The following is a 144,179-nucleotide window of genomic DNA, read 5'->3' as shown; positions in this document are numbered from 1 at the left end:
GATGAATGGTTTCTTTCCAGGTCATTTTGGAGAACATTTACAATTGTATAGTTAGAATTTCCACATTTATAAATCATTATAAGACATATGAATCCTATAGTACTATATTTTTAGAATTTCTTAGGTTATAGAAATAACACATTACTAGACCAGAATATATGTCGTATGACATATGAATTTCCAATTTTAAAATTTCGAATCTTTATTTATTAAATGGTTAGTCATTATTATACAGTGATCGAAATAAAACCGAGCAAAAGATTCGTAAATTCAAATTTAAATAATAACAACAATGAAGATCAAGTATTGGGAACAAACAAAACCATTTTTAAACTTGAAATAAAAAGTTACTTTAGATCCTTATCTCTCTTAAGTATAAAATAGCCTTTTGGAAGATAAAAAATAAAATTTAACATAATATTATCAACGCTATTATATATTTTTTTTCTATCTAAGTACTTAAATAAGTGCTAAAAAAAAAAAAAAAATTAATTTACATTTTTTAAAAATTAAACACTTATTAGTTCATATTAGAAAAAAAATTAAAAATATAAAGAACCAATTCCTTAAGAACTCCTCCGAGTTGGAGAAGTGTTTGTGTGAACACAGCAGTAAATTAAGCATTTCAATTATTCATTAGATAGCAGTCTTGATTAATTTTGTATATTTTTTTACTATACCAAGGAATTTAGATTAAAAGAGGCGTCACTATCTCCTGTAAATCTTCCTTCCCTAACCGCCCTTTTGGGATAAAGAATAAATATTGACTTAATATCTTCCCAAGGATGATTCGGCTGCCGGGAGCTAGTCGGGTAGTGACCCAAATCGATTAGAGATTGAGGTTTATTGAACGGATCGATTTTTTTAAAGATAAATAAACAAGTCATAACAAATGGCTGCCGGTTTTTTACATTTTCAGATATTTCCAAATTATTTTGACCTTATTTTTTTGCCCTTTATGATGAGCTGCATAGACCTGGTGTTCCATATTTGGCCATATAAGGTCAAAATTTACCGATAAAAAATATAGCTAATTCATTATGAATCTATCATTGAAGAAGAAGATAATACTAATAAATCTTAACAAAACATGAAACAGAACAAGACACATAAAAATAAATAATGTAAATGTCACAAGTAGGAATCCAACCCAGGATGTCACCGGTTAAAAACGGGATTGCAGGCCCTTATCGAATGAATTGATAGCTTTCTGATTTAACTTTTAGTAAAAAACGAATGTATTATTACGATATCGGAACACGTCGAGCCATAATCGGCAGAACAGCCTAAGCGACGTTTTTTGTCAAATTACGATTTTTAACGAAAGCCGTTCAATGTTACCTAATACGAATGCGATAAAAATAACAGTTCTATATTATACGCCTGACGCTTTTTTGGTACTTGTGCCTTTTAGCGTATGAACTTCCTTACAAATCTTGTAGGCGAGCAAAACAGCGCAACCGAGGTCATTTGATAGCGTAAGCGACAATATGGTCGGTTACGTTCTTACGCCGAACGGTAGAGAATGTTCCAGTTTTGTCAGTTAGCGTCCATCGGATGACCAATTATGTTTAGATTTCGAACCATCTGAAGAGTCTTGGAAGCCTGATTCAGATGATGCAGATGCATAAATGAGCGATGAAAGCTTACTTATTGGCAGTGTTAGTGATCCACATTTATCTGTTGGATATGCTGGGTTAAGGAAATCAAAATTAGTCCCAAAGAGAGTGCGAAGGAGAAGAGAAAAATGTACTGGACAGCACAAAAGTATTAAACCAAATCCGTGTCTAAATAAAAAATGTAGCAACAATTGTGCCATTCAACTCAGTGAAGAAGATAGCCTTAACATACATGCATTTTATTGGGGCATGGCCAGCAACCAGCGGAATAGGGACTGGCTTCTTTTGTATATAAACAAACAGCCAATCAAAAGAAAAAGGGCTAAAAATGATAGCAGAAGAAACACATCATATAAATATTTCATAAATTGGAACAGGAAAAGAGTTCAAGTCTGTCAGCAATTTATTTTGAAAACTCTTGACATCGGGCAAATGACTATCAGGCATGCATGCAATAATATTTTAGAAAATATTTTTTCTAAAGCCGATATGAGAGGAAAGCACGATCCATCCAATAAAACGGACCAAGAAAAAAAGGACATGATAATAAAGTTTATTACACAATTGCCCGATGTTCCATCTCACTACTGTCGAAATAAATCTTCGAAAAGATATCTTCCTGCCGATTTGCGTAATGTGAAAACTGTTAATAAAATATACATTGAAAATGTTAATTCATTAGATGAATCTGGGCATAGTAACATTGTGAGTCTGAATATTTTTAGAAAAATATTTAATGCGAATTTCAACTTGGGTTTTCATTTACCTAAAAAGGTCAAGTGTTCTTTATGTGAGAAAGTGAAAAATTTGTCCGGTGACGAAAAGCTTCAGCAAACTGAAATGGATATTTACAAAAGTCACCTCAGCGAAAAGGAAAAATGCAAAGAGATTTTCATTAATGATCAGGCTAAAAGCAAAGATGATAATGATATTTTGTGCGCAAGTTTTGACCTCGAGAAGGTGCTAACCCCTCCCCATGGAAAAAGCATAAATTTTTATTATAGTCGAAAATACGCATACTATAATGAGAGTATCTACGAAAGTGGAACGAAGAATGGATATTGCTTTCTATGGGGTGAAACTGATGGCAAGCGTGTCTGTAATGAAATCTGCACAATAATGTACAAATATTTGGAAATGATTGAAAATGCGAGGAAAAAATCCAAGATTTTATTGTACTGTGATAGCTGCGCTGGTCAAAATAAGAACCGAGCAATGTTAGCTATGCTCTCTTATTTCATGAAAAATGCAATGTTTCATTGAATCTTTAGAAATACGTTACCAGGTCACACCATGATGCCGGTCGATTCCATTCGTGCGACAATTGAAACTTTCATCAGGCGCAGGGTGATTTGAACTCCATCAGAATGGCCCACCATAATTTCCAATGCTAGGACACAGCCTAAATCAAATCAAATCATTGTTGTGTCACATGCAGAATTCCGGGACTGGAAATCCTTTGCTGCTGCTTATATTCCTTCAAAATTTAAAATTAAATTTGGAGAGTTACGACAGGCCACATTTAAAAACAACTCGTCAAATATTGAAGTAATTTACGGATTTTTCAATGAGAGTAAGATTGAGCTCTTAGACCTGGACAATGCAATCAGATCCCGATCAAGTGCCGCGATACTTCAATCGCTGACACCAACACTGTACAGTGTACGTGTACAGTGCTAAATTGCCAATATCGGAGATCAAGTATAGGGATCTTAAAGGTCTTTGCGAGAAAGGTATTATTCCTGAGAGGATGAGGCATGAATTTTTGGAACTGCCACATGGATCCACAGTGGAAGATACCTTACCTGAATCCGACCAGGAAGACATGTGAATAGTTTTGAAAAATTGCCGATATAAGTGCTATTATTAAAAAAAATATATACGTTGTATCTATTATGTTTATTATTTGTTAAAATATTTTTGTTTTATTTTTATTGTTTTGGAAATAACATTTTTATTTTTATTAATTTAGAAAATAACATTTTTTTCTTAATTTTCCCTGTAAAGTACAAGCAAGATAATTAAAAATAGTGAAACACTGAAGTCATGTGAAGTGTGTGCTACAATGGATGTGACCCAGAGGCAGTCTAAAGGGTGGAAGGTGGACTTACTTCTTGAAAGTTGGTCGGCGCATTAAATGGCTAGGGAATATTATGGTTTAACGCCGTTAGATGTTTTGTAGATTAGTTTAAATCGATACAAGACTAAAAACGGGGGATTGCTCCAGGCTCACATTTTAATTAATTCCTCCGAATTCGCACACTGATATATATAGGGTTTTCCAATAAGAGGTGTTATTTTGATATTCAATCGTAAAAGATCAATGGTTTCGTTGCTTGTGTGGCACGTAGCGCCGTCTTGTTGAAAGTAAACGTCGTCCAGATCAATACCATCCAATTCCGGCCATAAAAATTATTAATCATCTCTCGATAGCGCAATCCATTCACCGTAACTGTTGCTCCAGCCTCATTTTCGAAAAAGTAAGGTCCAATGACTCCGCCGGACCATAAACCGCACCAAACAGTCACACGTTAAGGATAGAGAGGCTTTTCAACAATAACTCTTGGATTTTCCGAGCCCCAGTTGCGACAATTTTGCTTGTTGACGAAGCCACCGAAGTGGAAATGGGCCTCATCACTCAAGATGATTTGCATTTGATTCACTCAAGTGAATTTTAATAATTTCAATGCGTTGTTGAAGCGTATATCGTTGCATTTTTATTAATGGCGTAGTTTCTACTTGTCAAATGTCAAAAAATGACAGCTTCAAAAGTAACATCTACCGAAATATCGGGCTATTCAAAATAACACCTCTTATTGGAAAAGCCTATATTTAGAGCGATCCTTCCGGATGTAAGTTATATAAAATGTTCAAACCGTTTTACATAAAATATCGGTAAGGTACTGTTATTAATCTTATAATATATATAAAGATCAACAAAGTACGAGAGGGGATAAATATATATATAAATATATATAGAGAGGGGATATATATGTACCTTACCGATATTTTATGTAAAACGGTTTGAACATTTTATAAAACGTTTTTCAACTATAAAATTAGCGGTAAGAACAAGTTTTTATTTTTCTAGACAATGAATTAATAACTACCCGAGGGATTCCTCTAGAAAAATCTGAGATTTTAGTAATATGTCCATCATAAATAATTAAAATAAACCCCACGGAAAAATCAATTTTCTAGGCCTGCTAGGTCAAATTCGACCGTAGGTCCATCCATTACGCCAGGCCGCGCGCCGTATATTGTTTCTACAATGACTTCATCACGTATGTCGTTAAGATTCCCACTTTATTTTAGAGATTTGCTGGGGCAAATTCAACCGCAGGTCTGTCAACACACTGTCACAAAAGGCCCACGCGTCGCATAATTTCGTGCTGAGAAAAATGATCCTGTTAAAAAAGTAATAGCATGCCAATTTTCCTGGTAAAATATTAGTCATTCAGAGTATACCGAGTACACGTGTTCTTTTCCTAATAAATATCATGACAATATTAATACCAATATTTTTGTGAACACGTGTTTCGCCGTTCTCATAAAACATTCACTTTTAACTGATACTTTGTTAGGAACTCTGTCAATTAATTCGTTTAAATCTTGCAGTCTCGTTTGTAACAGGAAAAGGAATAATTTTACCAGATTTTTAATAAATTAACAGTAAGTTTTCTCCGTGTGGCTACATCACTTACGTCATTAATATTCCGACTTTATTTGAGGGTATCGTCTCCTCCTAAATGGTCTTTATCTGAATAGCCTGGCCGCTCTACAATATTTAAGCATTTCGGAAAGCGTAAGGCGAAGGCGTAAGGCGTCTGTTTTCAAGGCGAAGCTTGATGCCAAATCACTATTTTGATTAATCTTTATAACGAATTGGTGTACATTATGAATACCAAAAAATATGTTTTTGATAAAATGAAGGTTTTCCTATCGCTTCGCTTGATTAGATTACAAATAAAAAAATATTACTCAATAGAAATATAAATGCAAACTACTAAAAAAAAATTTTTTTCAATGGAAATGTATGAACGCATAATGGAAACAGCTTTTTAATACTGTATTATAGCCAAGATTATCTGTGACAGTTTCACTTGATTAAATTTTTTGCTTTCCTATAAAATTATTTACAAAATAAATAAAAACCAGTTTTTTTCTTGAAATCGAACGTTTCTAGACTCCGTTTGTCAAGCGATTTTAATGCCTATTACCTACGATATAAGGTATAATAAGAATATACACATTTTTGACTTGTAGCTTCCTCTTAAATAACAACATCATTTCCATCATGTGTGATTTTTTTAAACGTGACTTAAGGCGATGCACTAGTAGTGTTATTAATTTAAAATCATGTGTTTTTGGTTTGAAAATTTGGTCGCCTGTTGGTTTGGTCAAATGTTTCAGATGCTTTAATTAAATACTGCGAGTAGAATACATCCTGGCCTTTGAAATAATCTAGTATTTTTTAGATCAGTCTTTTTATAAGCCCAGAAAAAAATAATGTATAGGCCTATGAAAACTGCTTTAAAGTTCAAAATCTCCTACTTACGAACCCAATTATCTGTTATGGATTTATTGTATAATGTGGCAAATTAAGTTATTTATAAAATGATATAAAATATTTTCAAATTAACCGTATGAACCACAATCAATTACGTATTTCACTCGTATTACACTCACGACGCAGTATACTAACCAAGCAGCTGATGCTTGGCGTGGCGCAGTTCGCTGGTGTCTGAGAGAGAGGAAAGAAGAGAAGAGAGAGAACGTTCGTGAGCGGCTCCCCCACCTCAACAAGCGCATATGGTGAGAGAGGGACAGTGAACGGTGAGCGGTGGTGGGGGTACCCGCATTTTCGTGTCGATCCTGACTCGGTTTTACTCCGTCCCCGAAAATCCATTACGCGCCTAAAGAAGTTTATCTTGGCGTGGCGCCGAAGTTTCACTTCAAAAAAAATATTACTTTAAAAATATATATGTTTTTTATTAGTAGTTACTTATGGCCTATTGCATGATAAAAAAATTTAAAAAATCTACTCCAAATAGCGTAAGCGACATTTCAGAGGGAAAAGAATCTGTTAGGGTTACAGGCAAAACAGCGTTACCGCCACTATCTCGACAACTGGAGGCATTCAAATAAAAAGTATTTTCATTTCATACAGGCAGTAACCAAAGATTATTAATCTTGATTAACCTAAATCCTTTTTGGAATCAATTAAGAAAGTTAATTAAAAAAAACCTTCTCCTGTATAATTTACAAATTGTCGCTTACGCTGTTCTGCCGATTATGGCTCGACGTGTTCATAAAAATATAAATATTTCCGAACTTCGTCAACGCAAGTGCAGGTGCGAGAACATGTGTTCCGATATGTTGGGAATTTACTAAAAGTTTATCCGGTAACGGACTGCAATCCCGCTTTTAACCAGATTACCTATAATTTTAAGAGATTTTTAATAAATTGGCAATCCACACTTTTCTCCATGCACGGTTGAGTGTGGTAATACTGAAGGTATCTAAGGGAAGCAGTGAACTAGAGATATTACTCAATTTGCGTCTCAAAATAAGGGTTGAATGTGGTAATACTGTAGGTATCTAAATTTACCAATATTTTGGGATCATTCACTTAAGCAGTATTTGTGCATATTAAATGTAACCAGAATTTCTGCATCTTTAATTTAACCATTATTTTGGCATTTTTAATTTAACCTGTATTTTTGGCATCTTTAATTAAACCAGTATTTTGGCATCTTTAATATAACCAGCATTTTGATATCTTTAATTTAACCCTATTTTTGGCATCTTTAATTAAACCAGTATTTTGGCATCTTTAATACAACCAGTATTTTGATATCTTTAATTTAACCTGTTTTTTGGCATATTTAATTAAACCAGTATTTTTGGCATCTTTAATTAAACAAGTATTTTGACATATTTAATTTATTTTTTATTTTATATATATACAAATTACAAACAATACAAACAAAATGAATCTTTTTCTGTCCTACTGGGAAAGATTCCCGTTTCAGGACAGCCAAATTGTGTATTTAGAAAATAATATTCTTACAATGGAATGGCGATGCTGTAGAACGGATTTTGAGAACATTGTTGATTGCATTCGAAGTGACAGGATGGTTTCTTTATCCTTGAAAGAATCGCAAAGATGTAATTTATTACCAGGGTCAATTTGGATAACATTAGTAATTGCATTCAGAACAGATGAATGGTTTCTTTCGGGACATCACAAGTCTGAGATTTTTTCCAGGGCATTTTGGAGAACATTTACAATTGTATAGTTAGAATTTCCACATTTATATACCAGTATAAGACATATATTATGAATCCTATGGTACTTTTTTTAGAATTTCTTAGGTGATTGAAATTACACATTACTAGACCAGAATATATGCTGTATGACATATGAATTTCCAATTTTAAAATTTCGAATCTTTATTTATTAAATGACAAGTCATTATTATACAGTATTTTGATATCTTTAATTTAACCTGTTTTTTGGCATCTTTAATTTAACCAGTATTTTGGCATCTTTAATTTGACCTGTATTTTAGTATCTTTAATTTAACTTGTTTTTTGGCATCTTTAATTTAAGCAGTATTTTGATTTTTTTTATTTACTTTAGCGCCATTAAAAGTTAAATGAAATTATTTCGTTAGTTTTATTTTTTATTGCACGACAAGAAGTATTAAATCAAGCTAATTATTCGTATTTCCACTGGTTACATTAACTTGTACTAAAATATATCTCCCCCTTGTAATGTACCCCACTCCCCTCCACAGTTCACAAGTTCGTCCTCTAGTTCCACTATTCTACTATTCTACAAACTGTTCCAAACAAATGAAATTTGTGTAAAGCAGTGATACAGCGTGGAATTCTGCAATTGCTTCCGCTGGAAGGGTCGGTTGTGTGGGGAATTTCCTCGCGAATCCGAAATTACTTCGCCTAGGAATTTATACAATTTGAGACAATTGACCATAATTAGATTCCGCCTTCTGATTAGAGATAAGATACCTCTGTTTTTTAGTGAGTACCTAGTTCTATTATTGTTTATTTATAACCATTTTGCAAAATACAAGATTTCTTGTTATTTAAATAGGTATAACAAAGCCTGAAGTGATGTAAAAAGACATGTAAAATTACATTTTACTTACATAATCAAGAATATATAAAGATTCTTCAATTCTGCAATCCAGCTCTGAATATCATTTGCCATACCAACACGGAGAAAAGTGAGCGTTGCTGATTTATTAAATATCTCTTCAAATTATTCGCAATCCGGTTAAAAATGGGACTACAGACCGCTTCCTGATATTTTTTTAGTAAGTTCGTAATAATATCGGAACACGTGTTCATGCACCTGCGTTTGTCTTAATAATATATAATGACGAAATGTGAAAATGATTCTTACGAACACGTGATCGGACATCGTGACAATTAATTGGTATTTTACTAATAGTTTATCGGGAATCCTATCAATTCATTAGTTGCCTCGAAGGACTGCAATCCGTTTTAACCGGTTGACGAATAATTTTAATAGATTCTTAATAAATTCTTAATAAGGGAACCTCCACTTGTTTTGAATTTTGTTTTTAGGTTAGGTCACGTGATTCGTTACTCGTCCCTCGTTTAGGGTCCTATACAACCTTCTCCCTTTTCTTCACACCTCCTATTGTGGTCCATACCGATGGCCCCCCTCTACTCCACCTGTCTCGGCTTAAATCATTACACTGATAACATTGTGATTTATATGTAACATTTAATTCCGTTGCTTATGATCAATAAACAACAATTTTTTTCTTAAAACACTTTTCCGAGTTTAGAAATTAGACAAATGAAATTATTTTCACTTGAATTTAAATGTTTTCAGGGTTTTACTTTCAGGAGTGACATTTTGATATTCTATTAGCTTACATAAATAATAAGTCAATTTTTTAATAACTGAAATGATTAACTAACTAACTTTAATATCTGACAAAATTTATCAACGCTTTAGATAACGTGGTTCGTATGTCAATCTAATAGCTTACATGATTCAATTACATTAATTATATTACATGATAAATGTGTCATTCTTTCTTAGTGGTTGATTAATTTATCAATCGTTGATAGGTTACATAGGAAATTAATTTATTAATTAATCCTTGATAGCTGACGTAAATAATTAATGAATTAATCGATAATTTCTGACACGATGATGATTTTTCTTAGTTATTTAATAACTGACATGATTCAGTATTATTTATTTTTATTTAAAGCTGACACGATTATGTCTTTATTTGAATATCTGAGGTTACTTACTAATAAACGTGTTATAAATTAATTACGTGTGTAAAATTTTAAACACGTTTATTAGTAAAGAGGTTAATTTCGTTGTTGAGCCACAAGATGCGGCATATTCCTCAATAATTACGTTTTCTATCAGTGTCTGAGTTGGCGTCGCGTTTTTTGCGTCATGAGGTCGATTCCTCAGCTGGCTAAGTACTCCATCAAGCAACATTTTCAGCTTACTGTGGTGGTAGTAGGAGATTTTAAAATATTGTCAGGTTATTCGTAACCCGGGAATGTCAAATTGATTTATGTATAATTGATCTGGGATAACTTATGCATTGTAATCCGTTACTATATCAATAGGGTAAAACTGGTAAACCGGTAATATCTTTACAAGTTCTCTCCTTTGTAAAGCAGTCGGCCATTCTTCCAACATTGCTGTAGAAACTTGTTTTTCACTCATATCCTTTCTATCCTGTAACCCTGGCATTATTAATTACGTTATATTAAAGTTTAGACAAATGACCCATCACCTCCTCCATAGTTGCCCTACTAGCGCCAGGCTGAGATTAATGAATGCATTTCTGGTGTATAACATAACGTACTGAAGAGTACTGTACCTTGTGACTGTACTGCATAGGGCCACCCGAGTGACCCACCCACCTACCCATTCTGGGAGTCCCCCTGGGAGGAGAGAGATATTATAAATACTCACCATGAGTATAACACCATCAGGAGGAGAAGGAACTGATATTATTATTATTTATGATTCTAAACGATTAACTTGACTGAGCTCTGTGTTATGCGGAGTCCAAAGAGTTGGCTTGTAGTCAATGCCGATTGTTAAACGTATTCCCTGGGCTGTTAATTGACTCTGTTACCTGCAACATATAATAACTCTAGTACTGATTAGTTTTTACACATGACACAATTGTTAAGCTTATCTGAACACGATTTCAGAATGCGGAAGTGGTGTGAACAAAGATCATATTTAATTTAACCCCCATGCCGGAATCACACAAGGACAATACAGAAGACAATACAATAGTGTCATTTCTCTGTTTCGTGACAGTATCGATCGCGCAGGGTAAGACAATGAGACAATACAACAATTCTACTTGGCACTTAAATACCAACTTAACAGTGTGTGTAATGTTGAATAACGCTCCGTATTATATTTAACGTAAACAAGATCGGTTTGCAACCAAACATAACAGAAAGTGTCTCCCAGTTTAAATTACCTCGTGCTTGACATTTTAAATCAGTTGGATTTCAGCATCGTAGTGAATACTGTACGGTATCGTGAATTGAAAAACAAATTTATCCAGAACAAATATATCTGAAATCAATTACAATCTAACTGCGCAGACGCAAACATTTGGATCATCATTGGTCGAAAGTGTCGTCACTTAGTGTCCCATTGGTGGAAAGTGTCATCATTGTTCGTCTGTACTAAACGGATTGCGGCATTTTAGGCGCTAATTACCGAAGTGTGCAGTTTTAATCAAATTAAACGGTAAATTTCAAAAATCGACAATGGCAAGCACGAGAGGCAAGACAACCACCCTGGAAAGTGAAGACAAGATTATTCAGTTCCTAGAAAAAAAAATGGACATTATGAAAAAAGATATAATATCCCAAATAACAAACAAAAATATTGAAAACCAAAAAAACCTCGACAGCATAAAGATAGAAATGTCAGAAATCATAGAAAAAAAATTTAATTCTGAATTGAAAGACGTCAAAAACATCAAGAACCAGTTGAGCGAGCTCACTAAAACCATCGATTTTCTCTCACAAAAAATCGACGATTACGAGGCGGAGAGAAACAAATTGCACAAAAAAATTAAGGAAGTTGAAAAGGAAAATAAAAATTTAAAATACATTGTCAACCAATCTCTGCAAAACTCTCTCGACACTACGCTTGAAATCAATGGAATCGACACGAAGAAAGACGAAAATCCTAAAATTCCAATAGAACGCATCTTCAAAAAAATAGGATGTGAAGACTTACTTGACACCATAAAAAACTCCTACACCAACTCCATAAAAAAATCTATAACTGTAAAAATGGCCACAAAAGAAGAAAAAGACAAGATCATTCTCCAAAAAAAGAAAGCGGGATATTTCTCTGCCAAAGACATTAACCACTCCAACTCAGAAAAACCCATCTACATAAACGATAAGCTGACGCCACAAAATAAACAACTGCTCTGGCTAGCGAGAGCAACAAAGGCGATGGGTTACCAATACGCGTGGACGAAGAACGGGAACGTCCTTCTCCGCAAAAATAAGGATACTCCAATTATATACATCAGAGACGCGAGCGACATACCCCTTCAATAACCTGGACTCCCTCCTGTACCTTCAAAGATGACCTCCGGACTCAACTAAAAATGGCCCCTTCAGAAGAAAACAGCATCCCTGAAACTCTTGAATGTGACAATTTCGAAGATGTATACACACTTTTCTACGACACATCTTTCAACATACTAAACATGAACATCAGAAGCATTAGAAAATTTTTTGATGATTTCTGTATCCTTTTAAATTCGTTAACCTTCCAAATTGATTTTATTGCACTCACTGAAACACAAATGCGCGAATGTACCCCTTTCAACTTACCAAACTACACTACTTTTTCAGTTCCGTCTAGACACACCTCTCACGATGGCATAACCATATTTTACAATATACACACTATATCCAACATTAGCATAGACAACACTCATTTCAAATATGCAAATGCCGTCCATGCAACCTTCTCCTCCAAAGGAAAAAAATACTCAATTTTAACAGCATACCGCTCCCCTTCTTTATCCCCAATTTTGTTTACACAAGAAATCAAAACTTTTATCAACAATAACAGCTCGAATCAATTCGATTTTGCATTTTTTATGGGTGATATTAACATAAATATACAAAACGCTGTATTAAATCCGACCGCAAACGAATATCTAAATGTTCTATACTCCACAGGATACCTATCATACATAAACAACACTACCAGACCTAACCATCCAAACGATACATGTCTTGACCATATATTTCTAAAAACACATAAAAATTTCCAACATAAATCCGCTACATTAAAAATCGACATAACTGACCACTATCCCACCTTTTACGGCCATCATACACCAAATTTATCCATCTCTGTTGAACCGAAAAACAAAGCAATGATTAAAATCAACTATTCAACTTTAAATAACTTACTGAACGAAGAATCGTGGATCGCTGTCCTATCTAATGACAACCCAAATTTAGCTTTAAATACCTTCTATGAAATACTTCAAAATTGTATTAAAAAAAGTCAAGAAACAATAGCACCGCCAAAAAGTAAGCACAAACACATAAAACCGTGGATTACGCGCGGACTAATAATCTCAATACAACACAGAAACAAACTTTTTAAGATTTATAAAAATCACGAAAAATATTGCACATCCAAAAACGAAACACAGAACCACACCAAACGGAACGAATACATTTTATTTAGAAACTACCTAAACTCAATCATAAAAAAACAAAAACAACAATACTACTCTACACAACTACATAATGCTCACAACGACTCCAAAAAAACATGGCACGTCATAAACGAAATCTCTAACAGGAACCAAAAAGTTCATAAAATTCCTCAAAAAATCATTACTGACAATAACACAACCATCGAAGACGCTGAGAGCATTGCAAACAATTTCAATCAATTCTTTACAAACATCGCCTCAACCCTCATAGATGATAATCCCAGTCTTAGCATTCACTCGAATCAAATTCCTCCCGGCCTTTCAGATTCTAATGTCACTACATATGAACTATCTACCTTCAAAGAAATAACAGAACTTGAAATCTCAAAACAAATTGACAACCTTAAAGAGAAGTCTGCAAATGGCCCAGATAACATTAGCAATACCACAATTAAATCAATTAAAAAGCATATAATCATTCCAATACATCATATTTTCAACAACTGCATCAGGCATAGCATTTACCCCAATGACTTCAAACTCTCTCACATCATCCCAATACATAAATCCGGATCTCAATTCAAAACAGACAACTACAGACCTATAACTTTAACTTCTCAATTATCCAAAATCTTCGAAAAGTGTTTAAAACGACAAATTATGAACTTTCTAGAATCTAATGATATCCTCTCAGCTAATCAATACGGCTTTAGAACCAAACTGTGCACCGATGACGCTATCTTTAGCTTAACCAAAAGCATATACTCTAACCTTGACTCTAACACTAAAACGCTAACCATTTTCTTGGATTTAAAGAAAGCGTTTGACACAGTCAACCACAGAATTTTATTAAAAAAAATCTCTAAAGTCGGTATTAAAAACAAAAGTTTCATGTTATTAAAAAGCTATATATTGAATCGCCAACAACGCACAAAAATAGGAACAAGCTTAAGCACCTATGACTTGACAAAACATGGTATTCCTCAAGGAACTGTCTTAGGGCCACTACTCTTTCTAATCTACATCAATGACCTATGCAATATTGCAATACCAGGTAAAATTCTCTCTTTCGCCGATGATACTGCAATAACAGTACAAGGTAAAACGTGGGAAGAAACAACCAGTAAAGCCAACAAATGTATTGCAACAGTCAAAGATTGGCTTGATAGAAATCTCCTCAGTCTAAATTTGAATAAAACTATCTTTATTCCCTTTTACAATTCCCAAAAGTCATCCCCTAAAAATAATCTTAATCTGAAGTTCCACAACCCTAATTGTAACTTTGCGACATGCTTAAATTGCGAAGACGTGAAATTCGGACAATATATCAAGTATTTAGGAGTTACTATAGACTGCCAACTCAAATGGACTTACCATATAGAAAAGACGGTCAATAAACTGAGATACCTAAGTTACATTTTCAAACGAATGAGCAACATTGTCAATATAAGAACCATGAAACTTGTTTATGACGCGTTAGTGCTTTCATCTATTTCCTATGGAATAATTGCCTGGGGAGGAACCTACAATAATCACGTAAAACCCTTAGAAATTGCTCAGAAATCCATCATTAAAATAATGTACCAAAGGACCAAGACATATCCCACCAACCAGTTATTTCAAGAAACAGAAATCATGGAACTAAGACGGATCTATTGTATTCAATGTCTCAAATTTATATTTACGCGTCCTATCAATTTCACCAAAAACACAAATCGCTCGAGCCAGAGACATACCACATGCGTGTTCACAGTCCCTCACTGCAAAACTAGGCTGGGCCAAAGGCACATCAACTATATTGCCCCAAAATTGTTCAATTCTTTACCCAATTCCATCAACATGTGTCAAAACCTGAACTTATATAAGAAAAATGTTAAAAGTTGGATAAGAAATAATTTCAAAGCAAGTAACTTTTTTCTATAATTTAAGCCATCGGTTTCTAAATAACTAAACAACCACAGGTCTTTCTGTAAATTAAAGATTAATTTCTTTAAATCAAAGAAATATATACATGCATCTATGTCTTATGTGTGTGTGTGGGTGTGTGTGTGTGTGTGTGTGTGTGTGCGTGAGTGAGTGTGCGTGTGTCTGTGTGTGCGTGTGTCTGTGTGTGTGTGTATATGTTTGTAAAATTTAAAAAAAAGAAGAAAAAATAAAAACTTCTCTAAAAAAAAAACCAATCACATTGATCTCTATAGATACATTTAACAAGTTTAAAAAAATATATATTTTAAACACCACTGTTTTATCCTTACACTATAATACCCACGCTCAGGCTTCGCCTTTGTGGGATTTTTTTGTTACTCTTTCATTCTATATTACTATGTATGTACCTGAATTGTATATGTATCAAAAAAATTTGTTAATAAAAAAAAAAAAAAAAAAAAAAATACTGTTGTTCAAATACATTACGACGCGCGTTACGAGCGTGTCGCGAAAATTCTATCGGTATTTTGTACCAAGATATATTGTAGTATTCCATCCGTGCACCCAGATTCAACAATCAATCTTTATGATTATTCAATAAAATGATACAATAATGCTTTAAATCTTAACAATGTCTGCAAGATACGAGAAATTACAACGAAGGGCTTTGTAAAAGTCCTCGCAGGCACCTGCCAATCTTTTTTGTTAAAAGCAGTACATTTTACGCAAATTGAATGATTTTAATTTACCTTGAACATCATTAAGTAAAACCCATGCAGTGAACATAAATAAAAAACATAATGAAAAATAAATAAAAAATTACTGACCTCCCGGTAGCATAATGGGATGACAAATTGTTTAACAAAATGAGTAATGGCATAACTCCAGAGGTCTGAGGTGAAGAATTTCCCTCCCCAGCCTCCCCAATAGCAAACTTAAGTGTTAACTAACTAACTAACTAATCACGCCGTTTCCCCGCAGGGGTAGGCAGAGAGGACAGACTGCCAAACAACTCGGTCTTGGCACACACTCCTTGCCTCATTCACACTCATACATCGTCTCATACATACTCTTCTATTGTTCTGACTCTTAACTTATTGTTAACTTAAGTGTTGTTTTCTGAAATGACTATATCCAAAACGAATCTTAGGCCGTTAGTTTACGATAATTTTAGCTTACAAAGTCTGGTGAATCAACTGATATACATATATTTTAGGTAATCTTTTCTTTAGGCTTCTGTTCTGGTAACTAAATGCTTGATTTGTATTTGTTACGAAGTACTAATCGTTTTTGTTAAATAACAAATTACTTTATTTTGTTTAGTGGAATGTTTCAGATGAGAAGCGATATAATGTACTAATGAAGTGAACTTATTGGGTTTTTATGAAAATTTCACGAGAATTTTTTTTTGTTGTTGTTTGTGGAAGTTTCATTTTCATGTGAAGCCAGGCTATTCCTGGGATTTATGACAAGCTAAAATATTGTCAGAATCTATCTATAATTCGGATTCAAATTATTTTTATGTATCAGGCAGATGTAGTCGCAACCCGGTTGGGCAGCGTTGTGAGGCGGGTTAGGATAGGGGCTGTAAGGGATTTATTAATGCGTGTCTTGAAGAGGCCCAAATTATATGAAGAGGGAAAAATATTTGTCGGTAACTCGTTCCACATACGAGCCGTCTTACACAAAAACGAGTCGAAGAAGCGGCCCGTTCTTTTGAAGCCAACATCAACAACTGTGAACGGGTGTTTATGCTCGTGTACGTCGAGTTTCACGCACGTGTACCGGTGCACCGTGGATCAATGCTTGTAGCTCTTTAGAGCAGGCTCCATTAAAATACCTGTAGAACAGAGTCAGCATGCCTATATTGCGTCTGTACATTAGAGATGGTTATTGGCATTGGTCTGTTAACAATGGATTGAAGGAGCCGTGAACAAAAATATGCGTCGTGCGGTCCTGGTGTTTTGTATAGATCTGCCGCTAAATTTGCCATAGCAAATCTCTAATGTAGGAATCTTAACGACATAAATAATGAAATTGTACACAAATAATATTCGGCGCGCGGCCTGCTGAAATGGACGGACTTAAGGTCAAATTTGCACTAGCAGGCCTAGAAAATTGAGCTTTCCGTGAGGTTTATTTGAATTATTTCTGATGAAGTATTACTAAAATCTCATATGTTTCTAGAGGAATCCCCCGGGAAGTCACTAATTCGTCATTTAAAAATGTAAAATCTGGTGCTTACCGGTAATTTTATTGTTTAAAAACGTTTTATAAGATTTTCAAACCGTTTTACATAAAACATTTTAAAGGAAGGTCCGATTTTTATTAAACTTAAGTATAAATAACTAACATCCGCAGGGATCCCTCTAGAAACATTGGAGATTTTAGTAATAGGTTAATCAGAAATAATTCAAATGAGACCGTCGAGCGAACCCCGTTATTAGAGTTGTTTTAATATTCACAATCATGTCAAGTTCTAAATGCGGTGTAAATGGAGATGCTGTGTGGATTGTCTTTTAGGGAAGGGAAGATTGTATGGATATTTTCCATAGTGCCCTACAAAATTTTAAAATGCAATTAAACTTACAATGCACTTAAACCAAAACCAATCAGTTTCAGTTTCAGTGCCGGCAACCCGGGCGTTTATTTAAGGTTGGTTCTGTACAGATGTTTTTTTTTCATAACCCTTCTCACTAGACATAGTCTGTTCTGAGGCTGGTAATTAACAATTTATATATAAACCAAATGTTTAGTAAAAAAATAGTAAAATAAAAATTATAAGAAAAAATAGAAGTTAAAAAAATGAGTAATATTAAAATAGAAAAATAAGTGTAACACTATATGGGTTGAAAATTTATGTATAAAATATGGAATGAGTATTTCGTATTATAATTAATTGTAAAATTTTGTAATTTTGTTAGAATTTGTGTGCAGTATGGTTTGTAAAATGCATTAGATGTTTAGAATATTTCTAATATCTGTTCTTTTTTATTGTTGGTCTATTCTTTTCATATATTTTTTTACTTTTAATCTTAAATATCTATTTTCTTCTTAACCTGAAACCATAAGATTTTGAATGAAACCTAGCTAGTTTATTTTATACTCAACATTTTAAATGCAATTAATTCATACGTATTATATTCATAAATATACTAAAATATAATAAAAAATAAATTTTAGATTTTAGCTCCACCCAAGTGACTCTGAACTTTGTCAATTTTGGGGATGCTGTGTGGAGGGTCTTTTCAAGGAAAGGAGAGAAACGAAGTTCTGGGAAGGAAAAATGTATGAGGGGTGGTTAGGAATGTGGTAGCTAATGCGTTCAGGAGTGACGGATGTATCCATATATCCCTGCCACTGCAGTGCAAAGCAATGGGTCGAGAGAGTCCGGATAGAGAGGTCAAAAGGACTTGACCAGACACTCCCGATCCGGCACGCCACAAAGTGGATGGGCAAACGCATCCGCAGCCGAGATCTGGACAAACCTCACCCCATGAACAGAGGCACCCCTGCTTAGTTACCAAACGTAGCAAACCGCTTACGGTGAACTATTTTAGGGGTGTTGGTCATCAAATAAATGTTTCCCGGAGAGGCGGTACCCTTACCCGCCTCCCAAATTGAATTGAATGAAACAAGGAACGTGTGCCAAGAAAGTTTTTTTGCTGTATATCCTTTATTCCTACCGTGTGATGTTAGTTAGTTATCCAGATTGGAGATGAGTTTAAGGCGAAGCTTAATGCTGAATCACTTTGATTAATCTTTATAACGAATTGATGTACATTATGAAAACAAAAAAAAATGCTTTAGATACTTAAATTGAAGATTTTCCTATCGTTTCGCTTGAGTAGAATACAAATAAAATAATAAATTACTCAGTAAAACATATAAATATAAACCACTAAAACAAATATTTTTAAATATAGATGTTTGAATGCGTAAAGGAAACAATTTTAAAAAAATACTGTATTATAGCTAAGATTATCTGTGACAGTTTCACTTGATTACCTTTTTTGCTTTCTTATAAAATTATTTACAAAATAAATAAAAACAAGTTTTGTGCTTGAAGTCGAACGTTTCTAGACTTCGTTTGTCAAGCAATTTTAATGCCTATTGCCTACAATATAAGGTGTACCAAGAAAATACACATTTTTGGCTTGTAGCTTCCCCTTAATACGCTAAATATGAAGTCAAGTTCATTTGTCGGAATAGTGATTGTTATTGGCTATCTTTTGCCTATGTTCAAGTGCATGGAGACAGTAAAAAAAATAATATTATAAACTATCATTTTTATATTTATTATCGAAGACAATATAACGGATTCTAAGACGAAAATTTGAAAAAGAAAAATCGGAAAAAGATACGGAGATCTAGTACTAACACAGGATGCTTGCCTTGCCGGGGATTCGTTCTACCAACTGAGCTAATGGGACCCGATCTTCTTCGTTCATATTTAACTGTATCATAATAAGAACTATCAAAATTATCTTCATTTTCTCACCGCACATTTTTATTGGCTGCTATCTTAGTGTATGATCGCAAGATTCAACTCGAACTAAATGCAATCTAGACAGTGTATTATTTATTTGTGCGACATCTATTGACTTTTTCTGCAAGTCTAGGAAGAATATTTAAGTATTTTTGGAATATCTATACTAATATAAATACTAACGGCCGTTCTTCCCAATCCTACTGATCAACTGCTGAGCCGAAATTTTTGCTCAACACTGCTCAAACGCACAACTATGCTCTTTCCAACGGAAAGTGAAAACTGAGTGATCAACCAATTAAAGGAAGCCAAACTACTGGATTAAGCTTGCCTCAGTAAATGACTACTTATAAAAAGTGTCAACAGAGTGAAACATATTTGCGAGGCTAAGGCACGGTGGCATTAAAGTCAAGCTAATACTTTATTTTTAACATATTTCATACGCTTAAATATTAAATATCAGTTTACGTATTACAGTACTTAAATATATGCATTAATAATAAACACAATAATGAATTCGTCAATGTTAATTTAGCATTGAAAGTTTTATCTTTGATGTCATTTTATTGTCTATGATAGTAGGCATGGCCACTTAAGGTAATCAACAGTAAAGATGTTTGGAAACAGGCGAATCGAACGTTACTGAATAAATCACTTGGCTGATTGGACCCTGAGATTGATCATTCGAAATGTTGGGAACAACGGCCGTAAGAATCGCGAATACTGTCTTCAATAATTAAATATTACAAATTGAGGTTTTACTCATAAAATTTTTCCAATAATAAAATATTTTTTTAGTAATCAAAACCTAATTCGCGAGTATTTTAATTAAATATTAAAAACTCTAATCGCCGTAATTTTGCGAATTTTATTTTTTGCGCATGGTTTTAAAAAAGGTTTAATATTTTTTTTACCATTTCAATATTCTAGTAAAAACGATTATACGCTCAACCTTGCGTGGTGCGAACGTTTTCACTCTAGACCAGTGTCAGCCAAACTTTTTTACTACACGCTTCTCTTGGGAATAGAATTTGTTCCGCGGCACATCAAATAAAAATGCCATTAAAAAGTAAATACATGTACTTTGTTAGTATGAATAAATTAAGGAAAAATGTAGGTAACGATTTTCTTTAAATATTTTATCAACACATACATAGGTGGCAGTGGCGGATCGTGACTTTTGGATGTACTAAAAATGGCATTATTGATGTTGTTGTAGTTGAAAACGATTTTCATTTTTAGCATCGCATTAGAAACTCCTAGCAAAATATCTTACCTACTTGCGATTGCACGGATTTTTGTCGAATAATCCGTGCAATCAATAATAAGAGATAAACGGAGACTTTTGAGATGTGGTCCTTTAGAAGACTGTTAGGAATTTCCTGGAGAGACCATATTACAAATGAGGAGGTTCTCCAAAGAATCGAAGGAGGAAGGCACCTGCTCAGGACCTTGTCCGAAAGGCGTGCAAGATGGATCGGCCATGTTATACGACAAGAAGGCCTCTTGCATGTCATAATGGAGGGTATGACCGAGGGGACCAACTCTAGGGGACGCCCACGCCGAGAGTACCTGGAGGACCTGCTGGTGGACGTGCGCTGCTCTTCATATGCACAAGTCAAAAGAGCCGCACAAGACAGGGAAGAATGGAAGAGGAGATTAGATGAAATTGCTGCAAACCAATCCCAGGATTGAAACCAGAGAGAGAAAGAGCATTCTAAGTTAAGGTTCTCAGTCAGTCAACAGTTATTCAGTCAATAATTAGCAGTTAAAACGAGTTCGAGTGGCGAGCGAGCCTCCAGCCACCCCCTGCTAGAAATGGAAAGTACTTTGAAAATGATGCAGAAAGGAGTTCTAGTTTCCTCTGCACTTCTTGTAAAATATTAAATTTGTTTCAGGAAGCGTCTACACCTGAAAAGCAATCATACTGCTAGTTTTAAACTTTTGTGGTACACAATTCACAATTCTAACTTGTCAGCAAAATACAATAATTTTCGCTTAATTGTTATGATATTTTTGTTCGCTCCTTGCAGGCTTAAATTTGAAATATATCACTTCTTAAAAAGATCATTAAGAAATACAATTTCCAACTACCAATCTTCCTCGTGAAGAAAATCGTATCCCATACTTTCAGCATCGATGGAAGAAATTATTTCTGCCAACAAAGATATAAATCATGACAGTAATTTTCCTTTTGAGAGCCAACAGTATGTAGCAGAAAACACTTACAATCAGAATCCGTATTTTCACACAGTGGTGCTAAAAGTTTTCAACAAAGGAAATTTGATTTTATGTAATTTACAACTTTAGTAAAGTTACCCATCGTCTTCGGGAGTTGACCAGGCTCTGACTTCTCTGACAAAAACTTCTCGTTGAATTTATTTAAAATTAGAGAAATTTTAAATCAATACGAATTATTTAAAATAAACAGTTTTGAGGTTCCTTCCTTGGCAGTACACTTGAGACTTCTAGTGGCATGCTAGAAATAGACATAAATCAATCATTTTAATAACATTGTGCACGTTATCTTGTTGTTGCTATGAATCCTGTCCAGTTGCATACCATTCATTTTATGAACATTCGTTCAGTTTAGTTGTGGGTATGGTGGATATGTTAGTGATTATTGCTATTGTTAGTGTAGGGAGGAGAATTTGTTTTTTATATATTTTTAAATATTTCATGTCTGTATGTAGTATTACTTAATGTTTGCTTCACTCAAATATAAATTGTTAACTTCGGTACAGGCTTAGTCCTAGTGAGGTTGATTTTTATGAGAAAAAACACAATTTATGTAGAGTGCTAAATATTAATTTATAAACTAAATAACCACCACGCCGTTTCCCCGCAGGGGTAGCAGAAAGGACGGACCGGCAAACAACTTGGTCTTGATACACACTCCTTGCCTCATTCACATTCATACATACTCTTCTATTATTCTGACTCTTGACATGGCCCGACTCAAGTATCTGATTCATTTGATCGTGCCATGTCTTCCTCGGGCGTCCCCGACTTCTGCTAACATTCACATTTGCATCGTATATTCTCCTTACACTACTTTCTTCGCTCATTTGCTCTACATGCCCAAACCATCTAAGCGTCCCTTTCTTGATCCTACTCATTACGCTCACATCAGCATTGCACTCTTTGCGGATATCCACATTTCTCACACGATCATACATGGTTTTAGTACACATACGTCTCAGGGATCTCACTTTATAATCACTCTAATTATATTCTACATATTATACTTCATTCTACATATTATTCTATATATTATACATTATAGAATCTCACTTTACAATTTATCTAATATATATTATTTCTTAATTTCCAACTTTATGTCCGGGTTAAATCTTCCCCGTAGGAAAAACTAAGCCCTTCCACACACTTTTCCACAAATTATCATCTAGTCAATCAACATTATGAAAGTGCATTATATAAACAAAATAAATACAAAACAATACAAGAACAACACGTCAACTCACCAGAGATCAAATGGGAAAATAATTCACCGACTCCAGATATTTTCATATCAGATGGTTCGGCTCGGTAGAACTTCTAACAGGGCCTATAAATCCTACTGATCCCTCACCATAAATATTTAAAAAATCTTTCGTAATCCTACATGTATTTAAAATGACTGATTTTTGCATTTTAATATATAAAATTAATACGCCTAAATTTTGAATGAGAGAGCTAGGTATAATGCCAGTAGCCGAAATAACAAATGGTAATATTTTTATAGTCTGAGAATGCCAAATTCTTTTTATCTCATTTCAATTTATAATTTTATTTGTGTTGTTTATAAGTTTATTATTTACAGATATAAAGAAATCTGTTCCTTCCTAGATAAATAAATTTAAAAAAACAAGCGCTCCGCGGAACACAGTTTGGCCGACACTGCTCTAGATTTTATCACTTTGTGGTGGTGGAATAATAAAGAAGAGAGACTCGTAGGCGTGCTATGTTATCAGGATTTAAAGTATAAAAAAAGGATTTTATGAGCTTTTAAATTTTGTTTATATTGTTGGAAAGTTTTTCAACCCTTCGCGCCGTTTTGTAATCCCTGGGCCACAGGTAGGAGCTGTAATCAACAAGCCTTTTCTCGAATTAGCATTTTAATATTATATAAGGTAAAAAATGGTTTGTAATACTATTATTGGGCAGCAAAAGGACAAAAGGATTAATTTGTAACTTGTTTGAGTGCTGAGTTTTGGTATTATGATTTGATAATGGTTTAAAAAAAAAAAAAAAACTTGAATAGAACTAAACGAAGACATTTTACTTGGGCAAAAAACACTGCAGAAGAGTTCCAACTCAACTAGAACTACTGACTTAAACTTATATACTTTTCGATATCATTAATTTAAGTGACAAAAATGTTATGTGAATTATTTAAAAATTTTAATGTTTGCATTATAAAAGTTTTACATTTAAAAAACATATATTTCTAGTCACATAATTTAATAGCGTATTTTATCGCTTTTCGAAAACAGTTTTCAATTTTTGGATTCGTTCAGAAATATTCCATTAAATTGGATTTTATTGCAAAAATAAAATAAATATTGGAAATACAACGGCCTTTTGACAGAAAAGGCCTAAGGCCTGAGAAGGCAAGACTCATAAGTCACTCCTTTATCTTCTAAAAAGACCTCCACATAACATTCCCAAAGATGACAGACTGAATGGTTCGCAGTAGAGTTTTCCAACATTCATTCTTAATGATCAAGTCTAAATTTACCTTTAAGGCGATGCACTACATCGTGTAATATTTTAAATTGAGCCGCTATCAATAACAACCCTTACGTAGATGGCGATAAGGTTTAAATTCCCGCTTAACACTATCCGCCTGTTTTGATTTATGCAAGAAAAAAACATGGCCAAAAAGTGCCTTTTATTTCATTTTGTGGATGTTCAGGCATAAATATTTGATTATTATATAAATAACTTAATTTTCCATACTATACAATAAAATCATAAACGAAAATGGGTTCATAAGTAGGAGATTTTTAACTTCAAAGCAGTTTTCACAGGACTTATACAATATTTTTTTCTGGGCTTATAAAAAGACTTATATAAAAAAACTCTATTATTTCAAATGCCAAGATGTATTCTACTCGCAGTATTTAATTTAAACATCTGAAACATTTCTAGGCGACCGAATTTTCAAACCAAAAACACATGATTTTGCATTACTACGTATGGCATCGCCTTAAAGCGTAATGGTGCTGCCAGACGCAAAGCTCACATCAAAAGTTAATGTAAAGCGCATCATCTTTTCTACCGACACACGACGCTATCAAATATTTCTTCCTATGGTAGGAGAGGGGGTCAGTTGAATTCGAGAGCGGCCGAGGAACATAATTTCATCTGTCAAAGTGACAACTTTACTTACTGACAGCTTGAGCACGTTTTCGAAATGGATGATACTTGTCGCCTATTGCTGGATCTGTTGGACAGCTCATCCTCAGATGATGATGCCGCCAACTATATAATTATAAATGCTATTTATAAACTTTTTAGATTTTAAACAATCTGCGCGTAAATAGCGCATTTTCACATAACCTCTCCGTCGAATTAGGAAATTCGTAGTTCGCACGCCGATCAACGAAAGCGACATATAATAAATTATTGTAAAATAAGCTCAAGTCGATTTCCAAAAATGTCGAAGGCAAAGGCGGCAAGGACCAACACCAGGGCAGGGAACGAGAAGAGAGCACGAGAGCTGACGAGAGCAAACCAGATTACCCAGGAAAACAATTGAAAACAATCAACAAACGAACAAACTAGAAGCTTCTCTATGTAGGTATCAGGCCGTCCAACTTTATCAAAAAACCGAATGATATTACCATATAAACATACTGAGTTAAAAATATGATTAATTTTGAAAGGGCGAAAATTTGTTTACTTCAAATTCAAATATTGATTATATTTATATTTTAAATATGTTTGCCAAATAAAGTTTTTTTTTATGTTTCTAAATTTACTAGCACACATGACGATATGAGCTAACATAATAAATAAGAAATGCATTATTAGGCTGCTTATGTCATGGCTGTCAAAGGGAACACGGAACTTAGTCGGTAGCTCCGCAATTAAAATGACCCCCTCTCCTTTTTACGGCGGAGAGGGGGACGCATAACTTTTCAAATATCGCGTAGGGAGCGGTTACGTAAAATAAATTCGGTTAGCGAAGTTCAGAACCACACTTATAGCGCGTTATCTTTTTACGTGTGTCGGGTCTGTATGGGATTGTATGGCGAGCGCTATTGTGCTTTACATTATCTGTTGATGTGAGCTTTGCGTGTGGCAGCACCATAACTATAGAAGACGACCATTTAAAATTTTGGGGGCACTCGCTTGTAACTGCTTATTATTGACTGACTGACTGTTGACTGTCTGAGAACCTTGAAGCTGCCGTTTATATAGACGCGAATGCATTCGAGAATAATCCGTGCAAGTAGGTAGATGGGCAGTACCTACGATATTTTGCTAGTAGGTTGTAATGCGATGCGGGTTACACGGATGAATGTTGCCTAACATTCTAATAGCTTACCGCTACAAATTTTAAAGTTTTTCTATTTTCTAGCTGTCAGCATTTTGGATATCGCTTTGTAGTCAATATCTTCGATGGGTTGTAACCCATCTGTAATAGCAATTAAATCTCGGATGCCGTTTGGATAGTCATATCTTTGCTTTTTATTTTTCAGCGCTCATGGAAACGAAATCAAAACGAGAGCGGTTACAGGTGATAGAGTCTGATGAGAAGTGACGAGTTTTTATTTCTAATTATGAGTCGCATTTTGACAGAATTCTTTCAACAAATAAATAGCATCCTTCTTACTGATAACATTAGTACTAACTAATTCAGTGGCGGTTCGTGACTTTTGGGTGTACTAGAGTGCAAATCTTACAAAAAAACTTTTTTAAATTCGTGTTTTTTTAATGAAGAATTTCAGGAAATCCTAAATGAAATTTCCTGAAAATCTTCATGCAAAAAATCGAATTAAAAAAAATTAAAATCGTTTTCAGCTACAAAAACATCTATAATGCCATTTTTTTGTAATATTAGAACTCAAGTACTCCCAAAAGTCATGAACTGCCACTGCTTGTAATATAATCCCTTTAAATGAATTTATTTTCCCCTCGTCGCAAAAAAAGAAGAGAGTGTGAACAATTCGGTTATAAATTTCCACGAAAAGTGTTTGTATAAAAATACACGTTAAAGAAGCGACCTTATTAGACTTTATTATGCGTGAAGCAAATTTTGCTGTAGCTTAGTTTTTCACATAAAACTCCGGGCTGGTGGGATTTGAGATGAAAATTTAGTGTCACAAAGTTACGAGAAGAGACAAGAGATGGAATAAATACAATTTATCATCTGTGGTTTTTAAATTTTATCTTTCGATTTGAACGAAAACTTGTTACATAGGTCCACCGCTTTCAGTCCAATCTGTTGGTTTAAAAAATAAAGATCTTCATTCCCACATGAATAATGAACTGTTGGCTGTCGAATTAAGGAAACTAAAACCGATCATAAAATATTTTTATTAAAAGCAATAATTAGTCGCCTGAAATATCAATACAAATTGAAAATATCTTCCGAGTAAAAATAAATGCCGCCAACGGAAATTGAACCCGTAACTTCTGATGTCCGGTCAGGTGCTCTTGAACTACTGAGCTATGTCGGCTTATTTCCAACCCGCCAAATAATTCAATATGTACTAGCACCTCAATCATTAATTACTGCTAATTATATTTTTTCCACCTGTAAACAACCAACTTTATTTTTGTAGGAAAGGCTTTGTTAGTGCTAAATTGCCGACTAGATGGCATCGAGACATATTATATCTACATTTGTTGGAGGAATATTTTGACTTGTCAAATATTATTATTATTTTTTAATGGTAAACTAATGTTTATAAGACAAGGTTTTATGCATGGCATAAAGGATAAGAATTATTATAAGCAATAATTAGTATCCTGATCAATACAAATTGAAAATATCTCTGGCGGCATTTATTTTTACTCTGGAGAAATTTTCAATTAGTATTGATATTTCAGGCGACTAATTATTGCCTATAATTACTTATTATCCTTTATGCTATGCATAAAACCTTGTCTTATAAATATTATTTTATCATTAAAAATATATATATTTTCATTGAAAAACTTTGCAAAGGTGCATCGGATTTCTTAAAAGATGGTTAGTAGAATCATTTTACCTTTGTAATGGGACAGAAAACGCGTTCTTAGAACTGTGTCATTTCATTTATAGGAAATATTATGATAATTTAAGGCCCCGTAGTAAGCGTTCAAAGATGTTTTGAAAGGGAGATATGTTAATTATACGAATGTTAGAAGGAGCGCGCTAATATTGAAAAACGATAATAATTAAGCGTAAATGGTGAAAATATTTAATAAAACACGACTCGACTGAAATAGAAAAAAAATCTCTCGACAAATGCTTTAGTTGCATTTAAAGATAAATTTCATACCTATAACATATTAAATAACAGAACAAAACCTGTATTAAATATTTTTAGGAGCTTACTTTGCGATTTTTTCCATCGAGGAAACTTCATATAATTACCATTTAGGCATAAAAAATGTACAGATATTATTCTCAAAAATAACATATATTTTTTTTAAAACTCAAACTTAACGATAAACTTGTTATAAATCGGTAGAAATTGGGACTGCGGGGACTTGAGGCCTACAATTCTGTTGTACAATTCAGAAACTTGTTATTAATCTTTAGTAATTCGTTTCAAGTTTTTAAATAACTCGTTTTTTTGTGAACCGATCAGAATTTTTTAGAATTATTCTTTTAAATTCGTGAACAATTTTCACATGAAACTAATAATTCGGAGGTATTGAAAAGGTACTGAACGCGAACAAAGTGGTTTTGCTTGTCTCAAATATTTTCACTTTATCTATATCAGGGGCTTTGTTGTCAAAACCATAAACTTAGTCATGCGTCATGGGAGTCATCTTTCTTAAAATAATGATCGTGTCCCATTTTTCATATATTTTCAGTCTTTATGGTAAACTAACCTTATGTGGTGTGGAATTAAAAATAAATATATTTCATTTGGTGACCGGATAAATCATCAAAATGATAATTCATCACATCTTTAAAAAATTATATAAAGTTATGGAAAGTGATGAAACAAAAACATTATTAACTGGGTTAAGTAGGTTAGGTTAGGTTAAGTTTCTTTTTTTTTCATCGTTTCTAATGACTTTATTTCACTTTTTAAAGGTGTGTTGAATTGTCACTGTCTTGAGTTATCATGGAACCAAAAACCCTACTAAAATCGGATGTTTTTGAGCATCATATTTTATTATTCAGCATCACCAGCAGCCGACAGCGACTATATACTACATATATGTCTGTTTGTGTTATTTTGGGATCGGGAGGGAAATTCAGCTGCGGCTTATTATAGGGAATTCCTCCGCATTCGATTGTGGGAATATGGGAAATCGCAAAAAACAATATCCAGGAAGAAACGGCCGTCTGTCAATTAACAAGTGTATTTTATTTTATTTTCTAGATTCTTATATTCCATGAAGTGGCGAATCATTTAAATTTACTGAATTTAAAGTTGATGTTCTTTATACAAAAGTGTGATTTTTTTTTTGATTTTATGGATTCTTTCGTAATCCTCTAACTCAAGGCTGCCCAACCCCAGGCCCGCGGGCCATAATGTGGCCCGCAAACGAATTATAAGTGGCCCGCGTGAACCATTTTCAAAAAACTCGCCAATCCGCCAATTTGAAAAAATGTCGCGGTCCCGCGGTAAAACAAACAATGCCACTTGCGCGCGGTCACCAATGTTGCCAACGAAGGCGATTTATTGCTATTTGGGCTACTCAGAACGAGAATCAGCGACGAAAAAATCTAACCTGTTGAACTTACTTTTTAAACAAAAATACACCGGTTTTGATATAGTATTTTTTGCGTCCGAAATGGAATCTTGTAGCCACCCCTCCCCCCATGGAATTCGAAAAATTGTTGTGGGGAATCACATATGATGTTTTTGGGTGCGCGGAATTTTTCCGTAACAACCTCCCCCCCCCCATGGATTTCAAATATTTGGTGGGGAGCACTCATTTTTAATTTTTTTTTGTAAGGAATTATGTTTTATAGAAATTCTCTAACAACCCCCCCCCCCATGGAAATAGGAACCGTTAGGTATTCAGTGGCCCGTCAGTGTTTAAAAATCGTCAATTTGGCCCAACTGTTAAAAAGGTTGGGCAGCCTTGCTCTAACTAGCTAGGGCTTATAACAATACCCTTCATGTTTCTAGCTGACTAGTACTGCGGCTTATTTGGCCTTATTACTATTACCATCTGATGGTTGTATTTACTTGACTGATTTTATATTAAATTAATAAGTTTTATGAGGAAAAATTCTTAACTGGATAAAAAACCTCATACAAATGACAAGAAAAAGAAAAACAATAAGTTCTGAACTTTTTACGCTGTTTTACCTTGAATTACTGAGTGTAAATATTTCATTTTTTCATAATTTGGCTGCGTCCTTTTCGCTTCGGAGGTCTGTACATCTACCTGCGGTGAGAAAAATGCATTTGGGGGAAAAAACGTGTGGGATAAAAACATTTTGTTATATTAAAAAGGATACTTTGCGCTAGTAATTATCGTCCTCTTCTTCTAATTCTTCACTGGCGCTGTCGTCATTCTCATGGAACTTCATGATTAGGTGTTTGGGCATCCTATGTTTGTAGTTGAAAATATGTGATGATGTTTAGTAAGGACGTACGAAGGTGCGATACCGTGTTGCCAGCTGCAATCCTGTAAGAGCTGGTATTACAGTACAATTTAACATGTTTAATTATCACTATTCTCAATAGCATAAAAAAAAATTCCTACTCATTCGGCCACACATATTGATGCTTTTAAGGTTTAGTACAATATTCCTTCCTAATTCTTACTCAGGAACTTGACTACAGCAAACTTAAGCTAATACTCACTTGGCCTTTGTAAGGTAGTTAGGAACATGATATCGCCCAGAAGGCCACTTACTTTACAGGGCATTATAAACTATTCCCTACGGACACCCTCCTCGACTGACTAAGGTAACCAGTATAAACTGGAAAGTCGATCAATATTTAATTATTGAAGTTATTTCCCAGGGGACTAGGGAGTACAAAAAACAGTTTCGCAGTAAAAGAAACGCGAAAGGAATAAAACATTTTGTGTCGGTACGGACATAATTATTAAGGCGATATAAGACTATAATAACAGGGCTTTGCTCGACGCTCACATTTTAATTATTTCTGATGAACGTATTACTAAAATCTCTAATGTTTCTAGATTGATTTTCTAGGCCTGCTAGGGCAAAGTCGGACGTAGTTCCGTCCGTTACGCCGGGCCGCGCGCCGATTATTGTTTTTACACGACGTCATCACTTATGTCGTTAAGGCGATGCACTACATCGTGTAATATTTTAAATTCAGCCGCTATCAATAACAACCCTTACGTAGATGGTGATAAGGTTTAAATTCCCGCTTAACACCATCCGCCTGTTTTGATTTATGCAAGAAAAATACATGGCCAAAAAGTGCCTTTTATTTTATATTGTGGATGTTCAGGCATCAATCATTTTATAAGTAACTTAATTTGCCACATTATACAATAAAATAACAGCTGAAAATGGGTTCGTAAGTAGGAGATTTTTATCTTTAAAGCAGTTTTCATAGGCCTTTACACTATTTTTTCTGGGCTTATAAAAAGACTTATCTAAAAAATACTCGATTATTTCAAAGGTCAAGATGTATTCTACTAGCAGTAGGTATTTAATTAAGGCATCTGAAAATTTTTTATGGCATCTCCTTATTATTATTTTAAAGGTTTTAGATGGCAAATTTAACCGCAATAATAATTGACGGCCTCTGTGTTCAAGGTGTTAGGCTCTCAACTAGCAAGCTGGTGGTTGTGGGTTAAAATCCCGACGTGCGCAAGTAAATTTTATTAGATTAATTCTTTTCAAATAATATGTATTATATTTTCGGCACGTTCCATAGTGAAAAACACTCTCTGTATCACCTTGGTAGAAGACCAAAATTCAGAATTGAAACATTTATAGTAATTTGTTTTTGGGGTTTTATGCCGTGTTGCGCTACGTTCTTTAGCCAACGTTTCGGACAGCAGTGCAGTGATGATGGACACTGCAATGCCGTCCGAAACGTTGGCTAAAAAAGGAGGTAGCGCAACATGGCATAATACCCCAAAAACAAATCACTATAATACTTTTGGCCGTGAAAATCTCAAATCATACCAGAATTGAAACGTTGCTTGAAATAGCTCTGACCGTGTTTGGTGACCAGATCTGAAGAACCAGGTACTTTCCACCTTCCTCTTTTCCATCTCCTTTTATCCCACTTGGGTATGCCATAATCCTACTGGCTCCAGATGATAAAGAGCAGTTGGGACTCTTGTGTGGTTTCACATAAAAATATATTTGTAATTCAGTATTCTATATTCACTCTCTATGTCATGTATCTTATAAAGCTATTATCATAGATCATTTATTGCCCGTCATTAAATTATTGAGAATCATCTTAATCTCAGTATTTTTGCTACTTTCCTAGAATTGAGCGCAATCTTTTTAATTGGATATATATTACTGATGTGTTAATTTATTAATGTCTATGAAAAGAGTTAGACAAAAGGGACAGTAGCACGTTCAATGTAATTATTTTATTTCCATTTTACTCTAACACGTTTATTTCTCACTCAGTCATCTTTCAAACTTCCTCCCACGCTTGTAAATGACCGCATTAATCATTAAAGGAACCCCCCATTAGAGTTGAAAGAACTAAGTTTCAGCACGTAACGCCTTAATGTTCAATTTAATATTCCCATCAAATAAAAATTATGCGAATAATTATGCTCATCTTTCATTTCTTTGCAAATTTTTCAGACGTTCATATTAATTTATACGTTTTTTAACCCTTTCTGCTTCTCAACTAAATGATTCCACTGTACCACTAACTTACTGCACGTATTATATTCCTAATTGGGTTCACTTTAACCTGTCAACTGTGAATGGGACACCAGTGTCCTCCATACAAAAAATTATGAAATTTTTTGAAGCGATTTTAAACCCTGCATACAAAGAAACTGCATGAAGAATAAGTTCAGAATCACTTGTGCTAAATATGGCTTTAGAACATAGTTTTTTATTTGATGAATGCAGCTTCTCTGATGGTTTTGGAATAAATTGACAATTTTATTCATGGTCACAGACATCACTATAGCCAACTAGTTAAAAGTTTTTCAACGAAACAAAGCTCTTTTGTAGCAAACGACAATGTTTATTAGCTTCACTTTATTTGCACTCGATAATGCTTTAAATAAGAATCCTTATTAATTTAGTTTCATTTCACAGCGGTTAATTTATTTATTTATTTATTAACGACCTTTTTCGGGGATTTTACATGAAAATATTAAGAAAAATACATTATTTATTGTAGATAACTGAATTGCTTCATTAACAATATTTTATATTTGTTTAAACATAAATTGAAGATGTCCACTGACTTGCATATTTTTTTTCCCTCCATTAGTATTCTGGGCAAAGAGGAATACATATGGTAGTTAGTCCCAGAATTTCTATACTGAAATAAATCCTGACTTCTAGTATTACGTTGTCGAATCCCGAAGCTTATCAATTCTAGCAATACCGGACTATCAACTAAATCATTTAGAATTTTATATAGAAATACCAAGTCAGTGAAAATACTTTGGTGTGACAATTTGAGCATACTCATATAATTTAACAGAGTGTTGAAGTTCAACATAATTGCTGGAATACCCATTTTAAAATTTGTTTTGCTAACTATTTATATTATTATTTGGGTTCCAGACACGAGAATTGTACTCCAGTTGACTTCTTACATAGGCAAAATATAACAATTTATTACACTTTATAATGTTAAAATTTCAAGTAAGCCTAGTTATAAATCCCAATATTTTTAAGCCTTTATTAGAGATTTCTGTTATGTGGTTAACAAATGAAAGATTTGATTAAGAAGTGATGCCAAGTCTTTGATTTGTGTTAAAGTCTCAAAAACATTGTTATTAATGTTGTAATAAAAAATCACTGGATTTTTTATTGGATAAAATCTAACTATTTGACATTTTAAGATATTTAAGTCTATTTTCATTGCATCAAATTAATAATTTGTTGATATTGTCTTGAAGAATGTTGCAATGAATGAATAATGGACTAAGTTCTACAAGAACTAGCACTAAGCACTACATTTTCCACCTATTCCCACTTACATTATACATCTGGTGTATTGGGTCTATAACAAGCGCAAGGCAGCATCTAGTAGGGAACTAAGTTTCAGATGTTTCTCTTGTAATCACGTGCAAGTATAATATCATACTACGAAAGATAAACTTTTAAGTAAGTTGTCGGTAGGTATTGACGGCTCAATCTATTATGTTAGAAGGGGTGAGTAAGTAATAGATTAACGTTCGATAGGTTTACTGAAGCTTGTGGAAAGATGCGAGAGGTTGTTGGAATGATAGGTAGTATAATAAATTTATTTGTAAAAAGAACGTTTCTCTCTACTGTGCTAGTACCTACTGAGTATTGAGCATTGAGCAGCTTAGTGGTCTGGAGCAGCTGGCCCGCAATCAGGATGGTACGGGTTCAATTCCTGTCGGCGGCATTAATTTTTACTCCGGAGATATTTTCAATTTGTATCGGTATTTCAGGCGAATAATTGTAGCTTATAATAATTTGTGTTATGCATAAAAAAGCTTTTCTTATAAACATTAGTTTATCAATAAAATTATAATATTTGACAAGTCAAAATACAGGATTTTCCAATAAGAGGTGTTATTTTGAATAGTCCGCTATTTCGGTAGATGTTACTTTTGAAGCTGTCATTTTTTGACATTTGACAAGTAAAAACTACGCCATTAATGAAAATGGAACGATACACGCTTCAACAGATTTTGGATTTTGGCAGATTCTCTATTTTTCATCTCAATTATTTGTACCTATATTTTTTTAGGATATTTTTTTAATATAACCTATATTTATCATATAAGATATAAGATCTGTAAAATTAAAAAAAAATAATAATAATTGTAAATCAATAAAGATGTACATTATTATCTGTAAAAGCCCTACGGGCGTTTAAATAAATAAATAAATAAACAACGCATTGAAATTATTAAAATTCACTTGAGTGAATCAAATGCAAATCATCTTGAGTGATGAGGCCCATTTCCACCTCGGTGGCTTCGTCAACAAGCAAAATTGTCGCATCTGGGGCTATGAAAACCCAAGATTTATTGTATTTATTTATTGAAAAGCCTCTCTACTCTCAACGTGTGACTGTTTGGTGCGGTTAATGGTCCGGCGGAGTCATTGGACCTTACTTTTTCGAAAATGAGGCTGCAGCAACAGTTACGGTGAATGGATTGCGCTATCGAGAGATGATTAATGATTTTTTATGGCCGAAATTAAATTGTATTGATCTGGACAACGTTTACTTCCAACAAGACGGCGCTACGTGCCACACAAGCAACGAAACCATTGATCTTTTACGATTGACTATCAAAATAACAACTCTTATTGGAAAACCATGTATTTTGCCAATAAATGTAGATATAGTTTATACCTTTCCTAAAAAATAAACTAGGTTGTTTACAGTTGAAAAAATGTAATAAGCCATTATTGTTTAATGAAATACTAGTACATATTGAATTATTTGGCGTGTTGGGAATAAGCCGACGTAGCTTAGTTGTCTAGAGCACCTGATCGGCAATCAGTACTCACGTAGTACTATTTCCGTTCTCTTTTACCATTAATGTTGTTATCAAGAAACTAGATAGCATTTCCAAGAGCTGTCGGAACACTGATCCTTCGCAGGATTCGTAGAAACACTGTTAATTAGTAAGTACATACTAAACAAGACTTGTATACCACACTGAGTAACTCGTAACGGCCACTCTAATGCCTGGAATTAAACCCGCACCCCTCTGATTGCCGGTCAGGTGCTCTAGGCCACTAAACTACGCACAGATCATTAAATATGTACCAGTTTTCCATTCAACAATTATTGCTTATTACATTTTTTTTTCACTGTAAACTACCTACTTTATTTTTGTAAGAAAGACTTTGTTAGTGCGGAATTTCCCACTAGATGGCGTCTAGATACATGATTTCTACATTTGTTAGTGATATATTTTGACGTGTTAATTATTATTATTTTTAATGATAAACATATTTTAATCAATAATTTGTTATCCTTTGTGCTATGCATACAAAATCTTGTCTTATAAACGTTAGTTTACCATTAAACATAATAATATATCAGCGACCCATAGATGATTGCGTTATAATAATATATTTTATTGTTACTTCACTTAACGCCGAGCTATTAATGAAAAACTTAACTTGTTCGTATTAATATTGGATAGACTGTTATTCTTACAAGCAGATAAAGACTTCAGAGATATTATTATCAAAGGACATCAAAAAATGTCATTAGGTAATTCTGGTTTTCCTTCCGGATATATCCATTTTTATTTTCTCCCGTTGCGATACAGTATCTGAAAATATTTCTTATGATCAAATGTGATGTCAAATTCAAATCTGCTTCCACATGTCTTACAATAAAAAGGCCCTAAATTTACCAACAAAATAGAGAGAATCTTTTCTCCATTGCGACGAGTGTGCATTTGTCATAAATACCCAATACTTTTAACTCTTAAACCCTACCTGGGGTACTGGAGTACTCCCCTGGTGTTTAAAATATCAACAATTTTAACAATATTGCACTGTTGCAAAAATTGCTCTAGCTAATCTACTCTCGATAATTGGCGCGTAAGCACGTCAGGAAGCCGTCACCGCCCGGCAAGTGCATTCGCGTCTACAGGTGTTCCGGGGTACCCCAGTACCCCATGGTAGGAATACTGTTAGTTCTTCCTTCCAGTTATACTTGAATTACTGAAGGTGTTTTTCGACATCTCTCTGGGAAGTTTACACATTATTTATGATTTACTTTACTTTGTGATAATGGTTATGGAGTACAGTGTTGATAGGGAGGGCCTGCGCTCAATAAAGAGACTTTCATGGACTAATAACGTGTTATGAATGTAATGACAGTGTATGCAGTGTAATGAGGTGTCTGTATTGTTTTCAAATATGGCATCTCAGACTCGAAGTCTTGGGGGGGGAGGGTTAAATTGCAGCTGCTTTGTTGGTATCTGATGACGAAGAGCTCAACCTAGGAGAAGATTCAGAAAATGAGCCCGACGGTGTTATCGAGGATTTCCGGGACCATTCTGAAGTCGCACCTCGTGAAGACAGTGATCAAGATAGTGTGGAAGGAGATGAAGAGTATTTAGTGCCTGACAATGACTGGGCTGGTATAAATGAAGACGGTAGGCGCTTGGTAGATTCTCCATTAGTTATGTATGGAAAAGGTCATAATAATTGACAAAAGTGGACTGGTGTTAAGCCTTCTCGTTCAAAAATGCCTCGCCGCAATATTTTGTTGCACCCACCTGGTAACTTCTTAACAGAAACCTGACATGTGACAATTGGTTCACGTCTATACCCACAGCCAAGAAGTTACTGGAAAAAGGTATAACATTAGTTGGAACTGTAAAGAAGAATAAACGAGAAATTCCTCCTGTTTTCTTGGACACTAAAAATCGAGAGAGATGCACATCAATATTTGCCTACGAGGGACCTCTCACACTTTTGTCGTATTGTCCTCTGAAGTCAGCTAAGAAGAAAGTTGTAATCATGCTGTCCACCATGCATGACAGTCCTGAGAAGGATAATGAAGTGTACCTTCCAGAAATAATACATTTCTATAATAAAACCAAATGCGGGGTGGATGTGTTCGACCAACTTTGTTAGAAATACTCGACGTCCAGGAAGATCAAAAGGTGGCCCATGTGTCTCTTCTACGGGTTGCTAAATGCCGTTATTGTCAACTCTTGGGTCTTATTCAAGCTGTTAACTAACATTGATGAAGAGACAATAACCAAGCGGCGTGAATTTCTTAAGAGTTTGTCAATGGCACTCATAAAGCCTCATATGAGAGCAAAATTACAATAGCAAAGTTTACCCCGGGATATCAGAAAAACTATACGTGCAGTCTTGAATATTCATAGTGAAGATCATAGGCCGGTCCCTGATAATCTCAAACCTGGTCGCTGATGTTTTTGTCCGTGCACAAAAGACAGAAAATCTCGATCTGTCTGTAACACTTGTCGCCGCCATATTTGTGTTGACCATCAATACAAAATCTGTCCTTCATGTAACGACAAAAATGTCTATTAGTTTTTATTAATAAATTTTATTGTCTTTTCTTATTACTTTGCACATAATAAAAATAATATTTTAAAAAATATCAAAGACTTTTATTTTATTCATTTTTTTTTGCGCGGGGTACTGCAGTACCCCGTGGTAGGAATAATTACATTCCCAGAATGGTAGGGTTTAACCAGGAAAGCAAATAAATAAATTAATACAGATGTACCTTTACAGATTTAGTGCCACTCTTTTTCTTTGGGGGGGAATCAATCGAATATTTTTTTGCCTTCTAGTGAGTTTTTTTTTAATGATTGATACGTAGAGTCGAATCGGATATGCACTTAATTACCAAACAATAATTATTGTGTGAAAATATATTCACAAGAGCGGAATCCAGAACGCACCCATGGCTAATCAATTCATGTGGAATATTTCATACGAACTATATTTTGTCTCTTAGGGTGAGAGGTGCGAAGCTCTCTAACACCAAAGTCAAAATATTCGTACTTTGTCGCCGTGCACCTTAAATTGTGCACGTGACATTTGGGCTTTTCTAACAAAATAAATTCAGTAAAGAACCGACTGCACAGTGCAGGGAATAAATATCACATGAACACCAACGGTACTGAATTTCTATCAGCCTATAATAACATTGTTATTAAATCTGTATGTCTATCTTGATAGCTTTGTAATGTAGGTATATAAATTTTCAATGTATCCAAATTTATAGAAATGTGCATCCTATAGTTTACTCTGTTTGTTGCTTTAAGTTAATATTTCTATATTTGGTACATATTTTATTTTTATATCTATTTTACTCTCTGATTATATCAAATGTATATTTAATTGTAACATATGTAGAAGCCTTAATTGGGCGTGTAAAAATAAATAAATAAACATCCTTCAGGTGCCAATTTTGAATAATGCCATATTATTTGTGCTCGTCTCATAACATTAAGAAAAAAATTTGGGTTTTTACAACTTTTCTTATATTTTTATAGATATTTGAATCATTTGTGAATATAGAACAAATTGTGAAGGCTCTTATGTGAAAGAAGATTCAAATTAAATTTTTTTCCTGTCTGACCTTATTGAACTTAAACTAACCCTCATTGAGAATGATCGCGATCCGCCACTGCTTGAATGGATGTCTTGGAAGCGGTTGTTTGAGACCTTTTGAGACCAAAGAATGCGAAACTGGTACCACACAATATCGTCACCAAACAGCTGTCATAATTAATAGCATACCGTGTCTCATTTTAATTATGATAAAATTTCTATAAAGTAAAAATTAATTATCTAAACATTTTATGAACCAGTAATTCTTGTTGACATTCACATGCAATATTCTCATTAATTATTAGTTTGTCTAGACGTTGCTCTAAGCATAATTAATTTGGGACTGTTTTGAAACATGGAAGCTTTTCCAAACTAACACACAATAGCTTTAGCCGAATAAAATTTCTAGACTTCTAGAAATAAATACGGTTAGAAAGTTGTCGACTGTGTTTATTTGTGAAAAAAAAACAAATAAACTTATTAAAACAAAAATAAGTCTAAATAAGCCAAGGAGGGGTGGAAGAGTGATGGGGGTAGATTGAAATGAAGTTTGGATTTAGAATAGTCCCTGAGGCTTATCAAACTCACCCCACTCCATTTAATTTTGTTTATTGTTCCAAACACTGACCTCTGTTGATACCCCGTAAAAGTAAGGGGATTGAAAGACTTAAAAAGGAATTAATCCTCCCATTAGTCACCAGTTAAATGTCGATTTAACGAACTGTTCAACTCAATGTGCCACCGATTTAATATGCATTCAACGAATTCAAATCCCCGGCGATGCCCTGGCATTACACAGAGTTTTTAGAAATTTTTGAATAATGCCAGGCAGTAATTTTTCTCTTGAGAATTTTGACATCAAGTGTGCAAAATTTTAGCAAGAGGTACTGCTGGCGTGGAAAAAAAAGATGGGGTGGTTTATCAAAATCTTATATGAACAGTGACATTCCTCCTACTTAAAGATCGAGTGTAAAAAATTACAATCTCGCAATAAAAATGTGGATTTGTTTAGCAGTCTAGCCTTTTAGGCAAATTTGTTTTGGGAACAACTCATATCGACTCACAGAAATCGTTGTATCTTCCTTACTGTCATGGTGAGAAATATTTTCTAAACGGTGTTAGATAGAGAAAAAATAACGCTTTATATTCAAATCTAGAAGTTAACCGCACATGAATCAAAATTTTCACCTTTATGACGCCAAAGGTACCGACCGCAATTTAAATATAACTTTTGAGACTTAATTAAATTAATTATATTTTATATGAAACGACAAAAAATAAAGGTGAAGAATATTTTTTTCGCTATTGGATATATTAGTTACAAAAAATGTAAATTGATCCTAGTAAATTTTCACTGTTTGCGATCATAATAAAATATAAGAGAGCATTTCATCACCTTGTAATGTTTTCGCCTTTTCACCATTTTCTTTTATTTTTATTTGTTTAAAACAATATAAAAGTTTCTTCTCTCTTGGCTATGACCGATATTTAATTTTTTCTCTAAGGCTTTGCATATGTGTTCGCAGGGATGGAAAATTCCTCCCCTACAACACATAAGCCTCCATGAAAATTGGACCCTTTTCTTTGATATCTACAGAAAGCTACTTAAAGCTCTCTTGTACTATATACCTTTATAGACATATGTACTTAACTAATTAATACGTTATTTACGAACTTGAACGCAAATATTTCCGTATTTATATTGTAATTAAATTCCATCAAACGTTGTGTAATTTTTTTGATTTATGATATAGGATTTTAATTACATTCATTTTTGTTTGTTTGGTTTTGACGTTTTTATTTAAGAGAATCGCCATCTCTATTGGATTTGGTTAATGGTCTTGTTATAGGAGCGACCACTGCCTCCTATTGATGAACTGTATTTGTTTTAAATTTTACCTCCAGGGTTCAACATTAATTTTTGTTCATCCTATCCCGTGATTTTCCAATTGTTTCAAGTGGTTGATTGCCACATTAGAGAGTACTCGACCCTCAAATATCTCAGGCAACTGATGGGGTTTTGTATGAGCACCCAATCAATAAAATTCAAATGTTTCGTATAATTATTCGATATAAATCTGGCTAAAACGTGATTTTTCAATTGTCGATTGTGAATGATAAGTATTTGTAAGCACGCAGCTTCCAGCTGTTTCAGGTAATTAATAAAATCCTTTGTGACTAACTAATCAATGATATTTAAATGTTTCATGTAATTTTTTGATATAAATCTGGCTAACCCGTGATTTTTCAATTGTCGTTTGTGATTGATAAGTATTTGAGAACACGCATCTTCCAGCTCGTTCGGGTAATTAATAAAATCCTTTGTGACTAACTAATTATGGCCAAGGTCGTTTTCAAACTATGCGGTTGACCCAATTCTCCAGTGATCCTTTGTTTTGTAAACAAATAATATAAACATCTCCTGACACACTAACCTAAATGTGAGATTTGTTTATTTTAAAATTCCTTAGAAGTCATTTGTGCCTCTTTACTTTTATTGTGCACTATTAATTTAAATATTTTTTATTCCTTTATTGAAGTTTAAACTATTTTTCATTTTCCGAATTTAGTAAACTTACTAGGTTTAATTGAAGAATAAATATACATATATAAGTACACATATCTCGATTATCAAAATATGTTAACTAAGAGTACATATATTAATAAATAAATATAAAATATATGATTCTACATAGTCTGGAATATTAATAAATACATATTCTCTTTTTCAATAATATAGATATGTCCTCGGGTAGGTATTAAAAATCGCTACCATTTCGATGCTTCGATTAATAAATAAAATACATATATATAAATACATTACTCATATATTTATTCTTTATATACAATATATTACTTTATTTTATATAAATAAATACATAATATACATATATTAAATGTGTAAAGCTTTGTTTTGTTGTTTTTTAATAATTTAATTGATATACCATAATCAGCTGTATCTCCTCACTCCTAGGTCCTGAAAATTATTTATAAAAGGAAAACTTACCCCCCGTCAAGGTATTTCCGGTCGGGTAGTACACAACAACCTTGATGAAGAAATCCTACCTAATTAATTGTATTTTTCAACTAATTTCAAAATAAATCTTTTCGACTATTTATTCCTATTTAATATTTTATTTTCGCTTGAATCGTATAAATTAGCTGATATTTAATTTTTCTTCCGAACGAAATCCTAATTCAGAAAACCCGTTGATTTAATAACACTCTTCTAGTTTAGGCTTTTGAATGATAGCTGTTAAAATACTTTTTTCGAAATGGTAGACTGATGATTAAAATTCCGGTTAAAACGACAAACACTTTTAACACTGTCGCTATACGCACGATGGATTTTAATTGAACAATTTATTAATTCTAAATTTCTTTTTATATATTTTTATAAGAAATTTTTTTCCGAATTGCACAGACTTTTAATTATCTCGATTCTTAATAAATTAGTTTCTTTTTCTAACTATTAATTTTAGAACAAATGTTTAAACGTTTATTATTATCGAATCCTTTTTTTTTTTGTTTTTGTGTTTCTTTTAACCTAAGATGAAGTATTTACTATTAATAATTTTAAACAAAATTATAATCTATTTTTAAATATCAATTCACGAGCACATCCACTTTAATTTAACGATAACAAACTCTTAAATTTAATTTGAATGTTTTCACTTTGAATGAAATAATTATTTTTAAATTTTTAATTAATTCACAATTCACTTTTTAGCACTTCTCACTTTTAACACTTTTAAGCACTTCACACTTTACTTTTAAAGCACTGAGTTTAAATTATATTTATTTTCACTGTTTACCCAAATTAAACTGACTCAACAAAACTTCACTGATGGGATTTTCAAAGGAATTTAAACTGAATTTAAAATTTCTAACTTTTCACAAAACTTCACAGGGACTTGTTCAGAATTTAAACTTAGATTATTTCACTAGAATTTTACCAATAGACGTAGTACTGCCACGTAACAACTTTTCAAACCCTCGGCGCGACTGTCTCCTGACTGATGAGTTCCATCTTTTATACCCCTCTCAGGTTCCAAAAGACGTATCTGAATGTCTCTTGATGCTTAATTCTATCTCCTATCAACTCGTAAATCCAAACACCCCTTCCATCAATATCGATCGTTCCTACATACGATCTTCTGTTGTCCGGCTTTGGGTGGCGGTCAATTTTTATCTCACGTCGCTAACTTAATAGGGTCCGAATCGGGTGAGTCTGTGTTAATCGCCCAAGCTCCCTTTGTCCTCTGTTCATACAAAAATGTAGTTAAAATCTCATGATTTTGCGTTCCTTTTTTTTCTCAATTCGCGATAGGTCCGTCCTCAATAACATATATACAGATCTCAATTTTATGTATCTCGTGCGAAAATTGTTTAAATCCATGTCGAAATCTTTACTACGCATTTTTGAATTTCGATTTGTTTAAATTCTACTTAATTTTATTGTTACTTATGTGAGCTTTTCCATTTCCACCCGTACTTTCTATCTCCCTGTCGCAGATTTGAGTTTTTCCTTTATCTTTGAATTTTATTTTTATCCGCGACGTTTTCTTGCACAATTTCTTCTTGATTCTTATGTCATTTCTCATAACTCTTATAATTACTCATTTTCCAAGTCGTATTTATTAATTTCACGGATAAATTCGAATTGTATCACTTTTTTCCACTTGGATTATTCTTTATCTCCGTTCTTTACCCTTCCTTTTATCTTTTCTCCACTTTTCCCGATGTGTGTAGTCTGCTGGGAAATTTCATACTTCATTTATTATTAATTAATATATAGTTTTCCACACTTCCATGGGAGATATACCTAATTAGACTCTGGGATATCTGTCATTTTTATTGCCTGACCCAATCTCCGCCCAATTTTCTATCTTTCTCATACCAGGATTCACATAAAACATATGCATTGACATCTGTTTATGTTTAAAATTTTGGTACTAGACTCGTAAATTTAGTTTAATTTCAAACCTATTAATTTTAATCTCTTTTGTCTAATCTAAATACTTCCATAAGGTCCACGTTAAAGTTAATCGCTTTTCCAATCGTTTATTACCTTAACGTAAATAAAAATCATGTTCAAATTCCGATTGTTTATCCTTCAAAATATAAATGAGACCGCCAACCTTTTATCTTGTTTCGATCCCTCCGTAATATTGGGTAACTCTAATATATATCTAACCTAATAATCATGAAAATGTCTACTTTTCCTGAATCTAATCTATCGATATATGTTTAGTTTTACTGTCTTCTTCTGATACTCGATTTCCACGTCCCTAGGACCTTCGTAGCAGTCCAAAATATCTGTATTATCCTTCCATTCGATCGCCGCACTTTTCTAAAATGTGTATTTTTTTGCGAGATTTTCATTCAAGATTGATTTACCAATATGTCCGTTTCATCTTAAATTGATAACGATTTATTTCCATTGTTTCCAACACTCACTCCTCTCTTTAGTACGATTTTTATCGAACATGACACCCTCCTTCTATCATAAATAATTGCACTACAGTTGAAATTCCGCCAGTAACTTTCCTTCGCTTTTCCGTCCTTTTTTTATACTATCACGTTTATAAATTTTCCATTGCATTTTCGTGCGTGTGTTTTTAAATTTGTAAAATCTTCAAAGCACTCGATTTCAACGGTTCGATACCCCATAAATGTCTCAGTCATTGTAAATATTCCCAGGAGTTTGTCACCTTGAAAGTCGATGTTGACCCTAAAGTGCGTTCACCTCTAATTTCTGTGGGAAAGAAGAAGCCATTAATTATCTTTTTTTATTGCCCGATCCACAGTTCATTCCTTTGTCTGTATTTGGTGTACGCCTCTCCGTTCACTGATTGGTTACTCAAAATTTTATAGCTCTTTGTTCAGATCTATTGGTTGACAACCTTCAATATTTATTTTTAGGCCTAGGAAAGGGGAAGTACCAGTCGTCCTAGACGATTTTACGACCTCTCTGCTTTCGTCCCGGAACCTAGATTTAATTTCAACTATTACAGGTGTCTACTGCAAGCAAGCTGGATCAATTCTTTCTCCGCCAGATGTCGTTAGCATGTCCGTTTTCATAAATAATTTGCATATTTTTTTGCAGCTATGGTTTATCTGTTTTTTTTCACTGTGATTTAAAGCCTTTCATCACAGTTCCCCCCTCTGAACTCAATTTGCTGTGGCTAACGTTGTATACTACTTTAGACATCGAAATTGTGTTCAAAATGTAGTCAACTTTTCTCCCCCCCCTCGTTCTGTTATTCCTTTTCCTACATCACTTCCTGTTATTTCCTTTCTCTACCTCACTCTATCATTCCCTATCTCTCTCTCCATTCTGTTATTTCCTTTCTCCCCCCCCCTCATTCTGTTATTCCCTATCTCTCTTTCCATTCTGTTATTTCCTTTCTCCCCCCCCCTCATTCTGTTATTCCCTATCTCTCTTTCCATTCTGTTATTCCCTTTCTCCCCCCCCTCATTTTGTTTGGATTGTTAACAACCTTGACTTTGAATCACATTGTATTTTCTATTTTCTTTTCGCGTAGATTTTATTTTATGGAATTTTCTCTAATTTTGATAAACTCAAAATTAATCTCTTTTTTTTTTCTGGGAAAAAACACGCCCCTCGACTCGCGTGTTTAGGTGGTCCTCAACCTGGTTGGACTAAGACCTCCCTTACAATGATTCAGGTAAAGATTGTTTGCAATTTCGCGGTCTATTGACCAACTGAAGGGCGGGTGGTCTCTTGGTGTGCAAATAATCGTTTGTTTTGGTTTTGTAAGTATTATATTTTTGTGAAATGTATATCTTTGCACGACCTCACCCAATCCGACAATCAGTGGTATACATGTTTCATTTAAACTTTTCCAGCATTTTGTTTTTTTTTTTTTTTTTTTTTTTTTTTTTTTTCTTCTTCGCTAAAAATTTTTTTTGTGTAATTTCTAATTGTCTTTTCATAGATCATTCAAACAAGTTGTTCTAGCCTAGGTGTTGTCCATCCTAATTTTTTTAATTTCATAAATGTTCTTAACTAACCTCCAATTTTCTCATCGTTCCTGTTTCCTTTAAAATTTTTTTTTTTTGAAAATTTAACCTAACCATATCGTAATTTCTAATGTTCCCTTTTTATCTTTACCTAATGTCTACTCTAAATCTATAGATAACCTTATTTCAAGATTCAAAAAAAAAATTCTAACTCTATGCATTGTCAATTTAAAATCTTGTTTTATAAAACGTACCCTATCCTATTTATAATATATATATATTTTTGTTCCTTTTGTGGGTATATAGCTCCTATACGTTTTCCTTCTGTGTTCTTACTTTTCTAACAAAATTTCCCTACACACTAACACACAAAAATTTTTTCTAAACTAGAAAATCAATATTATCGAAAAAATTTTCTCTTACTCTATTAGTAAATTAGAATATGATTGTCGCTTATTAAAAAAAATTTGTTCACTCAACCTTAAAGACTTAAGGACGACCCGCCCCTCGCAAACAAACTGATAATCTAATATTTTAGTAATTTTCTTTCTCCCTCCCTCCTTAAATTATATCGTATTCTAACATATTCTTATTTGTATTTCTCAATCGTTTGTTTATTTAAAGTTTCAAATATTTGTAAATTTCGCATTTTATTCGTTGATTTCCACTATCTCTAAACTCGGTTTTCGTTCCTTATTACATGTATAATATTTCGCTAGATGAATTGCGCTATAATCTCCTTTTATTTCCCGAGTTACCGGATCAATTAGCGTATACGTGTTACTATAAACTTCTGACCCAATTACATAAGGTCCATCGTAAAGCAGATTGAATTTTTTTATTTCTTTTTTGAGTAGGTTTGATTGTGTAAATTTTTTCAACTTGACCAGAGTCCCAACCTCATAAGTTATTAATCTTTTGTTGAGATTATAGTATTTCTGTCGATTTGCAGCGCTTTTCTCTAAATTTTTCCGTGCTGCTAATCTTATTTCATTTATTGTTTTCGTAGATTTTCCGCAGCCTTGAGTATACCTGTCTAAACTATAAGTTGGTGCTTTCCCAAAAGCTATTTCATTAGGTGAGAATCCTGTTGAACAGTGTATCGAATTATTGTAGGTTTGTTCTATTTCTTTAAGGAAAGCCGCCCACTTGGTATGTTTTTCGTGACAATAAATACGGAAAATTCTACCTAATTCTTTATTCACGCGCTCTGTTATGTTCGGTCCGGGATTTCGTATTGAAGTATGTACGATTCGTATGCCCATCCTATTTAAGTTGTTTTCCCATTTCTTCGATGTAAATTGAGATCCGTTGTCAGTTAACAAAGCATCTATTTGTATTGTTTTATTAAAATCCTCTACACAATTTAACACGGTCTTAGTACTTGCTATCCTCAATTTATATAATTTTACAAATCTACTGAATGAATCTTGGATCACGAAAATGAATTTAACCCCTCCTATTCCTTCCTCTCGGTAAAGGTCCGTATAAATCTGCCATAGCTAATTGTCCTACTTCTTTGGTAATTATGGATTTACTCGGCCCTACAGTTGGTCGAATTTCGCGCTTCGCCAGCTGACATAGGTGACACCCTCTCACTATGCGTTTTATATCTCGGTGCATGCCTGGCCAATAATACCTATCTCCCAAAGCTGTCCCTGTTTTAAAAACTCCTCCGTGTCCAATTTCTAAATGTATCATTTTTATTAGTTCTTCAGTCAACTCTTGTGGTACTGCTAACACCGTTTTGTTTAGTCCTGTTGTGTAATATAAAGTCTTGCCTATTTTTTTGTAATTTTTCAAATACCTATTAACATCTTTTGTCGGCGGCCCAAATTTTCCCTTGCGCAAATATCCGGAAATTTCTATCTCCCAAAAATGTGTCTTGTTTTTGTAGTTCAGTTATATTTTCTAAGTGTTTTCGAATCTGTTGTCTACCTTTCACTGCAAAAGCTGCTATCTCTGGGCACGTGTTTTTCTCCTCCTGTACATTTTCTGCATCACAAGAATAACGAGATAAAATATCAGGCCCTATATTTTCCTTCCCTTTGACGTACTCTACAGTGAAGTTAAATTGATTTAAATACAAAATCCACCGTGTTAGGCGGCCACTGTACATCTTCCAGCTCTTTAAAAATGTCAATGCTTGATGATCCGTTCTAATTATTAAGTGTACTCCTCTTAAATATGTCTCAAATTTATGTAAAGCATATATTATCGCCCATAACTCTTGTTCTGACGTGGTCCATTTCAACTCCGGTCCTCTTAAAGCTTTGCTAATAAATCCAATAACGTGGTGATTCCCTTCCTCATCCAACTGATATAATTCTCCTCCTATGGCGAACCCCGAACTATCTGTCTGTAAATAATAAGTACTATTTGGGTCATGATGATGTAAAATAACTGTCTCTAAAAATAATGTTTTCACCCTCTCGAATGCGCGCTGTTCTGAGTCACCCCATCGCCAGGTTCTATTTTTCTGAAGTAAATCGCACAAAACCCGTGTTGTTTCCCCATATTTATTCGCGAATCTACGGTAATAATTACAAAGTCCAAGAAAGGCTCTAACTTGTTTTATTTTCTTGGGTACCGGAAAATTTTTTATGGCGTCAATCTTTTCCGGATCCATTTGAACTCCCAAAGGCGTTATAATATGTCCTAACATACGTACTTCTGTGAATAAAAATTGACATTTTTCGAGTTTACAAGTCATGTTTGCTTCCTTTAACCTCTCAAGCACTGCGTTTACATGTTCAAAATGATCTTCTTGACTACCACACGTATATATTATTAAATCATCTAAGTAATTAGCGCAGAATTCCCTCACCCCTGGTCCTAGAATTTTGTCCATTCCTCTTGAAAAACTCCCTACTGATGTTTTTAACCCCTGCGGTAATACCTTGTATACGTAAGATTTTCCATTGTATACAAACCCAGTATACTTGCGACTTTCTGGACTGATAGGTATTTGAAAGTAAGCTGAATTTAGATCTATTGTGGTTATGAATTTTACACCATGAAAACGCTGTATAATTTCTGAAGTTAATGGTGGTTTTTCTACTTCCGCCTGCATTCTGGTGTTTAAGAATCTAGCATCTAAGAGTATCCTAACCGTCCCATCTTTTTTCAAGGTAAATGTTAGAGGACTAGAAAACTGCGTGGCCTCTCTACTGATGATTCCTAATGACTCCAATTCTCTAATTTTTTCATCAATCTTATCTCTGTAAGCAAATGGTACTGGGTAGGATCGCTTAACGAAAGGCGTCTCGTCCGTCATTCTTATTTCGTGAGTGTACAAAGTAGTTAGACCCGGTTTGTCTATAAATACATTCTTATGTTTAATTAAAATCTTTTCTAACCCTTCTTTTCCTTTTGAATCTAAATTTAACTCCGACACAAAGGTCGTTATTCTACGCTCGAGGCACGCCGTATTATTTATTTCAGGGTTTACTTCAATACTAATTATTTTTCCACTTGTGAAATTTTGATTTCTAACCTCCTGTTTAGGTTTCCTATGAATTACGGTTGAATTTACTAACTCTATTTCCTTCTTCCCATTTCCTGTTTTTATTTTTAACTTTCTGTTTTCTCCACATTTAAATTCAGCTGTATATTCGTCTAACCAGTTGATACCCAATATAATTGGCCTAATTAACTTTGGTATTATTAAACACGGCGTATTTATTATAACATCTCCAAATCGCAATGGTACTAGAACCAACCTAGATATTCTCTGACTTTTATGTCCTATCGCTACTTTAATCTGTATAGTCGTTACAGGCATAATAGGATAAATTGTTTGATCATTTAAATAATTTTCATAAAACTCTTGAGAAACGCACGTGATTTGACTTCCGGTATCTATTAAACAGTGAACTTCCGTGTTATCTATCTGTGCTTTGGCTTCCGGTAATAACGGTAAAGTGCTACCCTTTTCTACTTCCTCATAATCTCTGTCTTCGAAAATGTTGTTGAACCCACTAATTTCCCTGCTTGTTTTCTCTTCGTTCACTTTCAATTGATTCCATTCATCCGTTATTTGTTGTAAAGAATTGACACATACTTCCACATCTATTTCCGCTTCCGTTCTCGTTTCTTCCGCTCCATCTTTTCGTCTTCTCACATTCCTTTCTGCTTTTATTGGGGCAATCATACCTTGTTCATTTTTTCCCAGTCCTTTCATTGGATTCCACCCCCATTTCATCATAATCTTCAATGCAGTGTTGTGTTTTGGTGCCGGCGTCCCTCTCCCTGTGTGAGTCGTATTCATGAGGGCTAATGAATCAACCCTCGGCCGTTTCCCGAACTGTTTGCGATGACTAGCTCCGTGCCGCTCGTAGTTATTGTAGAACCTCCCTTTGAAGATGTCGTAGTTTCGGCACACTTGCTGCAGCTAGCGCCTCCTTCCACACTCTCTATTGCGTGAATTCTCTTCTTTATAGCGTGGTAACGGTCACGGTATTTGTCCTTCTTGGCGAACTCCTCCCCACTCCTTTTCTTTGTATTCCGTTCTTCCGGTGTGCAAACCATTGTATCTAGTTTTCGAAGAAACTCAGCAGCGACAATCTCATCTCCTGACTGCCCTGAAAACCATAGCGATTGAACTTCTTTAGGGTAATGTCTCATAATTTCGTCAACTACGCTTAACGGTGCTTCTGTGATTTTTAATGCTTTCGCTAAATCCCAATAATTCGCGAAATGAGTGAGCATGGATATATCTCTCTTGGCATCATATACCCATTCTGCAAGACGACGGCGAACCTCATTCTTCTTTATGTCTCCCCAATAGGTAGCTAAAAAATCTCTTTCGAAATCCAACATTGTTTCCCATCGCTTGTTGTATAGTTTGGCCCACGTTTTTGCTTCCCCTTTCAAATTCTCCCGCACGACAATTAATGGATCTGTACGTTTCACTTTTCTAGTGTATTCTTTTATATCTTCTAAGAAACTTATGGGGTTTTGATTTCCACCGGAAAATGAAGGTCGTTCTTGCTGCGGTAGCATTTCCACTACTTGGAGAACGTTTTTCGGCGCACTATCCTCTCCTGTCACCGCCACTGTTGTTGGTCTTCCTAATTGTTTCTCAAGTTCCTGCATTTTATCAACAAGCGGTGCTAAAGCTGCTTGAATTATTGTAGTAATATCTCCGATGTTCACTGCTGACGTCCTAGCTGTAGCATTTTCCTCGATTGCCGTCACTAAAGCTTCTGTTTGCCTCCCCATTCCACGTTTTCCCACCATTTTCTTAGCTCTTCCGAGTGTTACCGGCTTATGTATCTATATTTTTTTTCTTACTAAGCGACAACCTTAATATTCCTATTTTAACTTCCTTAATTATTTATATATATGTTGCCTTTCTTATTCTATTTTTTTTTTCCAATTTTCTCGTTTTTCTTATTTTTTTTGTTTTTCTAGATTTTTTTCTGTGTTTTGTCACCTGGCTGTTCCTGTAAAATTTCAAGTTCGTTTATGATTTTCACATCACTCTCTTGTATACCCTCGTCTTGTTTGATATCCGAATATGTTCTAGCCTCCCCCTCTGACTGACCCATATTTTCAGGTGCCTTCAAATTCTCGACTTGTAACGAACTTTTTCGCGATCGTTTGAATATTTCTCTTAGTTCATCAACTATAGGAACTGTATCGGTGCTTACCTTCGCGTCATCGATTTTTCTTTTCTCCGCCATATTGATTTATTGTTGAGTTCAAATCTATATTCAATTTGCAAAATTTGCAAATTCTATTATGATTTTTTTGAAATACCTAACATGATTTTTTTCAATACCTAACATGAATTTCTTTTCAATAGGTATATATATACACATATATATATATCCCATCATAAACATTCGTCAACGACATTAAAATCTCGAGCCAACTCTGAATTGTTTTTTTTTTCTTTGAAATTGAAACTCGAATTCTCAACTAACACTTTGTCTTTTCAAAACAACGTTTATTTGTTTGGCCTATACTTGAATTCTTTATCGAATCCATTGACTGGGTTCTCTGTGTCTTAAAATATGTCTTAATAGTCAACAACCTGATCCGAATGTCAACAAAATTATCATGAGTAAATCTTACGTTATTTCAACTTACCCGTTTATATGGTAAATTATATTATGTAAGATTAATCTTACCTCACAAAACATCAAATGTTTCACCCTCATTAATGTCTCTGTCGAATATCGAGATTTGTGATCCTGACAACAAGTATCTACATTGGCGGCACGTAGCGCGACCATTTGAATCTAACACGTGGTCCTAATGATTAACTATGATGTAATACAATTACACTTTTCTATTTTGATTATTGTTATTATAGATCTATCTATCACATGATATGGGTGTAATATTTCCGCTATTTATTATGTTACAACATGATCATAATAGATTTCACCCCAACATATCAAAATAATTGTTTTTCTTTTGTTTTATAATGATATTGATGTTAATCAAAAAAATATATATTTTTTTTTGTTAATCAATTGATATTAATCAATTTTATATTTTTCGTAATTATTATTTTTGCAAAACCAATGATATCTAGTAAGGTACATTGGATATTGCAAAACATTAAATCAATTTAATTTCTCTAAACCTTTCTATCCTTCTAATAAATCTGTCGAATGTCTAACGATGAAATAATAATTTCTTTTCCTGACTTTGTGAATAATTTGTTAAATTACCACAGACCGCCGCTGGTCTGTATTTTCGGATATAAGATAAACAATAATTGTTTACGTCAATACTCCACGATATCCGAATGCAATGTTTATGTTATATTTGTTCCAGCTATCTCGTTTTTGTGTCACTGTTTATTTAATCTCGACGTTTGTTATTTATTTTTTTGTTCCTCGGAGTGATACGTATTATTCAACGATGTTTCCGACTTTTAAAATCTCGATGTTTATCTTATCAATTTTTAGATGTTCTTTGTTGTCCCAATAAGTTCGATGTTTTTCGGGTTTGTCTGTTTATTAAACTTGCTTTATATCAACATTCCGATTTGTTCGATGAACCCAAAACATAAACAATGTTTTTGTTTACGGAACGCATTCCTCTCGAGTGAATGACATCATTAACCTACTTCTTTCATATTGTTTATATTATCGTATGAAAGGTATTTTTATTGACTCTAAAGTTCACGGTCATTTGAATTAACACATTTTTTATTTATAAGGACACTTTTTGTATTATAAGATTTATTCGTTTACACTTTCTTTTTGGATTTATTGTTTGTTTACGTTAATCTATTATTATTTTTAAGTTTCACTGTATTTATGTAATGTCGCACTTTTCTGATGAAAATTTTTTTTTTCTAATTCTTTAATTAATTTCGTCCTATTTATTATTATTATTTTCTCCGTTTTTGCAATAGGTTGACCAATAACTTTGTTTTTTTTTTCTCTCAAAGACTTATAAAACCTGAACCTCCTGGACACGGCTATGCAGTTGTAATGTTTTCGCCTTTTCACCATTTTCTTTTATTTTTATTTGTTTAAAACAATATAAAAGTTTCTTCTCTCTTGGCTATGACCGATATTTAATTTTTTCTCTAAGGCTTTGCATATGTGTTCGCAGGGATGGAAAATTCCTCCCCTACAACACATAAGCCTCCATGAAAATTGGACCCTTTTCTTTGATATCTACAGAAAGCTACTTAAAGCTCTCTTGTACTATATACCTTTATAGACATATGTACTTAACTAATTAATACGTTATTTACGAACTTGAACGCAAATATTTCCGTATTTATATTGTAATTAAATTCCATCAAACGTTGTGTAATTTTTTTGATTTATGATATAGGATTTTAATTACATTCATTTTTGTTTGTTTGGTTTTGACGTTTTTATTTAAGAGAATCGCCATCTCTATTGGATTTGGTTAATGGTCTTGTTATAGGAGCGACCACTGCCTCCTATTGATGAACTGTATTTGTTTTAAATTTTACCTCCAGGGTTCAACATTAATTTTTGTTCATCCTATCCCGTGATTTTCCAATTGTTTCAAGTGGTTGATTGCCACATTAGAGAGTACTCGACCCTCAAATATCTCAGGCAACTGATGGGGTTTTGTATGAGCACCCAATCAATAAAATTCAAATGTTTCGTATAATTATTCGATATAAATCTGGCTAACCCGTGATTTTTCAATTGTCGATTGTGAATGATAAGTATTTGTAAGCACGCAGCTTCCAGCTGTTTCAGGTAATTAATAAAATCCTTTGTGACTAACTAATCAATGATATTTAAATGTTTCATGTAATTTTTTGATATAAATCTGGCTAACCCGTGATTTTTCAATTGTCGTTTGTGATTGATAAGTATTTGAGAACACGCATCTTCCAGCTCGTTCGGGTAATTAATAAAATCCTTTGTGACTAACTAATTATGGCCAAGGTCGTTTTCAAACTATGCGGTTGACCCAATTCTCCAGTGATCCTTTGTTTTGTAAACAAATAATATAAACATCTCCTGACACACTAACCTAAATGTGAGATTTGTTTATTTTAAAATTCCTTAGAAGTCATTTGTGCCTCTTTACTTTTATTGTGCACTATTAATTTAAATATTTTTTATTCCTTTATTGAAGTTTAAACTATTTTTCATTTTCCGAATTTAGTAAACTTACTAGGTTTAATTGAAGAATAAATATACATATATAAGTACACATATCTCGATTATCAAAATATGTTAACTAAGAGTACATATATTAATAAATAAATATAAAATATATGATTCTACATAGTCTGGAATATTAATAAATACATATTCTCTTTTTCAATAATATAGATATGTCCTCGGGTAGGTATTAAAAATCGCTACCATTTCGATGCTTCGATTAATAAATAAAATACATATATATAAATACATTACTCATATATTTATTCTTTATATACAATATATTACTTTATTTTATATAAATAAATACATAATATACATATATTAAATGTGTAAAGCTTTGTTTTGTTGTTTTTTAATAATTTAATTGATATACCATAATCAGCTGTATCTCCTCACTCCTAGGTCCTGAAAATTATTTATAAAAGGAAAACTTACCCCCCGTCAAGGTATTTCCGGTCGGGTAGTACACAACAACCTTGATGAAGAAATCCTACCTAATTAATTGTATTTTTCAACTAATTTCAAAATAAATCTTTTCGACTATTTATTCCTATTTAATATTTTATTTTCGCTTGAATCGTATAAATTAGCTGATATTTAATTTTTCTTCCGAACGAAATCCTAATTCAGAAAACCCGTTGATTTAATAACACTCTTCTAGTTTAGGCTTTTGAATGATAGCTGTTAAAATACTTTTTTCGAAATGGTAGACTGATGATTAAAATTCCGGTTAAAACGACAAACACTTTTAACACTGTCGCTATACGCACGATGGATTTTAATTGAACAATTTATTAATTCTAAATTTCTTTTTATATATTTTTATAAGAAATTTTTTTCCGAATTGCACAGACTTTTAATTATCTCGATTCTTAATAAATTAGTTTCTTTTTCTAACTATTAATTTTAGAACAAAGGTTTAAACGTTTATTATTATCGAATCCTTTTTTTTTTGTTTTTGTGTTTCTTTTAACCTAAGATGAAGTATTTACTATTAATAATTTTAAACAAAATTATAATCTATTTTTAAATATCAATTCACGAGCACATCCACTTTAATTTAACGATAACAAACTCTTAAATTTAATTTGAATGTTTTCACTTTGAATGAAATAATTATTTTTAAATTTTTAATTAATTCACAATTCACTTTTTAGCACTTCTCACTTTTAACACTTTTAAGCACTTCACACTTTACTTTTAAAGCACTGAGTTTAAATTATATTTATTTTCACTGTTTACCCAAATTAAACTGACTCAACAAAACTTCACTGATGGGATTTTCAAAGGAATTTAAACTGAATTTAAAATTTCTAACTTTTCACAAAACTTCACAGGGACTTGTTCAGAATTTAAACTTAGATTATTTCACTAGAATTTTACCAATAGACGTAGTACTGCCACGTAACAACTTTTCAAACCCTCGGCGCGACTGTCTCCTGACTGATGAGTTCCATCTTTTATACCCCTCTCAGGTTCCAAAAGACGTATCTGAATGTCTCTTGATGCTTAATTCTATCTCCTATCAACTCGTAAATCCAAACACCCCTTCCATCAATATCGATCGTTCCTACATACGATCTTCTGTTGTCCGGCTTTGGGTGGCGGTCAATTTTTATCTCACGTCGCTAACTTAATAGGGTCCGAATCGGGTGAGTCTGTGTTAATCGCCCAAGCTCCCTTTGTCCTCTGTTCATACAAAAATGTAGTTAAAATCTCATGATTTTGCGTTCCTTTTTTTTCTCAATTCGCGATAGGTCCGTCCTCAATAACATATATACAGATCTCAATTTTATGCATCTCGTGCAAAAATTGTTTAAATCCATGTCGAAATCTTTACTACGCATTTTTGAATTTCGATTTGTTTAAATTCTACTTAATTTTATTGTTACTTATGTGAGCTTTTCCATTTCCACCCGTACTTTCTATCTCCCTGTCGCAGATTTGAGTTTTTCCTTTATCTTTGAATTTTATTTTTATCCGCGACGTTTTCTTGCACAATTTCTTCTTGATTCTTATGTCATTTCTCATAACTCTTATAATTACTCATTTTCCAAGTCGTATTTATTAATTTCACGGATAAATTCGAATTGTATCACTTTTTTCCACTTGGATTATTCTTTATCTCCGTTCTTTACCCTTCCTTTTATCTTTTCTCCACTTTTCCCGATGTGTGTAGTCTGCTGGGAAATTTCATACTTCATTTATTATTAATTAATATATAGTTTTCCACACTTCCATGGGAGATATACCTAATTAGACTCTGGGATATCTGTCATTTTTATTGCCTGACCCAATCTCCGCCCAATTTTCTATCTTTCTCATACCAGGATTCACATAAAACATATGCATTGACATCTGTTTATGTTTAAAATTTTGGTACTAGACTCGTAAATTTAGTTTAATTTCAAACCTATTAATTTTAATCTCTTTTGTCTAATCTAAATACTTCCATAAGGTCCACGTTAAAGTTAATCGCTTTTCCAATCGTTTATTACCTTAACGTAAATAAAAATCATGTTCAAATTCCGATTGTTTATCCTTCAAAATATAAATGAGACCGCCAACCTTTTATCTTGTTTCGATCCCTCCGTAATATTGGGTAACTCTAATATATATCTAACCTAATAATCATGAAAATGTCTACTTTTCCTGAATCTAATCTATCGATATATGTTTAGTTTTACTGTCTTCTTCTGATACTCGATTTCCACGTCCCTAGGACCTTCGTAGCAGTCCAAAATATCTGTATTATCCTTCCATTCGATCGCCGCACTTTTCTAAAATGTGTATTTTTTTGCGAGATTTTCATTCAAGATTGATTTACCAATATGTCCGTTTCATCTTAAATTGATAACGATTTATTTCCATTGTTTCCAACACTCACTCCTCTCTTTAGTACGATTTTTATCGAACATGACACCCTCCTTCTATCATAAATAATTGCACTACAGTTGAAATTCCGCCAGTAACTTTCCTTCGCTTTTCCGTCCTTTTTTTATACTATCACGTTTATAAATTTTCCATTGCATTTTCGTGCGTGTGTTTTTCAATTTGTAAAATCTTCAAAGCACTCGATTTCAACGGTTCGATACCCCATAAATGTCTCAGTCATTGTAAATATTCCCAGGAGTTTGTCACCTTGAAAGTCGATGTTGACCCTAAAGTGCGTTCACCTCTAATTTCTGTGGGAAAGAAGAAGCCATTAATTATCTTTTTTTATTGCCCGATCCACAGTTCATTCCTTTGTCTGTATTTGGTGTACGCCTCTCCGTTCACTGATTGGTTACTCAAAATTTTATAGCTCTTTGTTCAGATCTATTGGTTGACAACCTTCAATATTTATTTTTAGGCCTAGGAAAGGGGAAGTACCAGTCGTCCTAGACGATTTTACGACCTCTCTGCTTTCGTCCCGGAACCTAGATTTAATTTCAACTATTACAGGTGTCTACTGCAAGCAAGCTGGATCAATTCTTTCTCCGCCAGATGTCGTTAGCATGTCCGTTTTCATAAATAATTTGCATATTTTTTTGCAGCTATGGTTTATCTGTTTTTTTTCACTGTGATTTAAAGCCTTTCTAAAACAGTTTTGAGTTTTTAGATACGTTCAGAAATATTCCATTTGTTTGGATTTTATTGCAAAGTGGAAATACTCCGTCCGTCTGACAGAATTTGAAGTATAAGGCTGTCCGCATACATACGTTTTCCGTATTCGATTTCCGAATTCGTTTTCCGTATTCGGACATCCGAATGCACGGAATCAGTAGAAAATACATTGACTGCCGCACACGTTCGTTTTAGTTCCGAACGGAACAAATTCCTTACGCACGTTCCGAATGCGAACCGGCGCGTTCGGAGAAACCGAATGAAAAAAACCTAATGACTTCATGTGGAACGCAGCTCTTGCATACACTTTGTTTGTGCCGACGCAAACGTTCGGAAATTTCCGTTCAGTAATTCAGTGTTGCCAACGGATCTTGACCTAATATCGCCGTTTCTCATACATAAGGTAGCGTAAAGTAGCCGAATTTGCTGTTAGGTGGGACATGTTTAAAATTGATGTTTTTACGTGAAAATAAAAATTTCGTGGGGGGGGGGGTGACTAGAGAATTTCAAAAAAATAAAATTTGTCCCCAGAAAATAAAAAAATTCATGGGGGGGGTGGCTAAAGAATTTCAAGAAAATATAAAATTTGTAGCCAGAAAAATAAATTTCATGGGGGGGGGGGGGTGGCTAGAGAATTTCGGGACATGTTTGAAATTGATGTTTTTTGTTTTTGAAGTAGCTTAATTGGCGACCAGTCGCCTTTTAGATTTTTTCGGCGCCGATTTAGCCTAAATGGTGATATATCGCCCTTGTTGGCAACACTGGTACTGACGTTTATACATTCCGAATGAAGAAAAACGAACGTTTGCGCTAGTCTCACGGAATTCCGAATACGGAAAACGAATTCGGAAATCGAATACGGAAAACGTATGTATGCGGCCAGCCTGAAAAGTTAAGAATGATTTTTATTATGAATATACTCCAACTTTCCATTCGTTCGTAAACCATTTTATGAAACGATCGCATTTCCATGAACTCTGAAGAATATTTTCAATACATCTACCAAGTAAGTCTGCTAACAAACATTGAATTTAACCCACCCGAGGCAAGTCGTTCAAAACGAATTCTATTGATGTATTGTTGAATTTAGAAATCGTATACCGCTACAAAGGAACTTAGTAAAAGTAGCTCAGAAAACCTTAATAAAAGTAATACTTAAAGTACCAATACTAACACCCACTTCAACCACATTTAAACAATTCCCAGTGTTGAAGATTAAAAAATTATATTCAAAACAAATACTTACTCTCCTTTACAAGAACCTAAACACATTTAAAACTTCACAAACTTCTCGCAATACCAGAACAAGACATGCACACCAACTACTAATACCAAAACCAACACATCCTTTGGACAAAAACACTACAGATTCCAGGCTATAAAACTATACAATTCACTTCCAACACAATATAAAACATCTAATCTTACAGAATACAAAAAAAAACATACGGAACTGGCTTCAATCCTTTTAATATTTAATTTTTTATATTTCACTTTTTTTGGAATAACTATGGAAAAACTACTATTATAACTATGGAAAAATCGATTTTATATTTTAATTTTTAATGTTTTTCTGTGTAACCAACTCCACTGTATTGTTTTAGAATTATATAACTTTACAATTCAAAAAGTCCTCCACAACACAGGTGAACTCCTAGCGTGGAGGACAATATACTATACCATTGTATAACAAATATATTAAAGAATAAATAAATAAAAATATTAAAAATAACATGTTATATGTAATGAAAACAACCTACTCTTCAACCTATCCTATTAAATACTAAACTTTGACATGTTTACATTACACTTCGCTATAAAGGAAAATGGAACTAAATATAGCTAAGTGAAAAGTTATAAATTTCACTAAGAACACCAACAAAACCCTATATTCATATAGCATATGTGGTCACAATCTGGAAACAGTTGAATCGGTCAAAGATTTAGGAATTATATTCGACAACAAACTAACGTTCAACAAACACTTTGAATACATTGTAAGTAAATCAAATAAATTACTTGGTTTTATTGTAAGATCAACTGAATTGTTCAAGAATTCTAAAAGCTTAATAATTCTATTCAATTCGTCAATCCGCAGTATTATTGAGTATCGGTCAACAGTTTGGAATCCACATTTTATCACACTAGGTATCCAGACTTGAATCTGTACAAAGATAATTTACACGGATTTTGTCTTGTCGATCAGGTGTCTACCATCTACTAGACGGTTACGAACAAAGATTTACATATTTAAAATAGAGAGTCTAGTTAAAAGATAAACATAAATGACCTGTTAATGTTTAAAAAATTGTGAATAATCAAATAGATAGTAACATGGTCCATCTAATTAAGTGAAACGCCAGGCACAAATTCACTAGAAACCTTAACATATTTTGAACCGAAATTTTTACCAATAACACTGGTTATTTTAATCCTATGTCAAGAATGTGTCGATCATACAACGATATTGCCAAAACACATGCTTGCACAGATATTTTCGTAAATAATTTTAACTTTTTTCAAGATATATCTCCACGATTTCACCTACCTAAAAAAAAAAAAAAATTTGTTTGTTTATTTTTGATGGTTTGATATATTCTATTATATACCTAATTTAAACATATTTTTAAAATTATTATGTCTAGTAATTTTTGTAATTTTAAGTTTTGTATAAAAAAATACTGATATTGTCGTGTTTCCTTCAGTGAATTTGCAAATGTGATTTCTGCAGACATTAGTCTAGGGACATTTATATTTCTATGTAAATTTATTTTATACTAACCACAAGAATTTACTTTAAATGTCCTGTTTGTGTCTCAAATAAAAACAAATAAAAAAAGACTTTTCTGTATCTTCTAGCGCTGGGTCAATAGTTTATTTTACACGACGCAAGAGGGTCGTGAGCGGGTTGCAAAAACCCGCTCTTTGAGCGAGTTTTAAGAGCGCGCCACAGCAATCGTACCAGGTCATACACGACCTGAAACGTTTCACGTAGATTTGACGCAGGCAAGTAGAATATTCAAAGTATGATTTTTTTTTGTCAAACCTATTACCAATCAACGTTCCCGCCATCGGGAACCGGTTCCCAAAGTGTCTACGGATAAACGGTTCTATGTTCTATGAAGGTCTCCGGTAACTGGAAACTGGAACCACAACGACAGTATATTTTAGATTACAGCAAGATACTATATATATTAAGTAGATAGATTTGTCTGTCGCCAGAAAGAGATTTGAGACGTGATTCTACAATATTCATCCATCTTCTATTATATCTTCTACAGTTGCCCGGCACCCGAGAGTAGATCGCGAAAGCGGGTTGTGAGACCAGGGTGTTGACAATCTTTGTGCGCTCGTCTCGACACTCCGGCGCCCGAACCCAGGTCGCAAGAGTAAACTCTTGAACGGGTTTCAATGAGCGGATTATTCACGATCTACCCAAGACAAGTGTCTTTGCATATTCTGGTCCTATTACACAATGCATGATTTATTAGACAAAAGACAGAAAAAATTCGGAAACTTTTCCGTTTTTTATTTGACTCTTTCCTATTTTGCGTCTTTGATTTAGTGCCACTTTACCGAGTACCTCCTTTAGTAGCAGTATCTTCAGACGGGAAAGTTCACTACATAAAATTGGTAAAGTTTTATCACAAACGGTTGTATAGTTTTGAGAATGGTTTTTAAAATCAAACAAAAAATTGTGATAATTTTGTTCAATGGATTTCTATTTCAAATGGAGAATTTTATTTTTTGAAACACTTAAATAAAATCCCTCCTATATCATCTCTGTGGATGCTGTCGCGAGCGTCTTTTTGAGGAGAGGGAAACATAGAGGGCAGCAAATCGGTCCATAGCCGAGCTGTTCTCACTAAAGAACGAGTCATAGAAGCGACCCGATCTCGTGAGACAAATGTCAACCATGTACATACGAGTATGTTGGGCGCTCGTTTGGCGTTTATTCCTAATATGCTTCAGTGAAGAAGGAATCGATGACGCTAGTTCCTCGGAACATCTTCCATTGTAATACCGGTATAACAAGGATAACTACCTACCTGACGCCTGTACTTGAAAGATTGCAAACCGCTAAGGGAATGTATCAAAATGACCGCCCGTTTCAGCACAGAGACATTTGAGTATTTTGGGGCTACAGAGGTGGCTGCCAAATTCAACAGTGTGGCACACTTGGGATTTGTACGTGGTCAGCAGTACACCCAGCTTCTAAAAGGCTAACTTGACACAAGCTTTGATGGAACCAGTGAAAAATCTTTTTAAAGATTTTTTCAGCATACATTCCAGGGGTATTCAGTACACCGCAATTCCCTGGCGTGAGCGTATTTCACATTTAATAGACTCAGACCGTATGTCAGCCGAAAGCATTAAATTTACCAGGGTGGAATACTTCAAATCCCACGCAATACTAAACACTAAATTCAAAGAAAAAAACTGTATCATATTTCAGCGAAACAGTCCTTGATGGAAAGATGTTAGATGGAATGTGTTATTTTATTTTTAAATTCTTTCTGATCTTTTTAAAATCTTTTGCCGCTCGGAGAACTTTTTAAAAATGAACGCTATTTGAGGCAAGCCTCCGTCAATTAGCAAGGGATGATTAAGAAACAACCATTGTCCCAGAATGCAGTCCCAACTTCTCCCAAACGTCTGGCTCCAGTGGGATTATGGCATCCCTGATTGGGGTATGTTGAGAGGCTGAAAGAAGTAGGGAGAGAAAGAAGATGGGGAACAGGAAGGTGGGGGAGCACCTAGTTATTCAGATCTGCTCACCAAACACGGCTAAAGCCGTTCCAAGTAAAGTTTCTATTCTTTTTTTAAAAAGGTGTTTATTTTATGCATGGTGTAAGGTAGGTTTGAGTAGGTGACACAGTGGTGGGTAATGTTTTATGTTTCGTGAACCCCTCACTAGGAGAACCTGTGCTGAGGTGTTTACGTGGTTATGATTAAGTGGTACAAGTATTTATGTGTATCGAATGGTGGTTTTGCACCAAGGCGATACTGAGAGTATCTTCTACTTCTAAACGTGCCGCAAGTATACTATATATTATTTTATATGAATAAATTGTAAAATTACACAAATCAATCCAAAAAAATTTACTTGTGGACGCCGGGATTTGAACCTGCGACCTTCGGCTTGGTAATCGAGAGCATTACCCATAAACCACGGAGGCTTTGCAGCAAATTTCCGTAAGTTCTACATTTTGTACGCTATTCTTGAGATAATATAACATTTATGTCGGATTTTTAATTAAATGTGCAATAATTAAGTCGTTTTAGCCTTTTCAGAACATCGATTGTTCAGAAAGTGACTAGGTTGGTACATATTTCGTTTTCTATTCGATGTAACTACGCCACACGCTTTTTCTTTTTATCAGTGAACGAAATTACCATCTCTGACGTAGGAGAAATAATGTTACCTACACTTTGCCTCCTCGTGGGGGAATACCACTGTAACCCCTAATGTATGGCTTTTCTTACGATGTATTGTGTTTACCAGCAGGGAACCATTTTGCAGCGGCTGCCTTCTACTTGATAAATCTCCCACAAGAACATTAAACCACATATCTTTATGTAGTTATATAATTTTGGAGGCGGGTATGGGTACCGTAGCCTCAAGAACCATTTATTGGATAGTCAATACCCCTGCCATAGGTCACCCCAAGTGTTCTGTTTGCTGCGTCTGGTGACTTAGCAGGGGTGCCCTGGTTCATTGAGTGAGGTGTATTCAGATCTTGGTGCTGCCTGCTTGGTGGCTTAAAAAAACACGTATTTTGGACGGCCTCCGTTGTCAAGGGGTAAAGATCTCGACTTGCAAGCCGAAGGTGGCGGGTTCAAATCTATAATAAAATTTATTTGATTCATTTATGTTATTTCACAATTTATTGATTTAAAATAATGTATAGTATAGTTATGGCACGTTGCAGAGTGGAAGATATTTTTAGTATCGCCTTGGTGACAGACCGAAGACATTCATAATTGAGACGTTCCTTGAAATGGCTTTGGCCGTGTTTGGTGATCAGATCTGAATAGCCAAGTACTCCCTTTTCTTCTTCTTCTCCATTTCCTTCCCCTTCTTAAAACCTTTAGCCTCACAAAATACCCAAATTTGGGATGCCACAGTCACATTGGCTCCATATTCTTACCTTACGGATGTATTTAGAATTTGGTTTGCTGAAACGTGCTTCACCAGATGCTGGAATTACCGCCTCCAATACTATTCCTACTTTCTCTTCCTCTACTACTTTCTCCTTAGTTCAACCAAACCGGAACATTTAAAGAACTTAAAAGTTCCATTGGAACTTTAGAGACATGCTACGTTTAACAATGGACCTTTTAAACGTGCTACAATTTGTGTTAGAGAAGTTAATAACGAGAAGTGCTGTATGACTGAAATAAAGAATACAATACCGCCAAGTCTGTATACTGCCAAGTGACCGATTTAATAGTTGGAGACTTGAGTGTTAATATTGCAGCTCTGCATTTAGCAAAGGTATTGGGAAACTAACGAAGTTTTGAATTTGGGAGGCGGGATGAGTACCATTTATTGGATTACCAACGCCCCTGCTATAGGTCACTCCAAGTGGTTCGCTGCGTTTGGTCACTTAGGGGTGCCCGGATTCATGGGTTTGTCTAGGTCTAACCTATGGCGTGGCTAGCCAAATCGGGAGAGACTGGTTGAGGGAGACCTCTCCATCTGGACTCTCTCGAACCATCGCCTTGCACCGCAGTAGAAGGGATGGATTCATAAGTCCGTCACTCCTGGACACTTTTACCCCCAGCTTCCTACCCACCCCTCATATGTTTTTCCTTCCTAGAATTTCCTCTCCTATCTTAACTAACGTAGGCAGAGAGGACGGACCACCAAACAACTCGGTCTTGACACACACTTCTTGCCGCATTCCAATTCATACACCGTCTCTTACATACTCTTCTATTATTCTGACTCTTGACATAGTCCTTATGTCAAGAGTCTTATGTATCTGATTCACTTGATTGTGCCATATCTTCTTAGGGCGTCCCCGACATCTGTTACTATCCTCTTTTTCCTTTCCATGAAAAGACCCTAGATCAAGCATCCCCAAAGATTACAAAGGCAAGAATTTTTTTTCTCAGGGTCTCCTTTGTGGAACTAATAGCTAATTACCGCACTCTTTGGGGTATGACTTGATTGTAAATAGGTACGAAACATATTCCTATGTATATCAATATTTTGTAATTATAATATTTCTACCTTTGGGGATAATTGGGTCAATGAAGGCTGGATTCCAGGAGCGGGTGTTAGATTTTCTCCTTAAGGACTTTTTATGTAAGTACTTCAATTTGTTTTTCTAATAAGACAGCCTCCGTGGTGGAGGACTACCAAACTGGAAGTCACGGGCTTAAATCCCGGCGTGCGCAAGTAAATTTTATTTGATTAATTTATGTTATTTCACAATTTACTCTTTTAAAATAATACATAGTATATTTGTGGCACGTTCCAGAGTGGAAAATACTCTCAGTATCGCCCTGGTGTAAGACCACCATTCATAATTGAAACGTTGCTTGAAATGGCTTTGGCCATATTTTGTGACCAAATCTGAATAGTCCGGTACTTCCCCGCCTTCCTCTTCTCCATCTTCTTCCCTACTACGATCAGCCTCACAACATACCCTAATTGGGGATGCCATAGTCTCACTGACTCTAGACTGTTGGAATCTTGTGCGGCTTAACATAAAAAAATACTTCTTTAGATTCACAACAACACAACACAGAATATCAAATATATGTTTTATTCGATAGCAATATTTATTCAAAAACAATATTTATTTAATAATAAGATTTATTCAATAAGAATATTTATTCAATAACAATATTTATTCAATTACAATATTTATTAAATTACAATATTTATTCAATAACAATATTTATTCAATAAAAATATTTATTCAACAACAATATTTATTCATTAACAATATTTATCCGTAAACAATATTATTTCATTAGCAATATTTATTTAATAACAATATTTGACCATTATATCTACAGCCAGTATTTACAGCGTATTTTAACTTGTTGGTTTAGTTCATTGTTAGTGCAAACACGGCGATACGATATTTCGGCTATTAGAGGAGCAACTTGGGAAGTCCTAGTTTTGCTTTGTGCCTGTCCTATACTGAGAGAAAGTGTGGTGCTCGTTGTGAACCTTCTCATTTTGTATAAATACATTTAATGAAACTCTCTCTCCATTCTCTTATTTACCCTCCATTAGTAACTAATCCTCGAAGGAAATTTATTTGTAAACGCGTAATTATAAAACAAAGAATCGTTAATATTGACTATACTGTGGACTTCAACTTTCTTTGCCCAAGAAATATTTTATTATAACAAATAATTTTAAGCAATAATTAGTCGCCTGAAATATCAATACAAATTGAATTGTCTTATAAGCATTAGTTTATCATTAAAAAAATAATAATATTTGACAAGTCAAAATATTTCACCAAAAATCTAGATATAATATGTTTCGACGCCATCTAGTGGGAAATTTAGCACTAAAAAAGCCTTACCAAATAATATTGATTGCTTACAGAAGAAAACAAAATAATAAGCAGTAATTGTTTATTGAGGTACTAGTGCATATTGAATTATTTGGCGGGTTGGTAATAAGCCGACATAGCTTAGTAGTTCAGAGCACCTAACCGGACATCAGACAGTACGGGTTCAATTAAATATTTGGGTGTAATAATTGACAATAAACTCCGGTGGGAAGATCACGTAATCAATGTTACAAACGGTATACGGAAATTGGCGTATATCTTCAGATCATTACGAAATATTCTAAATAAAAACACACTCAAGACGGTATACTTTTCCTTATGTCAATCAATTATATCTTACGGTATAGTAGTCTGGGGTGGATGCTCTAAAACTATATTAGATACATTAATTAAAGCTCAAAAATTGATAATGCGTACAATCTACAAAGTACACTACATTCACCCCACGAAGGATTTATTTAAGTATTTAATATAAAATCCCTATACATCAAACACTTATCCTCCTACTACAAATTCCAACATAAAAAAAATAATTTTTCAATCAACCTATAACACAAGATATTCCAACCAATCCAATTATACTATTCCAACAACAAGGACCTCAATGGCGCAGTCAAAATTTAATTTTCTTGATTCTAAAAATCTTCAACAATTTACCAAATAAATTAACATAAATTCAATTGCCAAATATGACAGTTCCAGGAAGGCGCTTGGGAATTTCTTGATGATTGAGTGGGATAGTGCTTCTCGTACTCAGATAGAGGTGTATATATTGTTTACATGTGTTAGAAATAAGATACATGTATGTGAGTATATGTATGTTGTGTGCATGTATATATATGCATATATACATGTATGTATGTATAATATGTATATATACTTGCGTGTGCATGTGTATGTATGTATGTACATATTTGTACTACTTTATATTTTTTTGTGTATGTTATAGAAAACTTTGTGAGTTATTGAAAACATTTTTTTACCAATGTTCAAATTTTTTTTTATAATTCTACCAAAATATGTTTACACTAGACTTAAATTCAAACTAACCATTCCTCCATTGGGCATCATGAAACAGGCAGCTGGCTAGTATGGTGCTCTAATGTATCTTCTCTAAATAAATGTATTAATCATGTAACAGGTACTTATAAATAAATAAATAAAAATTCCCGTTAGCGGCATTTATTTTTACTCGTGAGATATTTTATATTTGTATTGATATTTCATTCGACTAATTATTGCTTATAATATTTTTTTATCCTTTAAGCTATGCATAAAACCTTGTTTTATAAACATTAGTTTATCATTAAAAAAATATATATTTTATTACAATTTACATTACTTACAGCAGTCAAATGTTATAAATAGATTCTAAGCAATCAACTTTTCATTCTTTCTTTTCAAAAACTGTAAATGTGTAAACTTACTTGGTTGATTCTTCTTAATTTTTTTAATGGTGAGTTAGTTTTTTTCAATATTAAAAAATTTATCAAGGGTTTTGCAGGAAGCGATATCTCGACGTAGGAAATAGAAATCCAAAACGAAAAATCTGAAGAAACGTTTTTTAATCTTGAGTTAGCCTTTAGATTTATTTGAAAAAATACTTCCAACCGACAAAAAAAGAACATTTTTACATTTAACCAAAGTTTGATCTTATTAAGGAATTCTTCGCATATTTTTCTCTATCATTTATTCAAACCATCAATTTGTCAACTATAATTTCAGCTTTTTGTAATAAAGTTTAAGGCGATGAAATGCTTTTATGAGAATATTAGCAAATAATCTAATAATATTCTTGTTCTTCCTTCCCAGGTAAGCGCATCTCCCTATTAGTGTCTCGTATGTCTACCTGCTGCAGTTCGATGAAGTACTCCCCCCACAAGGTAGAACTGTTCCCATTCTGCTATTATAACATATTATGTCTGTTCCCCGAAGACATCTCTTCTACTCTCATAACTATTTCAGCTCAACGACAAAAGATATCACTTTGGTATGTTAGCTTTTTGCACCTTCGGATTTATCTCCAAGCGCCTTTTTGTCGTTGGGAAATTTGTGATTACCGCCTTTAGTTTCTAACAAGTTATGATATTCTATTGCTTAATAAAAGAAAGTGGTAATGAAAATTGATAACAAAACGTTGATATTTTGATAAGTTCAAACAGTAAAGCTAGCTTCTGCTGTTTGTTTGTCTCTCTGCAATTGATTGAAACTAAACAATAATGATCATCTCCGAGTGAAGCTTCCAGTGGAAAGAGTAAAATCCCCGAATTACCCTCAATTATGGGATGCTGTAATAGGATTTGAGATTAGTATCTATTTGCTGATTGTTGGGTTCAATTAGAAGCTCTTTGAAGGAAGACTTAACGCATGTATACATTTCAAAGCATTAAATCGAGTGTTCACTTTTTGTTAACAGATAATCTGTATCTGAAAATGTCTAGAAGATTTCTTTGAATTTCATTCAATGTATATAGTTTTTTTCTTTCCTGAAAAAAAAGCTTTTCACTGTATGCTTATAACAATCTTTTACACAGCGGTTTCAAACCCACTTTTGATAGAAATTCAATTTTTTTGCTAGTTTTAGGCAATTGGCCCATAAAATGAGTTGAGCATACATGATGTAAATTGTGAGAAAGTGGTAAATCTGTTTTTTCTAAAGAAAAAAGTGTGCTAAAAGGACATAAAAGTTATCTGTTAGTTTGTAGAAGGGATTCTTAAAGAAGGATTAATGTAGAATGTACAGTTCGATGAACGTCAATTCTTACTACAGGCCGCGCTTCAAGGATCAAATACACAAGAATGTTAGATCTTATTTCAAATTGAAAATTTAACGATTGTAAACCTTTTATAAGAACACACATCCTTATAAATGATCTCAATCCTTCAAACACAAACATTCCCTCCGTGCAAGTAGTGGTTACTTTGTAGCTTAGAGCAAACACAGCTCCTTGGGTAAACAGGGGACTGAGAGGCCCGAAGGCAAATGTTGATGGATCGCGGCTGATGCAAGTATCATCTGTTTGTACACTTTAGATTCAATTAATTTCATCTTAAACACTTAATTAAAAAAATATATAAATTGAAATGTGATTTATAAAACATAATTATATTATTTCTGTTGTTTGTTTTTGGGGTGTTATGCCGTGTTGCGCTAACTCCTTCTTTAGCCGACGTTTCGGACAGCGTTGCAGTGTCCATCATCAGGGCAGATCTGATTATATTTAGTTGAACTGAAATCAACGATAAGCATCTATTGAAAAAAAGCTCAGTCAAGGAAACTACTTATGATGATGGACACTGCAACGCTGTCCGAAACGTCGGCTAAAGAAGGAGTTAGCGCAACACGGCATAACACCCCAAAAACAAACAACAAAAATGCTTTTGGCCGTGAGAATCTAAAAACTTACCATAATTATATTATGCATGTCTCAATAATCTACAAGTAATGTTTGTGTCTTCCTCTACTATGAAATGCAAGCCATTATTATGGTATATTTTGAAAACTCATTACGATATAAAGACACGACAACGTGTTTTAAAGCATGGTGAATGTCATATTTGGTATAGTTACATGGCTTGCCTACAAACATTATATAATTAAACTAATGACATTCGACTTGATTCTCGGAAAATTTAAAGTTTAAAGTAAAAATGGAGTAGAGTTTTCATCGCATGATGGGCTGTTGATTAGCAAAGTACCCTCAAAGGGGAGGCAGGGAAATAAAGGTTATAATGTCCCCTAGTCGAGAACTAAAGGGTAGTAAAATTTTCCAAGAATATGTAATTAAATTGCCAATGCGACGCTTACAATTTATATTGCCTGTGGTGCGCCAGAAGCTAAGGCTGTTCTTGTGTTGTTCGCTGCCATGGGAACTATTTAAATTTGCTTTTCCTTTGTTTGTTCTTATTTATAAATATTATCTCTCCACTAGCTTCGAATCATTTAAAAGTAGTTTCCTTGACTGAGCTTTTTTTCAATAGATGCTTATCGTTGATTTCAGTTCAACTAAATATAATCAGATCAGTAATAGTGCATTTAATATTTGAATCGGAATTGCTTGTAGCCATGTTTGTTTTCTGTGTTCCGTCTTTTTTGTCAGACACCTCACAAGAGCGCCACTGATTGCATACTGTAAAGGCAGGGGAGCTATGTTGCCAATCGGTTGGACAGCGTTGTGAAACGGGTTAAGATAGGGGCTGTACTGAGGTATTTATTAATGCGGGTCTTGAAGAGGCCCGGATTATATGAAGGAGGAAAAACATATGTCGGTAAATAAAGCCAACATCAACTGTGAACGGGTGTTCCACTCGTATACATCGAGTTTCACGCACGTTGTAAAGGGCGCAATTTCCCTGTGAGAGGTCCATTGCAAAAAGGGTGCCTTAGTACATATCGGCGTTAGCTCAGGTGGTAGGGGTTGAGATCATGATCATCAGGCGTCAGGTCAGCTACGGCTTTTACACGGGGAACTGATTGCCAAACAAACCACTTCGAATTCGTCAAAGGAAACGCATTAATGGGGTATGAGAATATATTCACAAAGCACAATTACAAACAGATACACAAATGAGATGGGTCATTTACATCCTAAATATTCCTAGCGTTTCGTTAGGAACAATCTCTCTTGATAATTTAGGTTCTGGCTGGCAAGCGTGTGTGTAGGCATAATTCAAGTCACAAAAGGCACATAAAAGGTAAAGATAGTTAATCCGCTTACATGAATTTGTAGTAGGTTTCGCGTACATGTTGAACCACAAAAGGAGGGTTATCTTCCGTACTGTACGCGCTATTACGCGTACATTTCTCCATGGTGAGTAGGCACAGCAATTAGGTACAGGCTTCGAAAATACTTGTACAAAGCGGCCGTTAATTTAGGCGCGCAATCATGGCGTCCTGGTTGATAGCAAAACAGACATGTTGACAGGGCCAAGGCTAGATTGTGAGTGTGCGGCCGTTGGTGATTTGAATGGCCGGCGTGTCGAGCGTAGAGCAGTTTTACCAACTTGGCCGTGCACAAGGCAGGCGCGCGCGCACAGCGACAATGGTAACAACTCACCGCTGACTAATTTGAATTTGCGGGAGTTTTGAACGTGTCCGATTCGTTACGTGACACATCCCCGCCCGCCCGAGAAAAAACGACGTGGCAATGAAGCAATAGGCTTAAGAATCCTCTTTTACTTAAAACATGCCACTGGCTTCTCAGAGAGATGGCTTGCGAGAGAGAGAGAGAGAGAGAGATTGTTGGGTGTGCTAGCTAATTGATGACAAACATAAAACACATAGTGACATGACAAGACAAGACAAAATACAGTGACATGACAAGACAAGACAGAACACAGTAACATGTGACATGACAAGACAAGACAAAACATAGTAACATATGACATGACAAGACAAGACAGAACATAGTAACGTATGACATGACAAGACAAGACAAAACACAGTGACATATGACATGACATGACAAGACAAGACAAAACACAGTGACATTTTGAAAGAGAGAAAAAAAATGACTCTAAGTTTATCATTGGTCCGGGAAGCTAAGATTTGCGAAGCGTAGTTTGTTTGCGTAGTGGGTCGGAGTTTGCGTAGCACTTGTTATTTTCACTAACACATGACCCTTTGAGATTACACTCAAATGAACACTAGGGTCTTGGAAAAGAACACGGTGTGGAACTTTGTTGTTGCGGAGGGGTTCTACTATCACAGAGGTCAAAATAGGTGCTTTAGGTTTGTAGAGATGCCAGAGTGGATCCATGCTGGTAGTAAGCAAGGTTGTACTGGTTATTAAAGCGTGCAGGGCTGCGAGTAACATGGGTTGGTGCCAAATGGAGGTTGGTGGTGAGTATGCACAAACGGCATTTGGTGAGTCTGCATGAACGGCGACTGGTTGGTCTGCGTGTTTTAGTATTTGCAAGACAGTGCTTGTGTCAGTGCTTGATGGAGCAAAAGACAACTGTTGATTTGGCAGGAACGGACAACTAACCTGGAGCTGACATGCTCGGAGGTTGTTGTTTGGAAAGTGTCATTATATTGTGAGACAACTTGTTCGCAACTGCACAAACGGCTCACACTTGATTGAGTTGAGTGTGGTCGGGTGCTTTTTATATAACGAGGCTGAAGAGAGGGGACCTCCGTGACGGTAGTGAAGGCGGCTATGAAGAGGGCTCAGCTGGTGATGAGAGAGGCTGCTGGGCTTCTTTTTAGTCCAGGGGTGAATTATTATTAGAACAAAATTCTTGAAGTTTACCTGCCTGGTAGACCAATGATGCAAAAATGGTTGGAGAGAAACAAATGTGCCTTGGGTAGAAGAAAGAGATTTGCTTGCCAGAAACCAGAGAAAGAGAAAGATAGAGATGTTCCTAACTAGTTGATATTTTACAAATGTGAAAAAAAATATGTTTTCGTATCAAGAGGTGACTCTGTATAGTCCATTCAGTGCAATAGTACTGAATACAAATCCACTGATACAAGAACATGTTTGTGCAGTGAGACAAAAAATAACTTCTTTGAAAGCAATTGACCTTTCATGGTCAATGTCATCGCTAAAGCGGTAACAACGTAAGGCTTTCAAGGAAGAAAACATAGTGAATATATTTCATTGAAGGGTGAAGGGATGATGGAAGAAGGGGTGAGAAAAAAAGATTCGTGGATGAGGTTTGTCCTATTTGACAGGCGATAAGCCAATGCTTATCGTACTATTTCCAAATCCGTGAATAATTTTTAACAATATGTACATGGTGAAAGTGATGACGAAAGAAGATGTTTGAGTACAGAAATCTGCTGAAAACTGGCTAGAGTCCGGATTCGATCTTCAGGAGAGAGCGAAATATATTTGACAGCAGGTTTCCCGACTCATTACATTTACAAGAAGGTGTGATGAAACATAACATACAACATAATACAATTCTAGTCTTTCATGTGTATTGGATGAAAGACTAGGGATCGATTTAATCTTCTACAAATTTGTGAGAAAATGACAGACCCTTGTTCAAATTTCACAAACCTGGGAGTTTTCTTATTCGTTTCCCAGCCGACGAGTTAGGTGTTTTTGTGTCATGTCCCGATTGACCTCCTACGACACGATACCTGATAATCAAAAGTGAAGCCGATGATTAGTCCATGGTCAATGGATAGTAGATAGTTCTTGGGTTTAGTTACAAGAAGTCTACAGGCATCAGTTCAACCAAAATTTGATCACATTGATCTCTATAGATACATTTAACAAGTTTAAAAAAACTATATTTTAAACACCACTGTTTTATCCTTACACTATAATACCCACGCTCAGGCTTCGCCTTTGTGGGATTTTTTTGTTACTCTTTCATTCTATATTACTATGTATGTACCTGAATTGTATATGTATCAAAAATTTTGTTAATAAAAAAAAAAATAAAAAAAAAAAAATCAGTTCAACCAAAATTTGCTGAATGCACAGCTTCAATGTTATTTTTTTTTTTAAATTGTTCCAAGAGGGAAATTTCCTGCTGTTTGGCAAGTTAAACAAAAGTGTCAAATGTTTTTAAAATGACAAGACATATCCGGGTAAAATGATCTACGTCAGGTAGTTCAAGTATAAACAGGTGGCAATCTTAATTAAGAAAGGCCAATTGATATTATATCGTTCACACGAATCACGGTGAGTATTATGACGTCTTCACGTATCATGTAAGAATTTGAACGATTTTGAAAAAAAAAGGTCGAGCCTAGTATTGCAAGGGTGTAAGACAGTAGGTATTTATATCAAAACATTGAGACAAATTACCTATTCGCTGCATTGGCGAAAAAATTAAGTGATTATGACGAGCTTCTCGTATGGCGTTGGATTTTATAACGTTCGCACGTATCATGGTGGATTTTATAACGATCTCTCGTATCATGGTGGATTTTATAACGATCTCTCGTATCATGGTGGAAGACAAATTTACGTTTAAGTTGATAAAGAAGTTTCCATTTCAATACAGACGGCATATGGACAAAATACACAATAAACATACTCGGTGATGTCGATAGTTATTGGTACCAGCATAATACAAAAGTAACATGACAAGCAGATACAATTGTACAAGACATGTGATGTGATGGTAGTAATTACTTACACAGCGCACAAATATAGCGAAAGAGACCTATTGGTTTTACTTACTCTTTGCTTACAATATACTGTGATGACACAACCAAAAGTTGAGTTTACACGGTAAGTGATGACATAATACAAGACATATGTCAACAAGAATTTTTTATACAAGACAAAAAAAATATATATATATATAGCAAAGGAGGCCTATTTGGCTTTACATATTCTTTGCTTATAATATAAAGGTTTGTAGTGGTTTATTTAAGACCTGATTGGGTTTTACCTACTTAAAATGACCAAACAAAATGAGCAAGGAAACACGCTTGGTGTTACCAATTGCCATAAACACGAATGTTGTGAACTTTACATGTTATACATTTTTATATACAAAAAGGAGGGCACCTTGAGACACAGGATAACTTAATATGAGTGACCTGGCTTGGTGTATTTTAACAAGGCAAATTAATGTCATTCAAGACAAAATAAAGTGCGACAAAATAACAGATTTGGGTCAGGAAGTTGAGATCCTATGATTTTACATACTCAATGTGACCGAAAGGTGTTATGCATGGTACAATGTTATTGATGAGGAAGACAAATTGCAATTTGTTTTTCTTTACAACAACTATTTTCAGAAATGACGTGTCAATATCAAATTCTGAAAAAAGACAAGAGCAAATGGGATAGTTGAGCGCCATTCAATTTTGGGAAAACTGAAAAAACTTTAACATGGTAATTGTAACTTATATTTGTAACACCTGTGTAACTTGAATCAAATGACGATACCGAACTGGAATTACACACGCATTTTGATAACAAATTACAGGGGTAGAACATTCACCTCAATTGGGTGTATGTTGCAAAAGGGTCATTGTTTTTATACGATGGAACCCATTAGAACAAATATGAAGGACAATAGGAAGAACAAGAGCAAAAAATAAAATGATATGTCAAGAAAACTTGGTGTGTTGGGAACAGGGAATGGAGAACATTTTCGAGTATCGCGCGTACCCAAAAATACAAACCGACATTGAGGAGGTGTCTCTTTTCTGAAATGATCAGTTTCAAAAAAGGTGTGTACATGAGAAAAAGTGAAACGTGAGAAAAAGAATAGTAACAAAAGTTTATAAACAAAGAAATAGTGTACCGAGGTCAAGGTTACAATTGACACTTATTGTACCTTGTCGTGTAAGAACTACAACAAACCATAATGGATGATTAACTTATGAAAATCAAGAACATTATGGTTAAAAAGGCTAATGATTTCAACAAAAAACGAATAACACTATGGTAGACGGCTTGTGAGATCAATAGTAGAAGCCGTAGATAGTTGTTTAAGCAAAGTTTGTAGTGTATGGCAGTGGTTGTTTCTGCCAATGAGGTACAAACGTAGGGACAGGAGTGATGGTTTCTATTTTTTCCATATTTCCAGCCTTGACAATGTCCTTTATGTGGTAGTTTCCTATGTGTTTACCAGAAATGTCGGACAGGGTGTACACCAAATTTGAGATTTTTCTCAGTACTTTAGCCTTGATAAAGCGGGGTGCCAATTTGGCAGAGAAGTACATGGCACCTTGTGAAAATGTGTTATTTCTTCTCCAGACAATATCCTCTTTATTAAAAGTGACATGTTTCCTGCGTAAGTTGTATCTGTCCGCACTTTTTTGGTGGGCCAGTAATAAAGCGTCTGTTACTTCGCTGTAGATAGCAGAGAGTTCTTCTAAACGGTGAGCATATGTTTCTACAGGGTCTTCAGATGAGGGGACCGATGATGGGAAATCAATATTCCGATGTAGAGAGCCGTGAACAATTTGTTCCATGCCGTGTTTGAGGAAGAATGGGGTGTAACCGGTTGTAAGATTTACCGTGTTGTTTATAGCTGCTTGAATTTTTTCCAAGTTTTTACACCAAGTGCGTTGGTCTTTATCAACTAGGATAGCCAGGGCAGTATTGATGTTTTGGTTATAACGCTCTACAGTGTTGTTCTGTGGTGTGTAGAGAGTATTATAAAAAATGTCCTTTATGCCGTATTTGGACAGGAACTCCTTAAATTCAGTTGCGATGAACTGTTTTCCGTTATCCACAATAATTGTACGGGGGGTTCCGTAAGGTATAAATATGTGTTTTTCCAAAAGGCTTACGACTGCAGATGCGGTGGCTCTTTTTAAAGGGAAAATCCAACAATATTTGGTGAAAATGTCCACTACACTGAGTATATGCATGTGTCCAGCATAACTTCTGGGGAAAGGTCCAATAAGATCCATTGACAGTGATTGCAGTGGTCTATCGGCGCGTTTGGGTTTACCCATAAGACCAGCAGGGGGTGCAGTGCTGTGTTTATAAGCTTTGCAAGTGTCGCATTTAGAAATATAATTTCGCACTTGTTTGAAAAGACCGGGCCAATAATATTTCAAGGATATTTTCTTATATGTCTTGAAGGTTCCGGGGTGTATGGATTCCGGGGCACTGTGGTTGTTGAATATTATTTGTTCTCTTTCTTCAGGAGGAACAACCAGTTTCCAGGCATGGTCTTCGAGAATAGACAAAGGAGGTTTGCAATTACGGTACAATTGTCCTTCTTTTATGATAAAATTGGGAAACTGTTGAGGAGAGTTAATGCAACCGTTGAATATCTTTAGATACCAGGTGTCCTTAGTGGAAGAGATGGGAGCAGTTGGTTCGGTGTTTAGGAGAGCAAGCTCGATTCTTGAGAGTGCATCAGGTACAATGTTGTCGGCGCCTTTGCGGTGTATGACATCGAAAGTGTATTGAGACAAGCGTGATGACCAACGAGCGAGTCTACCGGATGGATTGTTCAAGGAGATTAGCCATTTTAGGCTGCTGTGGTCAGTAATTACAGTGAATTTGCTACCGTCTATGTATCCTCGAAAGTAATGAATAGAATCCATTACTGCCAGTAACTCTTTTTTCCGTTATTCCGTAGTTCTTTTCGTGTTTGTTTAAGCTTCGGGAAAAGTAAGCTACAGGGTGTTCTCCATCGGGAAATTCCTGAGTTAGTACTCCGCCGATTCCAACATTAGAAGCGTCAGTATGGAGCGTGAAAGGAAGTGTGAAATCAGGGCAGTTCAGCACAGGTGCTGTTTGTAGAGCAGATTTCAAAGTGATGAAGGCTTTTTCGGTTTCAGGAGACCATAAGAAATTACTGATGCCTTTGCGTGTACCAGTGATTTTGTTGAGGGGTGCTCCAATGTTGGAGAAGTCTTTGATGAACCTTCTATAATAACCGGCCAGTCCTAGAAAACCTTTGACTTCTTTTGCGTTTTTGGGTCTGGGGAAATTTGCCATGGCTTCGACTTTAGCTGGGTCCGTTCTCAGACCTTTTTCGTCGATAATAAAGCCTAAATAACGCAAGCGGGACTTGCAGAATTCTGATTTCTTCAAGTTGATGGTGAGACCGGCGAGCTTGAGTTGTTGGAAGACTTTTTCCAGCATTTCAATGTGTTTTTCGAAAGTGTCAGTTATGATGATGAGATCGTCTAGGTAACAGAATAAGTTATTATCCGATTCTGGGCCGAATAACTTGTCCATTAACCTTTGTAGTTCGGCAGGGCTGTTTTTGAGGCCGAATGGTAACCTTTTGAAGTGGAACATACCTCTACCTGGTATGACAAACGCAGTTTTTTCACAAGATGCAGCATCTAATGGTATTTGCCAAAAAGCTTTGCTTAGATCAATTGAGGATATAAACTTGGCGTTTCGTAGTTTGTCGAGGATGGCGTGAACAAATGGAAGTGGATAGGCGTCAGCCTCAGTGCAAGCATTAAGCCTTCTACTGTCGATGCAGAATCGTGCAGAGCCGTCCTTTTTTGATACAAGTAGAGTTGGGTTGGTCCAGGCGCTTCTACTAGGAACTACAATGCCTAAACTCAACATTTCGTCTAACTCTTTTTCCAATTGTTTAAGTTTCTGGGGAGCTAGGTTATAGTACCTTTGTTTGATGGGTGGTCCATTGGTTTTGATGTGGTGTTCGACTAGGTTAGTTAGTCCTAAACCGCATTTTTCGAAGGATATTGATTCGAATTTGTTGATCATCCTTTTTAATTGTTGTGACTGAGCAGAACTTAGATTTTCGTAAGGTATTACTGTACGAATTTCACTGACTTGTGTGGAGTGAGAGGTGTTGTTGCAAGTGTTAAATACCTGGGGGGCGACATTAAAGGCCTTCCAGAAGTCTACACCGAGGATAAAGTTCTGGGTTATTGAAGGAATCACTAAGAAGTTGATCGTGATTGTTTTGTTTCCGCAACTGACAGGTAGTGCTAGAGAACCTGTGACAGTTTGTGCTGTGTTGTCTGCGGTTGTGACGTGTGTAGAATGCATCTTGATTCTAAATCCGCAATTGACGAATTGAGTATGTGTGCATTATTGCCGAGGCAACTAATAGATGCGCCACTATCCATAAGTCCCGAAAAGGTGACATTATTGACGGAGAATTGAGCATAGGGTCTTCCGTCTTGAGCTTCTTTGCAACTAACAGTTGAAAGATGTAAGGCCTGGTTGAAGTATTTTACGTGTCTCAACCACTCTATCCATTCCTTAGGCCTTGGAGTGAAATGGATTCCCGAGAGGTTGGGTATTAGTTTTTTTGCTTCTTGTTTACCCAATTTGGAGGGGGTTTCGAAGAGTCCGGTGGAGGTTTGACAACTTTATTGGGAGCGTGTAATCTCTCGTAATTGTGTCTTGATTTTTTGAAAATTTCTCGTTGATTGTCACGAGGTGGAGAGCGGTTTTGGGAAGAATGCCTCTTAGGTGCTCTGGTGTCTCGGGGTTCTTGGAGGTTAGCTTGCTTAAAACAAGTAGTTTGAGAAAGACCGGTTTTCTTGCAGAATGAACAGGTTTTTCTTTCATTATATTCTGGTTTGATACCAGAGGATCTGCTTGGTTTGGTGATTTCGTTTGCATCGTTAGAGTCTTTTCTTCTGTTTTGGTATGTTTCCAATAGAAGGCAAACGTCGTTAAGTTGGTTTATGCTGAGGATTTTTTGTGAAGTAATGATGTTCTCATATTTATGGAGGAGACCATCAATTATAATCGGCAGCAGTTCGTTGTCCGAAACAGGTGAAGAGAGCCTGGCGTTTATGAATTCAGCTCTTTGTATGTAGTTGGCAGCTGATTCATTTGAAAGTTGCTTGATTGCAAACAGCGAGAGTTTTATTTTGTGTTGGGCTTCCTTTTTTCCAAAACTGCTGATGAGGGCTGATTTTAGTTTGGGCCAAGAATCTGCCCTTTTTTTCTGTGATTTATGCCACGAGAGCAATTCGGGTGCAATGAGATCGATAAAGTTGCGATGTAGGATCTCTATGGGAATTCCTCTGACTTGGGCAGTTTCTTCTATTCTGTCAATAAAATTTTCCACATCGGTGCGACCGTTGAATTTAATTTTCCAGGATGATAGGTCGTAACTTTTATTTTGTGGAATGACCGGTGCTGGTATGTTTTTTGACTCAGGTGGTACTGGTGTAATTATTTTTGCTTCCTCTGGTTCGGGGCAATTAAAACGTAAATTCCTGATGTATTTCTTGTTGAAGTACAAGGCGTAATTTATAAGCGACTTCCTTGATTTGTCAGTTGGCGACAGGTCCCTTTTACGAAGAGCTTGTAGTAATATTTCTCTTTTTGATTGGAAAATGTTGGTGATTACACCAAATGTAATTTCTGTAGGTACAGTGGGTGAGTCCATTTTGAAGGTTTGCTTGATGTTTGAAAAAGGAAGATGATTGTGTTCCGGAATTTTTGAAGTGTTTTGAAATTTTGAAAATTTGGCCAGGACTTTGCTTTGTAAAACTGTGTTTTTTAGTTTCACTAGTCACTTTCACTTGTTGAGAAGAAAAATTGGCCAGAGATTTACTGATTTGAAATTGAGGATGTTGAAGAAAAGGAATGAATTTAATTTCACTTTTCACGTCACTTGTTGTAAGGTTAAAACTTGTCGAAGGCACTTGGAAGGTTAACACTCGTCGAAGGCACTTGGAAGGTTAACACTCGTATTTGCACACTAGAGGAAAAAACAGTTGTACCTATAATTTATTAGGAATAAATGTATAATTAGTGTTGAGACAAACCCGTGTTTTTATTTACACTAGTTGAAAGAAGGTGATTTGTTGGTAATGTTCGCTATGTGAAAGGAGACATTACGGTTTTGAAATGGGCGTTGAAAAAAAAATAAACACACACGAATTCGTGATGTTTATTGCTTGTTGAGAAACAAAAACAACTCTGTTGTGTTTGTTTGTAGTTGTCGTGAGTGTTCACGATACGCGGCAAGGTGTGAGCACGCGTGGCCACCATTTTGTGAACCCAGTTTTTTGCGAGCGCGCCAAAAAAAACGGTTTGTGGACATTTGCTAAGGAAATCACATGTTGTTACAAGAATAATGTACATGAATAGAATTTCAATTGACGAACACGAGGTAGTCTATTGTTGGCTTATGAAGGGATGACAAAAAAAAATTTTGCCCCATGTTAGGCGACAGTGTAAAGGGCGCAATTTCCCTGTGAGAGGTCCATTGCAAAAAGGGTGCCTTAGTACATATCGGCGTTAGCTCAGGTGGTAGGGGTTGAGATCATGATCATCAGGCGTCAGGTCAGCTACGGCTTTTACACGGGGAACTGATTGCCAAACAAACCACTTCGAATTCGTCAAAGGAAACGCATTAATGGGGTATGAGAATATATTCACAAAGCACAATTACAAACAGATACACAAATGAGATGGGTCATTTACATCCTAAATATTCCTAGCGTTTCGTTAGGAACAATCTCTCTTGATAATTTAGGTTCTGGCTGGCAAGCGTGTGTGTAGGCATAATTCAAGTCACAAAAGGCACATAAAAGGTAAAGATAGTTAATCCGCTTACATGAATTTGTAGTAGGTTTCGCGTACATGTTGAACCACAAAAGGAGGGTTATCTTCCGTACTGTACGCGCTATTACGCGTACATTTCTCCATGGTGAGTAGGCACAGCAATTAGGTACAGGCTTCGAAAATACTTGTACAAAGCGGCCGTTAATTTAGGCGCGCAATCATGGCGTCCTGGTTGATAGCAAAACAGACATGTTGACAGGGCCAAGGCTAGATTGTGAGTGTGCGGCCGTTGGTGATTTGAATGGCCGGCGTGTCGAGCGTAGAGCAGTTTTACCAACTTGGCCGTGCACAAGGCAGGCGCGCGCGCACAGCGACAATGGTAACAACTCACCGCTGACTAATTTGAATTTGCGGGAGTTTTGAACGTGTCCGATTCGTTACGTGACACATCCCCGCCCGCCCGAGAAAAAACGACGTGGCAATGAAGCAATAGGCTTAAGAATCCTCTTTTACTTAAAACATGCCACTGGCTTCTCAGAGAGATGGCTTGCGAGAGAGAGAGAGAGAGAGAGATTGTTGGGTGTGCTAGCTAATTGATGACAAACATAAAACACATAGTGACATGACAAGACAAGACAAAATACAGTGACATGACAAGACAAGACAGAACACAGTAACATGTGACATGACAAGACAAGACAAAACATAGTAACATATGACATGACAAGACAAGACAGAACATAGTAACGTATGACATGACAAGACAAGACAAAACACAGTGACATATGACATGACATGACAAGACAAGACAAAACACAGTGACATTTTGAAAGAGAGAAAAAAAATGACTCTAAGTTTATCATTGGTCCGGGAAGCTAAGATTTGCGAAGCGTAGTTTGTTTGCGTAGTGGGTCGGAGTTTGCGTAGCACTTGTTATTTTCACTAACACATGACCCTTTGAGATTACACTCAAATGAACACTAGGGTCTTGGAAAAGAACACGGTGTGGAACTTTGTTGTTGCGGAGGGGTTCTACTATCACAGAGGTCAAAATAGGTGCTTTAGGTTTGTAGAGATGCCAGAGTGGATCCATGCTGGTAGTAAGCAAGGTTGTACTGGTTATTAAAGCGTGCAGGGCTGCGAGTAACATGGGTTGGTGCCAAATGGAGGTTGGTGGTGAGTATGCACAAACGGCATTTGGTGAGTCTGCATGAACGGCGACTGGTTGGTCTGCGTGTTTTAGTATTTGCAAGACAGTGCTTGTGTCAGTGCTTGATGGAGCAAAAGACAACTGTTGATTTGGCAGGAACGGACAACTAACCTGGAGCTGACATGCTCGGAGGTTGTTGTTTGGAAAGTGTCATTATATTGTGAGACAACTTGTTCGCAACTGCACAAACGGCTCACACTTGATTGAGTTGAGTGTGGTCGGGTGCTTTTTATATAACGAGGCTGAAGAGAGGGGACCTCCGTGACGGTAGTGAAGGCGGCTATGAAGAGGGCTCAGCTGGTGATGAGAGAGGCTGCTGGGCTTCTTTTTAGTCCAGGGGTGAATTATTATTAGAACAAAATTCTTGAAGTTTACCTGCCTGGTAGACCAATGATGCAAAAATGGTTGGAGAGAAACAAATGTGCCTTGGGTAGAAGAAAGAGATTTGCTTGCCAGAAACCAGAGAAAGAGAAAGATAGAGATGTTCCTAACTAGTTGATATTTTACAAATGTGAAAAAAAATATGTTTTCGTATCAAGAGGTGACTCTGTATAGTCCATTCAGTGCAATAGTACTGAATACAAATCCACTGATACAAGAACATGTTTGTGCAGTGAGACAAAAAATAACTTCTTTGAAAGCAATTGACCTTTCATGGTCAATGTCATCGCTAAAGCGGTAACAACGTAAGGCTTTCAAGGAAGAAAACATAGTGAATATATTTCATTGAAGGGTGAAGGGATGATGGAAGAAGGGGTGAGAAAAAAAGATTCGTGGATGAGGTTTGTCCTATTTGACAGGCGATAAGCCAATGCTTATCGTACTATTTCCAAATCCGTGAATAATTTTTAACAATATGTACATGGTGAAAGTGATGACGAAAGAAGATGTTTGAGTACAGAAATCTGCTGAAAACTGGCTAGAGTCCGGATTCGATCTTCAGGAGAGAGCGAAATATATTTGACAGCAGGTTTCCCGACTCATTACATTTACAAGAAGGTGTGATGAAACATAACATACAACATAATACAATTCTAGTCTTTCATGTGTATTGGATGAAAGACTAGGGATCGATTTAATCTTCTACAAATTTGTGAGAAAATGACAGACCCTTGTTCAAATTTCACAAACCTGGGAGTTTTCTTATTCGTTTCCCAGCCGACGAGTTAGGTGTTTTTGTGTCATGTCCCGATTGACCTCCTACGACACGATACCTGATAATCAAAAGTGAAGCCGATGATTAGTCCATGGTCAATGGATAGTAGATAGTTCTTGGGTTTAGTTACAAGAAGTCTACAGGCATCAGTTCAACCAAAATTTGATCACATTGATCTCTATAGATACATTTAACAAGTTTAAAAAAACTATATTTTAAACACCACTGTTTTATCCTTACACTATAATACCCACGCTCAGGCTTCGCCTTTGTGGGATTTTTTTGTTACTCTTTCATTCTATATTACTATGTATGTACCTGAATTGTATATGTATCAAAAATTTTGTTAATAAAAAAAAAAATAAAAAAAAAAAAATCAGTTCAACCAAAATTTGCTGAATGCACAGCTTCAATGTTATTTTTTTTTTTAAATTGTTCCAAGAGGGAAATTTCCTGCTGTTTGGCAAGTTAAACAAAAGTGTCAAATGTTTTTAAAATGACAAGACATATCCGGGTAAAATGATCTACGTCAGGTAGTTCAAGTATAAACAGGTGGCAATCTTAATTAAGAAAGGCCAATTGATATTATATCGTTCACACGAATCACGGTGAGTATTATGACGTCTTCACGTATCATGTAAGAATTTGAACGATTTTGAAAAAAAAAGGTCGAGCCTAGTATTGCAAGGGTGTAAGACAGTAGGTATTTATATCAAAACATTGAGACAAATTACCTATTCGCTGCATTGGCGAAAAAATTAAGTGATTATGACGAGCTTCTCGTATGGCGTTGGATTTTATAACGTTCGCACGTATCATGGTGGATTTTATAACGATCTCTCGTATCATGGTGGATTTTATAACGATCTCTCGTATCATGGTGGAAGACAAATTTACGTTTAAGTTGATAAAGAAGTTTCCATTTCAATACAGACGGCATATGGACAAAATACACAATAAACATACTCGGTGATGTCGATAGTTATTGGTACCAGCATAATACAAAAGTAACATGACAAGCAGATACAATTGTACAAGACATGTGATGTGATGGTAGTAATTACTTACACAGCGCACAAATATAGCGAAAGAGACCTATTGGTTTTACTTACTCTTTGCTTACAATATACTGTGATGACACAACCAAAAGTTGAGTTTACACGGTAAGTGATGACATAATACAAGACATATGTCAACAAGAATTTTTTATACAAGACAAAAAAAATATATATATATATAGCAAAGGAGGCCTATTTGGCTTTACATATTCTTTGCTTATAATATAAAGGTTTGTAGTGGTTTATTTAAGACCTGATTGGGTTTTACCTACTTAAAATGACCAAACAAAATGAGCAAGGAAACACGCTTGGTGTTACCAATTGCCATAAACACGAATGTTGTGAACTTTACATGTTATACATTTTTATATACAAAAAGGAGGGCACCTTGAGACACAGGATAACTTAATATGAGTGACCTGGCTTGGTGTATTTTAACAAGGCAAATTAATGTCATTCAAGACAAAATAAAGTGCGACAAAATAACAGATTTGGGTCAGGAAGTTGAGATCCTATGATTTTACATACTCAATGTGACCGAAAGGTGTTATGCATGGTACAATGTTATTGATGAGGAAGACAAATTGCAATTTGTTTTTCTTTACAACAACTATTTTCAGAAATGACGTGTCAATATCAAATTCTGAAAAAAGACAAGAGCAAATGGGATAGTTGAGCGCCATTCAATTTTGGGAAAACTGAAAAAACTTTAACATGGTAATTGTAACTTATATTTGTAACACCTGTGTAACTTGAATCAAATGACGATACCGAACTGGAATTACACACGCATTTTGATAACAAATTACAGGGGTAGAACATTCACCTCAATTGGGTGTATGTTGCAAAAGGGTCATTGTTTTTATACGATGGAACCCATTAGAACAAATATGAAGGACAATAGGAAGAACAAGAGCAAAAAATAAAATGATATGTCAAGAAAACTTGGTGTGTTGGGAACAGGGAATGGAGAACATTTTCGAGTATCGCGCGTACCCAAAAATACAAACCGACATTGAGGAGGTGTCTCTTTTCTGAAATGATCAGTTTCAAAAAAGGTGTGTACATGAGAAAAAGTGAAACGTGAGAAAAAGAATAGTAACAAAAGTTTATAAACAAAGAAATAGTGTACCGAGGTCAAGGTTACAATTGACACTTATTGTACCTTGTCGTGTAAGAACTACAACAAACCATAATGGATGATTAACTTATGAAAATCAAGAACATTATGGTTAAAAAGGCTAATGATTTCAACAAAAAACGAATAACACTATGGTAGACGGCTTGTGAGATCAATAGTAGAAGCCGTAGATAGTTGTTTAAGCAAAGTTTGTAGTGTATGGCAGTGGTTGTTTCTGCCAATGAGGTACAAACGTAGGGACAGGAGTGATGGTTTCTATTTTTTCCATATTTCCAGCCTTGACAATGTCCTTTATGTGGTAGTTTCCTATGTGTTTACCAGAAATGTCGGACAGGGTGTACACCAAATTTGAGATTTTTCTCAGTACTTTAGCCTTGATAAAGCGGGGTGCCAATTTGGCAGAGAAGTACATGGCACCTTGTGAAAATGTGTTATTTCTTCTCCAGACAATATCCTCTTTATTAAAAGTGACATGTTTCCTGCGTAAGTTGTATCTGTCCGCACTTTTTTGGTGGGCCAGTAATAAAGCGTCTGTTACTTCGCTGTAGATAGCAGAGAGTTCTTCTAAACGGTGAGCATATGTTTCTACAGGGTCTTCAGATGAGGGGACCGATGATGGGAAATCAATATTCCGATGTAGAGAGCCGTGAACAATTTGTTCCATGCCGTGTTTGAGGAAGAATGGGGTGTAACCGGTTGTAAGATTTACCGTGTTGTTTATAGCTGCTTGAATTTTTTCCAAGTTTTTACACCAAGTGCGTTGGTCTTTATCAACTAGGATAGCCAGGGCAGTATTGATGTTTTGGTTATAACGCTCTACAGTGTTGTTCTGTGGTGTGTAGAGAGTATTATAAAAAATGTCCTTTATGCCGTATTTGGACAGGAACTCCTTAAATTCAGTTGCGATGAACTGTTTTCCGTTATCCACAATAATTGTACGGGGGGTTCCGTAAGGTATAAATATGTGTTTTTCCAAAAGGCTTACGACTGCAGATGCGGTGGCTCTTTTTAAAGGGAAAATCCAACAATATTTGGTGAAAATGTCCACTACACTGAGTATATGCATGTGTCCAGCATAACTTCTGGGGAAAGGTCCAATAAGATCCATTGACAGTGATTGCAGTGGTCTATCGGCGCGTTTGGGTTTACCCATAAGACCAGCAGGGGGTGCAGTGCTGTGTTTATAAGCTTTGCAAGTGTCGCATTTAGAAATATAATTTCGCACTTGTTTGAAAAGACCGGGCCAATAATATTTCAAGGATATTTTCTTATATGTCTTGAAGGTTCCGGGGTGTATGGATTCCGGGGCACTGTGGTTGTTGAATATTATTTGTTCTCTTTCTTCAGGAGGAACAACCAGTTTCCAGGCATGGTCTTCGAGAATAGACAAAGGAGGTTTGCAATTACGGTACAATTGTCCTTCTTTTATGATAAAATTGGGAAACTGTTGAGGAGAGTTAATGCAACCGTTGAATATCTTTAGATACCAGGTGTCCTTAGTGGAAGAGATGGGAGCAGTTGGTTCGGTGTTTAGGAGAGCAAGCTCGATTCTTGAGAGTGCATCAGGTACAATGTTGTCGGCGCCTTTGCGGTGTATGACATCGAAAGTGTATTGAGACAAGCGTGATGACCAACGAGCGAGTCTACCGGATGGATTGTTCAAGGAGATTAGCCATTTTAGGCTGCTGTGGTCAGTAATTACAGTGAATTTGCTACCGTCTATGTATCCTCGAAAGTAATGAATAGAATCCATTACTGCCAGTAACTCTTTTTTCCGTTATTCCGTAGTTCTTTTCGTGTTTGTTTAAGCTTCGGGAAAAGTAAGCTACAGGGTGTTCTCCATCGGGAAATTCCTGAGTTAGTACTCCGCCGATTCCAACATTAGAAGCGTCAGTATGGAGCGTGAAAGGAAGTGTGAAATCAGGGCAGTTCAGCACAGGTGCTGTTTGTAGAGCAGATTTCAAAGTGATGAAGGCTTTTTCGGTTTCAGGAGACCATAAGAAATTACTGATGCCTTTGCGTGTACCAGTGATTTTGTTGAGGGGTGCTCCAATGTTGGAGAAGTCTTTGATGAACCTTCTATAATAACCGGCCAGTCCTAGAAAACCTTTGACTTCTTTTGCGTTTTTGGGTCTGGGGAAATTTGCCATGGCTTCGACTTTAGCTGGGTCCGTTCTCAGACCTTTTTCGTCGATAATAAAGCCTAAATAACGCAAGCGGGACTTGCAGAATTCTGATTTCTTCAAGTTGATGGTGAGACCGGCGAGCTTGAGTTGTTGGAAGACTTTTTCCAGCATTTCAATGTGTTTTTCGAAAGTGTCAGTTATGATGATGAGATCGTCTAGGTAACAGAATAAGTTATTATCCGATTCTGGGCCGAATAACTTGTCCATTAACCTTTGTAGTTCGGCAGGGCTGTTTTTGAGGCCGAATGGTAACCTTTTGAAGTGGAACATACCTCTACCTGGTATGACAAACGCAGTTTTTTCACAAGATGCAGCATCTAATGGTATTTGCCAAAAAGCTTTGCTTAGATCAATTGAGGATATAAACTTGGCGTTTCGTAGTTTGTCGAGGATGGCGTGAACAAATGGAAGTGGATAGGCGTCAGCCTCAGTGCAAGCATTAAGCCTTCTACTGTCGATGCAGAATCGTGCAGAGCCGTCCTTTTTTGATACAAGTAGAGTTGGGTTGGTCCAGGCGCTTCTACTAGGAACTACAATGCCTAAACTCAACATTTCGTCTAACTCTTTTTCCAATTGTTTAAGTTTCTGGGGAGCTAGGTTATAGTACCTTTGTTTGATGGGTGGTCCATTGGTTTTGATGTGGTGTTCGACTAGGTTAGTTAGTCCTAAACCGCATTTTTCGAAGGATATTGATTCGAATTTGTTGATCATCCTTTTTAATTGTTGTGACTGAGCAGAACTTAGATTTTCGTAAGGTATTACTGTACGAATTTCACTGACTTGTGTGGAGTGAGAGGTGTTGTTGCAAGTGTTAAATACCTGGGGGGCGACATTAAAGGCCTTCCAGAAGTCTACACCGAGGATAAAGTTCTGGGTTATTGAAGGAATCACTAAGAAGTTGATCGTGATTGTTTTGTTTCCGCAACTGACAGGTAGTGCTAGAGAACCTGTGACAGTTTGTGCTGTGTTGTCTGCGGTTGTGACGTGTGTAGAATGCATCTTGATTCTAAATCCGCAATTGACGAATTGAGTATGTGTGCATTATTGCCGAGGCAACTAATAGATGCGCCACTATCCATAAGTCCCGAAAAGGTGACATTATTGACGGAGAATTGAGCATAGGGTCTTCCGTCTTGAGCTTCTTTGCAACTAACAGTTGAAAGATGTAAGGCCTGGTTGAAGTATTTTACGTGTCTCAACCACTCTATCCATTCCTTAGGCCTTGGAGTGAAATGGATTCCCGAGAGGTTGGGTATTAGTTTTTTTGCTTCTTGTTTACCCAATTTGGAGGGGGTTTCGAAGAGTCCGGTGGAGGTTTGACAACTTTATTGGGAGCGTGTAATCTCTCGTAATTGTGTCTTGATTTTTTGAAAATTTCTCGTTGATTGTCACGAGGTGGAGAGCGGTTTTGGGAAGAATGCCTCTTAGGTGCTCTGGTGTCTCGGGGTTCTTGGAGGTTAGCTTGCTTAAAACAAGTAGTTTGAGAAAGACCGGTTTTCTTGCAGAATGAACAGGTTTTTCTTTCATTATATTCTGGTTTGATACCAGAGGATCTGCTTGGTTTGGTGATTTCGTTTGCATCGTTAGAGTCTTTTCTTCTGTTTTGGTATGTTTCCAATAGAAGGCAAACGTCGTTAAGTTGGTTTATGCTGAGGATTTTTTGTGAAGTAATGATGTTCTCATATTTATGGAGGAGACCATCAATTATAATCGGCAGCAGTTCGTTGTCCGAAACAGGTGAAGAGAGCCTGGCGTTTATGAATTCAGCTCTTTGTATGTAGTTGGCAGCTGATTCATTTGAAAGTTGCTTGATTGCAAACAGCGAGAGTTTTATTTTGTGTTGGGCTTCCTTTTTTCCAAAACTGCTGATGAGGGCTGATTTTAGTTTGGGCCAAGAATCTGCCCTTTTTTTCTGTGATTTATGCCACGAGAGCAATTCGGGTGCAATGAGATCGATAAAGTTGCGATGTAGGATCTCTATGGGAATTCCTCTGACTTGGGCAGTTTCTTCTATTCTGTCAATAAAATTTTCCACATCGGTGCGACCGTTGAATTTAATTTTCCAGGATGATAGGTCGTAACTTTTATTTTGTGGAATGACCGGTGCTGGTATGTTTTTTGACTCAGGTGGTACTGGTGTAATTATTTTTGCTTCCTCTGGTTCGGGGCAATTAAAACGTAAATTCCTGATGTATTTCTTGTTGAAGTACAAGGCGTAATTTATAAGCGACTTCCTTGATTTGTCAGTTGGCGACAGGTCCCTTTTACGAAGAGCTTGTAGTAATATTTCTCTTTTTGATTGGAAAATGTTGGTGATTACACCAAATGTAATTTCTGTAGGTACAGTGGGTGAGTCCATTTTGAAGGTTTGCTTGATGTTTGAAAAAGGAAGATGATTGTGTTCCGGAATTTTTGAAGTGTTTTGAAATTTTGAAAATTTGGCCAGGACTTTGCTTTGTAAAACTGTGTTTTTTAGTTTCACTAGTCACTTTCACTTGTTGAGAAGAAAAATTGGCCAGAGATTTACTGATTTGAAATTGAGGATGTTGAAGAAAAGGAATGAATTTAATTTCACTTTTCACGTCACTTGTTGTAAGGTTAAAACTTGTCGAAGGCACTTGGAAGGTTAACACTCGTCGAAGGCACTTGGAAGGTTAACACTCGTATTTGCACACTAGAGGAAAAAACAGTTGTACCTATAATTTATTAGGAATAAATGTATAATTAGTGTTGAGACAAACCCGTGTTTTTATTTACACTAGTTGAAAGAAGGTGATTTGTTGGTAATGTTCGCTATGTGAAAGGAGACATTACGGTTTTGAAATGGGCGTTGAAAAAAAAATAAACACACACGAATTCGTGATGTTTATTGCTTGTTGAGAAACAAAAACAACTCTGTTGTGTTTGTTTGTAGTTGTCGTGAGTGTTCACGATACGCGGCAAGGTGTGAGCACGCGTGGCCACCATTTTGTGAACCCAGTTTTTTGCGAGCGCGCCAAAAAAAACGGTTTGTGGACATTTGCTAAGGAAATCACATGTTGTTACAAGAATAATGTACATGAATAGAATTTCAATTGACGAACACGAGGTAGTCTATTGTTGGCTTATGAAGGGATGACAAAAAAAAATTTTGCCCCATGTTAGGCGACAGTGTAAAGGGCGCAATTTCCCTGTGAGAGGTCCATTGCAAAAAGGGTGCCTTAGTACATATCGGCGTTAGCTCAGGTGGTAGGGGTTGAGATCATGATCATCAGGCGTCAGGTCAGCTACGGCTTTTACACGGGGAACTGATTGCCAAACAAACCACTTCGAATTCGTCAAAGGAAACGCATTAATGGGGTATGAGAATATATTCACAAAGCACAATTACAAACAGATACACAAATGAGATGGGTCATTTACATCCTAAATATTCCTAGCGTTTCGTTAGGAACAATCTCTCTTGATAATTTAGGTTCTGGCTGGCAAGCGTGTGTGTAGGCATAATTCAAGTCACAAAAGGCACATAAAAGGTAAAGATAGTTAATCCGCTTACATGAATTTGTAGTAGGTTTCGCGTACATGTTGAACCACAAAAGGAGGGTTATCTTCCGTACTGTACGCGCTATTACGCTTACATTTCTCCATGGTGAGTAGGCACAGCAATTAGGTACAGGCTTCGAAAATACTTGTACAAAGCGGCCGTTAATTTAGGCGCGCAATCATGGCGTCCTGGTTGATAGCAAAACAGACATGTTGACAGGGCCAAGGCTAGATTGTGAGTGTGCGGCCGTTGGTGATTTGAATGGCCGGCGTGTCGAGCGTAGAGCAGTTTTACCAACTTGGCCGTGCACAAGGCAGGCGCGCGCGCACAGCGACAATGGTAACAACTCACCGCTGACTAATTTGAATTCGCGGGAGTTTTGAACGTGTCCGATTCGTTACGTGACAACGTACACTGGAGATCAATGCTTCTAGCTCCTTAGACCAGGCTCCATTAAAATATCTGTAGAACAGACTCAGAATTCCTACATTACGTCTGTGCATTAGAGAAGGCAATCGCTATGTTAAAAAATGGATTGTTAGTCAGACGGACTGCCCTCCTTTGCACAGAATCAAATAGGTTTTTCGAGTATTGTGGGGCTCCAGCCCAGAGGTGGCTCCTTAATTCAATTGTTATGTGTAATTGAGATTCGTATACTTTAGCAGCTGGTTACTATTGAAGAATCTGCTAACTCTATAAAAGAGGCACAGTGTCTAGGAAGCCAAATTTACTCGGGCTTCTATACAGCCCCGATACTTGAGCCGTACAGATATAAAAAAATCTTTCTTTTACCTAAAGAAAGGATTTTGTTATAGTTACATGTTATTTATATAATGCTTAGTATGAAATATTAAAGCGATAACCTCCTGCGATAGCGAATCCTCGCACAAGAGTGTTCGGTCGGAAGTGCTCCATTTGGGTTAATGCAACCTTGCACATGTATGTTGGGTCGGAGGTGGTCCATTTGGGTTAATTGAACATAACCTTAGAAAATGGAACAAAACAAGAGGAAAAGGCAATTTTGGTAGGAACTGGAATATTGGGATAACCGTAAAATTGTTTCAATATTAAAATTCTTGATATAGTTGTTAATTACCGGAAACCAAGAACCATTAAGCTTACACACGTCGTTTTTAGTGTTTGGTTAATGTAAGTGAGATTTTTATGAGTTTAAGTTGCCTCCGTTCTATGCGTTTTGGGTCTTCCCAGGACTTCAAGAACATATACAAAGTAATAACCGGTTTCAATTGAATTCTCGAAAATTGCCGATTTGTCAGGGTGGCTGAGTTTACATGCTCGAAATAGTTTTGATTTTCTGATATATAAAGAAGGAGGTAACACGGCATAATATCCCAAAACAAATCGCTATAATTAATAAACAAGTCCAAGTGAAGACAGCGTCTCAAACTAATGTTTATAATTTTGTCTTGTTAATTCTAGAAAATTCAACCAAAACAAAGTATAACTTACTAGTAACTTGCTACTGATGTATAAATCCGATATTACAGAAAATTGTTTTTTTTTGTCAGCGAAAATCTCACAAAAGTAGTCCACTCGCACTTATTTCTGATAGGTTTTCTTCTTAAGCGGACAGAATCGATATGGTATTATTGAGACCATAATTCACCAACAGAATGGGATATTATGTCACATTCTTTGCAACATTTTTTCTCAAGAATGGACAAAAATTTATCACCAAAGGTATTGAGGTGACTTCAATGGGTGGTGAGTCTTGTGAAGATGACTATTCGATACTGGCTTAATGGAGGCGAGCGTTGGGTTATGAGAGACTTTCGTACATTCATTTGTTATCTCCAGATATTGTAGCCATTTGAAGAATATTCTAAAATCTAAACTGGCGTGATCTGAAATATTTTACCGAATAGTTTTTACGGTTTTTACGGTAAAACTCGGACGAAGTTTGGTTATTGGAGCTTTCTGGCAAAAAGACTATTAGAAGAACGGGCTTTTCAAAGATATCTGTTTCAAGATAAGCTTTTCAGAAACCATTTCGGGTTGAAATCGGTGCCTATCTGAATTCAGTTAAAAAGGAGGGCTTCTTTTTCATAAAAGTTAAAAATAATCGCTAAAAGAGTATTGAAAAGAGGCACTTTTATTTTGAGCTTTTTCTGTAACGAGTTTAGTTTTTTTTCAATATCTAATAAGATCCTTTTGATCTTCTTATTATATTTGAATCCTGTTAAGTCTCTGGTAAAGAGGATTATTAATAATCAGTTTTTGTTGTCTAACTTTGGAGATTTAAGACTTCCTTAAACAAATTTGTCGGGAACTCAAAATAATCTCAATTTTAAAGAATTTAAGATTTTCAATGAACTACCGACATAAGTTTAAGGAGCTAAAAGTCTTGCAGCTTTTAGTTGATTATGCCTTAATACTATGATGTAGTGTAAAGTGTGCCTAAATGTAATAGAAATAGACATAGACATAGAATAATCACACACTATATATATCTTCCACTATTCTAATTATTGCTCATACACAATTGAAACATACACAACAGCTCAAGTTCGACTCTATCATAAGATTGTAACGATTAAACATCACAAATTAATACATTAATGAGATATATTATAGACATAGACAAATCACACACTTACTTTCACATATTTTTTGGTTCCTTGGAACGGGCAATTTGCATAGTTAGGAACCAACAATTTCGACCTGATAAGGTACAATAATCTATAATCACTAAAAAAAATATTTTAATTATATCTTGTATAATATTGTACTGTGTGTAAATCTAAAGGAATAAATAAATTTAAAAAAATAAAATAAAATAAAATAAATAAATCTTTATTAGTTAGTAAAGGTAAACCTAGTATATACTAGACATAAAAACATACAAAAAAGTCTTGAAATAATTGCACAGAAAGTTGTTAAAATGTATTTATAAAACTTTTTTATTTACGATTACAAGATCTGAATAGCTATTTTTTTCTGTTGACCTTCCCATGCTTTCCCTTCCCATCTCCGTAATTGATTTTAACAGCTGATCTTAATACAATGTTCGATAGTGCCAACCTGTTCTATGAAATCTCGTTATTTCTCGAAAAATGTAGGTTTTTTCACTGAAGAATAATGTGAAATTCTTTCGCAAAGTACGGAAGGATTTAACCGAAATCATTATTGCGGTGAAATGTTGGGAATTTTTCCGTTTTTCTCATTTCCTGTTTAATGTAATTGAATGGTTTTTTATTATCAGTTTTATTTCTTGCTAGAGCAATCCCGATGAGTTATAAAACTCATTTTAGGACGAGAGGAACTCACAATACATATGTGGGAATCAATAGGTACAATTTTACATTGGTATTTTGATATGCACTTGTGAAACAGTACAAAAATAGAAAAATATCATAAATATAAGTTTCACATACAAAAAAGTACACAAATAAAAAAAAGGAGTTTAAGTAGAACAAACAAGAAGAAACAAAAAAGGAAACCGACAGAGATATACACATAAGCACAGAGCCAAAGTAGGAATTTAGAATAAATTACTTACCTACTAATAAATTGGTAAAAATAAATTATGCTCGATTACAAATACAGGAGATAAGGAGAGAAAGAGAAACAAAACAAAGTGCAAAACGACAAGTATTACGTATTTTCGTTTTAAATGTTTTAAAAAAAATATTCTTTAAATGCCTTACTTTAAATTTTTGGATTATGCTGGTTTTTTTTTATAAATATCTGGAAGAGAGTTATAGAGTGTGTAGGCAATATAGTTAAAAGAGTTTATTCAATATTTCGTAGTGTGTGTTAGAGAAATGTGGATTTCATTGTTATTCCAAGTGTTGTGGTTGTGGTTAATTCAGAGATATTCGTCACTCCCCTAAATTGCAAGTTAAATAGCCGTAAAATAAACAGATTAGAATTCAGAAACAATTTGTCGAAATAAAATGAGATGGCCTCTTTATTATCAGGCGTTACTTTGTTTAAATGTTAAGAAACTGGGAGAAGGAACCGTTTATTTTGGGCTCACTGTAAAGGGTTCAGTTTATGATCAAAAGTTATTCCTTTTGATTTCAATTAAGCTTTCAAAATCTCTGAAAAATAATTAAATGATGGTATTAAAAGCTCCTTTTCAAATTTCTCACGGTTTATTTAAGTATCATTTATAAAAATCATGCTAGCGTTGCTCTATTTTCAATAAATTTAATATCCATGTGTATTATATGTGGAAACCATTTGGAAGAAATTCTCTAAATGCTCTTGAAAACCCTATCAAACTCCGTTGCATAGTTTAGAAGAGGTAAGGGCACAAACAGACAGACGCGGATAGTGATTTTGTTGTATACTATTTAGCGATTTAAGTATCCTGTTCTTTGTCAATTTGGCTTATAATTGATATCTTTGGTAGCCAGCTATGAATCCACCTAAAAATACCAGCTGATATTTAATACTACATTTGACATATCCCTCTGCACTGTAAAAACTGCGCACGTGTCCACTACCTGCAGTTGCAGCAGACCACTAATTGGACAGAATGTTGCCTTAGAAAAACTCAATGTAATGTTTTATTCATTTTACGCCAGGAATGATGGGGTTGGTAACCATGGAAAAAACACCAAATTCTTATCATTTATCAACTTCTCAGTTTCGTGCACTGTTTGTACTGCCAAATATGTTTTTATTGCTTCGTAGACAAAATTATTATCGTTTATCAACACGTTGCAACTTCTCAGTTTTGTGCAATGTTTGTAGTGCCAAATATATGTTTTGATTGCTTCGTAGCAAAATAACTATTTGAAATTTTCCTTTAGAACGACGTAAACGAGCTGATGTCACAAATACCGCGATTTGATTTTCGATAAAGTTGTTTTTACCAATTACATTTCAAATAGGAAGACGTTTTTTGAGCTTCTCTTGTTCTGAAGCGATTTCCACCAAAATCCATAAATAAATGAATGTTTATTTGTTTGTCCCCTATAGGCTCAAAAAACTAAATGACCGATTTCATTGAAAAATTCAAAATTTGTTGTTATTAGCATTAAGAGTATTTAGAATTTTTACGGTAGAAGGAGTAGGGTACGTCAGAGGAAAACTTAACGCACTGGAATGATATAACCTTAATTATATTAACAGTATCCTTGCGAATTGAATGATACTGAACTAAGTGAATTGCAGAAAAAGTCGTAGAGGCCCGAAGAAGACATGAATCAAATAAATATTTGAGGTAAAATGAAGCGTACAAATGAACGTGATGAAGATGTGTAAGAATGTATAACTTGTATGTCAATTGTTGTAGAAGTTGAGGAAGCCCGAGGAACACATAGCACGATCAAGTAAAACAAATACATAAACAATAATATTATTTCCATCATGAACAAACTTTTAACAACTTGTTAAAAGTGAGACACGAATAACGGATAAATCCAGGACGTTAATTGACCTTGTCATATCCAACAGATTAGATTTGAATGTAAAAGTTCTAGATGAGCCAAAAATAACCGACCATAACCTTATACACATTACAGATAACACAAAAAGAACTAATACGAAAACCAGCAAAGTAATAAAATACAGAAATTATAAAAAATATAACAGTGAAAGGTTAATTGAACTTCTGGGTGATATGAATGAACTTCATCTAATGGAATTTAATGAAAAGGCTAAATCATTAATAAATAACCTTCAAGAAGTAATCGACCAGTTAATACCAATCCAAACTACTAAAATAAGAGGAACAAATAAATGGTATAACATAGAACTACAATCAATACAATATGAAAGAGATAGACTGTACAAAATTGCAAAAATCTCAAGAAACTCACAAGACTGGAAAGCATTCAAAAATGCAAGAAATAAATACTCAAAACAACCGAAAGTTTGTAAGAACGATTACTTCAAAAATAAAATTATCTGTGAAAAAGGAGACACTAAAAAAATGTGGAAAACCATAAAAGGATTAATGCAAACTGAAGATAAAGGGATGAAACATGACATTGAATTTCCACATCAGATACAGGGTAGCATACAGAACTGCTTCAACAAATATTTTGTAAACAGCATAACGGAATTACATCAGAGTATACCAATACTGAAGGAAGACAACCGCGTGAGAAATGTTCTCCTAAACCGAGAAAAACTTATGTTTAAAGAGATTGATGAAACATATCTTTTACAGATTCTAAACAGCACCAAATCAAAAGAGAGTCCAGATGGAATAAGTTTTACAGTTTTAAAGGATGCAATGCCAGTGATAGGACCTCATCTACTGAACATAATAAATGAATCGTTAAGAAGTGGAAAATTTCCAAACACATGGAAAACATCTATTGTGATCCCGATTCCGAAAGTTGTTAATACCAGAAAATGTGAAGAATTTAGACCTATAAATATGTTACCAAAATACGAACAGGTACTAGAAATTGTAATAAAGAAACAACTCGTTGAGTATTTGGAAAAACATCATATATTATGTGACGAACAATCAGGATTCCGTAATAATAATTCTTGTGAACCTGCAATAAACATTGTGATTAATACATGGAAGAAAGAAACAGATAATAAAAAAATCACCATTGCAACATTATTAGATTTTAAAAGAGCATTTGAAACGATAGAAAGGAAAAAACTTTTGGAAAAATTAGAAGATATAGGTCTTTCTGAAGTAGCTCTAAATCTTTTCAAAGAATATCTCCATGAAAGAAAACAGGTAACAAAAGTGGAAAGCTCAGAATCAGAACCGATAGAAAACAACCTCGGTGTTCCACAAGGGTCGGTATTAGGTCCAATTCTATTCATTATTTACATTAATGATATAATTAAAACCATAAAACATTGCAAAATTAGATTATTTGCAGACGATACATTAATCTATATTTCATGTGAAGAGTACATAGATGCAATCAATAAATTAAATGAAGACCTACAAAATATAGCGAAATGGCTGAAATTAAACAAATTAAAACTGAATGTCAATAAAACAAAATATATGGAAATAGGCAACAAAACGCATAACACAGAGTTAAAATTGACAATTAATGGCGAAAAAATTGAAAAAGTAAATGAAATTAAGTACCTGGGTGTGATACTAGATTCAAAACTAACTTTCGCAGCAAATTTTGAATATGTGCTAAAGAAGGTATCTAAAAAAGTCAATTTTCTTAGAAGATTAAGAAATAAACTAAATGGAAACACTACAGAGCTGATTTATAAAACTATAGTTGCTCCACATTTAGATTATTGCTCTACTATGTTGTATTTGGCCAATGAAGGAAACTTGAACAAGCTAGATGTTATACAGAATAGAGCTATGAGATGTATACTAGGAAAAGGAAAATACGCAAGCATAGATCAAATGAGAGAACAGCTAAATTGGATTTCTATAAAAAAGAGACTATTATTTAATGTGTTAATTTTTGTACATAAAATCATGAACAACCAAATGCCAAAATATTTTAAGGATGAAATTGTTTTTAATAGAGATGTTCATAATTACGAAACCAGAAATGTAAATAGGATTAGATTGCCACATATGAAAAAAACAAAATCACAGAACTGCCTAATGTACAAAGGACTAAAAATGTATTATGAAATGCCTGAAAGTCTGAAGAATGAAGGAAGAATGAATGTATTTAAAAAGAAATGTTATATTTACTGTAAAAATATGTAAAATTACAAAATGAAATATGATCTTGTTTATATTAGTTTATATTCAAATGTATAAACTAACTCAAAAAATAATAAAATAAAAAATAAAAATGAAAACTCACCCAGTTTTCAGGTACATTAGAATTCACACTCACAAGAGGATTGAATTTGTCATTATTTTGATTTCCTACATTTATTCTAATTATCGTTTTAATATCCACTCATCATAAAATCTTTGCGTGTGTCGTTTAGAAATCTTTATGATAATTAATAAATAATAAAGTTTTGATCTTTGAAGTGAATACATTATTTATCTCGTTATATTTGCAAGCAGTGCGGAGACCAGCCACCCTACCGTATCTACTTAATCTCCTTCCTGAAGGAATGTCCCCCTGACCTGCCTGCCCTCAGCAACCCCCCTCAATTAATAGCTCACCTAATTAGTATGAATTATTTAACAACATTTTACAATGGCTTCAAAATGTTTACAGACTCATTTTACCTTTTATTTTCTCGGCTAATTCTCGTTGTTGTTTTTTGTTGTGTTCCCACAAACAGTTCTCCAACTCGTCGTGGAAAGAGATTTTAAATGTGAGGTTATTTGTGTAAAATCAAGGATTTATTAATACTTCACGTATTCAATGGTGACTTGATAGTCGACCTAACTAGGAGCTGAATAAATGAGATCTGAAAACACCAAGTTTGTCTGGGAGCATTCTAATTGGTCCTGGCTACTACTGGTTACTAGCTGCCATCTTGCGGACTTCCAAGCAAGCTCTGTGCACTGCCCTCTATGAGTGCATCTGTGAAGCTCTTACTTTCCAAAATTTTTTAGCAGGTTTTCTTTCCAGCTTTTTTATTGTGTTGAGGATTTATTTATGTATTCTTATTCTAGAAATTATCACACAGAGTGTTATGAGTTGCCCATATCCTCTATTAATCAAGTATCCCTACTACCACATATTACATATCATAGAGGATACACATCACATGTAAACCATGCACGTGACCAATGCACTATATTGCTGCGTGATCGAAATAGTGTAAAATGCGCGTGATCATCAGAAGGATCACCTTATATGGTGATCGACGGAAGAGCAGCAAGCGCTAACGCAAAAATAATTTCTATAAAAGTAATGATTAACTACAGACGAGGGGGAGAGACAAAATAGAAGGAGAAACGGGAACAGCGAGAACAACTTCCAGCGTACAATTGTTCCATAAAATCGTTTTAAGCTAATTTAGTAATATTATTTAAACAAGTACAAAAGGTAAGAAAAAAATTGTTAATAATGACTTCGAAGAATTATTTGTCAACTATGTCAAAAATAAATTATTTTCAATGATAATGTAAACAACAATGTATGCTTAATTACTTATCTAGTGACACTGCATCTTTTATATGAGAAAATACTTTTTTGATAAATTTCAGATTATTTATTACCTAATCTATGCAGGCGATATATTATTTATTTATTTAAAAGCATACAGCACAACAGCGTAAAGTATGAAATATATCGTTTTAAGCGACAAAAGGTCCCAAATAGATGCCACCTCACCAGGGTGACACTGAGAGTACCTTCCATTCTGGAAATAAGTGCATTCATTATTTGCATGGGTAATTTTCATTTTTTCGCTCTACCCTGAGTCAAGTCTCTCACAGATCTGATATATTTTTAATATTTTTTATATGAATATCACACAAGAGTCTTAACAACTCCTAACCGTTAGCCAGCGGAGCCTGTGATACTGGGGTATGTGTGAGGCATATAGTAGTGGGGAAAGGAAGGAGATACTTGATATATGTGGTCTTACGCCAGGGCGATACTGAGAGTATCTTCCGATTTAGATTTAGATATTAAACCTGTCTTTTATACAAACAATACCCTAGGAAAATTTTGGATTAATACTAAGGACAATGATGACATATTAAGCCATTTGGGTATTTATAAACTCAACTGTAGTGATTGTCCCGCCTTTTGCATAGGTAAAACATCGCGCAATGTAAACACCAGAGTGAAGGAACATGTACGGTGTTTAAATGGCAAAGGTTTTTCGGAACTCGCCAACCATTTAATATCAGCAGACCATAGATTTAATAAAATAACAGGTACTAGCCTCTTACATAAAAATAGTATAGGCATTAGGTTAGACAATTTAGAATCGTTAGAAATCAGGAAATCTATAAACAGTAACTTGTCAGACCATTTATTAAATACACAAATTAATTTATCTAATCAAAAAAACACATTCTATAGTCCTATATTTAACTTGTTTCCCACAATCCATTCCACTCCTTAATATGTTTATGTTTTTTCTTATGTCTTTAAAATGTATTATTATATGTATAATTCATGTAAAAATGCTTTTTGTAATTTGTTGTTATATATCTTTAATTCACTATGCCTATGTAATATTTGACTTCTCCCACTTTTACAATGTGTTATATTCTGTCTGCCTCTGCTTTCCTATAAATATGCATCTCAGACCTCTGTCTTAGTTTTTAGTTATATTTCACATCCTGATGAAGCTCGACTGAAGCGAAACCGGTAGATGTAATAATAAAAAAATCGTGGTTAATAAACTAAAGGGTTCAGTTTATGATCAAAAGTTATTCCTTTTGATTTCAATTAAGCTTTCAAAATCTCTGAAAAATAATTAAATGATGGTATTAAAAGCTCCTTTTCAAATTTCTCACGGTTTATTTAAGTATCATTTATAAAAATCATGCTAGCGTTGCTCTATTTTCAATAAATTTAATATCCATGTGTATTATATGTGGAAACCATTTGGAAGAAATTCTCTAAATGCTCTTGAAAACCCTATCAAACTCCGTTGCATAGTTTAGAAGAGGTAAGGGCACAAACAGACAGACGCGGATAGTGATTTTGTTGTATACTATTTAGCGATTTAAGTATCCTGTTCTTTGTCAATTTGGCTTATAATTGATATCTTTGGTAGCCAGCTATGAATCCACCTAAAAATACCAGCTGATATTTAATACTACATTTGACATATCCCTCTGCACTGTAAAAACTGCGCACGTGTCCACTACCTGCAGTTGCAGCAGACCACTAATTGGACAGAATGTTGCCTTAGAAAAACTCAATGTAATGTTTTATTCATTTTACGCCAGGAATGATGGGGTTGGTAACCATGGAAAAAACACCAAATTCTTATCATTTATCAACTTCTCAGTTTCGTGCACTGTTTGTACTGCCAAATATGTTTTTATTGCTTCGTAGACAAAATTATTATCGTTTATCAACACGTTGCAACTTTTCAGTTTTGTGCAATGTTTGTAGTGCCAAATATATGTTTTGATTGCTTCGTAGCAAAATAACTATTTGAAATTTTCCTTTAGAACGACGTAAACGAGCTGATGTCACAAATACCGCGATTTGATTTTCGATAAAGTTGTTTTTACCAATTACATTTCAAATAGGAAGACGTTTTTTGAGCTTCTCTTGTTCTGAAGCGATTTCCACCAAAATCCATAAATAAATGAATGTTTATTTGTTTGTCCCCTATAGGCTCAAAAAACTAAATGACCGATTTCATTGAAAAATTCAAAATTTGTTGTTATTAGCATTAAGAGTATTTAGAATTTTTACGGTAGAAGGAGTAGGGTACGTCAGAGGAAAACTTAACGCACTGGAATGATATAACCTTAATTATATTAACAGTATCCTTGCGAATTGAATGATACTGAACTAAGTGAATTGCAGAAAAAGTCGTAGAGGCCCGAAGAAGACATGAATCAAATAAATATTTGAGGTAAAATGAAGCGTACAAATGAACGTGATGAAGATGTGTAAGAATGTATAACTTGTATGTCAATTGTTGTAGAAGTTGAGGAAGCCCGAGGAACACATAGCACGATCAAGTAAAACAAATACATAAACAATAATATTATTTCCATCATGAACAAACTTTTAACAACTTGTTAAAAGTGAGACACGAATAACGGATAAATCCAGGACGTTAATTGACCTTGTCATATCCAACAGATTAGATTTGAATGTAAAAGTTCTAGATGAGCCAAAAATAACCGACCATAACCTTATACACATTACAGATAACACAAAAAGAACTAATACGAAAACCAGCAAAGTAATAAAATACAGAAATTATAAAAAATATAACAGTGAAAGGTTAATTGAACTTCTGGGTGATATGAATGAACTTCATCTAATGGAATTTAATGAAAAGGCTAAATCATTAATAAATAACCTTCAAGAAGTAATCGACCAGTTAATACCAATCCAAACTACTAAAATAAGAGGAACAAATAAATGGTATAACATAGAACTACAATCAATACAATATGAAAGAGATAGACTGTACAAAATTGCAAAAATCTCAAGAAACTCACAAGACTGGAAAGCATTCAAAAATGCAAGAAATAAATACTCAAAACAACCGAAAGTTTGTAAGAACGATTACTTCAAAAATAAAATTATCTGTGAAAAAGGAGACACTAAAAAAATGTGGAAAACCATAAAAGGATTAATGCAAACTGAAGATAAAGGGATGAAACATGACATTGAATTTCCACATCAGATACAGGGTAGCATACAGAACTGCTTCAACAAATATTTTGTAAACAGCATAACGGAATTACATCAGAGTATACCAATACTGAAGGAAGACAACCGCGTGAGAAATGTTCTCCTAAACCGAGAAAAACTTATGTTTAAAGAGATTGATGAAACATATCTTTTACAGATTCTAAACAGCACCAAATCAAAAGAGAGTCCAGATGGAATAAGTTTTACAGTTTTAAAGGATGCAATGCCAGTGATAGGACCTCATCTACTGAACATAATAAATGAATCGTTAAGAAGTGGAAAATTTCCAAACACATGGAAAACATCTATTGTGATCCCGATTCCGAAAGTTGTTAATACCAGAAAATGTGAAGAATTTAGACCTATAAATATGTTACCAAAATACGAACAGGTACTAGAAATTGTAATAAAGAAACAACTCGTTGAGTATTTGGAAAAACATCATATATTATGTGACGAACAATCAGGATTCCGTAATAATAATTCTTGTGAACCTGCAATAAACATTGTGATTAATACATGGAAGAAAGAAACAGATAATAAAAAAATCACCATTGCAACATTATTAGATTTTAAAAGAGCATTTGAAACGATAGAAAGGAAAAAACTTTTGGAAAAATTTGAAGATATAGGTCTTTCTGAAGTAGCTCTAAATCTTTTCAAAGAATATCTCCATGAAAGAAAACAGGTAACAAAAGTGGAAAGCTCAGAATCAGAACCGATAGAAAACAACCTCGGTGTTCCACAAGGGTCGGTATTAGGTCCAATTCTATTCATTATTTACATTAATGATATAATTAAAACCATAAAACATTGCAAAATTAGATTATTTGCAGACGATACATTAATCTATATTTCATGTGAAGAGTACATAGATGCAATCAATAAATTAAATGAAGACCTACAAAATATAGCGAAATGGCTGAAATTAAACAAATTAAAACTGAATGTCAATAAAACAAAATATATGGAAATAGGCAACAAAACGCATAACACAGAGTTAAAATTGACAATTAATGGCGAAAAAATTGAAAAAGTAAATGAAATTAAGTACCTGGGTGTGATACTAGATTCAAAACTAACTTTCGCAGCAAATTTTGAATATGTGCTAAAGAAGGTATCTAAAAAAGTCAATTTTCTTAGAAGATTAAGAAATAAACTAAATGGAAACACTACAGAGCTGATTTATAAAACTATAGTTGCTCCACATTTAGATTATTGCTCTACTATGTTGTATTTGGCCAATGAAGGAAACTTGAACAAGCTAGATGTTATACAGAATAGAGCTATGAGATGTATACTAGGAAAAGGAAAATACGCAAGCATAGATCAAATGAGAGAACAGCTAAATTGGATTTCTATAAAAAAGAGACTATTATTTAATGTGTTAATTTTTGTACATAAAATCATGAACAACCAAATGCCAAAATATTTTAAGGATGAAATTGTTTTTAATAGAGATGTTCATAATTACGAAACCAGAAATGTAAATAGGATTAGATTGCCACATATGAAAAAAACAAAATCACAGAACTGCCTAATGTACAAAGGACTAAAAATGTATTATGAAATGCCTGAAAGTCTGAAGAATGAAGGAAGAATGAATGTATTTAAAAAGAAATGTTATATTTACTGTAAAAATATGTAAAATTACAAAATGAAATATGATCTTGTTTATATTAGTTTATATTCAAATGTATAAACTAACTCAAAAAATAATAAAATAAAAAATAAAAATGAAAACTCACCCAGTTTTCAGGTACATTAGAATTCACACTCACAAGAGGATTGAATTTGTCATTATTTTGATTTCCTACATTTATTCTAATTATCGTTTTAATATCCACTCATCATAAAATCTTTGCGTGTGTCGTTTAGAAATCTTTATGATAATTAATAAATAATAAAGTTTTGATCTTTGAAGTGAATACATTATTTATCTCGTTATATTTGCAAGCAGTGCGGAGACCAGCCACCCTACCGTATCTACTTAATCTCCTTCCTGAAGGAATGTCCCCCTGACCTGCCTGCCCTCAGCAACCCCCCTCAATTAATAGCTCACCTAATTAGTATGAATTATTTAACAACATTTTACAATGGCTTCAAAATGTTTACAGACTCATTTTACCTTTTATTTTCTCGGCTAATTCTCGTTGTTGTTTTTTGTTGTGTTCCCACAAACAGTTCTCCAACTCGTCGTGGAAAGAGATTTTAAATGTGAGGTTATTTGTGTAAAATCAAGGATTTATTAATACTTCACGTATTCAATGGTGACTTGATAGTCGACCTAACTAGGAGCTGAATAAATGAGATCTGAAAACACCAAGTTTGTCTGGGAGCATTCTAATTGGTCCTGGCTACTACTGGTTACTAGCTGCCATCTTGCGGACTTCCAAGCAAGCTCTGTGCACTGCCCTCTATGAGTGCATCTGTGAAGCTCTTACTTTCCAAAATTTTTTAGCAGGTTTTCTTTCCAGCTTTTTTATTGTGTTGAGGATTTATTTATGTATTCTTATTCTAGAAATTATCATACAGAGTGTTATGAGTTGCCCATATCCTCTATTAATCAAGTATCCCTACTACCACATATTACATATCATAGAGGATACACATCACATGTAAACCATGCACGTGACCAATGCACTATATTGCTGCGTGATCGAAATAGTGTAAAATGCGCGTGATCATCAGAAGGATCACCTTATATGGTGATCGACGGAAGAGCAGCAAGCGCTAACGCAAAAATAATTTCTATAAAAGTAATGATTAACTACAGACGAGGGGGAGAGACAAAATAGAAGGAGAAACGGGAACAGCGAGAACAACTTCCAGCGTACAATTGTTCCATAAAATCGTTTTAAGCTAATTTAGTAATATTATTTAAACAAGTACAAAAGGTAAGAAAAAAATTGTTAATAATGACTTCGAAGAATTATTTGTCAACTATGTCAAAAATAAATTATTTTCAATGATAATGTAAACAACAATGTATGCTTAATTACTTATCTAGTGACACTGCATCTTTTATATGAGAAAATACTTTTTTGATAAATTTCAGATTATTTATTACCTAATCTATGCAGGCGATATATTATTTATTTATTTAAAAGCATACAGCACAACAGCGTAAAGTATGAAATATATCGTTTTAAGCGACAAAAGGTCCCAAATAGATGCCACCTCACCAGGGTGACACTGAGAGTACCTTCCATTCTGGAAATAAGTGCATTCATTATTTGCATGGGTAATTTTCATTTTTTCGCTCTACCCTGAGTCAAGTCTCTCACAGATCTGATATATTTTTAATATTTTTTATATGAATATCACACAAGAGTCTTAACAACTCCTAACCGTTAGCCAGCGGAGCCTGTGATACTGGGGTATGTGTGAGGCATATAGTAGTGGGGAAAGGAAGGAGATACTTGATATATGTGGTCTTACGCCAGGGCGATACTGAGAGTATCTTCCGATTTAGATTTAGATATTAAACCTGTCTTTTATACAAACAATACCCTAGGAAAATTTTGGATTAATACTAAGGACAATGATGACATATTAAGCCATTTGGGTATTTATAAACTCAACTGTAGTGATTGTCCCGCCTTTTGCATAGGTAAAACATCGCGCAATGTAAACACCAGAGTGAAGGAACATGTACGGTGTTTAAATGGCAAAGGTTTTTCGGAACTCGCCAACCATTTAATATCAGCAGACCATAGATTTAATAAAATAACAGGTACTAGCCTCTTACATAAAAATAGTATAGGCATTAGGTTAGACAATTTAGAATCGTTAGAAATCAGGAAATCTATAAACAGTAACTTGTCAGACCATTTATTAAATACACAAATTAATTTATCTAATCATCTGCTAAATATTCCTAAATGTAATTCTACCTTTGGACAAAGAAACTCTGAATTTTCAGCAATAAAATTATATAATAAACTCCCTCTCAACATCAAACAAAGGAAAACGAAAAATAACTACATTAAGGACATCAAATCTTGGCTGGAAATATCGGAAGAAGAACTAGCTAATATATTTAAAACATCATCTTAGTCGCGGAAAACGTATACTAACATATATAGTCCCCCTCAGCACAGGATCTCCTAGTGAGGAGGACTTCAATGATCTGTTTTAATTTTATATATATATGTATTTTATTTCATGTGCCATACAAAAATGTACCTAATTATTTAAAAAAGTAACTAAATAAAAAAATAAAAATAAAAAAAGAAAAAAAAACATTCTATAGTCCTATATTTAACTTGTTTCCCACAATCCATTCCACTCCTTAATAATATGTTTTTTCTTATGTCTTTAAAATGTATTATTATAAGTATAATTCATGTAAAAATGCTTTTTTGTAATTTCTTATTATATATCTTTAATTCACTATGCCTATGTAATATTTGACTCCTCCCACTTTTATAATGTGTTATATTCTGTCTCCCTCTGCTTTCCTATAAATATGCATGACCTCTGTCTTAGTTTTTAGTTATATTTCACATCCTGATGAAGCTCGACTGTAGCGAAACCGGTAGATGTAATAATAAAAAAGTCGTGGTTAATAAACAAAGTGTTTTATTTGATTTAATACAAATTATTCAAATAAAATTTACTTTCGCACGCAGGGATTTGCATCAGATTGCTAGTCGAGAGCAGATATCTCATCACATAATAGCAAAATTCCAGGCAATAATCTTTCCACGTTATTAACACACAGCCGCATTAGATTCTCATTGCGATACGATTAAGAAAACCAGTGTGTCTGTTGATACCCATTATATACCCATGCAGTATAATTTTCTTTCGACCACATTCAAGATTGTTTAATCTTACGCTTGTCACTTTCTGCCCATCTGCCTCTGCAGGACTGCCGACTGCTTCTCTGAGGTCCAGTTACCGCAAATCTATATCAACTCAGTACGTATACCAAACACGATATGATTGAATTAACTGGTTTTTTTAAACGAGGAGCACTATAGAACAGAGCCAATCCCGACATCTGTGTGTTTCTGTTGCTTTCTCGTTAGAACCGGGTCAATTTGGGAAGCGGGTTTGGGTACCGCCTCCCGGGGAACCATTTATTAGATAACCAACATATTTGGGTAGACCCTTGACTTCTCCAACTGGTCTCTCGACCCATCGCCTTGCGCGTCCGTCACTTCTGGACACACTGATCCCTAGATTCCTACTCGCTAATCATACCCTTTTCTTTCCAGAATTTCCTCTCCTTCCTTTCCCTAAAAAAACCATCCACACAGCATGGGTGTGAGAAATTATTTTCCTAAGGGCCTCTTGTGTGAGGTTGATGTTTTTTTTATTTTTATATTAACTCCACACAGGAGGCCCTGAAGAAAATAATTTCCCTCAGGGCCTATGTCATCTTTGGGGATGCTGTGTGGAGGGTCTTTTTGTGGAGAGGAAGGAGTGAACATGGGTCTTGAAGAGTCCCATGTTGTAGGAGGGAGGAAACACAGAGGCCGTCAGTTCGTTCCACAGCCGAGCTGTTGAACTTAAGAACGAATCGTAGAAGCGACCCGTTATCATGTGACAAATGTCAACCGTGTACAAATGTTGGGCGCGCGTTTGGCGTGTATCCCGACTAAGTACCGGTGCCGAAGGGATCAATGACGCTAGTTCCTCAGAGCATCTTCCATTGTAATACCGATAGAACAAGGACAGCATACCTACCTGACGCCTGTGCTCTAAAGATTGCAGTCCGTTTGTTAAGATTGGGGAATCTATCAAACGGACCGCCCGTTTCTGCACAGAGTCAAAGGTTTTTTTCAGGTATTTAGGGGCTCCGGACCAGAGATGGCTGCCAAATTCGACAGTAGGGCGCACTTGCGATTTGTACAGGGTCAGCAGTTGTGTACTATTAAAGTATCTGCGGGCCCTGTACAGTACGCCCAGCTTCTGAGAGGCCAACTTTACTCTGGCTTCGATGGAGCCCCCGTACCTGAGCTGGTCACTTATAGTTACACCAAGCATATCAATGGAAGCCCTGTAAAAATATTTAAAAAAAAACATTCGAAATTCGCCGTTAAAATGTAAACAAGTTGATCGGGCTGCTGTCGTAATTACCGGAATTCGATATATTTTCGAGGGTAAGACTCTTGATCAGCAAGCCAAAGGTGAGAGGTTAACTTGGTGTTACTATTTTTAATCTTTTTTTTAAAGAAAGACAAACATTACCTGGATACGAATAACCTGACAATATTTGGAAATCTCTTACTGCCACCAAAATAAGCGAAAAATGTTGCTTATGTTGTATTGGAGGACTTATCCAGCCGAGGGATTGAACACACTACGCCTGTGTTGGACCCAAACGCAATGTCAACTCAACCACCGACCGCCTCAGTCCTCCGTGGCAAAGCGGTTAAATGCGTATCATTATTTTATTCTAGTTATTGATACGCGTTACAGATGACTTAATGCACATAACCTTAAATTTTTAACAAAATTACCCTTAAAACCTTCAAGACCAATGTTGAAAATGTCAAGAGACCTAGGAATTTCATTTAGCAGTCATACCTCTTGTCACGATGCATGGAGAATAATTAAGAATCTCTTCAAAGTATTGGTATTTTGGTTAAAACTGGATTGCAAACCTAACAAATTAATTAATACTCTGTAAAAATATATTTGTAATTTACTAATATTTTAATTGTTAATTCTTTTTTTTTTTTTTAAAGAAAGACAAATATTCCCGGGTTACGAATAACCTGACAATATTTGAAAATCTCCTACTACCACCACATTAAGTTGAAAATGTTGCTTGTGTTGTGATGGAGGACTTAGCCAGCCGAGGAATTGAACACACTACGCCTGGGTGGGACCCAAAGGCGATGTCAACTCAACCACAGACCGGTCTACAATCCATTATTAATTCATTAGTTAAAGGTCTACAATCCCATTTTAATTTGAAAAGATTCTTAATAAATTAGCAATATTAATTTTTTCGGTATATACTGGACTGTAGAGCAAGACGTGATGTCGACCTTGGCAGTAGTTATTCTGTTCGTACAGTTTATAGCATTGCAAGAGGTCTGTCAATAAAATGGTTTATTATTTTAAAGTAGTAAGAAAGGGAGTCAAAAATCTCCCTCTAAGTAACAACGTATTTCTTATTATATTATCCACACAAACTTACAGTAAAAACGCTGACACAATATTTATGTTTATCATAAACATAAATGAATGAACACATTAAGGACGCGTCACAATTTGCAGATGGAATTCCTGTTTTTACAGCACAACATTCATCTTGTTTCTCTTCGCGGCTACTTCGGAATGTTGCCTGCAGATGGAGACTATAGATTATATAAATGTTGAGCAGTGTTTCCAGCGAATATTATTTGTCTGCTGTGTTTATCTCGTAGGAAGCTTTTTTCTCTTGGAAATGGAGAATCAATGAACGTATTATTAGAATGTTGTGAAATGCAATAATATTTATTTGGGGGACGTGTCAATGATGTGTGTTTAGAGATTGGGAAAAAAGAAAACCAGGATATTATTTACAGTTCCTTTTGTATATATACTAGTATACTATATATATACATTTACAGTTCCTTTTGTATATATAAGATCTACTTTTACAAACTTGATGATCTATCAGGAATACCTATTTAATACAATGCAAAAGCGTCTTCAAACAGACGTAGTGTATACTGACTTTAGTAAGGCATTCGACAAAGTCTCATATAAAATTCTCATACATAAACTTAGTGCCCTTGGAATAACAGGGAATATTTTGAGATGGTTTGAGAGTTATCTGCATAAAAGAAAAATATGTGTTAAACTCAACTCACACTATTCACACCAGTTCGAAGTCTTTACCGGCGTCCCACAGGGGTCTCATTTAGGACCAGTACTATTTTTATTGTTTATCAATGATATAACTACGGTTTTTGATGGAGTCATGATTCTCTTATTTGCAGATGATCTCAAAATTTATAAAACCATTACAAATATTCATGACTGTTACGTACTACAATTTAATCTTGTGAGGCTACAAGAGTGGTGCACCCACAATGAACTATTTCTCAATATTGATAAATGTCAAACGATAACTTTTTCCCGAATCAAAAATCCCATTACGCATCAATATAGCATCAACAACATTTTCCTAAAAAGAGTTGAGAATATTAAGGATCTTGGTATTATTTTTGACAGGCAACTAACATTTGTTCCTCATATAAACGAAATAACCAACAAGGCCATGAAATGTTTGGGTTTTATATTAAGGACAACGAAAGATTTTAAATTAATAAATTCCTTCAAACTGCTATTCACTGGTTTAGTTAGAAGTAATCTAGAGTATAACTCAACAATCTGGTCTCCATTTTATAAGATTCACCAATTAAAAATTGAAAGAGTGCAACATAAATTTCTGCGATTTATTAATTATAAATTAGGAATCCCAAACGAATATCTTAATTACACTTTCCTCATGAACTTATTAAATTTAACCGATTTATCATTGAGACGCACAGTGTGCGACTTAGTATCTCTTTTCAAAATTTCGAATGGCAGACTGGACGCCATTGATTTGACGAGTCTTATATCGCTCCGTGTACCTACGCGCGACACTCGACAGACCGCTCTATATAATGTTCCCATATCTGCTAACAATTATTTTCAAAACTCACCTATTCAAAGACTTCACATACTCGGTAATAAGTATAGCTCAATTGATGTTTATCATCATCAATCAGTATACAAACTAAAATACAGTATACTAGAATGTTTGTAACAGATTCATAATTTTTTTTCAAACGCATATTTTATTGTTTCATTAACTAAGCTTTGTTTTGTAAAATTCCCAATCGGGCAAAATAAAGATTGATGATTACAAAGATGGTTTACAACAAACTGTAGTGTTTATCTTTATAATAATAATAACAAACTTGACTGTCTTGTGTGTATTACCTACTTACATTATTGTACTCTTGTAACTACACTATATTTATATAAACTTATCGAACTCATTGTCCAAATTCCAATAACACCGTAACTATATACTTGAATTGTATCTACTTAACTACCTACCTATATCTGTTATATTTTTCTCAAGTTTATGTATTAGTTTTTTTTTTTTTTTTTTTTTTTTTTTTATATTTACTCCACACAGGAGGCCCTGAAGAAAATAATTTCCCTCGGGGCCTATGTCATCTTTGGGGATGCTGTGTGGAGGGTCTTTTTTTGGAGAGGAAGGAGTGAACATGGGTCTTGAAGAGTCCCATGTTGTAGGAGGGAGGAAACACAGAGGCCGGCAGTTCGTTCCACAGCCGAGCTGTTGAACTTAAGAACGAATCGTAGAAGCGACCCGTTCTCATGTGACAAGTGTCAACTGTGTACAAATGTTGGGCGCGCGTTTGGCGTGTATCCCGACTAAGTACCGGTGCCGAAGGGATCAATGACGCTAGTTCCTCAGAGCATCTTCCATTGTAATACCGATAGAACAAGGACAGCATACCTACCTGACGCCTGTGCTCTAAAGATTGCAGTCCGTTTGTTAAGATTGGGGAATCTATCAAACGGACCGCCCGTTTCTGCACAGAGTCAAAGGTTTTTTTCAGGTATTTAGGGGCTCCGGACCAGAGATGGCTGCCAAATTCGACAGTAGGGCGCACTTGCGATTTGTACAGGGTCAGCAGTTGTGTACTATTAAAGTATCTGCGGGCCCTGTACAGTACGCCCAGCTTCTGAGAGGCCAACTTTACTCTGGCTTCGATGGAGCCCCCGTACCTGAGCTGGTCACTTATAGTTACACCAAGCATATCAATGGAAGCCCTGTAAAAATATTTAAAAAAAAACATTCGAAATTCGCCGTTAAAATGTAAACAAGTTGATCGGGCTGCTGTCGTAATTACCGGAATTCGATATATTTTCGAGGGTAAGACTCTTGATCAGCAAGCCAAAGGTGAGAGGTTAACTTGGTGTTACTATTTTTAATCTTTTTTTTAAAGAAAGACAAACATTACCTGGATACGAATAACCTGACAATATTTGGAAATCTCTTACTGCCACCAAAATAAGCGAAAAATGTTGCTTATGTTGTATTGGAGGACTTATCCAGCCGAGGGATTGAACACACTACGCCTGTGTTGGACCCAAACGCAATGTCAACTCAACCACCGACCGCCTCAGTCCTCCGTGGCAAAGCGGTTAAATGCGTATCATTATTTTATTCTAGTTATTGATACGCGTTACAGATGACTTAATGCACATAACCTTAAATTTTTAACAAAATTACCCTTAAAACCTTCAAGACCAATGTTGAAAATGTCAAGAGACCTAGGAATTTCATTTAGCAGTCATACCTCTTGTCACGATGCATGGAGAATAATTAAGAATCTCTTCAAAGTATTGGTATTTTGGTTAAAACTGGATTGCAAACCTAACAAATTAATTAATACTCTGTAAAAATATATTTGTAATTTACTAATATTTTAATTGTTAATTCTTTTTTTTTTTTTTAAAGAAAGACAAATATTCCCGGGTTACGAATAACCTGACAATATTTGAAAATCTCCTACTACCACCACATTAAGTTGAAAATGTTGCTTGTGTTGTGATGGAGGACTTAGCCAGCCGAGGAATTGAACACACTACGCCTGGGTGGGACCCAAAGGCGATGTCAACTCAACCACAGACCGGTCTACAATCCATTATTAATTCATTAGTTAAAGGTCTACAATCCCATTTTAATTTGAAAAGATTCTTAATAAATTAGCAATATTAATTTTTTCGGTATATACTGGACTGTAGAGCAAGACGTGATGTCGACCTTGGCAGTAGTTATTCTGTTCGTACAGTTTATAGCATTGCAAGAGGTCTGTCAATAAAATGGTTTATTATTTTAAAGTAGTAAGAAAGGGAGTCAAAAATCTCCCTCTAAGTAACAACGTATTTCTTATTATATTATCCACACAAACTTACAGTAAAAACGCTGACACAATATTTATGTTTATCATAAACATAAATGAATGAACACATTAAGGACGCGTCACAATTTGCAGATGGAATTCCTGTTTTTACAGCACAACATTCATCTTGTTTCTCTTCGCGGCTACTTCGGAATGTTGCCTGCAGATGGAGACTATAGATTATATAAATGTTGAGCAGTGTTTCCAGCGAATATTATTTGTCTGCTGTGTTTATCTCGTAGGAAGCTTTTTTCTCTTGGAAATGGAGAATCAATGAACGTATTATTAGAATGTTGTGAAATGCAATAATATTTATTTGGGGGACGTGTCAATGATGTGTGTTTAGAGATTGGGAAAAAAGAAAACCAGGATATTATTTACAGTTCCTTTTGTATATATACTAGTATACTATATATATACATTTACAGTTCCTTTTGTATATATAAGATCTACTTTTACAAACTTGATGATCTATCAGGAATACCTATTTAATACAATGCAAAAGCGTCTTCAAACAGACGTAGTGTATACTGACTTTAGTAAGGCATTCGACAAAGTCTCACATAAAATTCTCATACATAAACTTAGTGCCCTTGGAATAACAGGGAATATTTTGAGATGGTTTGAGAGTTATCTGCATAAAAGAAAAATATGTGTTAAACTCAACTCACACTATTCACACCAGTTCGAAGTCTTTACCGGCGTCCCACAGGGGTCTCATTTAGGACCAGTACTATTTTTATTGTTTATCAATGATATAACTACGGTTTTTGATGGAGTCATGATTCTCTTATTTGCAGATGATCTCAAAATTTATAAAACCATTACAAATATTCATGACTGTTACGTACTACAATTTAATCTTGTGAGGCTACAAGAGTGGTGCACCCACAATGAACTATTTCTCAATATTGATAAATGTCAAACGATAACTTTTTCCCGAATCAAAAATCCCATTACGCATCAATATAGCATCAACAACATTTTCCTAAAAAGAGTTGAGAATATTAAGGATCTTGGTATTATTTTTGACAGGCAACTAACATTTGTTCCTCATATAAACGAAATAACCAACAAGGCCATGAAATGTTTGGGTTTTATATTAAGGACAACGAAAGATTTTAAATTAATAAATTCCTTCAAACTGCTATTCACTGGTTTAGTTAGAAGTAATCTAGAGTATAACTCAACAATCTGGTCTCCATTTTATAAGATTCACCAATTAAAAATTGAAAGAGTGCAACATAAATTTCTGCGATTTATTAATTATAAATTAGGAATCCCAAACGAATATCTTAATTACACTTTCCTCATGAACTTATTAAATTTAACCGATTTATCATTGAGACGCACAGTGTGCGACTTAGTATCTCTTTTCAAAATTTCGAATGGCAGACTGGACGCCATTGATTTGACGAGTCTTATATCGCTCCGTGTACCTACGCGCGACACTCGACAGACCGCTCTATATAATGTTCCCATATCTGCTAACAATTATTTTCAAAACTCACCTATTCAAAGACTTCACATACTCGGTAATAAGTATAGCTCAATTGATGTTTATCATCATCAATCAGTATACAAACTAAAATACAGTATACTAGAATGTTTGTAACAGATTCATAATTTTTTTTCAAACGCATATTTTATTGTTTCATTAACTAAGCTTTGTTTTGTAAAATTCCCAATCGGGCAAAATAAAGATTGATGATTACAAAGATGGTTTACAACAAACTGTAGTGTTTATCTTTATAATAATAATAACAAACTTGACTGTCTTGTGTGTATTACCTACTTACATTATTGTACTCTTGTAACTACACTATATTTATATAAACTTATCGAACTCATTGTCCAAATTCCAATAACACCGTAACTATATACTTGAATTGTATCTACTTAACTACCTACCTATATCTGTTATATTTTTCTCAAGTTTATGTATTAGTTTTTTTTTTTTTTTTTTTTTTTTTTTTATATTTACTCCACACAGGAGGCCCTGAAGAAAATAATTTCCCTCGGGGCCTATGTCATCTTTGGGGATGCTGTGTGGAGGGTCTTTTTTTGGAGAGGAAGGAGTGAACATGGGTCTTGAAGAGTCCCATGTTGTAGGAGGGAGGAAACACAGAGGCCGGCAGTTCGTTCCACAGCCGAGCTGTTGAACTTAAGAACGAATCGTAGAAGCGACCCGTTCTCATGTGACAAGTGTCAACTGTGTACAAATGTTGGGCGCGCGTTTGGCGTGTATCCCGACTACGCACCGGTGCCGAAGGGATCAATGACGCTAGTTCCTCAGAGCATCTTCCATTGTAATACCGATAGAACAAGGACAGCATACCTACTTGACGCCTGTGCTCTAAAGATTGCAGTCCGTTTGTTAAGATTGGGGAATCTATCAAACGGACCGCCCGTTTCTGCACAGAGTCAAGGGTTTTTTTCAGGTATTTTGGGGCTCCAGACCAGAGATGGCTGCCAAATTCGACAGTAGGGCGCACTTGCGATTTGTACAGGGTGAGCAGTTGTGTACTATTAAAGTATCTGCGGGCCCTGTACAGTACGCCCAGCTTCTGAGAGGCCAACTTTACTCTGGCTTCGATGGAGCCCCCGTACCTGAGCTGGTCACTTATAGTTACACCAAGCATATCAATGGAAGGCCTGTTCGGAAGATTGCTTCCGTTGAAGGAGACTAGATTATCATTTGGATCCCTTTTAGACGTAATCAGACAGGATTGGGTCTTTGAAACATTAAATTCGACGAGATTATTTTTACCCCAGGAGGAAATACTCTCGAGATAACCGTCCATTCTCTGCTTCAAAGCCCTCCGAGCCGTTGGAGTTTGTGTGCCCTTTGGGGGCTTGTCAAACAAAAAGCTATCATGAACTGTACTGTCATCCGCGTAACAATGAATCGGTGCACATGTCAAAAGGTCATTGATGTGCAACAAAAACAAAGTCGGAGACAGAACCGATCCCTGTGGGACGCCAGCATTTATGGAGTGCGAGGAAGAGGTGAAACCTATGTTCTGTAAAATATTCAACCGACGTACTTTGTACAATAAACTTTGCTTGCTTATGTTTATAAAATAATAACACCATAATAATAACCCTACACATTGTTATGTAAGTTCATACTCAATTTATTATGCTATGTAATTAAAATATTTTATAATGCTACTGAACAACAAAACCCATAACATGTATATGTAAAAGCCTTCTAGGCGTTAATAAAATGAAATAAAATGAAATAAAATATATTTTTAACCCCACACTGAAGGCTCCGAGGAAAATAAATTTCATCAGGACCAGAGTAGAGCAGAGTAATTTTTAGGAAAGGAGTGAGAGTAAGTTCTGGGAAGGTAAAAGGTATGAGGGTTGGGTAGGAATCTATGAAACGCCACGCAGCTTGTGGGCAGGCGCATTCTGAACACCTCACCCGGGCACCCCTGCCAAATCATCAAACGTAGTGAAACACTTGGCGTGACCTATGGCAGAGGTGCTGGTTACCCAATTGATTGTTCCTGGGGCAGCGGTACCAAAAATCTCCTCCCAAATGGTATGTAATCGACCATAAGCATTTTCTCCACAAAACAACAATAATTTTTATTTATATAAAATTATCATTACATTATACCAAGCTCTCTCATTAAAAATTTAGGCGTATTAGATCTATCATTTAAAAATACATCAGTCATTTTAATACATGTAGGATAACGAAAGTTTTTTAAATATTTATGTTGAGGGATCAGTAGGATTTATAGGCCCTGTTAGGAATTCTACCGAGCCGAACCCTCTGATATGAAAATATCTTCAGTCGGTGAATTATTTTCTCATTTGATCTCTGGTGAGTTGACGTGTTGAGTTCTTGTATTGTTTTGTATTTATTTTGCTTAAATAATGCACTTGCAAAATGTTGATTGACTAAATGATCATTTGTGGAAAAGTGTGTGGAAGGGTTTAGTTTTTCCTATGGGGAAGATTCCGGACATATCGGTCAAAGTCGGAAATTTATTTTAACGTGCGTATCGGCAACTGCGGTTGATTCAATTTTCGTTCAGATCATCAATAAATATCGTAGTCGAAAACCGATTGTAATTTTGATTTCTGTAAACATAAACTTGATTCATATTTTAAATATTTGTATATTCCTGTTTCAAATAATATCTCGATGGGCCCATTTCTCTTATATCACAATTGATGGAATCTGCGGAATACACACAAACCTAAAGGGGTCCATTCAAACATCGAAACAATACAGAAGCAAAACCTTTATATTAGGTGGTGTACACCGCGCGCATCGTTAGCGCATTCCTGGAGGCTTCTTTTTTGGCAAACCTTTGGTCTGGCTAACTTGTATCAGGATTACATTACAAGGAGTAGGAAATCCTTTACCTGCGAAGGTTAAATCGTTATTTTAGGAAGAAAGGCTTTTGTTTAGTCATTCTTTAATGCGAAATCCACACAAGAGTACCAAATGCTCCCAACCGTCTTGAGCCAGCGAGACTATGGCATCCTTAATTATGTTGTGAAGATGAAGGTAATAGGGAGGAGAAGGAGATTTAGGGGATGTAGTGTGATGCTGCCAGACAGTGTTTCAAAGGTAAAACAACTTTCATTTCGAAAACTTGCCAATAAATTGAAATTGATGTGTTAAACCTCACAAGAGTCCCAATAGCCCCCAACCGTCTAGAGCCAGAGAAACTATGGCATCCCCAATTGGGGTTTGATGTGAGGTTGGAGATAGTAGAGGAAATGGGGAAAATGAAAGTAGGGAAGTACCTGGCTATTCAGATCTAGTCATCAAACACGGCCAAAGCCGTTTTAAGCAACGTTTCACTTCTAAATGGTGGTCTTACATCGGCGTGATACTGAGAGTATCCTCCACTTTGGAACGTGTCGTAAATATACTATATATTATTTAACTGAGTAAATTGTGAAATAACACAAATTATAAAATTAACTTGATTTGAACCCGCGACTTTTGGGTTGCTAGTCGAAAGCATTACCCCTCGACCACGGATGTGTTTTACTATTTGTGTCGCCAAAATATTATTTATGTAGTTAAGAGGAAGCTACAAGCAAAAACGTGAATATTCTTGGTATACCTTATATCGTAGGTAACAGGCATTAAAATCGCTTGACTAACGGAGTCTAGAAACGTTCGAGTTCAAGCAAATAACTTGTTTTTATTTATTTTGTAAATATTTTTTATAAGAAAACAAAAAAGTTAATCAAGTGAAACTGTCACAGATAATCTTAGCTATAATTATTTTATAAGCAATAATTATTAGCCTGAAACACTCATCCACATTGAAAAATCTCCTGATAAAAGATACATGACGCCAACGGGACTTGAACCCGTGTCCTTTCGATTTCCGAGCTCTGACCACTGAGCTATGGCGGCTTATCTCTTATCGGCGAAATAATTCAATATATACTAATGTTTCATTCAACAATTACTGCTTTTTACATTTTTTCACCTGAAAACAAAGAACTTTATTTTATATAGCTATAATACTGTATTTTTTAAAAGTTGTTTCCTTTATGCGTTCATACATTTCTATTGAAAAAATATTTTTTTTAGTAGTTTGCATTTGTATTTTTTTTATACCTATTTATTTGTTTTCTACTCAAGCGAAACGATAGGAAAACCTTCAACCTCGTACCGGCACTGTTGGTGGACGCGGTGGACTCTTTCGCTGCAGCAGCTGGTCTCCATCTTCTATCTTCGTGTTACCTGTTCCTATACTTCATTTTACTTAACTTAACTTCAATCTATGTTTGTAATATTTATATTTTTTGTAATACCTGCATCAACTATAAACCGTCCCTGAGTTAATATCTCACAAAACGGCGCTATACAAATTATCCAATAAATAATAATTATAATAATAATTTAAAGCATATTTTTTGTTTTCATAATGTACCTACACCAATTCGTTATAAAGATGAATCGAAATAGTAATTTAGCATGAAGCTTCGCCTTAATTATGCATGACATCCATAATACGGGCATATGGTAGTTGAAAAAGTTAGGTGTTTCTAATCTCTATCTTTTCTTTTCCTCACTCCTTTAACATCCCACTATAATTCCCTGAAATAAGACTGTAGAAGTTCCGACGATAAATGTACGAAAAAAGTCCTGTATCTTGTTCTGTAATCCAAGATATATAATCCAATATAACCATTTTTATGTCAGACTTTTACATCTTTTCTAATACGATGGTTTTAGACCTGCAAACCGCAAACCGTAAAAGGTGTCACGTGTAACTGTATATATTTAACTGTATCGTTAAATGGAATAAGGTATATTTCAAGTTTATCTTCATTATATTATTCCAGGCGGTCGGAATTCTTTACTTAACTTGTCGTGTTATTTTTTAATAAATAAAGAAAATTACAGATATTGCAAACTAACGCTTAAAGATTGAAAAATATATTTTTATCATTATGTCTGTGACTAAAAATGTTGTGGAACTAAATAACTTCCTGAATCTTCTACTTTTCTATGCTCTCTTTCTAGTTTCAATATCTCGTCATAAAATTATCTGCATGGAAAAAAAAGTTTGACAAACAATATAAACGCTTATGAGCTGGACGACAGTTCTAAAACTTCCATTGTTCCAATTCGGAAAGTTTTGCAATAAAGGGTGATGAAGTTTGGGAACCGCTCTTTCGTCTCAAGAGACAAAAAATCAGCGTATAGTTGGGATCCAATAATAATAATAAGTGTTTTACTATTTTTTTTAATATTTTTAATGATATCCTCACTGGGATCTCCCGTGCTGAAGAATTTATTTTTATATGATTAAAATTTAGTGTTATGTATAATATAAAGTAATTATAAATATATTCAATATTGTTTTTTCTGAAATATATTATAAATTACAGCATGTTTTTTGTTCAGTTGAGTGGTTTCAGTTTCAGTCTGTTTTTGGTGTCAGTATATTATCTATTTTTGATCTCTCTATGTTTTGTATCCAGCTTTTTATTTGAGATATAAATGTTTAACTATTGTTGTGAGTTTTGAATGAGAGTGGGATTTTGTTGTAGAGTTTAGTATAAAAGCTTTTTTGCCCAAATGTTGTATTTGTAGTTGCTTGTTGGATATGTTTTTGATACTGAGATCTAGTATTTATAGAATATATGTTAGTTGTTATTTCTTGTGTGTTGTATTTATAAATGTAAAGGAGTATTATTTTAGAATAGAATTACTCAAGTGACGTGAAGTTTGTTGAAGGTTTCGTCAGTGCTAGTTCTTACAGGGACTTTCAGAATAATTTTCCTAATGGCTTTTTGGGTTTTAATGAGTGATTTTAGGATACTGTCATTTGGACTTCCCCATCTGATAATAACGTTGAGAAACAATAAGAATCAATGTTAATAAAAACGACGATGTAAAAAACAAAAAAGCTCTTATTCTCTTCTTATATCTCGTGAAGGGACCTCTTTCATGGTGCAAAGTTATGGAAGTTTGATAATTAACTTCATTAAGTAAACCGTTTTGGTTTTGGAATAAGTGTTTTTATCAGAAGAGACAAATTACAAAAGCGGGTCTTTTAAGAAAATCAAACATTATGATGCAGGTATGAAAACCCACAAGCTGGCCTTATTAATATTGCTTTTGGTTCATGAATACAGTCGCACCCCATTGGCCATTTAATTTCCCTTCCTATATTTGTGATCTATATAAAAATACGCATAAATATAAAATTTCTCCAAAAAACATTAACAAATGCTTTATTGAACTCGTTTTCACTAGGGAACGTTTGTACACAGCATAGAGGAGAGATAGAAGAATATCAGTATATCCACTTCCTCACCGGGTGTTTCATAAAAGCCCTACCTTGTATTTGGTATATCCACTTCCTCACTTAGTGTTGCCTAAAAGCCCTACCTTGTATTTGGTAAATCCATTTCCTCACTGGGTGTTGCCTAAAAGCCCTACCTTGTATTTGGTATATCCACTTCCTCACTGGGTGTTGCCTAAAAGCCCTACCTTGTATTTGGTATATCCACTTCCTCACTGGGTGTTTCATAAAAGCCCTACCTTGTATTTGGTATATCCACTTCCTCACTGGGTATTGCCTAAAAGCCCTACCTTGTATTTGGTAAATCCACTTCCTCACTGGGTGTTGCCTAAAAGCCCTACCTTGTATTTGGTAAATCCATTTCCTCACTGGGTGTTGCCTAAAAGCCCTACATTGTATTTGGTATATCCACTTCCTCACTGGGTGTTGCCTAAAAGCCCTACCTTGTATTTGGTATATCCACTTCCTCACTGGGTGTTTCATAAAAGCCCTACCTTGTATTTGGTATATCCACATCTTCACTGGGTGTTGCCTAAAAGCCCTACTTTGTATTTGGTATATCCACTTCCTCACTGGGTGTTGCCTAAAAGCCTTACCTTGTATTTGGTAAATCCACTTCCTCACTGGGTGTTTCATAAAAGCCCTACCTTGTATTTGGTATATCCACTACCTCACTGGGTGTTGCCTTAAAGCCCTACCTTGTATTTGGTAAATCCACTTCCTCACTAGGTGTTGCTTAACAGCCCTACCTTGTATTTGGTAAATCCACTTCCTCACTGGGTGTTGCCTAAAAGCCCTACCCTGTATTTGGTAAATCCATTTCCTCACTGGGTGTTGTCTAAAAGCCCTACATTGTATTTGGTATATCCACTTCCTCACTGGGTGTTGCCTAAAACCCCTACCTTGTATGTGGTATATCCACTTCCTCACTGGGTGTTTCATAAAAGCCCTACCTTGTGTTTGGTATATCCACATCTTCACTGGGTGTTGCCATAAAGCCCTACTTTGTATTTGGTATATCCACTTCCTCACTGGGTGTTGCCTAAAAGCCCTTCCTTGTATTTGGTAAATCCACTTCCTCCCTGGCTGTTTCATAAAAGCCCTACCTTGTATTTGGTATATCCACTACCTCACTGGGTGTTGCCTAAAAGCCCTACCTTGTATTTGGTAAATCCACTTCCTCACTGGGTGTTGCCTAAAAGCCCTACCTTGTATTTCGTATATCCAATTCCTCACTGGGTGTTGCCTAAAAGCCCTACCTTGTATTTGGTATAACCACTTTCTCACTGGGTGTTTCATAAAAGCCCTACCTTGTATTTGGTATATCCACTTCCTCACTGGGTGTTGCCTAAAAGCCCTACCTTGTATTTGGTATATCCACTTCCTCACTGGGTGTTGCCTAAAAGCCCTACCTTGTATTTGGTAAATCCATTTCCTCACTGGGTGTTGCCTAAAAGCCCTACATTGTATTTGGTAAATCCACTTCCTCACTAGGTGTTGCCTAACAGCCCTACCTTGTATTTGGTAAATCCACTTACTCACTGGGTGTTGCCTAAAAGCCCTACCTTGTATTTGGTAAATCCATTTCCTCACTGGGTGTTGCCTAAAAGCCCTACATTGTATTTGGTATATCCACTTCCTCACTGGGTGTTGCCTAAAACCCCTACCTTATATTTGGTATATCCACTTCCTCACTGGGTGTTTCATAAAAGCCCTACCTTGTATTTGGTATATCCACATCTTCACTGGGTGTTGCCATAAAGCCCTACTTTGCATTTGGTATATCCACTTCCTCACTGGGTGTTGCCTAAAAGCCCTACCTTGTATTTGGTAAATCCACTTCCTCACTGGGTGTTTCATAAAAGCCCTACCTTGTATTTGGTATATCCACTACCTCACTGGGTGTTGCCAAAAAGCCCTACCTTGTATTTGGTAAATCCACTTCCTCACTGGGTGTTGCCTAAAAGCCCTACCTTGTATTTGGTATATCCACTTCCTCACTGGGTGTTGCCTAAAAGCCCTACCTTGTATTTGGTATAACCACTTTCTCACTGGGTGTTTCATAAAAGCCCTACCTTGTATTTGGTAAATCCACTTCCTAACTGGGTGTTTCATAAAAGCCCTACCTTGTATTTGGTATATCCACTTCCTCACTGGGTGTTTCATAAAAGCCCTACCTTGTATATGGTATATCCACTTCCTCACTGGGTGTTGCCTAAAAGCCCTACCTTGTATTTGGTATATCCACTACCTCACTGGGTGTTGCCTAAAAGCCCTACCTTGTATTTGGTAAATCCACTTCCTCACTGGCTGTTGCCTAACAGCCCTACCTTGTATTTGGTATATCCACTTCCTCACTGGGTGTTGCCTAAAAGCCCTACCTTGTATTTGGTATATCCACTTCCTCACTAGGTGTTGCCTAAAAGCCCTACCTTGTATTTGGTAAATCCACTTTCTCACTGGGTGTTTCATAAAAGCCCTACCTTGTATTTGGTATATCCACTTCCTCACTGGGTGTTGCCTTAAAGCCCTACCTTGTATTTGGTATATCCACTTCCTCACTGGGTGTTGCCTAAAAGCCCTACCTTGTATTTGGTATATCCACATCCTCACTGGGTGTTGCCTAAAAGCCCTAGCTTGTATTTGGTAAATCCACTTCCTCACTGGGTGTTGCCTAAAAGCCCTACCTTGTATTTGGTACATCCACTTCCTCACTGGGTGTTTCATAAAAGCCCTACCTTGTATTTGGTATATCCACTACCTCACTGGGTGTTGCCTAAAAGCCCTACTTTGTATTTGGTATATCCACTTCCTCACTGGGTGTTGCCTAAAAGCCCTACATTGTATTTGGTAAATCCACTTCCTCACTGGGTGTTTCATAAAAGCCCTAACTTGTATTTGGTATATCCACATCTTCACTGGGTGTTGCCTAAAAGCCCTACTTTGTATTTGGTATATCCACTTCCTCACTGGGTGTTGCCTAAAAGCCCTACCTTGTATTTGGTACATCCACTTCCTCACTGGGTGTTTCATAAAAGCCCTACCTTGTATTTGGTATATCCACTACCTCACTGGGTGTTGCCTAAAAGCCCTACTTTGTATTTGGTATATCCACTTCCTTACTGGGTGTTGCCTAAAAGCCCTACATTGTATTTGGTAAATCCACTTCCTCACTGGGTGTTTCATAAAAGCCCTAACTTGTATTTGGTATATCCACATCTTCACTGGGTGTTGCCTAAAAGCCCTACTTTGTATTTGGTATATCCACTTCCTCACTGGGTGTTGCCTAAAAGCCCTACATTGTATTTGGTAAATCCACTTCCTCACTGGGTGTTTCATAAAAGCCCTACCTTGTATTTGGTATATCCACTACCTCACTGGGTGTTGCCTAAAAGCCCTACCTTGTATTTGGTATATCCACTTCCTCACTGGGTGTTGCCTAAAAGCCCTACCTTGTATTTGGTAAATCCACTTCCTCACTGGGTGTTTTATAAAAGCCCTACCTTGTATTTGGTTTATCCACTTCCTCACTGGGTGTTGCCTAAAAGCCCTACCTTGTATTTGGTAAATCCACTTCCTCACTATATCCACTTCCTCACTGGGTGTTGCCTAAAAGCCCTACCTTGTATTTGGTAAATCCACTTCCTCACTGGGTGTTTCATAAAAGCCCTACCTTGTATTTGGTATATCCACTACCTCACTGGGTGTTGCCTAAAAGCCCTACCTTGTATTTGGTAAATCCACTTCCTCACTGGGTGTTGCCTAAAAGCCCTACCTTGTATTTGGTATATCCACTTCCTCACTGGGTGTTGCCTAAAAGCCCTACCTTGTATTTGGTATAACCACTTTCTCACTGGGTGTTTCATAAAAGCCCTACCTTGTATTTGGTATATCCACTTCCTCACTGGGTGTTGCCTAAAAGCCCTACCTTGTATTTGGTATATCCACTTCCTCACTGGGTGTTGCCTAAAAGCCCTACCTTGTATTTGGTAAATCCATTTCCTCACTGGGTGTTGCCTAAAAGCCCTACATTGTATTTGGTAAATCCACTTCCTCACTAGGTGTTGCCTTACAGCCCTACCTTGTATTTGGTAAATCCACTTACTCACTGGGTGTTGCCTAAAAGCCCTACCTTGTATTTGGTAAATCCATTTCCTCACTGGGTGTTGCCTAAAAGCCCTACATTGTATTTGGTATATCCACTTCCTCACTGGGTGTTGCCTAAAACCCCTACCTTGTATTTGGTATATCCACTTCCTCACTGGGTGTTTCATAAAAGCCCTACCTTGTATTTGGTATATCCACATCTTCACTGGGTGTTGCCATAAAGCCCTACTTTGCATTTGGTATATCCACTTCCTCACTGGGTGTTGCCTAAAAGCCCTACCTTGTATTTGGTAAATCCACTTCCTCACTGGGTGTTTCATAAAAGCCCTACCTTGTATTTGGTATATCCACTACCTCACTGGGTGTTGCCAAAAAGCCCTACCTTGTATTTGGTAAATCCACTTCCTAAAAGCCCTACCTTGTATTTGGTATATCCACTTCCTCACTTGGTGTTGCCTAAAAGCCCTACCTTGTATTTGGTAAATCCACTTCCTCACTGGGTGTTTTATAAAAGCCCTACCTTGTATTTGGTATATCCACTACCTCACCGGGTGTTGCCTAAAAGCCCTACCTTGTATTTGGTAAATCCACTTCCTCACTGGGTGTTGCCTAAAAGCCCTACCTTGTATTTGGTAAATCCACTTCTTCACTGGGTGTTTCATTAAAGCCCTACCTTGTATTTGGTATATCCACTTCCTCACTGGGTGTTGCCTTAAAGCCCTACCTTGTATTTGGTAAATCCACTTCCTCACTGGGTGTTGCCTAAAAGCCCTACCTTGTATTTGGTATATCCACTTCCTCACTGGGTGTTTCATAAAAGTCCTACTTTGCATTTGGTATATCCACATTCTCACTGGGTGTTGCCTAAAAGCCTTACCTTGTATTTGGTATATCCACTTCCTCACTGGGTGTTGCCTAAAAGCCCTACCTTGTATTTGGTAACCTCTATGTTCCCTCCAAAGTACAAAATTTTCCACGGCGAATTGCGCGCAACACGGACTTGTACTTGTTGACCTGTTGTCGGTTGCGCGTTAGAAAAGGTACTGCCCGGTACTTCCATCTCCTGGTGACAAACGATCAGACGTGTAGGGTAGGCAAGTAAGGATTAAAATAAATTGTGAAAATAATAATCGGCTATATTCTCAACACTGGTGCTGTTTGGGGATTTGCAATGGCTTTCATTTAGATCGCGAACTGTATTTTTTATGAGATACCTGTGGAATGTGGGGCGGTGTTTTACTCTGAACTTTTGTATAAAAATAATTTTGGACGGATATCTATTTTTGTCTTTTGAATGCCTGATACTCATGGTAAACTGTAAGGAAAACTACGAATAGGTGCATTATCTAAGCTTTCGAATAATCCTATGTTTTTGAATTGACTGAAATGTGGTCCGCTTCAACGTGGGGTGCTTTATAGTCCCGTTACATGCTCCACCATACCTGGGGAATAAATAAATATATTTTCATGCTAATGTATCTAATTTATGAAAAGTACCTCTAAGATAGGTGATTTATTATATTTTCTCTGTCATGTTCGGGTCGTAGAGCTACAATTAGAGACCCTATTGCAAACTAATATCTTGTCCAAACTTGCTCCACTATTAGAACGAGATAAGCGGTGCACGAAGACCGGAATCGGTAGTTTTAGTTAAAGCTCTAGGAGAGTTGAAAGTCAAAAAGCGGAAACTATTTTTTCACTTCATGTCCCATATAAATATTATAAACCAATGGTTTTGGTTAGGAATGAGCCAATATTAAAAAGTTTTCCTGTCTCCTGTCTCCTGTCTCCTGTCTCCTGTCTCCTGTCTCCTGTCTCCTGTCTCCTATCTCCTGTCTCCTGTCTCCTGTCTCCTGTATCCTGTCTCCTGTATCTTGTCTCCTGTCTCCTGTCCCCTGTCTCCTTTTTCCTGGACATACCATTCATATTTCACGGCGAGGCTCTGACCAATTACCAAATTTTTACGTTTTTACTAAAACTGTTCCAAAGAATAGAATCCTTTGTAAGATGCCACGCCATATAACCATATAACCTACTTCTTTCAAAACTGGCTAATGTAATTCCATAGATTTCTTATCATCTTAGTGCTTTTAATCAGGTAGGTTTGTTTCAATTTCGGAGGCGCGTTTGTGTACTGCCTCCAAGGGAATAATTTATTGGATAACCAACAACTCTGCCGTAGGTAACCCCAAGTGGTTCTATAAGTTTGGTGATTTAGCAGGGATAACCGGGTTCATCGGGTGAGGTGTGTTCAGGATGCGCCTGCCCACCAGCTGCCTGGCGTGCCAGATGGTCTCTCCAACTGGTTTCTCGACCCATCGCCTTGCGCTGCAGTGGGAGTGATATATTTACATATCCGTCACTCATGGACACACTGATCTCTAGATTCCCACCCAACGCTCATACATGAAAATGATGTATTAAATATATCAACAACATCGCAATATTTGTTTACTAGCTGTTGAATCCGTCGCTTAGGAGTGCAATATTGGGACGTTATATTGTGACGTACGTATTGTAGAATTGCTACAATAATATGGTAGGTACTGTCTTGTAACCGACCTGCTTGGAGTATTAAAAGAGATTACATATAATAAATCAGGGGTATCAAACATTGAATGATTAATGATGTTATACGAGCAGGTTAAATCGGAAATGATTCTAACATCAGATAATTTTATTAAATTTAATGATAAAATTACGTTATCGTTATTTAGGCATTCTCTAAAAATGCCCATTTTAAAATAAACGTTTCTTAAAAATTTATTTTGGATTCTTTTAATCGCATGGGAATGAACCTTATAATTTGGGGACCAAACCGTGGAATTGTATTCTATATGACTCCTTACTAGTGACATATATAATGTTTAATGGAATTGCTCCGTACAGGGCTTTTTAGGTCCATGATAATAACTAACATAAATTCGCGTTGCCTGCATTTTTTCGTGTCGTTAATAGCGTTTATTCCTGTTGTTCTTTGTTCTTAAACACACGTAATATCTGCGTCGTACTGCGGGACATTATACTGAACGCAAGCATTAAAAACATATTTTGTATCAGAAGTACGACCCATTTCTACGATTTTATTAGACAATATTATCAATATAGAGCAAATGAGCGAAGAAACGAGTGTAGGAAGAATATACGATACAAATGTGAATGGTAACAAAAGTCGGAGATGCTCGAGGAAGACATGGTATGATCAAGTGATTCAGATACTAGAGTTGGGCCATGTCAAGAGTCAGAATAATAATTTCGGAGTATCTGGGCCGAAGGCTTGGAATAAACTCCCTCCGGAACTAAGATCCATAACAAGTCCAACAGAATTCAGGTCTAAACTAAAAACTTACCTTTTTAAGCTGTCGTACCGTTAAATTAAATATACCATTCCTACGATAAAGTCCAGTTATATTCAATTTTTCAATTAAGTCCTAAATCCTGTATCTAAATTTCGCTAATAAACAATTAGATAATGTTAATTAAGTCTTAATCTCAAGTGACCTACCAGGTAAGTATTGTACTGTATATTTTCTCCATAAATAGTTAAGTAATAATATAGATCACTGTAAAAATGTATTATAAGTTTGAACAGCGCCCTTGAGGTGATTTTGCACAAAAACGGCGCTATACAAGTAATCTAATTATTATTAAGATTATGTATGAGACGATGTATGAATGTGAATGAGGCAAGGAGTGTGTGTCAAGACCGTCCGTCCTCTCTGCCTACCCCTGTGGGGAAACGGCGTGATGTTGAGTTAGTTAGTTATATTATAAAACTAAGACATATTATTTAATGTAAACTTATAACCTATAAAAAACATCCATTACTTAGCTTTTCCAAATGTGACAAAGGCCTCGAGGGGTTGATTGATTGATTTATTGATTTATTGATTTCCCTTGGGTCTGTCTGTGGAGAAAATTTTAAAATAATCTTTGATTATTCACTAAACATTATGATAGCATTTGATCAAATATGTAAGGATTCCTTCTCAGGGCCCAAGTGATACTAAAAAAACTTACACAGAATAAAATATTGCAAAATTTAATAAAAATTTGGTCATATTATTGGAATTCCTGTTAAAAACGGGTTTGCAGGTCTTAAATTAAAAATAAATTTTTATGATGTCCAAAATGATTTATTACAGGTTAAACCGATTTACAGAAAAAATAATTGTGACAATAGATTCTCAATTCTGTGGGGTATTTTAAAATCTGTTTTCACCACATTAAATGGTATTTTTTTCTTAATTGTTTAATAGTGACGTAACTGCTTTTAGCTTTTGGACGTGTGAGATTAGTTTGTACGCCCTGAGTAAAATAATTACCCCCAGGGTCTATTTCCTCTTTAGAGATGCTGTATTGACGCAACTATTAATCTCCCTTTAACATTTTCCTTGCATTTTCCCAACCCATTTTTACCTACAAGTACCTATCATTATCTGACCACACCTAAGGGGTTTGTGTGACATTTTACAACAATAAAAGTGACTATCAAATCAGTTTATGAATGGAGCTTGTTTGATGAACATCTATTTGTGATCAGTGCTCTTATTCATATCAACTCAGGGTAGAAGGCCTGAGCAGTGAACATATTCGGTTCCCTCAGTGTCAATGAGATGAAGTTCTGGGAAAGAAAACATATATGAGTGGTGGGTAGAAATCTAGGAGTTTTAGCTATCCCACCCGCTACGGTGCAAGATGATGGTTCAAGAGAGACCAGCTGGAGAAGTTAAAGGGTTTCTCCAAATCAGCCTATCCCTATCTAGCGCAGCTGGTGGGCAGGCGCATCCACCGCCAAGATCTGAACAAACCTCACCCTATGAACCCGGGCACCCCAATAAATGGTTCCTTTACCCGCCTCCCAAAATAAAAAAAGGTTCTTAGAGGCGCTTTACCCTAGAAGACTCATAAAATATGGACGCATGGACCAACTGTATAGATCGCTTACGAATTTCATCTTATGAAGCATTGAATACTCTCATTTAATAGTAACCGAATGATTTAAATAAATGAAACCCTCAGCGTCGTTGCAAGGTAAAAACTCGCCACTTCTCAATTCAAAGCTTTAACAAAACTAAAGTGAAAAAGGTTAATAACTAAGCTTTGCAGAAACCAATACCTTAATTAACTCCAAATTTTAAGGAATACAAAAAAGTTTACACGTATCCGCCCAAAGCCCGGTGCGTAAAAACAGGATTAAATAATGAACTTAAGAACGACAGGTAAAAACGTGTTTCATGTGAGGATTCTATGTAGCCAGCCAAGAGGTCTGAATTCAATATATCCTTGAAAGTAGTTCACGTTCTATTGGGTAAGAGTAATCTTTCTTTAATTAATATATACAAATTCAGCCAGTATATGTTTTGGCAGTCGACCAATGTCGCTGAAAATTTAAAAGTTTTTTCTTCTTCGTGCTAGGAGTGTTAAGATCGCAATATCTCTCCACCGGAATGAGATACAGAGTCGAATTAAATTCGATGTAATGTAGTTTATTTGACAGTAACATTGTGGTATGCAGTAGTGAATTGTGGAAGAAGTCGGATATGCCCTAGAAAGACATTAGCAATAGGGAAGCGTTCCAGGGTCCATCAGTTATTAAGCATAAAAAAATTAAACTGTTTTTCTTTACTTATTATGTATTTAAAAACTTCGTAGTACAATATCATTAGCGAATTATCCTTTTGGAGTTATGAGCGGCTGCGTTTCTTTGTGTAAAGGGTGTGAGATCGTTAAGAAAGCCAATAAATCAACTTTAAAGCAGTTGTACGGTCAAATGAATACGGACCGTTATGGCGTAAGTATTTATTGCAAAACATCCACAATTCAATAATAGACCTTTTAATTGCAATTGAAGTAAGGAGAACCTGTCTGAACTACTTCAGGAGGTGAACGCGCAATGGATGAACTGAGATGTCCTATCGGTACAAATCGCAATTGCTTCTTTTACAAACATACTTGTACCTTCTTACCTCTACCACGCTTTCCTTAGTTATAGAAGTATCATAATATTGGGCTTCTAGTGTGGTTGTCTTGCAATGTCTTCTTTGCTCAGTTGTTTCAACCTGTTAAATCAAATAACTGACAAAATACCACCACTTTGACCTTTTGCATACGTATTACAATAAGTTTCCAATTTTTTATTTTTTTTATTTTTTTATTTAACAAAATAGGTAGACCAACAAAGCTTTCACATGCCAGCTTGTCTGCAGGATCCACCGAATCAAAATATCTTTAGTCAAATTAATTGAATTAATTCTTTGTATATTTATAATAATCGGTCTCCTTGTAACACTTTCTAAAAAATTCATACAACCACTTTACTAACCACTTGGGGCCCTATGGATGAACTGAGGGAACCAATGAGGAGAGGACTCTTTCGTCGTGGGCCTTTAGGGAACCAACGGGGAGTGGACTCTTCCCCATGGGGCCTTCGGAAAACCAAGGAGGAGGGGAGAGGAGAGATGAGGCCCTCTTCCCTCGTGGGACATTTAAGGAACCAAGGAGGAATGGAGAGAAGAGATGAGGCCACCTCCGTGAACTCTTCCCTTGTGGGGCCTTCTAAAGAATTCATGAAACCACTTTACTAAATCAACCTAAAATTACCCGGACAAAACGAGAAGCAGATTATCTTCTCGCATTATTAATAAGCACATCATTACCGAGACAAGTGCACGCTATTGTCAACAACTGCTGAGCTCTGTTAAATTTATAAAAATTGCAGTAAAAAGTAATCAAACCTATATATTTAAGTGATCAAACGATAAAGACTTTAAAAATCCACAATCTACGTGATTAAAAAGTTAAATTCTGCATTGCATTCCATTAAAAGTGTACGAATTTAAATAATACGGAACTGTCAAAATTAATTGTTTTCAAGATTACGTTCAAACTACATCAAAAGTGCTCAATTTTGTTTTTTGCTAAGTGTAACAGTGTTAAATCACCCAGTTTAAAAAAAAAAAAAATTTTTAATCCAATTCTATTAATATAAAAGTAAAACTATCAAATATTGAAAGTGAAAGATTTAGCAAAAACAGCACTGTCATCTCTCAAGCTGAATTACAATATATGAAGATCTATTATCTCGCCTACTCATAACTCGGAAGTGGTTCAGTGGATAAATCGGTCACGCTGAAAGTTATATCAATGGCGTACGTTCGAGCCCCAACCAAACCAACTAAAATTTTTTATATTTTATTTTTATTTTATTTAATCTCTAACGCATCTTAACAGAGAATCCATCGAAAATTGAATAAATTAAAAATATTAAAAATCTTCTAACTATGCCTAACTGCTTAGCATGTCCCGAATCGACGGGAACTACATTTGTATGCCTAGTATGTAAAGGAGCATACCATCTTCTCTGCGGTGGAATCACAGAAACCGCTTATCGACGACTGACAATGGAACGGCGCACTCAAATTAAATGCAAGAAGTGCGCAACCGTAGCGGTTGGCACTTCTTCCCAGGCGCAGTCACCGGTTTACGATATCAGTTGCGATAAACCCATTGGATCGGAGAACAGCGAAATCCTGAAAAGTCAAAATGCAATCATCTTACAAAATAATAAAATACTGGATACAATAACCTTCATGAGCAAGCAGTATGAAGATATTCTCCTCCGCGTGCGGGAGTTAGAAGATAAAAATATGGTGTTAACAAAACAAAATTCCTCTTTAGAATCCCGAATTGACCTACTAGAAGGCCAGCTTGAAAATGTCGAAAGGTCGGCAAGAGCCAAAAATATAGAGGTGAGGGGAATACCCGAAATAAAGGGAGAAAGTTTGAAAAATATATTCCACAATATATGCCAAACCATTCAATCAAAAGTAAATACTTCAAACATTGAAGCGTCCTACAGGACACAAAAACACAAAAATGGACCTATTGTTTTTAAACTGACCTCGAATCGCGATCGAGAACAGTTACTATCGGATATTTTTTTTTACAGTATTACCGCACAAGAGTCCCAACTGCTCCCGTCTGGAGCCAGTGAGACTATGGCATCCCCAATTGGGGTATGTTGTGAGGCTGAGGGTATTGGGGAGGGGAGGGAGATGGGGAAGAGGAAGGTGGGGAAGTACCTGGCTATTCAGATCTGGTCACCAAACACGGCTAAAGCCATTTCAAGCAACGTTTCAATTCTGAATGGTGGTCTTACACCAGGGCGATACTGAGAGTATCTTCCACTCTGGAACGTGCCGCAAATATACTATATATTATTTTAAATTTTTTAAATTAATTAATTGTGAAATAACACAAATTAATCAAATAAAATTTATTTGCGCGCGCCGGGTTCGAACCCGCGACCTTCGGATCTGTAGTCAAAAGCGTATACCACTAGACCACGCCGGCCGTCAAATTATAAAAGCCTTCCACAAACAAGCATCCAGTCCCGAGGAGAAGCTCAACACTCTGAACTTAGGGATTGCCGGACCAAGCTCACCAGTCTACGTTGCGGAACACCTGACATTTCGTGCTAACCACTTGTGGTACCTGGCCCGCAAAGCTACAAAGGAAATTTTTTTTAAGTATTCGTGGATCAAATCAGGGCAGATCTACGTACGTAGAGATATCGGAACACCTGCAATTCTTGTTTCTAATGCGGAGACACTGGCACTACTCTCACCAAATTCATCACAATTATAGTTCTAAAATTATCATGTGTAAAACTTTTATTGTATCGTATTATTATTTTTTTTATTGTACTTGTTTTGAGGTATCACATATATTGTACTAGTGTCAGAATCAAGAATCCGGTAAAAGATACTATTCCTATTTCTATTGCTTTGAAACATCAACATTATTTTCAAACATTGCCAACAGTAAAAACTCTACATACAACTTGTTTTCTAAATTGCTCGCCAAGTTTTGTTCAGCTTCTAGTCTTCATCCAAAGTTTAGCTACCAACACCCTACACCAATTTAAAAAATGGAAGATAATATAAATAATATTTTAGAAAATTTGTCGCAGATTCCATGTATCGAAACAAGTAGTTCTGTAGAAGTTCAAAAAACCCTAAATAAATCCAACCTAAAAATATTTTCCATGAATATCAGAAGCACGAACAAAAATTTCAATGAACTAATGATACTACTTACAGAACTTGACTCAGACTTTGACTTGATTATTCTGAGCGAATGCTGGATCAGAGATAACTATATTCCTAAAAACATAAAAAAACTATAATCAATACAGTACTCAGAATAACCAATTACAAAATGATGGCGTTATTATATACATAAAAAATCATATACAATACTCTATAAAGGAAATCACAATAACTCACTCAAATTGTCTTAAACTTGAAATAGAAAATAGCGTTACTGTTCTAACTATATACCGATCACCGAGCACTTCCAATATAACACCATTTTTAAACTCGCTTAATCAGTTTCTGGCATGTATTAGAGATCATGAAAATGTTCTATTTATTGGTGACCTAAATATTAATATTATAAATACAATGCATCCCCAAGCAAACGACTACATAAATTTATTAACTCTTCAAGGATTTATCCCAGCTATTACAGCCCCTACTCGTGTCTCAGAGTTATCCGCCAGTTGCATAGACCACGTCTTTGTCAAATGTAAGCTAAATATCAAATCTCTCATATATCAGTGCACTGTGACAGATCACTACGCTACTATCACCTCCATTTCTCATAAAATTCAAAAATTACCAGCATCCACTATACAACTAAAGAAAATTTCTTATGACACTCTCTTCAAACTGGTTTCCAATGAAAACTGGTCAAATTTCTACAAAATTAGCGATCCAAACTTAGCGTGTGAATCTCTCATCAACATCCTACATAAGCATCTGAAAAATGCCACATCCCACACACACAACAATCAAAGTAGTCGTACAATTAAACTAAAACCTTGGATAACTACTGGTATTTTACACTGTATCCGCAAACGTGATAAACTTCATAAATATTGTAAAAATAACCCCACTGATTACGAATCTCTCTTATTTTATAAAAGATACAGAAATGCCTGTAAAAAAATAACCTGTACGGCCAGAGAAGATTATTATAGGAAACAGATAGAGGAAGCTGCGAATGATAATAAAAAAATCTGGAACATTGTCAAAGAAATATGCTACACCGACAAAATTACCACACCCATAAATAAAATAACCATCACAAATAAAACACTAAATGCAACCGAAAATTCAGAAACAATCGCAAATCACTTCAACCAATTCTTCTCTTCAATCGGATCGGATCTAGCAAATAATATTTTAAAAAGAAATAGCAAGTCTGAAAATAATCTTGCAAATACTATCTTTCTCGATAATCTGAGTTATGACCCTTTCAATCTCACACTAACAACAGAACAAGAAATCACTGAAATCATCAATTCACTCAAAAATACACACTCCACGGGAGTTGGCAATATATCCACTAAACTAATTAAACACCTTAAACCAATCATTGCTAAGCCCCTTGTATACATCACAAATCTAAGTTTTCGAACTGGCCTTTTCCCAAACACTCTAAAACATTCAACAATTATTCCTATCTTTAAATCAGGGGACAGATCAATCGTCAATAACTGTAGACCAATATCTCTACTGAGTCCAATCTCTAAAATAATCGAAAAAACAGTAAAACAAAGGCTCTACAAGTTTCTCGAAGAAAATAAAATCCTGTCAAAAAACCAATACGGCTTCCGCAAAGGTCTTAGTGCATCAGATGCAATTGCAGCTTTTACTAAATTAATTGCTGATAACCTCGATAAAAGTCGCAAGCCCCTCGCTGTATTCTTGGATCTGGCTAAAGCCTTTGACACTGTATCTCACCGCATACTTTTGAAAAAACTCTCACAGATAGGAATAAAAGGTGTTCCTCTTAAATGGTTTGAGAGCTATCTAACAAATAGGTCCCAGTCAACTATTATTAACTCCGCTAAAGAGTATAGAAGTACAAGTTTGCCAATCACATATGGCATGCCCCAAGGCAGTGTGTTGGGCCCACTTCTGTTTCTAATATACATTAACTCGTTATGCAATTTGGATACTGGTGGCACAATAATATCTTTTGCCGATGATACGGTTATCATATTTGCAGATGAAAATTTGAATTCAACATTTGGAAAAGCAAATCATGGTATAAATAAAATAAAACACAGGTTAGATTCCAACCTCCTCACTCTAAATATTGAGAAAACTAAATACTTACTTTTTTCCATACGCAAACCTAATCTCCCTCAAAACTATCATAAACTTACCATACATTCATGTTCACAGAACTTCAACATGGCTACATCACCTCACAAAAATTGTTCATGCGATAACCTTATAATATCAAACGAAATTAAGTACTTGGGGGTCATTATAGACAATCAACTGCGATGGGAGGCCCATATAAATTCTACAACAAAAAGGCTTCGCAAATTATGCTACATTTTCTACTCTCTCAGATCTATCCTTAACCTACAAACACTAAGATGTGTATACTTTGCACTTTTTCAATCAATTACTACATATGGTATAGTGGGATGGGGAGGTTGTGCAAAAACGATTCTTCATCCCATGGTTTTAATTCAAAAACTGTTACTAAGGATAATATTCAAATGTAAGCCAACAAACCCTTTCAGAACCACTTTTTAGAAAACTCAGAATATTAGATATTCGACAATTATATGTTAAGACCATTCTCATATACATACGGAAAAATGACTTGGTGAATAAAACACAACAAAAAATTAACACCCGTTACTCGTCACACCTAAAATGTAAAATTCCCCAAACGAAAACAGCTTTCGCCCAGCGGCAGTTTTCTTATATTGCTCCCAAAATATTCAACTCGCTGAGTATTGATATCAGAAAATCAAAAACTCACAATTTGTATGTCATAAGTGTTCAAAATTGGTTATTTATAAAGGGAAGGAACTTTTTCAAGGAATGCCTGCCATCATTAAATTAAGCTCATTTTCTTTATTAGTCATTTTTGTTTTTCATTCAATTCTGTAAAGAAAAAAGTTTAATAATTAATTAATTAATCTTTATTTTCATTATTTCAACAAGTTCATTTTCATTATTTCAACAAGTTCATTTTCATAATTTCTACTTTATTTTCATTATTTTAACAAGTAAAGTAACCTATTTATTTGCTGATTGTGTTCATTTTATCTCATTAATATCAACAGTTTAAAATACAGTTGATGTACACTTGAGCAATCTACTGAACTGGGAACCAGTAAAAGTGTCACCTATTATACACATACATTGCATGTAAGAAAAAAAATACTTAGATTAACAAGTTATCAAATATTACATTTATATAATTATATAAACCTATGTATATAAATTTCGACTACCATAATACGGGCGTGTGTCTAGTGTGGTAGTCGAAAAGCATGTAAAAACTGTACACATTAATATTTCATGAATAAAAAAAAAAAAAAATAAAAAAAAAATAAAAAAACACAAAAAAGAGGACGCGTGGAGTGGCTACTGCCAAATATACAATATAAATAAAAGTCTCTAACAAAAATCATTTTTTGACTATTTGGACAATAAAGTCGAATTGTTTAAACTTAACATTCAATAGTCATGAGCCGCCACTGTCAGTAAGGTCACATTATTTTCAACAGTTCTAAAATATAACTTAAAAGAATATATTAATCCCTATTTATAAATTAATGTTATTGAACTTTACAGCCTCTGATGAAATTTGTATGGGCGCATCATTGATACGAGTATAACTAGAGATGGATTTAATTTTCCTTTAAGCAAATCTCTGTACAAATCTTTCCAGAAACTGTAATGAAGAGTGGAAACTTCCTAAGATTATGACAGTCATTATTTCTTGTATTGTATTGTATTGGGTAATTGAGTTCAATAACTGTGGAGGTTTAGAAATAATACAAATCTGATGTAAGCGCAATTAATAAGATTATAAAAGCGACGCTTAGATGGATAAACAAAGGAAGGAATGTAAAAATTGCAAAATAAAGCATTGGCTGGACTAGCTATTAGATTAAAAATAACATTCCCCGAAAGTAGAAACAAAACATCGAAATAACACGCAGACTCGTTCGAGCGCCATGGGGATCAAATCTTTAAATTAATTGATTGTTGAAGATAAGATTGTGTTTATTATTCCGTTTGAAGCCAGTTTCCCTGACGCTGTGCTCCGCTGGGTAGTTTCAATTTTAATTCAGTGCACTCCAATGACGTTTGTGCAAAATAAGACACAGGTTTAATGAATGCAACAGGAAACAGGTGATTTTTATATTATGAATACTTAACTCAGTATTTTATTGGTTTGCCAAGGAGTGGGGATTTGAAGCAAGTTAAATTTTATTAACGGTAATGATGTTTTATTCACTATATCTGCATTCTATAGCCGGTTGTGTATTAATGTTATTTACATTATTAAGGTGAAACACTACACAGTAATGCAAAATGTTTTGTTTTTCGTTTGAAAATTTGATTGCTAAGAAATATTTTAGATGCTTTCATAAAAAACCACGAGTAGAACATATATTTTCTTAGCCTTTGCAATAATCAAGAATTTTTTGATAAGTTTTTATAAGCCCAGAAAAAACACTGTTTTAAGGGCGACATAAGACTAATAATAACGGGGGTTTGAACGTATTACTAAAATCTCAAATGTTTCTAGAGGGATCCCTACTGATGCAAATTATTTATATTAAATATTAATAAAAACATGACATTACCATTAAAATATTTTGAATACATTTTTCTACTATAAAATTAGCGGAAAGCACCAGATTATATTTTTGTATACGATGAATTATTAACTTCCCCGGGGATTCCTTTTGGGAAACATTTGAAATTTAATAATACAGACATCAGAAATAATTAAAATAAACCCCACGGAAATATCGGATTTCCATGCCTGCCAGGGCAAAGTTGACCTTAGGTCCATCCATTACGCCGGGCCGCGCCGAATATTGTTTTTACACAAGTTCATAACTTATGTAGTTAAGATTCACACTTTATTTTAGAGATTTGATGGGGAAAATTAACCTGCATATCTGTCTAATACACCAGGGTCACGCATTGCATATTTTTGTGCACGGCTGCTTTACTTACGTCGTTAAGATTCTGGCTTTATTTTAGGTTATTATCTCGTCTTAAGTAACAAATCTCCTTGTCACTAGCACATTTTCAACTTTGCAAAACAAAAGAATTTATCTTTTTGGCGATGTTTTTTTCTTACATAAATCAAAACAGGTGGTGTAAAGTGATAATTTGAACCTTATCGCCATCTGCATAAGGTGTGTTATTGTTAGCGGACCAATTCAAAATGTTTGCCGACGAGGTGCATCGCCCTAAAGTGTTTTCTCATGAACATTAAAAAATTTATGCACAGACTAAAAATAACATCTAATATTTATTTATTTAATTCAAGTTGTACAAATATTTATAACATAACATATAAGAATCTAGGTCATTATAATTGTACCGTTTATGCACTTTAATTGCAGTGACCAAAAACTTGTAAGTGCGTTGGAGGAAATGAAAAACATATAGATATTTTGATTAACTACGTTTAAGAAGTTCGTGGCTTTCTCCACGGGTGTGTTTACGAAGAAGTTGGTGCGGCTCGCTCTACAATAAAGGAAGTTATGGTGATGTCCTAGAGCAGGGGTTCCAACCCCGTGCCCGCGGGCACCAAGGCGCCAGCGGAACGATTCTTATGTGCCCGCCACTATTCGAAAGTGAAATAATTTTTTCATAAACATTAATTAAAAATTAGATTTATTTTTATTTATTTGTTAGAATTTTAATTTGTTTGAGTGCCTAGGTTAATTTAATACATTCGCATGTTTACGATATTGTATGTATGAGTGGTTCCTTTGCTGACAGTACTTGTCGCAACCTGTCTAGCGGCGAGCCAGATTGCGCTTTTCACGCTAGCCTGGAACGGGGAGTGCTATTTGAACATCACTTCTTGTACACGCAGAAAACCCGAAGTGAACGAACGCCATGAACTGAGCCGATGAACGCCGAAGGCGCCAAAACACATGGCACATGACTCAGCCAGCTCTGTCTGTCAGTGAAAACAATAAGCATGGCCCAGAAAGCCAAACTGACAGTAGTACTCGTACCGTCGGTTCGGCGATCATCGGCTCACTTCGGGTTTTCGGCGTGTACAAGGAGTGATGTGCAAATAGCATTCCCTCCCTGGAACCACGTTGTTGTCATTTTGATTGTCGATTAAAAATAGGTGATGCCCGCCACACTACCGATATTTTAGAATGTGCTCTATAGTATAAAACGGTTGGGAAACCCTGTCCTAGAGAGTGAGACTCTGGTATAAAGAAATTCACTAGAGCCAGAATCTCATTGTGATCGTTAGTACAAGAGAAACATATTTAATCAGGGCAATACCTCTACGTCTAAGGAATATTCTATCTACAACTCGCAAGATGTACCTTGCTCTGTCTAACCCTGCGGATACAGCCTGATGGAGTATTCCCACAGTACGGGGGTAGTCCCTTACAGTCATTAAAATACACATTAAATTAATTGATTTGATATTGGCAACTATATTGGACATTAGATTGATGACAGTTTATAAATTAGAATTAATATTCCCCTATGAACCAATCACAATAATAGCTTCACAGTCTGACGGCTTTGGTTTCACAGACAGATGGTCAGTTTGTAGTAATAAATTGCTCATAGAAGTTAAGTACTATACCAAACAATTAGGGAGTAATATATCGAGGGGTTAACCGTGAGTTAACGTGCAAAAGGTCACGTTCCATCGAATAATTGACATTATTTCAGTGTGTTCGGTATTCCGTTTTCAGTATACTATAGACGACGTGTAAGCTCCCCGATTACGAATCCGGAGGTCGCGATTTCGATTATAAAATTTTATTTAATTAAATTGTGTTATTTTTAATGAAAATTATTTACAATTCGGTAGAAGAACTCAGTATCGCTTCTGAATCGAAACGTTGCTTGAAATGGCTTACACCGTGTTTGGTTGTCAGATATGAATTCCAGGTATATGCCCACCTTCCACTTCCATCTATTATTCTAACTTCTTCTTCTAGCGTATTATCAAAGGTTGATATTTTCAGTTGCGAACTTACCAAATACAAGAAATTCATAATATAATATTTCCCTGATGGTTTGCGAATAATGATTATGTGTCTATTGTTTATATCTCTATTATGATTTGATTTATATCTACAACCTCTATCCATGGCTATAGTTGTATTGTTTTGTAAATTTTTCGTTTTATATAATCTTTTGTTATGTATAAATTTCTTCCACTTCTACATCTTTTTTGCATCACATAACGCCCCGAATTGGGGATGCGATAGTCTCATTGGCTCCGATTAGCAAGGGGTTGTCTTCAACGATAGGTATTCGCATAAAAATAGAGGTTACTTTCAGAAACGCCCTTTTCAAGTCATTTTCTTTTGTGGAACGTTACTTGAAATTTGTTTTCCCCTCTGTTCTCCAATATTGAATGTGCCATAGAACCATTGGCTTTGAGCAATATAATTATTGTCGTCTGCTCGTCACAAATATGATATCAATATTAACTTTGTCGTGTAACATTTTCAATCGAGCCGCAACAATAACAATATGTAGATGGCTATAAGGTTAAAATCCGTCTGTTTTGATTTATGCCACAAAGAAACATCGATAAAAATTGGTTTTTATTTTATTTTGCGGATGTTCAGGCACAAATATTTAAATATTTTAAAATCATTTTATAAATAACTAAATTTGCCACGTTATTCAATAAAACCATACCCGAAAATTGGTTCGTAAGTAGGATATTTTTAACATTAAAGTAGTTTTTATAGGCCTGATTAAATATTTTTCTGGGCTTATAAAAACACTCCACTTTTTTAAAGGCCAAGATGTGTTCTACTCGCAGTATTTAATTGAAACATCCAAAACAAATGACTTTTCATTGCTCCGTAGTCCATCGCCTTAAACAATTTAACGTTGATTTGTGACGCCCCGTCCGTCCTCTTGACTTCCCTGATTGATGAATTATTGACGTTGTCAACAA

This window comes from Hesperophylax consimilis, chromosome 30 (assembly GCF_061612785.1).
Source record: "Hesperophylax consimilis isolate HC1 chromosome 30, BYU_Hcon_1.0, whole genome shotgun sequence".
NCBI lineage: Eukaryota > Metazoa > Arthropoda > Insecta > Trichoptera > Limnephilidae > Hesperophylax > Hesperophylax consimilis.
The sequence above is the reverse complement of the archived record's forward strand: the minus strand, read 5'-3'. Positions refer to the sequence as shown.